General features: G+C 32.0%; 7 protein-coding genes, 1 long non-coding RNA gene and 1 pseudogene across 15 annotated transcripts; 2 read left to right on the top strand and 7 right to left on the bottom strand.

Annotated features, from left to right (window-relative positions):
* The first annotated feature begins 2,473 nt into the window (after positions 1-2,473).
* LOC114738504 (co-chaperone protein p23-1-like) lies at positions 2,474-13,996 on the top strand. 5 transcript variants are annotated; one of them, XR_003739533.1, is made up of 7 exons: positions 2,474-2,581; positions 12,254-12,434; positions 12,515-12,668; positions 12,755-12,792; positions 13,285-13,339; positions 13,524-13,662; positions 13,750-13,996. XR_003739533.1 is itself a non-coding variant. In XM_028926583.1 (6 exons), the coding sequence occupies exons 1-6, from the start codon at positions 2,556-2,558 to the stop codon at positions 13,604-13,606; spliced, it is 537 nt and encodes a 178-aa protein (XP_028782416.1). In that variant the 5' UTR covers positions 2,474-2,555; the 3' UTR covers positions 13,607-13,996. The 5 variants fall into 5 exon arrangements, 4 of the variants coding, with proteins under 4 accessions (XP_028782416.1, XP_028782430.1, XP_028782410.1 ...); XM_028926583.1 differs by having other exon boundaries at positions 13,524-13,996; XM_028926591.1 differs by lacking the exon at positions 2,474-2,581 and adding an exon at positions 11,326-11,450 and having other exon boundaries at positions 13,524-13,996.
* A 1,406-nt stretch (positions 13,997-15,402) lies between these two features.
* Positions 15,403-16,907, bottom strand: LOC114738533 (protein ZINC INDUCED FACILITATOR-LIKE 1-like). 2 transcript variants are annotated; one of them, XM_028926606.1, is made up of 5 exons: positions 16,819-16,907; positions 16,366-16,410; positions 16,161-16,249; positions 15,635-15,678; positions 15,403-15,527 (listed from the first exon to the last, which is right to left on the bottom strand). In XM_028926606.1, the coding sequence occupies exons 1-5, from the start codon at positions 16,882-16,884 to the stop codon at positions 15,421-15,423; spliced, it is 351 nt and encodes a 116-aa protein (XP_028782439.1). In that variant the 5' UTR covers positions 16,885-16,907; the 3' UTR covers positions 15,403-15,420. The 2 variants fall into 2 exon arrangements, with proteins under 2 accessions (XP_028782439.1, XP_028782442.1); XM_028926609.1 differs by having other exon boundaries at positions 16,366-16,414; positions 16,823-16,907.
* Positions 16,908-31,208: 14,301 nt separating this feature from the next.
* LOC114738892 (protein ZINC INDUCED FACILITATOR 1-like) lies at positions 31,209-42,368 on the bottom strand. The gene is made up of 15 exons (XM_028926955.1): positions 42,094-42,368; positions 39,449-39,489; positions 37,073-37,133; positions 36,858-36,960; positions 36,085-36,187; positions 35,404-35,457; positions 35,257-35,319; positions 34,285-34,397; positions 34,080-34,155; positions 33,229-33,405; positions 32,622-32,709; positions 32,124-32,209; positions 31,922-32,029; positions 31,419-31,463; positions 31,209-31,301 (listed from the first exon to the last, which is right to left on the bottom strand). Exons 1-15 carry the CDS (start codon positions 42,254-42,256, stop codon positions 31,209-31,211), a joined length of 1,374 nt encoding a protein of 457 aa, XP_028782788.1. The 5' UTR covers positions 42,257-42,368.
* An 8,698-nt stretch (positions 42,369-51,066) lies between these two features.
* On the bottom strand, positions 51,067-53,911 carry LOC114738430 (putative protein FAR1-RELATED SEQUENCE 10). The gene is made up of 3 exons (XM_028926485.1): positions 52,487-53,911; positions 51,964-52,407; positions 51,067-51,885 (listed from the first exon to the last, which is right to left on the bottom strand). Exons 1-3 carry the CDS (start codon positions 53,507-53,509, stop codon positions 51,265-51,267), a joined length of 2,088 nt encoding a protein of 695 aa, XP_028782318.1. The 5' UTR covers positions 53,510-53,911; the 3' UTR covers positions 51,067-51,264.
* A 2,414-nt stretch (positions 53,912-56,325) lies between these two features.
* LOC114738454 (protein ZINC INDUCED FACILITATOR 1) lies at positions 56,326-63,846 on the bottom strand. 2 transcript variants are annotated; one of them, XM_028926517.1, is made up of 17 exons: positions 63,594-63,846; positions 62,915-62,955; positions 62,597-62,657; positions 62,408-62,510; positions 61,852-61,954; positions 61,368-61,421; positions 61,221-61,283; positions 60,854-60,903; positions 60,673-60,748; positions 59,812-59,988; positions 59,602-59,689; positions 58,809-58,894; positions 58,603-58,710; positions 57,780-57,824; positions 57,583-57,671; positions 57,246-57,289; positions 56,326-56,730 (listed from the first exon to the last, which is right to left on the bottom strand). In XM_028926517.1, exons 1-17 carry the CDS (start codon positions 63,763-63,765, stop codon positions 56,618-56,620), a joined length of 1,473 nt encoding a protein of 490 aa, XP_028782350.1. In that variant the 5' UTR covers positions 63,766-63,846; the 3' UTR covers positions 56,326-56,617. The 2 variants fall into 2 exon arrangements, with proteins under 2 accessions (XP_028782350.1, XP_028782356.1); XM_028926523.1 differs by lacking the exon at positions 62,915-62,955 and having other exon boundaries at positions 63,594-63,619.
* A 10,245-nt stretch (positions 63,847-74,091) lies between these two features.
* Positions 74,092-76,932, bottom strand: LOC114738550 (protein ZINC INDUCED FACILITATOR 1-like; the record flags this gene model as incomplete). The annotated part of the gene is made up of 6 exons (XM_028926618.1): positions 74,092-74,661; positions 75,185-75,228; positions 75,561-75,649; positions 75,768-75,812; positions 76,626-76,733; positions 76,837-76,932. Coding segments are annotated over 6 exons (495 nt in total), but the record flags the coding sequence as incomplete, so codon positions are not given.
* A 1,384-nt stretch (positions 76,933-78,316) lies between these two features.
* Positions 78,317-90,325, bottom strand: LOC114738471 (protein ZINC INDUCED FACILITATOR-LIKE 1-like). Its single transcript, XM_028926533.1, has 17 exons — positions 89,767-90,325; positions 89,154-89,194; positions 85,438-85,498; positions 85,249-85,351; positions 84,630-84,732; positions 83,932-83,985; positions 83,785-83,847; positions 83,648-83,697; positions 83,464-83,539; positions 81,768-81,944; positions 81,286-81,373; positions 80,800-80,885; positions 80,588-80,695; positions 79,739-79,783; positions 79,520-79,608; positions 79,145-79,188; positions 78,317-78,556 (listed from the first exon to the last, which is right to left on the bottom strand). Exons 1-17 carry the CDS (start codon positions 89,927-89,929, stop codon positions 78,444-78,446), a joined length of 1,464 nt encoding a protein of 487 aa, XP_028782366.1. The 5' UTR covers positions 89,930-90,325; the 3' UTR covers positions 78,317-78,443.
* A 4,471-nt stretch (positions 90,326-94,796) lies between these two features.
* On the bottom strand, positions 94,797-112,181 carry LOC114738881 (protein ZINC INDUCED FACILITATOR 1-like; annotated as a pseudogene).
* On the top strand, positions 95,273-98,770 carry LOC114738556 (uncharacterized). 2 transcript variants are annotated; one of them, XR_003739538.1, is made up of 5 exons: positions 95,273-95,710; positions 96,765-97,193; positions 97,373-97,454; positions 97,602-97,669; positions 98,419-98,770. It is a non-coding gene; the product is annotated as an uncharacterized LOC114738556 (long non-coding RNA). The 2 variants fall into 2 exon arrangements; XR_003739540.1 differs by lacking the exon at positions 97,602-97,669.
* Positions 112,182-118,946: the final 6,765 nt, after the last annotated feature.

Below are 118,946 nucleotides of genomic sequence, written 5' to 3'. Positions count from 1 at the left end.
CATGATTATATTCCTTCCCTTTGATGATCTTTCAATTTTGTAAAAGTGTATTCTAGAGTTTTGTAATAATATATAGCGTGTTGATTTCATGAAAAAAAGGAACAACATCAAAGAGGAGCAGCAAATGGTACTGCTATACTGCTATGTCAATATGCACAGCAGTTGGCCCTGCTGGGGGTGGTGCAGTGTAAGTATACCTATGTTTTTTTTCCAAAGAAAAATAATTATTGTTTTTGGCATAACTCATCATTTTTAGTGAAAAGCATTGCCAGACAAAGTTGAGCTCAAATGGTTGCATTGAACTCCGATGACCGAATGGTCTTTAACTCCATTGCTGCCTATGATCTGTGATTTTTGATCCTTTGTGCATATCAGTTTACCTAGCTTGAAGCCAGAATAACTTATCTAACTCATAATTTTTTTTTATTTTTAAAGAAAAATTTTACATTGAAAATCATAAGTCTGGATTGGTTAGAGGATTCCATTTATGAATTGAGATTTTCCCGAGTATTTTGGCTCCATAAGCCTCTGCATATTAGCTTTCCTGTTCTCTGTATCATCCATTTGTGTGTCCCCAAGGTCATCCTTTTGTTGTAACAACGCCTCAGTTTAACATGCTTATCCATGTGTAATGTAAAATTTCAAAACCTGTCTGCAATTTGCTGATTATAATCTTGATCCTTGCGGATTAACTTGGTCCCAGGAAGGTGAGGGAAGCTGTCCTTATCTCAACAATAATGCCACTGCCCAAGGATCGCTTTTGAAATCTCTGTGAAGCACATCTCTCTCTACCAAAATGCAGCTGTTTGCTCCATAAAGCCCCTCTGCCACTCGATCTTCTCTCATCATCATCCTCCTCCTCTTCATTCTTATCATCCAAGCATCTCAGAAACTTGTTCCGTTGGCTGTGACTGTGCAGAAATCCCGCACCATCTGTTTGTTGAATGTCCTTATACTTGTGCATTTAGTTTGGGTGTCTATCATTACGTCTCAATCACACAAATTTCAATGAACATAAAGTTTGGTTCATGACCATATTGCAACAACTGCATAAGGACAGATATTCTCACCAAATACGTGGTATTATTATTATTATTATTATTATTATATTATTAATTATCCTCTGGATGAGAAGAAACCATTCTATGCATGAAGGACAGGTTAAGAAGCCTCAACAGGCCATGGAAGAATTCTTTTGCGCATCTTCCTCATCAAATCTAGCCTTCCAATCCCTTCCCCTCCCCACAAGGCAGACGCAACACTAATGAAGCAGAGTGGCTACTAATTTTGCAAAGGATCAAGCAACATAACGGTACTTTTGTCATGCTTGGATTGTTTGTCTCAGGCAATGCCTTGTGCTCTTCAGTTGGGGGAAATATGCTAAGGGTAGTGGAAACTTCGTCCTTAAATGCATCAGATTGTGAAGTCTGAATCATTTTCTGTGCAAGGTGGAGCAGAGCTATGTTTGGCATGTATGTGTAAACGGTTCCTAAGGCTCTCCAGCTCTGGAACTAATAGTCTCGACACAGTGGTAGCTGATATCCATAATTTGTTATCTTTGTATCCTATTTACTACTTACCTCTGTAATCTTGTTCTTTTTACTGAATTTAAGTTGATTATCTTACCAAAAAAAAAAAGAATAAAATAAATGAAATCACACAATCTAGAATGAAATCACATACATACATGTTATCAATGGGGAGATATATATATATATATTTTACTGCTCATGGAGCATGAATGCGTATATTTGTTTGTTTTATGTTGGCGAAAATATGTTTGTTTCATAGAAAAAACAAAAACCCACATCAAACTAACCAAAAAAAAAACCTCTAGTTAAAATAATCAAAACCAAAATCATAAGTTTGCGCAGCTTTAATTTTTCCTCTTAACTATGAAGGGGACATTTTAGTCATTGAAAAATTGTTTCATAAAAAAAAAACAAAAACAGACATCAAACTAACCAAAAAAAAAAAATCTCTAGTTAAAATAATCAAAACCAAAAGCAGAAGTATACGTAGCTTTAATTCTCTTCTTAACTATAAAAAGGACATTTTAGTCATTGACAAATCTCTAATTAGGTTTTTTGCCTAACTACGGGTTTGTTGAAAGTGTAGGCCTGAATTTAGATTTTAGTATTTTGACAAGATCTAATTAATATTTTTCTTTATGAACAATCTTGATCTTTTATAGTCCTTTTTCCTTAAAAATTCAAGTCTAAAAATTACTTACGTCAAAAAATTAAACAAACAAAAAAGCAGTTGCCTAAATAAAAAATAAACAAGTTCTCCGGAAAATGAACACTTCGTTTATATCAATGCCCGGCTCTGCTTGCCTCTTTTAAAATCGAAACATTCTTTTTGGGTCGGGAAAAACTATTTACCCCTAAAATGTGATAATTAAAAGAAATTAATAATAAAAAAGTGGTCAGGATTCTGAATTTTCGTACGGTAGAACCAATCTGAAGAAAATTTTCGTCCTCCTATCACGACGAACGCCAAGTTCTCAATTGAAGTCTTGGTTGAAGGATCTGAACTTCTGAATCCAACTGAAGATGCCATTTTGCAGAGCTCCTTCGAGGTATGTCTTCTCCCAGTTTCCTTTGTTTTCTACCGCGTCTACGTCTCCCTTCCTTCTTTCTCTCCACTTCTGTTCCCATTCCAATCCCAGAAATCCTCAGAATATTGAAGAGGCTCTTTCTTCTTTTAATCGCTTGCTTCATTTACGCCCTCCACCCTCTATAATCCAAATTAATAAGATATTAGGATCCGTGGCAAAGTTGAAACATCATCGAACTGTTATCTCCCTTTTCGCACAAGCGGAGTCTAAGGGATTCACGCCTGATTGCGTTACGCTGAGCATCTTGATTAATTGTTACTGCCATTTGGGTCAAATGACTTTTGCTTTCTCTGCCTTAGGCAAGATTCTTAAGATGGGCTATCAGCCAAGTACGATTACTTTGAACACACTAATGAACGGCCTTTGCATCAATAATGACGTTGGAAAAGCCTTGGATTTTCATGATGATGTGATAGCAAAGGGTTTTCAGTTAAATGCAGTTAGCTACGGAACACTGATCAATGGACTATGCAAGATTGGGAAAACTAGAGCTGCGGTTAAGTTGCTCCAGAAAATGGCGAGAGGGCTGATTAAGCCTGATTTAGTCATGTATAATGCAATTGTTGATGGCTATTGCAGAGTGGGTCTCATATCTAAAGCCTGTGATTTATTTCATGAGATGATTAATCATGGAATATCTCCTGATGTTGTGACCTATAACTCTTTGATATATGGTCTTTGTGTCATGGATAAAGGGCCAGAAGCTGCAAGATTGTTTAATCAAATGAGACTCGAAGGCATCAACGCTGATGTTTGTACTTTTAATATATTGGTTGATGCATTTTGTAATGATGGAAGTGTCACCAAAGCTGAAGCCGTAGTTGCCATGATGTTGAAGAGCCGCAAAAGTGCTAATGTTGTAACTTATAACACTTTAATGAAAGGGTACTGTTTGATTAATAATGTTAGAGAGTCACGAACACTATTCAACAAGATGGTTAAGAGTGGTTTGACTCCTAGTATTATTAGTTATAACATTTTGATTAATGGACTTTGTAAAATCAAGATGGTGGATGAGGCCATGAATCTCTTTAAAGAAATGCGTTGCAAATGCTTTATTCCTGACATTTTCACTTACAATTCCCTTGTAGACGGTTTGTTCAAGTCAGGTAGAATCTCTGATGTGCAAGATATTATCTATGAGATGCATGATAGAGGTTGTGCCCCAAATATAGTATTTTATAGTACCTTGTTAGATGGATTGTGCAAAAGTCACCATCTTGACCAGGCAATTTCATTATTCAGGCAAATTGTTAACCAAGGAATTCAGCCTGATACTTACACATATACCATACTTATTGATGGTTTGTGCCAGGGTAACAAATTAAATGATGCACGACAGATTTTCCAACATCTTTTGGTTAGTGGTCATCCTTTGAATGTCCAAGCATATACTGCTATGATCAAAGGACTTTGTAAAGAGTGTTTGTATGACGAAGCGAAGGCTTTGCTTTATAAAATGCAAGAGAATGGATGCTCGCCTAATTTTGTAACTTTTGAAACACTCATTATACCTCTTTTGGAAAAAAGTGACAATGACGAGGCCAAGAATCTTGTTGGCGAAATTATTCACTGGAGGTCTAATGAAATGATAAAAGAAGGTTAGTCACTCTGCTCCAAATTTTATGTGATACTTGTGTTGATGGAAAAAGGTGACAAATGCACTGACTATATTTATTTTTTACTTCTGTTGTTTTGTTTTGTATTTTTGCTTGATATGAGTTTGATACAAAACACAGACTTGTTCCTATGGAGATAGAGAAGATTTAGGTGAGAATTGAACGTTGGAGAGGAGGGCATATGAAGAGTAAATCCTTCAGGTCTCATTAGATGGGCATAGTAAGGTTCCTAAAATGATGCCTATTTATTGTGGAGCATGAGTATATTACTTCCCTTGTTGCAGTGTTTGATATTGTAAAAGCATATTCTAGAGTTTATGTTTCTTAAGTAAATGATTTATCTTCCACTGTTTTTTTTTTTTTTTTGTTTCTAAGGCTCCCATGAAGATTGTTTCTGTGACTGTACCTGATGAAATTTATGAGCAAAGAAGCTATTATATTGGACGTGGGTTTTGTTATTGAGTCACGCATAACAATTGGCTGTAGAATTTTGTAAGTGGTTATTTGTAGTGGTGTCTATTCATTGATCACTTGATGAAGCACTGGCTGCTTTTGTTTTTGGCTTTGCTTGTTGGGATGAGAAAAAAGATCGATAATGGAATAATTAGAGATGAGGACATATTAAGAGAAATCCTATCATGTAAGGAAAATTATAAATAAAAAAAATATTGAATTTGATATAAATGAAATTTAATTATAAGTTATATAGTAGGATGTGAATATATTAGGATGTTTAGAGGATATTTAGATAAGCTCATGGTATTAAGATTTATTTTCATTAAGATTTTTACTTATAAGTAAAGTTTCTATGCTCCTTTGTAACTCACTTTTGTGATTTGATTAGAAGTTATTTATTTTTTCTCAGCTTCGCTATAATTGAACCTTTGAAAACTTAACTTGCAGAGTTTTTCATTTATTTAGTTCTTTACTTCCAAATATTCATATGTCATGTTTTTATTGGAGAACTTGACAACAAACAAAAATGCTGCAACTCAAATGAGGCTTTCTTCCTATCCTTCTTAGACTCCCGTCCCACAAGTCACACACTCATGTTGTGAAAATAGCAACAAAAAAAAAATCCATAATCAAACTAAACTATCAAACAGAAATAGAATGGGCTAAAAATCTAAGACCCAAATGTTTCATTTTGTGTTGAAAAACTAGTTAGTCGGTTTTTGTGAATCCAATTCATAGAAATTCCGTTTAGTAAAATGGAAGAATTATAAATTTTTAGAATAATAGATAGAAATATTACAAATAGAGCAATTGCAAAACCTATCAAAGGAATAGTTTCCCAATCAAGAACTATTTTACCATATTCCGAACTCAAAGATTTTAATAAATTCCCTGGTATTATTATTCTTCTTCTTCTCAATATCATCTGGATGAGAAGAAACCACTCTGCATGAAGGACAGGTTAAGAAGCCTCAACAGGCCATAGAAGAATTCTTTTGCACATCTTCCTCATCAAATCTAGCCTTCCAATCCCTTCCCCTCCCCACAAGGCAGACGCAACACACTAATGAAGCAGAATGGCTACTAATTTTGCACAGAATCAAGCAACATAGAGGCATTTCCTGTCATGCTTGGATTATTTGTCTAAACTTTGTCCTTAAATGCATCAGATTGTGGAATCTGAATCATTTTCTGTGCAAGGTAGAGCAGAGCTATGGTTGGCATGTATGTGGAAACGGTTTCTAAGGCTCTCCAGCTCTGGAACTAACAGTCTTGACAGTGGTAGCTGATATCCAAAATTTGTTATCTTTGTATCCTATTTACTACTTAACTCTGTAATCTTGTTCTTTTAACTTAATTTAAGTTGATTATCTTACCCCAAAAAAAAACAGTATAAAATAAGTGAAATTGCACAATCTAGAATGAAATTACATGCATACAAGTTATAAATGGGGAGGATACATATATATATATATATATATATATTACATTTATATATATTTTACTGCTCATGGAGAATGACTGCGTATATTTGTTTGTTTTATGTTGGCGAAAATATGTTTGTTTCATAAAACAAAAACAAAAACCTACACCAAACTGACAAAAAAAAAATCTCTAGTTAAAATAATCAAAACCAAAATCAGCAGTATACGTAGCTTTAATTTTTCCTCTTGACTATAATAAGAATATTTTAGTCATTGATAAATCTCTAATTATGATTTTTGCCTAACTATAGGTTTGTTGAAAGTGTAGGTTTGAATTTGAATTTTAGTATTTTGACAAGATTTAATTGATATTTTTCTTTATAAATAATCTTGATCTTTTATAGTCCTTTTTTCTTAAAAATTCAAGTTTAAAAATTACTTACCTAAAAAAAATAAACAAATAAAAAGGCAGTTGCCTAAATAAAAAATAAACAAGTTCTCCGGAAAATAAACACTTCGTTCATATCAATACCCGGCTCTGCTTGCCTCTTTTAAAATCGAAACAAAATAAGAATATTATTCAGAAATTAGTAATAAAAAAGTGATCAGGATTCTGAATTTTCGTCCAGCAGAACCAATCTGAAGAAAATTGTCGTCTTCCTAACGGGACGAACGCCAGGTTCTCAATTGAAGTCTTGGTTGAAGGATCTGAACTTCTGAATCCAACTGAAGATGTCATTTTGCAGAGCTCCTTCGCGGTATGTCTTCTCCCAGTTTCCTTTGTTCCCTAGGGCATCTACGTCTCCCTTCCTTCTTTCTCTCCACTTCTGTTCCCATTCCAATCCCGCAAATCCTCAGAATATCGAAGAGGCTCTCTCTTCTTTTAATCGCTTGCTTTATTTACGCCCTCCACCCTCTATAATACAAATTAATAAGATATTAGGATCTGTGGCAAAGTTGAAACATCATCGAACTGTTATCTCCCTTTTCGCACAAGCGGAGTCTCAGGGATTCACGCCGTCTGTGGTAACACTCAGCATTTTGATTAATTGTTACTGCCATTTGGGTCAAATGACTTTTGCTTTCTCTGCCTTAGGCAAGATTCTTAAGATGGGCTATCAGCCAAGTACGATTACTTTGACCACACTAATGAAGGGCTTTTGCATCAATAATGACGTTGGAAAAGCCTTGGATTTTCATGATGATGTGATAGCAAAGGGTTTTCAGTTAAATGCAGTTAGCTACGGAACACTGATCAATGGACTATGCAAGATTGGGAAAACTAGAGCTGCGGTTAAGTTGCTCCAGAAAATGGCGAGAGGGCTGATTAAGCCTGATTTAGTCATGTATAATGCAATTGTTGATGGCTTTTGCAGAGAAGGTCTCATATCTAAAGCCTGTGATTTATTTCATGAGATGATTAATCATGGAATATCTCCTGATGTTGTGACCTATAACTCTTTGATATATGGTTTTTGTGTCATGGATAAAGGGCCAGAAGCTGCAAGATTGTTTAATCAAATGAGACTTGAAGGCATCAACGCTGATGTTCGTACTTTTAATATATTGGTTGATGCATTTTGTAATGATGGAAGTGTCACCAAAGCTGAAGCCGTAGTTGCCATGATGTTGAAGAGCCGCAAAAGTGCTGATGTTGTAACTTATAACACTTTAATGAAAGGGTACTCTTTGATTAATAATGTTAGAGAGTCACAAACACTATTCAACAAGATGGTCAAGAGTGGTTTGACTCCTAGTATTTTTAGTTATAACATTTTGATTAATGGACTTTGTAAAATCAAGATGGTGGATGAGGCCATGAATCTCTTTAAAGAAATGCGCTGTAAATGCTTTATTCCTGACATTTTCACTTACAATTCCCTTGTAGACGGTTTGTTCAAGTCAGGTAGAATCTCTGATGTGCAAGATATTATCTATGAGATGCATGATAGAGGTTGTGCCCCAAATATAGTATTTTATAGTACCTTGTTAGATGGATTGTGCAAAAGTCACCATCTTGACCAGGCAATTTCATTATTCAGGCAAATTGTTAACCAAGGAATTCAGCCTGATATTTACACATATACCATACTTATTGATGGTTTGTGCCAGGGTAACAAATTAAATGATGCACGACAGATTTTCCAACATCTTTTGGTTAGTGGTCATCCTTTGAATGTCCAAGCATATACTGCTATGATCAAAGGACTTTGTAAAGAGTGTTTGTATGACGAAGCGAAGGCTTTGCTTTATAAAATGCAAGAGAATGGATGCTCGCCTGATTTTGTAACTTTTGAAACACTCATTATACCTCTTTTGGAAAAAAGTGACAATGACGAGGCCAAGAATCTTGTTGGCGAAATTATTCACTGGAGGTCTAATGAAATGATAAAAGAAGGTTAGTCACTCTGCTCCAAATTTTATGTGATACTTGTGTTGATGGAAAAAGGTGACAAATGCACTGACTATATTTATTTTTTACTTCTGTTGTTTTGTTTTGTATTTTTGGCTTGATATGAGTTTGATACAAAACACAGACTTGTTCCTATGGAGATAGAGAAGATTTAGGTGAGAATTGAACGTTGGAGAGGAGGGCATAGGAAGAGTAAATCCTTCAGGTTTCATTAGATGGGCATAGTAAGGTTCCTAAAATGATGCCTATTTATTGTGGAGCATGAGTATATTACTTCCCCTGTTGCAGTGTTTGATATTGTAAAAGCATATTCTAGAGTTTATGTTTCTTGAGTAAAATGGAGATTGTTTCTGTGCCTGTACCTGATGAAATTTATGAGCAAAGACGCTATTATATTGGACGTGGGTTTTGTTATTGAGTCACGCATAACAATTGGCTGTAGAATTTTGTAAGTGGTTATTTGTAGTGGTGTCTATTCATTGATCACTTGATGAAGCACTGGCTGCTTTTGTTTTTGGCTTTGCTTGTTGGGATGAGAAAAAAGATCGATAATGGAATAATTAGAGATGAGGACATATTAAGAGAAATCCTATCATGTAAGGAAAATTATAAATAAAAAAAAATATTGAATTTGATATAAATGAAATTTAATTATAAGTTATATAGTAGGATGTGAATATATTAGGATGTTTAGAGGATATTTAGATAAGCTCATGGTATTAAGATTTATTTTCATTAAGATTTTTACTTATAAGTAAAGTTTCTATGCTCCTTTGTAACTCACTTTTGTGATTTGATTAGAAGTTATTTAGTTTCTCTCAGCTTCACTATAATTGAACCTTTGAAAACTTAACTTGCAGAGTTTTTCATTTATTTAGTTCTTTACTTCCAAATATTCATATGTCATGTTTTTATTGGAGAACTTGACAACAAACAAAAATGCTGCAACTCAAATGAGGCTTTCTTCCTATCCTTCTTAGAATCCCGTCCCACAAGTCACACTCATGTTGTGAAAATAGCAACAACAAAAAAAATCCATAATCAAACTAAACTATCAAACAGAAATAGAATGGGCTAAAAATCTAAGACCCAAATGTTTCATTTTGTATTGAAAAACTAGTTAGTCGGTTTTTGTGAATCCAATTCATAGAAATTCCGTCTAGTAAAATGGAAGAATTATAAATTTTTAGAATAATAGATAGAAATATTACAAATAGAGCAATTGCAAAACCTATCAAAGGAATAGTTTCCCAATCAATAACTATTTTACCATATTCCGAATTCAAAGATTTTAATAAATTCCCTGTAATAATTCGTTTCGGATCAGATCTAAATTGGTTCTAGTGGAGAAGAAAAAAAGGGGTTAAATTAAAAATCTTTTCTGGAGCAAGAAAATTATATTCTTTGGTTTGATTCTTGCGCTAGAGTAGAATCATGGTGACTTAGAGAAATGTTTTTGTGATCAGTTTATTATAAAATTGACATCTTATCTTACATTAATATTATGTGTTGAATGAAATTTGGGTCTCAGGTTGGCAATCTCCTTCTTAAAGACCAAATTATCTGAGTAGATTTAGTGTCATTGATTTTATATATTACTGGATTTTGTATAGTTAGTTATTTGAAGATTCATACAATGTCGGATATTGAAAATACATATATCAAATATGTGAATTTATATAGAAAAATAGAATAAAAAATAAAATTGCCCCATTTGAAATGAAATTAGACTATACGTGTTATAAATAGTCATGACATTTTTCATAATCCCTTTTTCATGATCAAGATTCAATTTCAAACATTGCTGAAGTGAAATAGAGAAATGGAAGAAGGCATTTGCCCCAGTTAAAGAAAGTGAGAGAATGTGGTGCGTTAGTAGATATGAGAGAGAGAGACTAAATATAATGAGCTAGATGAATTTTATAAAATGTTATGAATTACTCATTCGGTCCTAAATATAAGACTCTTATATTAATATAAGACCCTTATACATACTAGTATAAGAGTCTTATATTTAGAATCGGAGGAGTATTATTATATTTTCCTTGAAACCTAAAAAATGGACTTTCCTTTAGCTCAAAAGAACAATGGACTTGCTAATTTATTCATTTAGACGCAAGAATTGAAATAGGTTGCGAAAACAAATGGTTTTTTGGGCAACTAAAACGAAACTTTTGGATCATGGACAAAAACTAATTAATCTTGATCAATACATCAATCAATGTCAATGTACATAATAAAATTTATAACAAAGTATATTATTTTTTGGCCATGAAAATATTATCAATAAATCATACTATTTTATAATTTCATACAATACGTTTTAAAAAACATCATCCATCGATAACATCCCACATCCCGGTACGTTATAATAATGTACCCATCCTTTTTATGATATAAATAACTGAATTATATCCTTGAAAATTCATAAAATCATAACTTTTCTTTTAAACACAACAATGAAGGGAAAGTGAGTCAGTTGATAACTAATATAATGAGACTAACCGATACTTAATGAGGATAAGAATAAAAAATATAATAAAAATTTTAAATAGATTATTAACATTTCTTCAACTTGTAACTTTTTTGGGAGAAATTTATATATAAGACCTGAAGAATTAATTAATTACAGGCGTAGAACAAGAACAATAGTCGGGACAATTCTAGTAGGGGTAGTAACGACAATTGACCACCTGCGTTTATTATGGCAATAGGAGTGGCCTTTTCCCTCTCGGAAAGAAAATAAACGCTTCTTGCATTTTCTGGAACACTCGAGGACCTTCATTGGCTGATCCCCACTTCGTAATTTATCCTTCGACACATTATTTCTTGTTGTCTTGTGATAAAAGCTTTGGTCTTTCTTCTTCTTGCTCATCTTCGCTGCTTTCACGCCCACATTTACATCCTCAAAAGATGAGGTTAGCATGCAAATCCCAGTACCAGCATTGCTTGCTTGCTTGCTTCCATATCTTCCTTTACTTTTTCCATTTTGTCTTTGACATGAGTGATGGTAATTCTGCTAATGCCAAGAACAAAACGGCATTTTTATTCATTTGTTTATTTGCATATTTATATATGAATGCTCGTGGTCAATCTGATTCATAGGTATGGGAGTCTGATTCTTATTCCCTAGTTTCCAGTATTTGCTTGTTCACATGCACTATAGTGGGTACATTTTTTTTGGGAAGCAAAAGGAAAAAGATGTCTGTTACTGGCATCCTTTTCATTTCGCTGCGTTAGAAATTCATTTGAGACTTTTGTTTTCCGGTTCCTTTCATATCAAGTTTGGCATTGGGGCCTATTCCATGCAGTCTAGTGGCTAATAACTCTCAGTTATTGGGTTCCCTCTGATTGTAGGCAATGATATTATAAATACATTGTTTCCGTAGGAAGATTTAGATCAGAAGCATAATAGGCACACTTTTTGACTTGGTCCTTGAGATATTACACGTTTATTTCCATTTATGATCTATGATTATTGTGATCTATCTAGCTTTGATGCAGTTGGTCTTTTTGTCTTTGTTTTATTGTATCAACAATTGAATGCTGAGGAACTAAACTATAATCATGGGTGTTGGTGGGAGCTTGAAACTTGTTTGAAATCTAGAGAATGAGGGCCTTGTCAGTGTTTCTAATTAATTTTTGTGGTCGAACCTCCATTAATCCAGAGTTAAATTTTAACCTACATCCTGCTAATTGATGAATATTCTTTCTTTTATAGCCGACACCCGATTGTGAAGTGGGCTCAGAGATCAGACAAGGTGTATGTGACTGTTGATTTGCCTGATGCTAAAGACGTAAAGCTCAAGCTGGAACCAGATGGAAGATTTAATTTCTCTGCACACAAAGACGAAATTCCCTATGAAGTTGACCTGGATCTATTTGATAAGGTCAATGTTGAGGTACAAATGATCAATTCTCCAGAGTACTTCAGAATTTGACCCCTTTTAGCTACAAATTGATGGTTGATGGCATTTTGCAGGAGAGCAAATACAATATTGGTGTAAGAAACATAGTTTATGTTATAAAGAAAGCAGAGAAGGAATGGTGGGATAGGTTGATCAAGCAGGAAGGAAAGCCTCCTGTGTTCGTCAAAGTTGATTGGGATAAATGGGTTGATGAAGAAGAAGAAAACGGTAGGCATTGTAATTATGACTTTGTGTTAATTTATTGTTGTGTTACATGTGGTTCAGTATAGTGATATAGTTCCTTGAATTTACAGAGAGAGCAGGAATGGACTTTGATGACATGGATTTCTCGGTAAGTTCAAAGTTTTCTAACACAGGGAACAAGTTGTAAATAATTTCATTAACTTAAGCTATGAACAAGTCCAGTGATTTTGGGGACAATGTGCAATAAGACTACTGCCAAATGGAAGGTTGACTTTTAGGTGGTTATACTGTTCTATTGAATGTATGTTTTCTTGTGGAGGGTCATTTTGCTGTAACCCCAAATGTTATTAGCCCTGTAAGAGTACAATGGAGGATCAGTTATGTACTTTAAAGTAGCTTTATGTGGGACAAGGACCTTTGCGAAGGCTAGTTAGTGTTCTCAGGATATGTTAACCGGGAATCCAAACAAGAGCTTGGTTTAAATTTTAGAATATAAGTCAAGAGGCCTCTTAACTTTGCTTGATAATGGCTACATCATCTGAGTTTTATGTGGGATGTTAATAGCTTTGGAAAGTTGTGTGTTTTTAGTCTTTCCAAAACTCCTTTTGAATTTGTTGCTAACTGAAAGCATATTGTGCAGAAATTAGACATGGGTGGGGATGATTTTGATATGGATGATTCCAAGGAAGAGGAAGGTTAGAGCTTTTGTGAACTTTCTACATAACTTGTGAAGGAAATTTTCTGCCAAAACTTTTTAAATTTCCATGGGGGGCTGAGTTACCTAGTGACTTACCATGCCTGCTTGTTGTAGAAGAACTTGTTAAGATATGGTTTTTGTAATTCTTAACATTGGAGTACTTTCTGATTCACACTGTACAGAAGAAATCGAAACGAAAGAAGAGGACAGGCAGAAAGAGGCAGGAGAAACGGCTGCACCGGTGGCTGAGGAAGCTAAGGCTTGACTGCCTTGGAAAGACAGAAAGTTGAGACTCTTATCGTTGACAAGAGCTGTGTGAAAGTGAGGTTTTCTAAACTCAAAATTGCTGAAATTGTGTGCCGTTTTCTTAGGTCTGGGCATTCTCAAATTGTGTCTTGTCTTAGTTAGGTACAGGCATTTTCGCATCAGCTTGTATGCTATGCCTTCCGAAGCAGGTCCTAACATTAAGGACCCGTTCTGTTTAAAAAAACACTTTCTAGGGTCATGATATTATGATATATCTTGTTTAGCCTGTAAACTCTTCTCTCTGTTTTTTTTTTTAAACTGGGAAATTTGTATTAAGTTTGCAGCCTTTTGGAAACAAACATCATGTTGTGGTGAATGGACTCAACGAATTCCCCATCTATGAAAAATGAAAAGGCAAAAAAAAAAAAAAAAAAAGGTTGATTCAAACTGAGCTTATTATAAAGTTGAAGATGAAGAATTGAAAAATGGAAAAGAAGCTTTATTGCCCGAAATATTTGAGTTTTTCAGGTGTTCAGTAATTTATGTATGAGCTTGCCTATGACAAATATGAAAATACTTGATGCTGTACCTAAAAAAATTTAGATTGTTGCTCGATCTGCAAATCTCTATCTTTTGGAGTATTATTTTGGGAGGAGTTTTTCTTTTTCTTGCTTGGGAGCATGACAAAAAGCCCCTAGAAATTAATAAATTTCAAATTTGGCTTATTTTTTTTATACTTCGACAGATTTTGATTGAAAAGGCGAATTTATTTATTATGATATCAAAAAAGAGAAATATAACAAAATGTCCGTATAAAATGATGCGAAAATAATCATACTCTTAGTAACTTCAATGTTGACTGTTTCAATAAAAAATTTGATGAAAAAATGCTGATATAGCTTCCCATGTGGAATAATACCCTAACTGAAAATAGCAACAACAAAAAAAATATTTGCCTTTGCACCATTATCCAACCAAGCTGCCTTGTTTGTTCAAGTCCCGATCATTTTGGGACGGGATGGGAGGGGAAAAAAAAAATTTGTGAAACAGGACAAGAAAAACAGAAACCCCAAAATCTTGTCCACTAAATTTTCAAAAGCCCAAACTTATCGATATTTATTTTTTTATTGCAAAGCCTGCCCAGCATTAATGTTAGCCCCCAAAAAAAGAAGAATAAATGTTAAGCACTTTTCAATATAGGCCCAATCCAAAAACTAAATTTTTTTCTCAAAAAAAAGACAGGACATCCCGAGATATGAGACAAAATTCCCCTCCTGTTATTGTTCATCAGGATAGGACAGGGATGTGGTCACATGAACATCCTGAATTATTGATCTCATCTAAATCAAACTCAAGTAATCATTCATAGTCTATATCACAAAGTACAAGCCTTTGAAAATGATGAGAAAGTGTCTATTTAATAAAAAAAAAATCTAGATGTTTCGAATCACAAATCGAATCAATCAGAAGAACATGGATGACTTCAAAAATTTGATTCAATATAATGAGTTTCATTAATGCAATGACCAAGTCGGTTCAATCATAAACATCCATCAGCTAGCGCCAAAATACATACATAGACGATACATTGGATTCATCACAAATGTTACCGACTCACCACGATTTCACTGCTACACAGGAAAGCATATGGCTCTTGCTCTTTCCATTCCCCTCTGGCTAGGTTTCTTTCTCCATTCCTCTGAGAGGGGCCTCAGAAGGCACGAGAGCAGAGAGACAATATATTGAATCATGTTAATTAGCCAGCAACATCACCTTCAGAAAAATCATCTCAAGGCTGATGGCTGCTTTATCACTACATGCTTAAGCAACATGTTATTGATGTGATGGGGTTTTCTTCTTCTCAGCCAGGAATGGTTTGAACATCATGAGCAGTCCCAGTGCTTCTACTAGGTTCAGCACAAAAAACACTAAATGTGTACTTGCAGTTCAATGCCCATCACTTAGTGAGCTTCTAGAATTGCAACTGCTGAGCTACTGAGATGCAACAGTACATGAAGCAGAATGCATAACAAAAAGATTAGCTGACCTGGAAGGAAGGAAGCATTTAATCGCTTCTGCGACCAGGATAATCTGCGTCGACCAACATCATAATTAGTAAACCGCAGATAGGTTTCAAAGTATTACATGTTATAGAAAATGCATGCTAAGCAGTGCGCTCATGTTAGGAAGCATATTATATAGACTAGAACATAAACTTGCATGGATAGCCTTTACAGGTGGGATGTGTATTAGTTCTTTAGACTAAGGCCCACAACACAAGTACATCAGTTTTGGAGAACACATGACAACCTCAAATTAAACGAGACTTTGTTCTACGTTTCCTTCAAAGAACAGAAGGGTAGTTTGTTATACTTTAGATGTTTGTGCGCTAAAGTCATCGTTAGGCCCTTGATGGAAGATTTGAAATGCACTTTCTCCTTTTCATTAGAGCACTTAAAAGTCTCCAAGGAATTGCTCCTTTTATATCTCTAAGCAATTTTTGGTTTTTTTTTTGGGTTAAAAAATGATATTCCAAAATGGAAACATGAAAAAAGAATCAAATGTGCACTTACATTGCACCACCTCCAGCAGGGCCAACTGCTTTGAAAAGTGACATAGCAATCATGACAATACCATTAGCTGCTCCCCTTTGGTGTTGTTCTTGTTTGTCCCAATCAACATGCCATGTTAACCCAACCCAATCATGATAACCTCAAACTACTGTAAGGAAAGAGAAAAGTAAAATGAAACAATGAACTGAACTTAAAAAGAATTTACCACTGCTCTGTTTTCCAAAAGGAATAAACCCGCATCAATTATTGTCAGGCAAAGAAAGATTCACAAACAGGAAGATCATTATGTAGATATACACTTCGTGAAGGAAATAATTAATTGTCTTATGAAGGGTGAGCACTTGAAAAAGGGAGTTGTGTCCTGGTCAGACTGTTAGACACTTGTATTAGACACTGTATGATATTATATAGTACTTTAAATTATATATGAGCAACTAGAATTTACTATGTCTCCATATTTGTGTTAATGTTCATGCAACCTACATTTCAACAAGGAAATTCAGCAAATTGCGTTTACTTTTGTTAGAAAAGCATTACCATCCATATATAATAGATTGAATGATCCCTAAAAAAAAATGTTATACCAGTCATTTTACTTCAACTTAATCCCTCAATGTTACCATTGTGGTTGGTAAAATCAAGAAACAAATGCACTTACTGGAAAACATAACATAAAGACAGAAGCAATAGTTATCAGCAGGTGCAGTGCGAAGCCAGACAACATCGCTATGAAAGGGTAACTTTACAAGAGAGGTATGGATAAACCCTGCACACGGTATCCAAATAATGGTACAGATTTAAAAACAACTGATCGTGAAAATACTGAATCATAATAATTATAGCATGAAAGTGAAAGCTAACCGCTGCAATGCGAGCAAGATTAATAGGTCCAAATGCTTTCTCCAAAGGTGGATAAAGGAAGATTTGGCTGAGTAAAAGAGCAAATCCTAACCAGAGCGAAGTTCAGAGCTAATCAGCATAATCTCCTTTCACTGTTGTGGTTGATCATTTTTTAAGTAATGTGCTGAAACTATTATTGGTTTGATAATAAAAAGCAATATGAAACCTAATAAAATCACGCACAACGTTTTGATGAATTATTAGTATTTGATTAATGATGTTGATGAGGACGCTAAATTAAAAAAACTGAAAGTAAGTTCAACAATTCTAGAATTAATTGGCCTAAAGCTAATTAAAGTAAAGTGAAAAAATTATAGAATATTATTTTCAGGGCTTTGAAATTCTATGGTATTAGAATGTTATTTCAATCTAGAACATTCTCTCTGATAGCATAAAGGTAACACCTAACTTTTTAAGAATATTATAGAATATTCTGTAAGAGAATAAAACTTAAAGGCATCGACCCTAACGTCCACACATACACCGTTGTGGTTGATGCCTTTTATAAGGAATGTGCTGAAACTGTTATTGGTTTAATAATAAAAAGCAATATGAAGCCTAATAAAATTACGCACAGTGTTTTGATGAATTATTAATATTTGATCGATGATGTTGATGATGACGCTAAATTAAAAAAACTGAAAGTAAGTTCGACAATTCTAGAATTAATTGGCCTAAAGCTAATCAAAGTAAAGTGAAAAAATTATAGAATATTATTTTCAGGGCTTTGAAATTCTATGGTATTAGAATGTTATTTCAATCTAGAACATTCTCTCTGATAGCATAAAGGTAACACCTAATTTTTTAAGAATATTATAGAATATTCTGTAAGAGAATAAAACTTAAAGGCATCGACCCTAACGTCCACACATACACCGTTGTGGTTGATGCCTTTTATAAGGAATGTGCTAAAACTGTTATTGGTTTAATAATAAAAAGCAATATGAAGCCTAATAAAATTACGCACAGTGTTTTGATGAATTATTAGTATTTGATCGATGATGTTGATGATGACGCTAAATTAAAAAAACTGAAAGTAAGTTCGACAATTCTAGAATTAATTGGCCTAAAGATAATTAAAGTAAAATGAAAAAAATTATAGAATATTATTTTCAGGGCTTTGAAATTCTATGGTATCAGAGTATTAGTTCAATCTAGAACATTCCCTCTGATAGCATAATGGTAACACCTAATTTTTTTAGAATATTATAAAATATTCTGTAAGAGAATAAAACTTAAAGGCATCGACCCTAACGTCCACACATACACCGTTGTGGTTGATGCCTTTTATAAGGAATGTGCTGAAATTATTATTGGTTTGATAATAAAAAGCAATATGAAGTCTAATAAAATTACGCACAACGTTTTGATAAATTATTAGTATTTGATCGATGATGTTGATGATGACGCTAAATTAAAAAAACTGAAAGTAAGTTCAACAATTCTAGAATTAATTGGCCTAAAGCTAATTAAATTAAAGTGAAAAAAATTATAGAATATTATTTTCAGGGCTTTGAAATTTATGGTATCAGAATATTATTTCAATCTAGAACATTCTCTCTGATAGCATAAAGGTAACACCTAATTTTTTAAGAATATTATAGAATATTCTGTAAGAGAATAAAACTTAAAGGCATCGACCCTAACGTCCACACATACACCGTTGTGGTTGATGCCTTTTATAAGGAATGTGCTAAAACTGTTATTGGTTTAATAATAAAAAGCAATATGAAACCTAATAAAATCACGCACAATGTTTTGATGAATTATTAGTATTTGATTAATGATGTTGATGAGGACGCTAAATTAAAAAAACTGAAAGTAAGTTCCACAATTCTAGAATTAATTGGCCTAAAGCTAATTAAAGTAAAGTGAAAAAATTATAGAATATTATTTTCAGGGCTTTGAAATTCTATGGTATTAGAATGTTATTTCAATCTAGAACATTCTCTCTGATAGCATAAAGGTAACACCTAACTTTTTAAGAATATTATAGAATATTCTGTAAGAGAATAAAACTTAAAGGCATCGACCCTAACGACCACACATACACCGTTGTGGTTGATGCCTTTTATAAGGAATGTGCTGAAACTGTTATTGGTTTAATAATAAAAAGCAATATGAAGCCTAATAAAATTACGCACAGTGTTTTGATGAATTATTAATATTTGATCGATGATGTTGATGATGACGCTAAATTAAAAAAACTGAAAGTAAGTTCGACAATTCTAGAATTAATTGGCCTAAAGCTAATCAAAGTAAAATGAAAAAAATTATAGAATATTATTTTCAAGGCTTTGAAATTCTATTGTATCAGAGTCTTAGTTCAATCTAGAACATTCCCTCTGATAGCATAATGATAACACCTAATTTTTTTAGAATATTATAGAATATTCTGTAAGAGAATAAAACTTAAAGGCATCGACCCTAACGTCCACACATACACCGTTGTGGTTGATGCCCTTTATAAGGAATGTGCTGAAATTATTATTGGTTTGATAATAAAAAGCAATATGAAGCCTAATAAAATTACGCACAACGTTTTGATGAATTATTAGTATTTGATTAATGATGTTGATGAGGACGCTAAATTAAAAAAACTGAGAGTAAGTTCAATAATTCTAGAATTAATTGGCTTAAAGCTAATTAAAGTAAAGTGAAAAAATTATAGAATATTATTTTCAGGGCTTTGAAATTCTATGGTATGAGAATGTTATTTCAATCTAGAACATTCTCTCTGATAGTATAAAGGTAACACCTAATTTTTTTTAGAATATTATAGAATATTCTGTAAGAGAATAAAACTTAAAGGCATCGACCCTAACGTCCACACATACACCGTTGTGGTTGATGCCTTTTATAAGGAATGTGCTAAAATTATTATTGGTTTGATAATAAAAAGCAATATGAAGCCTAATAAAATTACGCACAACGTTTTGATGAATTATTAGTATTTGATTAATGATGTTGATGAGGACGCTAAATTAAAAAAACTGAGAGTAAGTTCAACAATTCTAGAATTAATTGGCCTAAAGCTAATTAAAGTAAAGTGAAAAAATTATAGAATATTATTTTCAGGGCTTTGAAATTCTATGGTATGAGAATGTTATTTCAATCTAGAACATTCTCTCTGATAGCATAAAGGTAACACCTAATTTTTTAGAATATTATAGAATATTCTGTAAGAGAATAAAACTTAAAGGCATCGACCCTAACGTCCACACATACACCGTTGTGGTTGATGCCTTTTATAAGGAATGTGCTGAAATTATTATTGGTTTGATAATAAAAAGCAATATGAAGCCTAATAAAATTACGCACAGTGTTTTGATGAATTATTAGTATTTGATCGATAATGTTGATAATGACGCTAAATTAAAAAAACTGAAAGTAAGTTCGACAATTCTAGAATTAATTTGCCTAAAGCTAATCAAAGTAAACTGAAAAAAATTATAGAATATTATTTTCAGGGCTTTGAAATTCTATGGTATTAGAATGTTATTTCAATCTAGAACATTCTCTCTGATAGCATAAAGGTAACACCTAATTTTTTAAGAATATTATAGAATATTCTGTAAGAGAATAAAACTTAAAGGCATCGACCCTAACGTCCACACATACACCGTTGTGGTTGATGCCTTTTATAAGGAATGTGCTCAAATTATTATTGGTTTGATAATAAAAAGCAATATGAAGCCTAATAAAATTACGCACAGTGTTTTGATGAATTATTAGTATTTGATCGATAATGTTGATAATGACGCTAAATTAAAAAAACTGAAAGTAAGTTCGACAATTCTAGAATTAATTTGCCTAAAGCTAATCAAAGTAAAATGAAAAAAATTATAGAATATTATTTTCAGGGCTTTGAAATTCTATGGTATTAGAATGTTATTTCAATCTAGAACATTCTCTCTGATAGCATAAAGGTAACACCTAATTTTTTAAGAATATTATAGAATATTCTGTAAGAGAATAAAATTTAAAGGCATCGACCCTAACGTCCACACATACACCGTTGTGGTTGATGCCGTTTATAAGGAATGTGCTGAAATTATTATTGGTTTGATAATAAAAAGCAATATGAAGCCTAATAAAATTACGCACAGTGTTTTGATGAATTATTAGTATTTGATCGATAATGTTGATGATGACGCTAAATTAAAAAAACTGAAAGTAAGTTCGACAATTCTAGAATTAATTGGCCTAAAGCTAATCAAAGTAAAATGAAAAAAATTATAGAATATTATTTTCAGGGCTTTGAAATTCTATGATATTAGAATGTTATTTCAATCTAGAACATTCCCTCTGATACCATAAACGTAACACCTAATTTTTTTAATTAAAGTAAAATAGAAAAAAATTATAAAATATTATTTTGAGGGTTTTAAAATTTTATTGTATCAGAGTATTAGTTCAATCTAGAACATTCTCTCTGATAGCATAAAAGTAACACCTAATTTTTTTAGAATATTATAGAATATTCTGTAAGAGAATAAAACTTAAAGGCATCGACCCTAACGTCCACACATACACCGTTGTGGTTGATGCCCTTTATAAGGAATGTGCTGAAATTATTATTGGTTTGATAATAAAAAGCAATATGAAGCCTAATAAAATTACGCACAACATTTTGATAAATTATTAGTATTTGATCGATGATGTTGATGATGACGCTAAATTAAAAAAACTGAAAGTAAGTTCGACAATTCTAGAATTAATTGGCCTAAAGCTAATCAAAGTAAAATGAAAAAAATTATAGAATATTATTTTCAGGGCTTTGAAATTCTATGGTATTAGAATGTTATTTCAATCTAGAACATTCTCTCTGATAGCATAAAGGTAACACCTAATTTTTTTAGAATATTATAGAATATTCTGTAAGAGAATAAAACTTAAAGGCATCGACCCTAACTTCCACATACACCGTTGTGGTTGATGCCTTTTATAAGGAATGTGCTAAAATTATTATTGGTTTAATAATAAAAAGCAATATGAAGCTTAATAAAATTACGCACAGTGTTTTGATGAATTATTAGTATTTGATCGATGATGTTGATGATGACGCTAAATTAAAAAAACTGAAAGTAAGTTCGACAATTCTAGAATTAATTGACCTAAAGCTAATTAAATTAAAGTGAGAAAAATTATAGAATATTATTTTCAGGGCTTTGAAATTCTATGATATTAGAATGTTATTTCAATCTAGAACATTCTCTCTGATACCATAAACGTAACACCTAATTTTTTTAATTAAAGTAAAATAGAAAAAAATTATAAAATATTATTTTGAGGGTTTTAAAATTTTATTGAATTAGAGTATTAGTTCAATCTAGAACATTCTCTCTGATAGCATAAAAGTAACACCTAATTTTTTTAGAATATTATATAATATTCTGTAAGAGAATAAAACTTAAAGGTATCGACCCTAACGTCGACACATACACCGTTGTGGTTGATGTCTTTTATAAGGAATGTGCTGAAACTATTATTGGTTTGATAATAAAAAGCAATATGAAGCCTAATAAAATTACGCACATTGTTTTGATGAATTGTTAGTATTTGATCGATGATGTTGATGATGACGCTAAATTAAAAAAACTGAAAGTAAGTTCGACAATTCTAGAATTAATTGGCCTAAAGCTAATCAAAGTAAAATGAAAAAAATTATAGAATATTATTTTCAAGGCTTTGAATTCTATTGTATCAGAGTGTTAGTTCAATCTAGAACATTCCCTCTGATAGCATAATGGTAACACCTAATTTTTTTAGAATATTATAGAATATTCTGTAAGAGAATAAAACTTAAAGGCATCGACCCTAACGTCCACTCATACACCGTTGTGGTTGATGCCCTTTATAAGGAATGTGCTGAAATTATTATTGGTTTGATAATAAAAAGCAATATGAAGCCTAATAAAATTACGCACAACGTTTTGATGAATTATTAGTATTTGATTAATGATGTTGATGAGGACGCTAAATTAAAAAAACTGAGAGTAAGTTCAATAATTCTAGAATTAATTGGCTTAAAGCTAATTAAAATAAAGTGAAAAAATTATAGAATATTATTTTCAGGGCTTTGAAATTCTATGGTATGAGAATGTTATTTCAATCTAGAACATTCTCTCTGATAGTATAAAGGTAACACCTAATTTTTTTTAGAATATTATAGAATATTCTGTATGAGAATAAAACTTAAAGGCATCGACCCTAACGTCCACACATACACCGTTGTGGTTGATGCCTTTTATAAGGAATGTGCTCAAATTATTATTGGTTTGATAATAAAAAGCAATATGAAGCCTAATAAAATTACGCACAACGTTTTGATGAATTATTAGTATTTGATTAATGATGTTGATGAGGACGCTAAATTAAAAAAACTGAGAGTAAGTTCAACAATTCTAGAATTAATTGGCCTAAAGCTAATTAAAGTAAAGTGAAAAAATTATAGAATATTATTTTCAGGGCTTTGAAATTCTATGGTATGAGAATGTTATTTCAATCTAGAACATTCTCTCTGATAGCATAAAGGTAACACCTAATTTTTTTAGAATATTATAGAATATTCTGTAAGAGAATAAAACTTAAAGGCATCGACCCTAACGTCCACACATACACCGTTGTGGTTGATGCCTTTTATAAGGAATGTGCTGAAATTATTATTGGTTTGATAATAAAAAGCAATATGAAGCCTAATAAAATTACGCACAGTGTTTTGATGAATTATTAGTATTTGATCGATAATGTTGATAATGACGCTAAATTAAAAAAACTGAAAGTAAGTTCGACAATTCTAGAATTAATTTGCCTAAAGCTAATCAAAGTAAAATGAAAAAAATTATAGAATATTATTTTCAGGGCTTTGAAATTCTATGGTATTAGAATGTTATTTCAATCTAGAACATTCTCTCTGATAGCATAAAGGTAACACCTAATTTTTTAAGAATATTATAGAATATTCTGTAAGAGAATAAAACTTAAAGGCATCGACCCTAACGTCCACACATACACCGTTGTGGTTGATGCCTTTTATAAGGAATGTGCTGAAATTATTATTGGTTTGATAATAAAAAGCAATATGAACCCTAATAAAATTACGCACAGTGTTTTGTTGAATTATTAGTATTTGATCGATAATGTTGATGATGACGCTAAATTAAAAAAACTGAAAGTAAGTTCGACAATTCTAGAATTAATTGACCTAAAGCTAATTAAATTAAAATGAGAAAAATTATAGAATATTATTTTCAGGGCTTTGAAATTCTATGATATTAGAATGTTATTTCAATCTAGAACATTCCCTTTGATACCATAAACGTAACACTTAATTTTTTTAATTAAAGTAAAATAGAAAAAAATTATAAAATATTATTTTGAGGGTTTTAAAATTTTATTGTATCAGAGTATTAGTTCAATCTAGAACATTCTCTCTGATAGCATAAAAGTAACACCTAATTTTTTTAGAATATTATAGAATATTCTGTAAGAGAATAAAACTTAAAGGCATCGACCCTAACGTCCACACATACACCGTTGTGGTTGATGCCCTTTATAAGGAATGTGCTGAAATTATTATTGGTTTGATAATAAAAAGCAATATGAAGCCTAATAAAATTACGCACAACATTTTGATAAATTATTAGTATTTGATCGATGATGTTGATGATGACGCTAAATTAAAAAAACTGAAAGTAAGTTCGACAATTCTAGAATTAATTGGCCTAAAGCTAATCAAAGTAAAATGAAAAAAATTATAAAATATTATTTTGAGGGTTTTAAAATTTTATTGTATCAGAGTATTAGTTCAATCTAGAACATTCTCTCTGATAGCATAAAAGTAACACCTAATTTTTTTAGAATATTATATAATATTCTGTAAGAGAATAAAACTTAAAGGTATCGACCCTAACGTCGACACATACACCGTTGTGGTTGATGTCTTTTATAAGGAATGTGCTGAAACTATTATTGGTTTGATAATAAAAAGCAATATGAAGCCTAATAAAATTACGCACAGTGTTTTGATGAATTGTTAGTATTTGATTGATGATGTTGATGATGACGCTAAATTAAAAAAACTGAAAGTAAGTTCAACAATTTTAAAATTAATTGGCCTAAAGCTAATTAAAGTAAAATGAAAAAAATTATAGAATATTATTTTCAGGGCTTTGAAATTCTATGGTATTAGAATGTTATTTGAATCTAGAACATTCCCTCTGATACCATAAACGTAACACCTAATTTTTTTTAATTAAAGTAAAATAGAAAAAAATTATAAAATATTATTTTAAGGGTTTTAAAATTTTATTGTATTAGAGTGTTAGTTCAATATAGAATATTCCCTCTAATACCATAAACATAACACTTAATTTTTTTTTTACTAATCTCCCAATCATGCTAAACTACCTATAATTATTCCTTCATATATATAGTCATATCAATAATCACATTTGCCTTACTCAAATGATATTTTAACTCAAAATTGTCTTTTAACAACTTCATCTATCTTATTTGTCTCATATTTAGCTTTTTTTTAAAGATATTTGAGACTTTTATGATCACACTATAATTTACTAAATTTCAAATAGTTATCTGGTACATCTATAAATGATACTTTGATAATTCCAAGTGAATCATTTAAGCTCCAAAAAGAAATCTTGTGATAACAGCTATCCAAAACTTGTGCCTAGGACAAATAGTGTGTTAAACACAATACTAGAGTCAAATTATAATCAACATCAATATGGATAATGACGTAGTACTGTAGAGAAGAAGAAAAAGGTCGGAGATAAAGAAAGAAAAAAAGTATAAGGAAGGAAATAAATAAACCAGATAACTAGTCTCAAAAAACTAACATATAATTAGTGAAAGCACTATTTATGAGGAGCATATTATGAAAAAGTAAAATAAACAAATAAACAGATAAACAAATATAGCCAGAAGCTATATATGTGCATATATATATATATATGTATGTGTGTATGAAACAAAGTTCCAACATACACTAAATAATCACTAATTTCTAAAATATTTAATTCTCTTTAATCACAGCAAGTCCTCCAAAATTTGATTTCTCCATATATTATTATCTTATTCTCTATTATAATTTAGAGCTTAAAAGAAATCATCAACTGTCAGATACTGCTCCCATGTTGAAGCAAGTGGCAGATGCTTTCAAAATTTAATTTTCACTTTAAAAATAAAATATTTGCCAAAAAAAGAAAATAAAACATGGAAAGTTTGAAGTTGAAATTGTAAATCTAGAATATGCAAAAGTGGGAAAGTCTCGTCTACGTATCAAACAATGGATCAAGAAGCAGTCGCTTTTTAAATTTAATAAAGTGACTTATGAATAGGGTCAAGAAAAATTCTCTCTGCCTTATAAATAGTACTAAGGAGTAAGTATTTATATATATGGTTTTTTTAAACTATTTTGCATTACTTATAAATTGAAATATAATCTAATGATATATTACTTCCAATCTTTAATATAAGAATTTGTTTGACTTTTATATTGATCCTAAATATAAGACTCTAATTCATTTTGTCTCTTATATCTATCTAGTTTCTTCAAGTAGTCCTTATAATAATGGTAGCTTAACCAATATATTTGATTAGTAAGGATATTTTAAAAAAAATAACACATTTATTAGAAATAACTAACTTAACTAATTTTCTTAATCTACTCAAATTAGTCAACTAACTCTTATATTATGGACCAGAGGTAGTATATAAATACTTTAAAAAGATCATGTAACGCATGTTATAATTAAATAATTCAGTAACTTTTTTTAATTTTTTTCAAATTAGTTAATTAAATTTTATATTAAAAACTGAAAGTAATATTATTTTCTTAAAATAAATATATATTAAGTAGAGATAAAATTTTAAAAACTTATCAAATTTTAAAATAAAATTAATGAAATTAAGGTGTTTTTTTTTTTTGAAATATGGTGAAGGTATCTTACAAGTATGAATAGATGAGCATTAAGATTTGTTTAGTATGACCAAAAGGGAAGGGGTGGGAGGGGAGGAAAAATTTTAACAATAAATTTGATTAAAACAATTTAAAATTTTTTTGAGAGCCTTTAATAATTTTTTTCACTCTTTCATCTGACTTCTCTGATTTTATAAATCCAACTCATCAAAAAATTTTGAAAGATCTATTTCTTTTGTACCAAAGATAAAGTTAAGGGTAGGACAAACTCAATGTTCAAGAGCATTGTTAAAGATACTTACAAATTATTTATTAAAAAAGTTGGTTTAAAATATAAAAATTTAAAGATAAAGAAATAATTTTAAATGTCTGAAATTTTATTTATAATTAGAAACATATTTTGGTCAAGTTACTTATATTCATTGTGCAAGTTTTCTAATCACACATAATTATGTATTTTTTTCATGTGGGTTTATAAATAGATGCTAATATTTAAAAAATGAAACACATGACTATGTGTGATTAGAGAACTTAATATAATAGATATATGAAACTTGACCTAAGTATAATCCTTAAAAGTAAAATTTGTATTATGCTGGCAGAGACTCAACGTTCAAAAATAAATAAGAAGGTAGCATTATTTATCAACTTTAATTTTTTTAAAAAAAAGTTAATTAAGCAAGACCATCATTTGAAATTTGAAGTGCTAAAGGGGATTTGAGGGGGGAAGCTGAAAAGTAAACGGACAGAGTATACTTTGCTGCTTTAATAGTGAGATTAATTAATTAAAACAGAGCGGTAGTTAAATTTGAACATTAATGAAATAGTATAAATTTGACATTGAGGGGGGGGGGGAAACAGTGAGTAGAGCTTTACAGCATTATCAATGAAAATTATTGAAAAAATATTATTTTAAGTTTTTAATATAAGATTTAAATGATTAATTTAGAAAAAGTTAAAAAATTTTAAATTATTTTAAAATATTTATATTTATCATCTTTTCAAACTAATTTAATTTACTTATAAATTAATATATATAATTTAATAATTTATATATATTTTTAAAAATTATGTAATATATACAATAATTAAATAATTAAATAATTTAATACTTTTTTAAATTAATTAATTAAATTTTAGATTAAAAAATGGAGAACAGAGTTAGTAATTAAATTTGAACATTAATAGATTTGGTCAGAGGAAAAAAATGATAAAGTAGATTTGGTCAAGGGAAAAAGAAAAAAACAAAAGAGTGATAAAGTAGATATTGATCTTTTACTTGAAAATGGATATGCGTCGATTTGAAGCGAGAAATAAAGTCGCAATCATCGACAAACAAACAGATTGATTAAGTACTTAAAAGATTGATTAAAAAAAAGTAGGAAAGATTGATTAAAAAAAATTAGGACATCTTTATTGCATTATTAAGAGACCAAACCTTGCTTCTCTCCATTTTTTTTTCTTTTTTTGATTTAATACAATTTAATTGTAGGGATACAAATATGTTAATATTGAACTCGAATTCAAAACCTTATTAAAGTGGAGGTATATTTGTCATTATGACAACCAGCTGTTGACCTTCTTCATCTTTTTTCTCCCTTTTCTCTTTTTACTTCCCATTTTAACTTTTGCATCAGATTTTAAATAGTTAGAATTTAATTTTTAAGCTCATCCAAATAAAGCAAGAGCCATTTTGGTAATTTGAATAAATTAAAAAAATTAAAAAAATTATTTAGTTTTAATAAATATGACATGATCTTTCTAAAACATTACTATACAAAATTAGATTATATTTCAGTTTATAAGATAGACATATTAATTTAAAGAAAAATGATAAAAAAAAATTTTAACAGCCCAGTGTACAAAACGTCCAGCATAAATTGACTTTTAATTTACGTTGGGTCTGGAGAAGGGCCGGGTCCCATAAGACTCATTATAGATAGCTTTGCTTTGAAAATTAATTTCAGAGGCTGATTCCACGACTTCAACCATTTAGAAAAAAAAAAAATCAAGTCTCTCAAGTCTCAATGACTTTCAAATTTGGAATTAGAAAAGAACAGTGAATGGCTAATTGCCCCAACGGCTCGGTGACCCTTGACTGAGGTTCCGAATTTGAGCACGGTGAGAGAAGAGGCAGAAAGCAAAAGAAAAGGATGGAGAGAAGGCAAGCGGGCGTAGGGAGAAAGAATATTATATTTCGATACTCAAGAAAAACTATCAAGGGGGCATTTGGGTAGGGGAAAAAAATCATGTTTTTAAAAATATTTTTATAGTATACGAAGTAAATATATAAAAAAATTTATTTTGATTTACAAAAAATACTTTTTAAAAATACTTTTTAGATTATCCAACCCCCCTACATCATGAAAGGCAAGTGTAAGAGAATAAAAATAATTTGTTCTTAGAACTTTGTATATTTGTGCGACATGTGCTGTGATTTGTGAATGTGTGCGGATGCTCAGGTTTAAATGTGACTCACGTGGTTTTCCCCCCCTTTAATATAGTTATACAAGATACAAGCTAAAATCAATTGACAAATGGCTCCCGATGTAAAATAGAATATGCTATTTTTGGTTTTTAATATAAAATTTTTTAAATTTTATTTTCATTCTAAATATAAGATTTTAATCTACTTTGTCTTTCAAATTTATCTATTTTTTTTCAAAAAATAGTCCTTATAATAATAGTAGTTTTAGTCAACTGACTTGATTAGCAAGAATATTTTAAGAAAGATAACACTTATCTATTACAAATAACTAACTTAAGTAATTTTCTTAATCTATTCAAATTAATTAACTAAATTTTGTATTAAAAATAAAAATAATATATTATAAAATAGACTTTACGACGAGGAGCAATTTAATGTCATTAGCCCGTAGGAAATGAATCTTGATCTCTACGCGCGCGCGCGCGCACAAAAATAGCCCCTTAATATGCAACAACAGATGGGACTCATGACAAAAATTACTGTAGTTGGTTTCACTGCAACACATGAAAGCATATGGGTCTTGTTCTTTCCACTTTCTTCCCCTCTTTCCCCCTTCACTTTTCTTTCTCCTTTTCAGCTTGGTTTCTTTCTCTGTTCTAGGAGAGGGTATCAAAAAGGCAGGACAGTAGAGAGAGAGAGAGAGAGAGTCAATATATATATATATATTATATTGCTCATATCAATCAGCCAATAGCGTCCCCTCACAAAAATATCTCATAACTGATGATTGCTTCATCACTTCACGTTTAAACATTTATTGACATCATTGTAACTGTTCTTTTCTCTCAGCCAGGAATGGTTTGAACATCATCAGAACTCCAAGTGCTTCTACTAGGTTCAGCATAAAAAACACCAAATTTGTGCCTGTAGTTAAGTGTCCCAAAGTTAGTGAGCTTGCCTAATTGCAGCTACTGATGTACTGATGTGAAGCATTAAGGGACGGATATTCTAATACATGCAGTCATGACAGAGCATTGAGCTGTAGAAAGTATGTTTTCTATTTTTATTCAATAACTTTGTCACAAACATCAAAAGCAATAGCAACAACAACAACAAGCCTGATCCCATCAGATGGGGCCAGTTACATGGATTGCACAATGCTATTATGCTCTATCAACAACCAAGTCTTTAAACAGAATATGAGAAATAGAATACAGCTCAAACATATTAGCTGAGCATTATACCTGGGAGGAAAGAAGCATTTAACCGCTTTTGTGACCAACTTAATCTGCAGGGACCAAGAGCATAATTAGTGAACAGCTGATAAGTTTGAAAATGTCGCACATTGTGAAAGAAGCACGTTAATCAATGTGTTCATTTGAGGAAGCATGCTAGAGATTACAGCAAAAATTTGCATAGATAGTTTCTATATGGAAAATTCATGTTACTTCTTCAAACTAAGGCTGGCTTACAACACAAGAACATCAACTGTGGAGAATACAAAACACCCACCAGTAACAGATGATAGAGAGAACATAAAAACTAAAATGTAGAGACTGATGGAGTTACAAACATCCTGACAGCCTCAGTGAATAAATGAAAACATCCTGCCAATTCAAACTTACATTTCTTTTTAATGTAACACAAACCACTGACCATTTGGCCATGTAGCTTGATCCAACCAATTAACCTAACTCTTGCAATCAAATTTTTGCTAAAATGATCATTTATGCAAAAACCAAAACAGGGAAAAAGGGAAAAAAATTGAAAGGTGCACTTACACCACACCACCTAAAGCAGGGCCACCTGCTTTGAAGAGTGACATAGCTGTCATAGCAATACCATTAGCTGCTCCCCTTTGGTGTTGTTCCTGTTTTTCCCAATCAACATGCCATATTAGCCCAATTCAATCACGACAATCTCACAACTACTTTAAGGAAAAAGTAAAAATAACTAACAAACTGAAATTAAAGAATTCGTAACTTACCACTGCTCTATTTTGCAAAAGGAATAAACAGGTATCAATTATTGCCTGACACAAGAAAAATTTATAATCAGGAAGCTCATCATGTAGATATACGTTTTGTGAAGGAGAGTTATTTTTCGCATTCTAACATGTAAGACAACAATAGCCTCTTTTCTCTTCTATGTTTTCCTTTTGTAAAGGACAGCTTATGAAGCATGAACACAGCAAAAAAGGAGCTGCATCCTTGTCACACAGTTATACACTTCTATTAGATATGACAAGACATTACATGATACTTTAAATTATCTATGAGCCCCTACAATTTATTGTGTCACCATATTTGTGTTGAAGTTTATGCCACCTAAATTTCATCGAGGAAATTCTGCAAATTGCATTTACTTTTGTCCGTATCTAAGAGATTACAAATATCTATAAAAATTACTAGATTCCAGCCATTTTCCTTCACCTTTAACCCCTCAATGCTACTATTTCAGTCAGTAAAATAAAAAAAACAATGCACTTACAGGGATACATAACATAAGGACTGAAGCAATAGTTATCACTAGGTGCAGTGGAAAGCCAGATAGCATCGCTATGAAAGGGTAACTTTGCAAGAGAGGTATGGTTAAAGCCTGCATGTGATACCAAACTAATGGTACAGATTAGAAGCAACTGACAATGGAAATCCTGAATCATAGTAATTACTGTATGAAAGTGAAAGCTAACCGCTGTTATGCGAGCAAGATTAATGGTTCCACATACTTTCTCCATAGTTGGATAAAGGAAGATTTGGTAAAGCAAAAGAGCAAATCCTATCCAGATGAGCAAAGGTCAGTGCTAATCAGCATAATATCTAAGTGATACATGCATGAAGACAATGTAAACAAGAAAACACATCTTTGTAATGCATCTCAATCTTACCAATGCTTGGAACTTAAAATTAACTGAAATTTACCCAACAAGATTTGGTTACATAATATGCCCAGGAGCAGGTTAGCATAAATGACCTCATAAATGCAGTTACATTTATGCATAATACCGGGGGATAAAAGGTTAGGAAGAAAGTCCAATTTGATAAATGCATCAAATCTCACCAATGTTTGGAAATTAAATTAACTGAAATTTACTCAACAAGATTTAATTACATAACACGCCTAGGGATAGAAGGTTAGGAAGAAAGTCCAATTTCATACATCCAGAAACTCATAGCCATCAATGTTATACCTGATATTGAAAGAACATTGCCGACATCATCCGTTGTAAAATTTAAACCCCCCAGCTCTAAAGGACTGACAGCCCATAATGAGAAAACCTGCAGAAAGTAAAGCATTGCCGACATATAGCCTCGAAGAAGAAAGGCAAGAACCTATTCTGCTCCAAACATGATGGGATAGTTAACAGTTCAATGCTACATGAATTTTTCAAAAATGATGTCAAGCAGTATCAATTTAATAATTATCCACAGCATTTTCCAAGGATCAAAATACGATTCTTTTTTTCCTTTATAAATTTATGTTTTTACATTTTACCACCAACTAGAGAGGGTCCAATGCATTTGCCTGGAACCAAGATGAAATGGATTATTCATAACTTGCGAACAATGCAGCTCTTTACACTTCTTATATTTTATATTGATAGATGATAGACTAACTTAAGAAACGACACTTCCGTTCCAGAGAGCTAATTTAGATTATGCTGGGATAGTTTACAACAGAGGCTATTTATCTTCAACAAGGGTTGAAAGAAGATAACAGAGCAAAGAGAGACTCTTACATATGGTTTTCATTGACCTAGGAAAAGCTTATGATTGATTGTTAAGTAAGAAGCATACCTCTGCATAAGTTATATCATGCAGTGAGAAAACACAATAAACAATGATTGATGACATGAGGGGCCAATTCAGAAAGAGGTTTTCATCTTTCTGAACTGTTTTCTCCGTGATTTCATTTTCAAAAGCCTCCGTATCCTTATTGGACTCATTGCTAACATTGTGTTTGTGCAATGTTTCCTGCATATTTTATAGAGAACAAGTCTGATATCAGAAGGCTGCCTTTCATCAAAGAGAAACAGCCCAAAATACAACACACACACAAATGCAATATGTGTATGACACACACAGCTCTAGGGCTCTACTTTCAGTATTTATATATATCTAAGTCATGTAGAGAACTATCAAACAAGTAGAGAATGAAAAAGCAAAAAAACTATCAATAAATTTTCAGGCTTCACCAAGTACGAGACTCTAAACTCAAGAACAGAACTCATCAGTTTCACTAATTAGGAGAACCATAATAGAACTGTGCCTTTATCGTAACCCAGAGAGGGATATATTAGGAAAATCAACAGATATGTTGTTGGAGCTTAAAATATGTTACAAGAGTGAGTGGTTAAGGATTAAGTTTCCAAAAATATGTCGAGGATTTATGGACTTAGGATTGAACTTTGGCATACACTGTTTATACTACCCTTTATATTTAATACTCTTCCGGTTCTAAATATAATACCCAAATTATATTGCAAATTATACTACAAAATGAGTCTTATATTTAGGATTGGAGGAATATAATTCACAATAATGATTATTAACTAAATCATAGGCCTTGTGCATTGCATGTAACCCAAAGAGAAAGGTGCGTTGTTAATGGCTTGTGAACAGCAAGTTTTGCAAGAGCCATTAATTACCGGGAGCCAGATGCAGGCAACTAATACAGCAAGTGCAAAGGCTGATATTACAAAGCAGGGCAGGAAGTATGGAAACCTGAGGACCATTTGAATGGGACAGACAAATATCAGCATACTGAAATAGAAAATGAATATGAACAATGAAAGCAAAGCTTTAGAAAGGGCAGCCAAAGCTACTGTTATTTAAAATTTCAGGTATACTCACTTATCAAATAAGGATCCTTTTGGAAATATATGTGGATATTTCTCTACTGGCTGCAATACCAAAATTCCCAAATTATTAGAAGGAGAATTGATCCACGTTTGATAAGTGTGCTCCTGGGCATGTTTCCACACGCATGCAACGGAAAATAGAGGTAGGATATTTATTCAATTTTTCTAAAAATTATTATGGTACGGTGATGTTTAAAATTCTTGACATGGAATTCTCATTTTTCCAAAAATATATTTAATCTTATATTTTATATTTGTACACACACATATTAATTATTAATTAATTATTATTTTTCATATACCATTTATTACATTAGTAAAACAAAAAATATATTATTTACTGATTTATTAGTTTGAAAAAAATATAAATTAAAATCTGTTGTGATTATCATATTAGCTTATATCCTTAATTTGCATATAAAAAAAGTGATTCTAATAACAATTATTAAAACATTCTCATTTTATCAAAATCACTTTTTTCACAAAATCTATTCTTAAGATAACTTTTTTCTCTAAAAGCTATTCTCCAAAACATGGTTTAGTTCCCACCCAAAAATCCCAAAAATAAACACCTACTCCATGGAAATTCGCTTAGTTGGGTTTCTCAGCACAAAATAATTATTCCTCCAGTTTTTAATATATGACCCAATTGTTAAGTTAATTTTAATCCAAATGTAAGACATATTTTTCATATTTATCAATTTTTTCTAAATTACTCATATGGATACTCCCTCAATCATAATTAAGTAAGTGAAGAAGGGAGGATATTAAGAAAGATGATTATGGTATTTAAAAAAAAAATGTTATATTTCTTATAATTAACTAACTTACCTAACTTTCTTAATCTAATTAAATTTATTAAATAGTTCTTATATTAAGGATGAGACGAGCTCCTTATGTCCCCATGAGAAAGTCAGCCCACTGTCGAGATCTAGTTTGATGGACAAAGAAAGGAATAAAGTACCTGAGTCAAATAGCCTCCTAATGCTGGACCAATGACTAAGGCTATGCCCCAAGCTGAGCTGTACTGAAACCAGATCACGCAATCACAATATCACAAAGAGCAAGTAATTCTAAGAAATAATAGCATATCAAAGTAAATTAGGCATACAGTTGCGAGTCCTGTAGCTTGGTATTCTTCTGGAAGAATTTCAGTGCAATAAGCCTAGTGACAGAGAAGAGAATGCTGTTATGCAAGAGAGCCATGTAAAGAACAATCAAACAGATGGATTAACCAAAAGCATCTTAATTCAAACTTTTGATTTAATCCAGGTATTTCTGTTAAACGAAAATTCAGTGAACTGATATTTTAGATCTCAAAGGTTACACTTCATCTCGATTTGGTCTCCCAAATTTTGAACGCCCCATTAAAGTCTTACAAAGGGCCCTTCATCTTCAATACCATCCTTGCGTTAAAGCCTTTAAAAAAAGTAACAAAGTAGGTGATATGTGTAAATAGTACTCCCTCCGTTCCTTATTATAAGAGACAAATAACCGAAGTACGTTAATCAAAAAAACAGTTAAAATTAGTTAAGAACAATTAATGTGTAAAAAATATAATTTTTTTTTCAAAAATGCCCTCATTAATAAGGAGAGAGAACATGAGAGAGAACAATTAAATTATTAAAAGAAAGAGAAGTGGGAGGGAAAGAGAGTGTGAGTTGGAAATAATAAATATGGGTAAAATAGTAAATCAACACAAAAAAGTAGAGACAACTTGTAAGTATCTCTTATATATAGGAACATGCCATAAGCATCAAATGTCTCTTATAATAAGGAACGGAGGGAGTACCATGATTGTTCCAAGTGAACCATTCAAGCCTCCAAGAAGGAATCTTGTAATAACAGCCATCCAAAAACTCGTGCATAAGCCAAATAGCGTGTTAAAGACAATGCTGAAATCAAATCATAATCAATATCAATATGGATAACCTTATTCACGTAGCACTGAAGAAAGGAAGAAAGAGGAAGGCGATAACAAGAGAAAGAGAGGGATGAACTTAGAAACTAACAAGATAAACTTAATTCAATTAGCGTCAGAAAACTGACGTACAGCTAGTGAGAGGACTATTGATAGAGGTCCCATTACAAGAAATAAAATAAAATAGAGAATATAAAATGAAAAAAAATAAATAGCACGAAGTTCCAATAGCTACTAAATAATCATCAATTTCTTAGGCACTCTTCTTGTTCTTAATATATGGCTTAATTATTAAATTGATATTGGTTATAAATATAAAACATATTTATCATATTTATTAATTTTTTCTAAACTATCCCTATGAACACTCCTTAACTATAATCAAGTAGGAGAGGAAGGGAGGATATTAAGAAAGACTATTATGGTATTTTAAGAAAAATATATCATATTTCTTATAATTAACTAACTTACCTAACTTTTTTAATGTAATCAAATTAGTTAAATAAATTTTATATTAAGAACCAAAGGAGTAGTTAATTTTCCTTGATTACGCCAAGAATTAGTTTTCCACAATTTCATTTCTCCAAATATTCTCTTCTTTTGCTCTACTATTTGTCATCCAGATCATGGGTAGGGCTACTTACACTGCAACAGTTCCTATGAGTATAGTATACTTTCGACCATATCGATCAGCCACTATTCCCCAAGCTACAGATGTCAATCCTCTGCCAAGCATAAATGAAGAACCTACAAATTTCATATGGAGACCAGCATGTTCCATATGTAGATCAATATTTGAAGGGCTTGAAAATCTGTCTAATAGACATCAGCGGAATGGAAGGACTAAAAGGAACCTTACCCACATAACCAGCATAGGAACCAATGTCTGCCTCCGTTTCTGCAATACCAAAATCTCTTACCTGTGAATAAATTTTTATGAATAATTCCTCTTATATGTTGCAGTATTGAAGATGCTCTTACATGCTCAAAAGTAAGAAGCAACATAGGGTCCGTTTGGATTAGCATTAGTAGTAAAAAAAAATTTTATTTTTAATATGACTTTTAGAAAAGTGAGATTGTGTAAAAGTTAAATTGAAAAATATGATTTGTATTTAGATTGACTTTTATAAAAGTTAGTTTGTAAAGTAAAAAAAATTGTTAAGTGAGTTTAGTTTGTAGAATGACTAAAATGGGTATAACTTTTATTAAATAATGAGCAATGATTAAAAATATGAATTTACAATATATAATAATTTTAAATTATTATAATAGGAAAAAGTTATATTTAATAAATAAAATATATTTAGATTAGAAACCATAGTAATGTGAAAATTTTTGAACCAAATAATAGCACATAATTAATTAGATGGTATACTCTATATAATTTATGTAAATATAAAATGAAAAATAATACTAAAAATAAAAATATTATAAAAAATGTTAAAAGTTATTTTTACTTAACAGAATATTAAAAATAAATAACTAAAGACTGATTGAGAAGTATAAAAAATATATAGAGAGAAGCATAATAATAATATAAATATAAGGGTAAAAATGTTTTTTAATTCTAAAAAAAACTACTTTTATATAAGTCATAAATAAGCTTTAAGTGCTTTTTAATTGTACTTAAAAATGTAATTTTTGACCCATAAATCAGATTGGTCAAAAATCATAACAAACAGTTTCTAAATTTACAAACTGACTTATCATACTCACAAGTTACTTTCTAACCCCCGAAACACCTCAACAAACAGGCTTATAGTTGAAGACTAAAATTTTTTATTTCTGAGTTATTTCATAACAAATGAGAAAGCAGATGGTAAAGCAATACTTTAAAGCGATCAGTTGGAGCATTTGTGAGCTCGAATAGAGGCTTGTCGAATCAGTCTCTTTGGAGGAGAAATGTTCGATCTCCAACATTTACCAAGGTACTACCAAGCTGCATTTCAACTTATACCATATTTATCTCTTAAGTTGAATGATGGCATTTATGATTATTCAAATACATCCCAGATCCATCCCCACAGTAAGCCTTTCAAGGAAATTTCCAAAAAAAAAAATTCTAGTTTTAGTTAACAATAATAAATATTCCCCGGTCCTTAATATAAAACAATAATTCAAGGAAATTTCCAACTATATAAGATATATTTCTCATATTTATCAATTTTTTCTTAATTATCTCTATAGATACTCCCTCAACCATAATCAAATAGAAGAGATGGGTAAGATATTAAAAAAAAATGATTATGGTGTTTTAGGAAAAACGTGTCATATTTCTTTTAATTAACTAACTTACCTGACTTCCTTATTCTAATCAAATTAATTAAGTATGTCTTATATTAAAAACCAGAGAAGAAATAGACAAGTAGACATCTGCAAGAAAATGACTTCCTGCTTGCGCAAAAACCATTTTCCCCGTGTTAAAGAGGAAATGAAGGAGAGAAGAAAAAGTATGAATGTAACTTGTGGACATCAAGCTACTAAAAGTAAACTCTAACAATGGTATAATGTGTGCTTTATTCAAAAAGGTAATATGGAACAAGGAAAAAGAATGCATAAGTTTTTCCAACTATATACCAACAAAATGGAACTGATTTAAAAGAATATATATTTGAAGAAAAAAGAGATTTATCTTTAAACCAGATATATTTTCCAATACATTTGCGTAAAATTTAAAGAATGAGTTGCGCTGTTCGTGTTTTGTGAAAAGTGTGACTTGCAAGAAATTATATATATAGACTGATAGTATTTAAATGCCAAATTAATTAGGAAAATTAAAAAAAAAATGCTAACCTGACGAAAATTAATCAAATGAACTTTTATCTGGATTGTGTTCCCTATCATGAAGCAAGTGGCGGCCACTTTAAAATTGAATATGCGCATTAAAATAGACTGGGCAATAGGCAATTCTTATTTTCACTTTTGGTTGGACAAAAAGGGGGGGGGGACATGAAAAAATCAAAATTGAAATTATGAATCTAAAAAATCCAAAAGGGAAAAAAAAATCCCATCTATTGTATTGAACAATGGATTAAGAGCCAGTAGTCGCTTTCAAGAACTAATGTGCATATGAGGAGAAAATAGAACATTAAAAAATCAATGCTGAACTTTTTTTTTTTTTAACCGAAGATACTGAAGCTGAGCTTAATAAGTACAATATCCCAAAAAAACCCCGCCGTCCGTACGTATAAAGAAAATGCAGCAAGAACGTAGACGCATGAAAAAACAAACTCACCATGAAATAAATGAATGGAAAGATACATGATATAGGCAGCGCTGTACAGAGGACAAGAAAAAAAAAATCAGATGCTTAGAAACACAAGTGTTAAAAATAAAAGCAACATCAAATGAGTGAAGATTGATGAATCCATAAATACGAAATAAAATTGAAGCCACAACAAATTAAGCTTATGTTTGTTTTGAAACTAATTCATGAACTAAATGATTCACCAAGAATTTATCTTCTCACCAAAAAAGAGAGGAAGAAAAAATAAGAACGATAATTTAGATTAATTTTTGACCTTCAAAGTAGAAAAATTAGAAAACATTATAATATTTTGAGTCTTTAGATCCAATCCAAAAGCTAGCTTGTGAATAAGAGGTACCCAAAAGATATTTAAACCCTGTGAATGTTAGGACTTCAAATAATATGGGACTTATCATCCCACTACTCTTCACCCTTCCTCGTAACCAAGGCTCTGATACCACATTGGGTCTTTTAAGTCTAACTTAAAAGCTAGCTCGTGAGTAGGAGTGGATAACTCCTACTCACGAGCTAGCTTTTAGATTAGATCCAAGAGCCTCCCACATAGCCTGAAGTCATAACGCTCACAGAGTTTAAATATTCTTTAAATACCTCCTACTTACGAACTAGCTTTCGGGTCCTAATGTGGTATCAGAGTCTTGGTTGTAGAGGAGGGTGAAGAGCAGTGCCTGAAGTCTTGATGCCCACAGAGTTTAAATATCCTTTAAGTATATCAAAATTGTTCTTTTTTTTTTTTTTTTCCTTTTCTGAAATCAATGAACCAACTTTTTATTTCCTTGAGATACTCAAAGGATATTTAAACTCTGTGAGGGACATAACATCAGTTAAGGAGCTTGAATCTGAATAATATTAACTATGGTCAATCACCTTTTTTTTTTAATACCAGAAAAGTTTAGGTTGAGTTGGATTTAGGATTAGGGTATGCCTCATCTTAGTTAATAAGACATAATAATATGCGTCAACATGCTCTTAGAAAGATACTCTTTTGGTCTTATTTAAAAAGGAGAGAAAATATTTTTCTTAGTCCTATTTATAAATTATTTTATTAAATTTTTATCATGAATGTATTATATTGTCTTTTATTTATTATAACGTAGATGTTTTTTAAAAGGTGTATATATTAAATAGAGATGAAGTTAAAAATTTGTTATATTTAACCGAGAATTAATGCAATTTAAAATTTTCTTTGATCTGCATGAAATATATTAAAACTACCTTATAAATAGGACCAGAGAAGTATTAATTTTTGAAAACCAAAAGCTCAATTAGTAAAAGTGTATTTTACTATTTTTCCTCCCAAGATAATTTTTTTTAACATTTTAAAGAAAATTGTAAAGCAATACTACCTCCTGTCTTAATTATAAAATCTCGTTTGTAGTATATAAACAAGATCTTATAAGTAGAATCAGAGGTAGTATACTCTTTTTGTAAGGGCAAATGTTTGAGTAATTGGGTTATAAAAAAAAAACAGTTTTTTCAATCTATACTTTGGCCGATAGCTTACTTAATTTGATTCATTGCATGTTGGAAAATTTATGTAAGTCATATAATTGTATTTTTACGGTGCCCATAATTTTTTCAAGAATATTTCTCCAAGTAACATGCATGAAACGGAGTTTTAGAGTAACTTATCTGAAAGTCTGAAACTCCATTTTCAGATTCATGTGTTAAAATTTACTTTAGTCCTCATATGAACAATTTCACCAAAATCAAAATAAAATTCTCTCTATATGCATACCTCATATTTTACAAATGATAATTAAACACGTTCCAAACAAATCACCTTGAAAAGTCACGTTCAGATCGCGCAGAGGCTTTGATTTTAAAAACACCAGCAAATAACCTTATTCCTTACCTGTCATTTTCTCAAATTGGACGCGTGGATGGTCGATCTAATAGACGACAAAATACTTACGTGTGTAATAGTTCTTCTAATGTGCCTCTTTTTCATGCTTTTTAATATTCTTCATAACACTCTAGCCTTCTAAATAATTTTTTAACTAATAAGTTCCACATAAAATGAGTAACGTTAATATCTTAAAGCGATGAGATAGTGCAGTTTTAATTTTTTTTGCAATTTTTTTAAAATCATAAAAAAATGAAAACTGTATCATTTCATATCAAAATACTCGTATTATTTATTTTATATAGAATCTAATAATTAAAACACAATGGAAAAAATATTTGAAAATCGGGCATTCCAAAAAATATACAGAGAAGGCACACTAAAGAACCAAACCATTGGGTAATCGTTGTTCCTTTGATCCAATTCCGCATTTTATTAGGAGGTGGATTAGGATAATGATCAAAGGTAATTGTTTCTTCTCCTTGTATATTTTGTTATTTTTGTTGAAATCAGTTACGATCATTCATTCAAAAGGAAAAAAAAGGTTAGAATGCAAATTTTGTCCCGAAAATTTTAACTAATATCCAAAAATTTAAAATCATAATAATTTGTCTCTTGATCGTTAGTATTTTTAACGATAAGAAATAATATTATTATAATTTTAAATTTTTAAGATAAATTTATTCTCGAAAGAACTTTGTGGGTAAAAATTTCAGGCACAAATTTATACCTTACAGGCGGGAAAAGGAAAAAAAAAAAAAAAACTTACTAGTGCACATAGTAAGCATCCATATGTTGAGAAGATGCTTTACCGGTGATCCTTGGTTCAGTTCTTTGGCTCGGTCCACCTCACAGCCCGGGCAGTTCTTATAGTATCGATTCTTCAGCAGCGGCTCTCCGTTACCGCGATCTTTGTTATCATCGCCCGCCATTTTTTGTTCTCCGCAAGATCCTCCTTCTTCCTCCTGAATACTATTTTGAGAGTATTTCCGATTCAGGACACGCCCAGACCCCAGAAATCAAAATTAGAAGACGACATCTGACAAATAATTAATAAATGAGGGCTTTTTGCTTCTTTCATCAGTAGAAACCACAGAAGAGAAGAATCAAGCAATCAATCAATCAGAACGTGAGACGAAAACTGAAGAGAAGAAGAAGAAACTTACACACAGACAGAGAGAGAGAGAGTGGCGGAAGAGGAGGATTCAGGGGAAACGGAAAATGTGAAGGCAGTGAAGTTTGTGGTGTGCGAATGTGGATTAGAATACTAATCCACGTTGACCATTAAATACTATTTAAATATTAAGATTGACCATAAAATAATGATACTAATTATTGACATTTTAATGGTAAGGGATAAAATTATTATGATTTTAAACTTCTAAATCAAATTTGTAACGAAAAGAATGAGTAAAAATTTTAAGAACAAATTTACACCTTAACCCTTTTATCTATTTAGTATACTCTCTTTGGACCTTATTATAAAACTACTTAGCTAATTTAGACATATTAAAAAACTCAGATAATTAGTTAATTATAAAAAAATATGATTTAATCTCTCTTAAAATATACCTATGAAATGTTAGATTATATCTTAGTTGATAAATTAGATAAATTAGTTTAAGAAAAATGATAATATGAGAGATAAAGTATATTGAAATTTTATATTTAAAATTAAATATAACATCTCAATGAAAAAAATAGCAGCCAGCAAACAAAAATTTAAAGTCATAATTGATTATTAATATTCCTCAATTGAGAGAGTTCAAATGATCAGACCCAAATCCTGATAATATTATATTAATGAATTACAAAGTTTTTTTTTTTTTACCAACGAATTACAAAGTTACTATCCACGCAATGGTCAGCTTTTGATATGATTTCCTTAGAAAATTAATGTCTCATTGATTAACTGCTGAAAGTGAAACATGATTATTCATGAGTTGTTAAAGTTTACCCCTTTGATCGTTTTTATGAGGCATATATTAGAAGATAATTTGTCCCCTTTTTTTAAATAAGCCGGAAAAGTTTTGTCTGTTTTTTTTTTTTTAATGATAAGTCACTTAACACCCTAGTCAACAAGAATAATGAATTACAAAGTTAGTCTTCATGTAATGGGAAGCTTTTGAGTATACTATTTTATTCTTTATTTATTATAGTGAGAATAATTACTTTTTTGAAATGTGTATATATTAAATAAGAATAAAATTAAAAAGTTATTATATTTTAATAGAGAGTTAATATAGTTTAACGTCTTTCTTAGTTTGTATGAAACATATTAAAAGTGTTTTATAAATAAGAGCAGAAGATTAGTACAATAAAAAATGGAACGAGAAGTTATTATATTATAAACAAATCACTACTATACATATAGAAAATAAAACTAGTTGTCATCATCTGTTGATTTTTTCACTTGTACATGCCGGCCCTGCTAAACACCATGCTCAAAATACAAGTATGACGAGTCATGCTACACTGCTGCTGGCAGGATAACTTGCTGTTGACATTTATTAATTTGATATAAATATAAAATTCTTTATTGGTTGAATTAATAGTAGAGTATTTTTTTAAAATCAAGTGGGCACTATTTATAAAGTTTGAAATTGTTCTTCTCACTGTCGCGGAGTCATTATACACACAATTAAGAATTTGGCATCGCCAGAACAAATTGACTATTGATTTAAAAAAATAAAATAAAATAAAATAAAATAGCTTGATGCTTCATTAATGAGGCTAATTAATAGATACTATGTTCAGATAACAATAAAAACCTGTCATATTCATTCATTTTCAGCAGAAACAGAGTATCATTTTATAACGCTAACAACACATAACAAAACCACATCTAAGATGATTAAAAGATTAAAATAAGCCTCCATTGATAGTTTAAGTGAGTTGAATCATATTTTTAATACCCACACATCCATCGCCAATCAACTTTCGAGACCAACATTAAACTTTCAATAGTTGTGAAAGAAAGAAGACAAATATTGTTAATGATGAGACCTATAAAGAGAATAAAAAGAAAACATAACTTGCCCGAAATAATGGAGACGAAGGAAATGGTTGGAGACTTCTGTTCATTCTTTGTGAAGCTTCTCTTCCTCATATATGTAGCACCCAATGTGCCAACTAAAAGCATCTCCCTTTTTTTTTTCTTTTTCAATTAATGAGGGCAAAATAAACACAATTGCAATGTTTTGCTCTATGGTCCTCCAGGACTTAGGAAGAATTTTAGGATTTTATGAGACTTTGGATGAATAAATTCTGATCCTTGAGACCTCTGAGTAATTTTTTCAAAAAAAAAAAGGTCACATGTTTTTAACATATTAATTACAAATAACATACTTATATACGTATTTACGATTTTATTATTTAAATTAAAAATATTTTATACATTTTGAATTAGAAAGAGTAATCATAACGTAAAGTACTACTCCTCTGATCCTAAATATAAGACCCTTATACTAGTATGTATAAGGGTCTTATATTTATGACTGGAGGAGTAGTTATGTTACAATTTTCAAGATCACTTATTCTTAATATAAGAATTAATTAACTAAATTGAATAAATTAAGAATGTTAGTTAAATTAGTTAATATAATATTATTTTGCTAAAATATTTTAAGCATTTTTCTTAATTCCCTCATTTCCTCTTTTATTTAATTATCGTTATCAACAATGTTAATTTTAAAAAAAAAATTAACAAATATGTCAAATATGTCTTATACATAGAATTAATAGTAAGTCAGATCCAAACTTCAGCTTGCATTGAGCTAAATTCCTCCGGGTCGACTCTCGTAGAGCTTCTTGTGGAGAGATTCCAAGAAGTGACAAGGAAGAGTGGATTTGGGGTGCAGTTTCTCTCCACTAAGGTTCCCATCCACTACGCCTCCGCTTCGGCTCTGCGACAATCATTTGGAACAGATGATAAAACGTAATTGAAATGCATTGTCATGGGTGGCTATAAAATTAAATTCCAAAATTAAAGAGAAGCAGAAGGCTCTTGCGGGATAATACGGATACATATGTGGGGCTCACAAAATATCACCAGTACAAACATATTTTTATTCCAAAACAGAATTTATTTATATTACATAATAAAATTATCCTTTTTTCTGGCAATAAAATCATCCTTTTTAAAATACCATATAAACTACTTCTCTAGTTTTATTTATAAGTAAAGCAAGAAAGTTTTTTTAATCCCATTTATATATCACAAGTGATATCATTAATTCTTAACATGATATATTATTTTGGATGAAATACACTTTTACTGGTAAATATTTTGTGGGCCCTATATATGTATCCCCATCACCCCATGAGAGCATTTGCTCCGTCTCTTGATTCTCTTTAATTTTGGAATTCAATTTATAGTTGCCTACAACAATCCATTTCAATTGTGTTTTAGCATCTGTCCCAAACAATTGTTGTAGAGCCAAAGTGGAGGCGCAGTAGATGGGAACCTCAGTGGAGAGAAACCGCGCTCGTGGATCTGTGGCTTCACTGAAAGTCTGGGACTTTTACGGAGTGTTGGAGGCGGAATGTTAGGGAATGGCGACTGGGTTGGAAATTGCTTAGCAGCATGGTTTCAGGAGAGTGGTAATTAAAACAGACAATGAAATTTTGGTGAGGTTTTTAAAAGGGAAAGATGCTGCTCATGATTTTTCTCCCCATTTCCAGCCACATCTTCTGCAATTAATGGAGTATTCGTGGAGTGTGAAAATTTGTAAGATTAGAAGGGATTTTTTTTTCTACAAAAAATTTTAGGTGAGTTGGATCCTAAAGGCTTATTAGGATAGGACATGACTCCAGGCTCAGAGAGTACTTACAAATCGTCCACCAACAAAGTCCTCATATCGGTAGTGGGATTCGAACTCACGATCTTACAGGTTATGAGCCGACTCATTACTAATTAGATTAACTCATGTTGGTAGGATTAAATGGGAGTTGAATATGTGTGCAGATACCCCTGCAAAAACAAGGGATGTATCAATTCTGGAGGAAGTGCCGCCGAAGTTGCAGAGCCTTGTGGAAAGAAAAAAAAGGAAAGGAACGTGCTGAAAGGAGTTTTTTTTTTTTAAACTAAAGCATAAGTATCCTCTTATTAAAGGTAATTCTATTTGAGACACTGTTGGGTACTAAATGTGAATACTTTTTTCAGTAGAAATTTGAATATTGATTCACTACGTTGTATGAAACTAGTCCCTTCTATTAAAGCCAACTCCCGTTGGTTGTTGAAAGGAGTTTGAAGAGACAGATTTTGAACTCTTTTGAAGTCGTCTTCTTTTGAGTGTACTTTTGGGCCTTATGCCTCTTTTATTACCAAAATATATATCAACTCTACTGAATGAGTATAAAAAACACCAGGGTTTTTAAAGTTTTGTTCATACAATATCGGTACTTTAATTCAGATATTTCTCATCATAGAATTCTTGAATGGGAATTTTCTTTTTTTCTACTGCTTGGATTGAGTGAAAATGGGAGAGGAAGAAAAAGTGGAGTGGAAAATGGGAGAGAAATTAACTTTTCCCCTGCTTGGATGGAAAAGAAAATAGGAGAGGAAAGAAAAATGAGAAGAAAAATGTGGTGGGCCCCATGTCCTATTTTCCTCTCAAAATTTCTCTTCACAAGTGGAGAGATTTTCACCATTTCGGATCATTCCCTCACTACCGTCTCCCGCCAAACGTTATCACTTGAGGGAATAATGAGATGGGCATTATGCTAATGAGTTCGTTATCATTTTATTAAAATATTACATAATATATAAGTTATTTATTTCCTTTTATTTTAATTAAGTTCAAAAATTATTTCCTTTTTATTTTTACATAAAAATAAATTTTTTACTAAATTATTTGGTTTCCTTGCCAATTAATTATAATAAGGACATTTTAGTCATTCTGATATTTTTACATTTTCTTTCCTCTCTGTTTTCTCTCACTCATCCAAGCAGGAAGAGTGATAATATTTTCCTTTCAGTTTTCTGCTCTTCATTTTCTTTCCTCTCATTTTCTTTCCTCCCAACTTTTCTTCTCATCGAAGCGGGGGGTAATTTTCACCGCTGAGAGTTATTTAGAGAAGGAACCAAAGTGGAAACTTGTGCAAACATATATATATATATAGAGAGAGAGGGGGGGGAGAGAGAGAGAGAAGGAGAGTATCGATTTCAATTTACAAGAAAACTACAGAATGGGGACTGGGGCAGTGCATGGGACATGAGCTTCACATAAAGTAGCGGGTAATATCTTCCCCACTTCTGTTTACGAGATTCTCCTAACCCACACGGATTAAAAAAATAAAATCAATTACTCCTCCTTTTTTTTCCCCAAAAGAAACAATTACTATCTAGAATTTATTTTAAATTCTTTTGCCAACAAAATATATTTATATTTATTGTTTCTCATTTTACTCTATTTAATTATTCATTTTAATATTAATATATTAATTATCACATGGCGCACATTTTCTCTGCCGTCTATTCTTTCTCTTCTACCATTTTTTTTATTTTAATAACTTTCTTTAATAGTTCAGTCCTATCCAGTCCAGTCTAAATAAACTATATAATGAAATCAGACTAGACTACATCAGACTGGTTGGTTGGGTTAGACTGGGTTTCAGACCAAGTGATCAGACCATCTGGACTAGTCTAGTCTAGTTTGGGTAAATTTTTTATTTTTCAATAATTTGTAATTTAGATATTACCTTTAATCTTTTTTAAATGTTTTTAGAGATTTTTATGGATTTATGATGAAGTTTTAAGATTTTAGGATGAGTTTTATATGATTATAGGTATTTTTTATTGTCTTAAATTGTATTTATCATGTTAAAATTTTACTTTTCAAAAAGAAAAAAATTAAAAAAAATGGAAACCTAGACTGCCTGGACCAGTCCACCAATCTAGAAGACCAAGTCCAGTCCAACCCCACTTTGAGTCACCACTGAATTAGACCAAATCACAGATTGCCAAACACAGTTCAACCAAAAATCAGACCAGACATTGGGTTGGGCTCTAATTTGGTCTAGTCTATCTGTTGTGTAGCCCTAGTTTTTGGTAAAAGGAAATGGACGGAGTATTAGTTAAAAGTCTTAATGTTTTCTTACAAAATTATTTATAACATGCATAAATGATCATTAATCAATTAGATTTATGAATATGTTTCGAAATAATTCATGAATACTTTACTAAATTTTAAAAACTGTTATATGATCAAATAAAATTTTCAAAAGATATGCCAGTATTATACCATATCCGGTCCTTAATAGAAGAGCTAGTTTGATTTTTAATTTGGTTCTAAATATAATACCTAAATCCACTTTGCCTCTCCTATTTATTTATTTTTTTTAAGGTGGTTCTTGTAGCAGTTGCATCTGTTAAATATTTTATCAAATAATAATTCTAGCTAACACACATAATTAACAATGATAGTTTAGAGAAGATAATACATATTTATTATAAATAACTAACTTAACTAATTTTTTTAATTCACTCAAATTAATCAACTAATTATTATATTAAAAATCAGAAATAGTGTTAAGTACAGAACTGAGGAATTAGGGATAAAAAGAGAATCTTCTCATATCACTCGATGTCCTTATACTTTAATCCCTTTCTGATTTCAATTTTTCTACTTTGTTTTCCTGCTTTTCATTCTTTTTTATATATTCCATCCAAAAATATTGGTGTGTGTTCAAAACGACCATGAATTAAGATTAAGAGTTAACAAAAGAATATGACCTAGAATTGTAAATAATATGAGGACTAAAAGCAAAACACGATTTAAGTATACGGACATGAAGTGATATTTTTCCTTTTCTCGTTTTCTGGTGGAAAAAAAAATCCATCTTCCAAGAGGTCGCTCCACCAATTCATGCATAGGATAAGCAAATGATGCTCTTGGTTACAATTTTACAAAGGCATTTTGCCACTTTTAACTGGCTTCCTCTAGCCAAAGGCCCTTTATTGAAGGGGTAAAAAAGAGGATAAGTATCTGGGAAATTAAAAAACGTATATAATACTATCTCTATTTCTTAATATAAGACTAATTATGACATATATTACATGTTCTTTCTAAAATACTTATATATATTATTAGATTATATATTAGTTTATAAGCTGAGCAAATTAATTTATAGAAAAAAGACAAATATAATATTTTAAAGTAATTTATTCAATTTTTTTAATCTCTTTAAATTTATCAACTAAATTTTATATTAAAAATAGAAGGTAGTATATATGTATAGGGAACAAAGTAGGCTCATGCTCAAAGGGTGTCTACCTAACCAATTATTCATAAAACATACAAATATCTTATTGTTATGTAGGGGGTGAATAATGGGTGGTGGTTAGATTGGATTTCACTGAAGCCCAATGTTTGAGTTCTACTTCTGAATTTGCAGACTGGCCCATCTTGAAATGATTCGTTCTCATTATGGGCGCATTGGCATGATTTTAATGTGTTTTGTTACTATGAAATATAAAATGTTTATCAAAATCTTGATAGGTCCTACTTGGGCTGAATTAATCGTATGGGCTTAAAATCTTTGCCCATTTTCTACTAAAGATTTTCCTTCATCTTTATTATTTTATCAGGTTAGATTCTCATTTCATATTTTAATGGACTATCCCCCCCCCCTCTTTCTTTGAGATCAAGCCAGGAAAAATAACAAAAATTATCTGTCATGTGGAATAATAATAATAATAAAACTAAAGAACTCAAATGAAAAACACTTAAAAGCCTGGACCTGTGTTAACAAAGGGCCTACCACAGCTATAACAATCTTCACTTTTGTAGCATACACGATTTACCACCACTAAGACTGTTAAACTTGTTTCAAAACCCTTCCAGGGTACACAATGGCTAAAGTGGAGCCTGCAGAAGGAGGTTGGAAAGGACTTTACTCGGAAAATCCAATGGAACAACCTTTTTGGGCATCTTTGTTGGGATATCTGGTCTTCGAGGTGCCAGATTAGGGAAGATGACAATTTTCAGTGCATTTCTGCTCAAATAAGCTTCTTTAGAGCTTGCTTGGACTTTGACCTTCGCAAGAGTTGTGAGAGAGTAAACAACAGATATCTGAGTGGTCTGGCCTACTAGGATACAGCTGAAGATTTTATCACTCTAGAGGTTGACGTCTCGGTCTTGGAAAATGATAATAGTGGATGTGAAGGGGTAATCAGAAGCAAAGGCGGGGATTAGATTATGGGATTTAACTGTAAACTCTCTAGAGTTCCCTCAGTCATTGCAGAGCTCGTTATTACTCAAGGGTTATATCTCAGCTGGGCTAGGAGACTTAGGAAGGTCCACCTCATTTTTGATTGCATGGAGGCCCTTAATTTGGCTACTAAGGGTTGTGATCGAAGTCACCCTTATTATGATATGGTAGAGGAGACTACAACACTGTTATGCATGAATTGGCAAGTCTTAGTTAACCATTGCAAACGAGAAGAGCTGCCATTGCAGATCAATTAGCTAAACTGGCCCGTGGGATGTCAGGAAACTATGAATTGTTTGATCAACCTCCATCTCTGAATCTGCAGGGAGATAGGGGATGGTGAAAGTGCCTTGTTTTAGTTTGAAGCTTTTAGCCTTCGTTTTGGTTTCTATTTCTGTTTGTAATTGATAACTTGTATTCACTTTCTTTCAAAAAAAAAATGTAAAAGCAACAACATAAGCAGTAGCTTCAATATAATAGCAGAAGAGGGATATGTAAAATTTGCATTCTTGACATATAATACAGAGGATGCCGCCACCAACAAATTTTTTTCATCATTATCAGCTTTTTTTACAGCCTGATTACAAGTCCAGCAGAAAATGAATCTGCAGGCCCTTTTGCATCAAATCAGATGTGAATGACAATGTAAATAGAACCTTATCCCTGCTCTAAGTACCTTCTCTTACCATAACAGACATAAGTACAACCCAACGGCCACCACTTGAGACTAGATGTTTGGTGAAATAGTCAAGTCCATTGGGACTCCATCATTTTCAGGCAGATTTCTAACCTCGCTAAGAATCCTAGTGATTTCTTTTGTCAGTTCTCTACGAACAAAGTCAGATCGTTCCTTTGTGATCGAAGATTCTGCAAACAAAGTTTCGGCAAGGGACTGATATTCTTGAAACCATTCATCCTCAATACTTTGATTATTATTACTATGATCATTATCAAGAAGTAAAGAGGACTCGTGTTGTCGCCATCTACTTAGATAATACTTATCAGGGAGCTGAAAGTAACTCTTTATTATGAATACACGAAGAGCATGTCTGCACAATATCCCTGAGGATTCAAATTCCTTGCAAGAACAATGGATTTGCTCATCTTCAGCTAGCCATATCACGAGACGCTCGCCATCCATCCTTTTGAAGTGGCGTACAATATATGATCCATTGGGCATTTCAGATGCGGCATATTGCATTGTTAGCAATAATTCTTGTTGCAACGCATTAAAGGCAAAAGGTGTGTATATACTCCGGGCATGCTCTTCAATAGGTATGCAACTTTTGAGATGCACATATGGAGTTTCTTGACGAGAATGATGAAGAACATTTGCAGAAATGCCAACCTGCAATAAGGAGGAAAGTCATTACAAGAACAGCAAGTTAGCACAAGTATACAAGACAAAGTTCTAACAGATAAATACCTGCTCGAAAAAGCTCCGCAAACATGTTTGTGCACTAAAGATGCCTTTCAAAAAACTGTCTAATGACTTTAAGTAAGCTGTTGTTGCCATCTGAGCCAGAAAGAAACCTCTAACATAAGACAATGCCCAAGATGCTCTCAAAGTGTAGAGTAGATCAATATGCTTATCTGATCCAAGATCAAAGGCAGATGTCATTTGGTTCCATCGAAGTTCAAATTCCTCTGAATTCTCAATGTGATATAATGCATCAAACTCAGATTTAAATTCTTCATAGCGAGACCCAACAGGAAGAGAAAACCAGCAAGGTACCTTGGGCATTATACACCACATAGAGATTACGTGTTTAGTGCCTGGCAGTTCACTTCTTATGGCGTCTCTAAGGCTAGGGTCAATATTGGTTAAAATTGTTTGCGGACATCTTCCTCTCATGAGTCGTACGAAACTCTGTATTGGGGGACAATCATCATAAGAGGATATATAAGAAGGAAAAATTAATATCTTAAAGAGGATGCAAGTAGTCAACCTGGAGCGCCCAAGAGAAGGACCGATGTGTTTCATCCTGCAATAGAACACAACCAAAGAAAATGGTTCTGCCATAGTTGTCAATACCAAACCATGCTCCAAAGACCAATCCATATGTGATTGATCGGTATGTAGTGTCAAAATAAACCACGTCACCAAACATAGAATATGCATGAACAGAGTCACTATAAGACCAGGCTATATTCTCAACCATTTCATTCCCATCCACTGTAAAATCATAAACAAAGTTATCATCTGTCTCTTTCATGGTTTTGCATGACTCAAGAAGTTCCAATACGTCACTTTCTCTTTTCTCACTCAGCAATGCTTCATTTTCCTGAATAACCTTCTTCCGGTTTTGAACAAAATTCCTCACATCCCTTTCCAAGAATGGCAGTTGCCCACCTTGAATCCCCTTTTCCAGCTCAAGCATCTTCACTATTCGATGAATTGGGAACCCGGCTTTAGAAAGTAAGAGTATACGCTCTTGATCAGCCTCTTGTATTTTGCGATATGCTGGAAGAAGCCGTACTTGGTCATCTTCCAAGAGTTCATGATTGTGTACATTACTAAACTGCACAACAAACCAGTGAGAAACTCCATCTACAATCTCCTTTGACAGATACATTTTTGCATCACATCCACAGCGTACGGATTTCCTATCTCTATGGTGTTCTCCATTAGACTTTTTCTTCACTGGGGCAAACCCTGAACGGTAACAAACAAAGTCACGTTTATAAACACCTAATTGCGGGCTAAGTCTGGATCTTTCTTTTCTAATTGAGAACCCATTTTTCCGGGCAAAATTCCCATAATATTCAAATGCATCATCATCACTCTTAAACACCATTCCTACATAGGGTGAAATCATAGCTTCTGATGATGCATTCTCTGTCTTCACTGACTCCGGTCCAGCTGAAATATCTTCGCCATCGCCCTCATAAGTCACAAAACATTTCCAATCTCCGCATGGGCATTGTTGCCGTTGAATCCATAGGTTTTTGGACGGAAACGACGTCATCATTCAACTCGATTTTTGGGTATTTATATTGCAATTGAAAGTTATGAACAATACTATCTGCTATACGCCTACACCATAAATCTTAAACAAGAACGAAACACAAATTTTGAATAGATGGCAGGAAATGCTCGAACTTCTACGCACATTTGCTTGAAATTGATACAAGAGAAATGCGCAAAGGCTTGAAAAGTTTGGTCTAAGACGATCAAACCGTTTTAAAACAAGAAAATCCACAGGTTTCTGTGACAATTAATAAAAACAAAGTTTAAGAAATCAGTCGCCGAGCCGAAGAATCGTACCGGAGTGGACAGAGAAGGAAGAGGGAAGAGGGAAACTTAAAGCCTAAAACCTCTGTTCGTTGATTCCTGCTCTTCACACACTCCAGTTTCTTTTGCGTCTTCCGCTTATTCCGCGTTTCCAGCATACGAAGGACTGAACGAGTGTCGAAGATGAATGGGCTGGGCTCAAATTATTGTTAGACAAAATCGCAATTTTTTGGAATTTTTTTTCACAGAAAAATAAATTTTCCATAACTTAAACTGACAACCCCACACCATATTTAAAAAGAGGTGCTCAGCTGATCAAGTTAGATCTAGCAGAAGAGGTTAATTTTTCAAAACAAACTAAATTTAAATTCTGGCTATCTATATTAAGTGTCTGATAATACTTTGAACAGAATTACTCCCAATAAGATGATATTTGTACCTATAAAAAAAAAGAGATAATTATCTCTAATAGAAAAATACCTATACTTAGAAAAAAAGAAGAAGTATTTGATATCATTGGAGAAGTTAGTAATAAAGTTCAGAAAATAAGAAAGTAATAAAACATGAGTTTTATGTAGGGAATAACTAGAAAAAGATTAGGGAAAATCTTTAAAAAGTGACTGTTGAATTTCAAAATGACAAATCAGTATTGGTTATTACACTTATAAAGAAAATGACTACACTTACAAAGCAAATAACAACATATTTTTGTAGTAATTCCTGATTTGTCATTTTGAAATTCAACAGTCACTTTTTTGGGATTTTCCCAAAAGATTAAAACAAGGTGCTAGTGTGTTGCTGACATTTGGAAGAACACAAATATCAAACGGATTCTTTAAAGCGAAACGCAAAAAAATCATGGAATTTGAAAAATTACAAATAAGGACACGTTACAATATTATAATGGGTTTTAACAATAATAGTATACATTTTGACAACAATTTTGGTGAATGAGTCCTTGTCTACAATTTTTCAAATTCTATAGTCTTTTTTTGTGGTTTTTCCTTCTTTAAGCGATATATTTGATTTCATATTAATAAACCGCATTTTAATAATTTTTAACTAAGGTGTAAGAAGGTATTTCAGGTATATTTCGTTTATAGGTACACACACACATGTTACCTTCAATCCTAAATATAAGATCTAATTTGCTACTATAAATTAGATCTTACTCTTTTAGTTCTTAATGTAAGACTTATTTAACTAATTTAGTTAGATTAAAGAAGTTAACTAAGTTAGTTAATTATGAAAAATATGACATTTTTTCTGAAACACCATAATCATCTTCTTTAATGTCCTCCCTCCTTTTCCTACTTGATTGTGTTTGAGAGAGTATCAATAAGAATAATTTAGAAAAAATTGATAAATATGAGAATTAGGTTTTATATTTAGGATCTAGATCAACTCAACAATTAAGTCCTATATTAAAGAACGGAGGAATATATTTAGATCACGAGGTAGTATATAGTTTGTAATCATTATATCAACTTGGTCTTCTAGGTAGAATCAGGCTTATAGCCTTCAAGTAGTTCAACACTCCTAATTCATATACCTAAGATTTTTCCTATCATAAATTTGATACATTAGAAGATAAATTAAGGGGAAAGAGTATGGAAGTATATTCACAAGATATGAACATCTTTTTTGTTGTTTCCAGCGCAAGATATGAACATCATGCTTAGCTTTAACTTCTAATGTCACTATTGGCCCCCTTTATATGCATGAAAGATAGGAATCTATTTTCGTTTAAAAATAAATGGGATATAATAAAAAGAAAAGAAAAATGAATTTTTTGACCTATAGTTTTAAATCAGTTACAACTCTATACCAAAACTTTACCTTGATATAATTTGGTCTTTACAGTTTTGTATGATATTATTTTTGTTCTTTAATATAAGAGCTAGTTGACTAATTTGAGTAGACTAAGAAAAATTGTCATATTAATTATTTGTAACAAATATGTATTGTCTTTCTTAGAATATTCTGTCAATTATATATATTAGTTAGAACTACTGTTTAATAACACATTTAACATATGCAACGACTGTAAGGACTACCATGAGAAAAAAATTTGATAAATATGATAGATAAAGTGAATTGAACTCTTATATTTATAAACAAATTGAAAGTGAAATTAACTTTTATATTAATAACCAAAAGTAGTAAATTAAGTTTCATGTTTCTAAATAAGGCATTACATTTTGTAGTTAAACTTTGACAATCCAACTTTAACCATTCTTGGTTATTGTTGAGTCAATATTCAAAACATATTAAATTAAATATACAATAAGTAGGACTAAGGATCATTGGCATGATTTTTTTTTATTGTGTATTAGCTTCAAATTTAAGATCCTTTAAATACTAATTCATTTTCATATCAGTGTTTTCCATCATTACTTTAATTTGTTAATCTAGAAATTAATTTTCCAAGGTAACCTGTCGTTCCAATTAAATGAATTTGAATTTAGAATCATCATACAAAGACCATTTCAACCCTTCCTCTAGGTGTATTTTCAAATTCTAGTAAAACACTTAAAAGGGGATAATACATTATTATTGTTAAGAAGCACATTACCAACTTGAGATTCAAAATTTCATTCAAAACAGGATATGCCAATTAGTACGATGACCAAGTTGTTTCATAGATTAACCAAAACATATGATAAACCGCCATTATAGAGACAAAAGAAGGTTGCTTTCAACAAAAGAAAGAACAAGGATCTTGCTCTTTACGTTTCTCTCTCTCTTTTTCTGCTCTGTTTCCTTCCCTCTTCTGGTTTTCCTAGCCTTATTAGCTTCATTCATCACTTCAGTCTTCTGCAGCAACAAGTAACCCTTGGATATATCAGTGTAACTGTTCTGATGGGGTTTTCTTTTTCTCAGCCATGAATGGTTTGAACATCATCAACATTCCAAGTGCTGCTACTAGATTCAGCACAAAAAATACCATATGAGGGCCTGCAGTTAAACGTCCCAGAGTTAGCTGAAGTCTATACTTAAAAAAGTGAACTTATTACCTCCAGTCCTTAACATAAGAGCTAGTTGACTAATTTGAGTTGATTAAAGTAATTTCTTATTTGTAATAAATAGGTGTTGTCTTTTCCGCCCTCGCTAATTATGTGTATTAGCTAGAATTACAATTTGATGAAACCTTTAATACGTGTAACTACTACAAAGACTAACTTGAAAAAAATAAATAAATATGAGAGATAAAATAGATTGGGGTCTTATATTAAGGATGAAAATTAAAAGTCAAACTAGTTATTATATTAAGAACTGGAGGTAGTATTATAGTATTACAGTCAATGATATGAAACAGGAGGGAAGGATAGTCTAAATTTTGGAGGATATAGTGTTGAATTTGGAGTCAGTTCATTTTTTATATGAACAGGCACCATCCTTGCCTGTTTGACACCCTTCCCAACAGCACAAGAAATAAAGTTCAGCACAAACAGATTAGCTGACTTTCATACCTGGGAGGAAAGAAGCATCTAATCTCTTCTGCGACCAACTTAATCTGCATTGACGAAGATCATAATTAGTGAACAAAGATAATTTTCAAAATATTATACCTTCAAATAATTTAAAAAGGTTAATCAATGTATTCGTGTGAGGTAGTGTGTTTAAGATTACTGATAGGGCTTCTGAATTTATTAAGACCCAGAGTAGAAAATCAAGGAAGTAAAAGGGGATAAAAGGATCACAAATCAGAGATTGAAATCAATCCAAAGCGAACCTTTATGTACAATCATTCACCAAATTGGATGTGTCATATAAGAAGCAAAACAAATAAATGAAAAGTAAGCTTACATTGCACCGCCTCCAGCTGGGCCAAATGCTTTGAACAGTGACATACCAGTCGTAGCAATACCATTAGCTGCTCCTCTTTGGTGTTGTTCCTGTGTTTACAAGTGGAGCAAACCATATTAGCCCAACTCAATCATGATAATCTCAAAAACTTTAAAAAAATAATAATAATAAACAATGCGCTGAACAAAATTTTTTACCACTGCTCTGTTTTGCAGAAGGAATAAACCAGTAATAATGGTTGCCTGGCAAAGAAAAATTTACAATCAGGCAAGTCCAAAATGTATGTAGGTTTTTGTCAAGGAGATAGCGTTTTGTTTCTGGCATTCTAATATTTTATGGTCTTAATTGCACTCTTAGCCCCCCTATTTTTCCTCTATTTTTTCAATTTAGTCCTCAATTTCACTAAGATCAATCTTGCACCTTTAATTTTTTCTGTGGAATATAAATATTGACCTGCCGCCGTTTAAATATCACCAATGGCTTTAATCAAATTTTTGCTGATACTGCTATAATTAATAAAAGAATGACTGAGTGGCGCGAGTGAATGAATTAGAGGGACAACAATAGAACATTTATTTTATTGCACCTAAAGGGCTAATTGCACTATTGATTAGCTTAAATGGTCTCAAAAGAACAATAGGATCCAAGTCACGTGTATCCATCATTTGATGTATTTGCAAGCTGATAATGATCTCCTTGTCTCTCTTTTGCCCAGTTGTGTGCAGAAAAAATACAACCTATGAAACATGGACCCTTCAAAAAACTTATGTCCTTGACCAATGGACACTTGATCAGACACAATGTGACACTAAATACTCACAATTTTACTTTGTCACCCTGTATCAATGCAAATGTTCTTCAACAAGGACATTCGACATATTTCCTTTACTTTTGCGGAGATCAGTAATTTTACAGACTGAAAATACCTATAAAAATTATTCTATGCCAGCTATTTCACTTCAACTTAACCCCATAGCAATACCATTGTGGTTGATAAAATCAAGGAACATATGTACTTACAGAGAGACAAAACATAAGGACAGAAGCAATAGTTATCAATAGGTCCTGTGTGAATCCAGATAACAATGCTATGAAAGGGTGACTTTGCAAGATAGGTATGGATATAGCCTGCATACGGTACCCAAAAAACAACAGTACAGTTTAAAAAGCAACAGACGATGAAAATACTGAATCATAGAAACTGTTGCATGAAAGAGAAAGCTAACCCCTGAAATGCGGGAAAGTCTCACAGGTCCACAAACTTTCTCCAAAAGTGGATAAATGAAGATTTGGTAGAGCAACAGACTAAAACCTAATCAGTTGAGGAAAGGTCAGTACTACCTAGCATGATATTGAATTGATAGATATATCAATACAATGGAAGAAAGCAAACATTATATCTTTGTAATGCGTATCTGTTCTGTCTTAAACTAAATGCATTGTTCCAATATGCAGTGCTTGTGTTGTATGAATATCAAGAAATCTGAATATATTTTCATGTACATTCATTGAAGAAGTTCAGTACCAAAACAAAATAAAAACTACTACCAACTTGATCTCAGAAGCTTGTAGGGATTAATTAACTGCTTTGAAACTAAAAACAACTCACAACATAAAACAAGTTACTCAATTCATATCTATTAAAAAAAAATTAAATATCATACTTAGAACTAGGTATTTCAATATACATATAAGCAGTTAATAAACGTTAGCCCACAAGTTACGCACTACAAGAATTCAAAAACAAACACCAAAGAAGCTTTATCCAAAATTTTCTCAGCCAAAAGAACTTAGTCTTCTGCATGTCTCTTAAGAACCCTTCCTAAGTTTGGCAGTTATAATAACTGAAAATTACTCAGCAAGGTTGGTTTACAGAATATGCCTAAGCGGAAGATTGCGTATATATGATTTCATGTAAATGAAGCTAACTTATGCGGAGTATTTGAGGAAGGGAGGTTAGGACGGAAGCACATTTAACAATATTTATTATCTAAAAAGTCATAGCCATAGAGGATGTACCTGATATTGAAAGAACATTACCAACATTATCTGTTGTATAGTTCAAACCCCCCAGCTTTCGCGGACTGACAGCCCATAATGAGAAAACCTGCAGAAAGGACCATAGTGCCACCTTTGTATAAGCAAGAGAGAAAGCAAGAAAGTACTACGACAAACATAACATATTAAATGCATAAAATTATTTATACTATCATTATGTAAGAAACAGACCTCTGAATAAGCGATATCATGCAGTGAGAAAACGCAATAAATAATAATGATTGACATCAAGGGCCAATTCAGGAGGAGGTTTTCAACTTTCTGAACTGTCTTTCCTGTGATTCCATTTTCTAAAGCTTCTGCATCTTCATTGGACTCATCATTAACGTTGTGTTTGTGCAATGTTTCCTGCAGATTTTGAAGGGGGGAAAAATGAAAATCAAGAGGCAGCCTTATTGTCAAAAGCAAACAGTTTAAAGTACAGGTATATACAATTATAGGCCAAACATGGTATATGTTTAAAATATTTGGAGACCCATTAAAAAATAAAGAATGGGAAAGCAAAAAAACTACTAATAGATTTCAAGGCTATAACAAATATGGGGCTCTATATAAAAAAACATAACCCAATAGTTTCACTAATTCCCTTAACAAGAAACATTAATAGAACCCTTGTCTTCATCCCAACCTAGAAAGGGTTTCCCCCCAATAGTAGTAGTCTCGAAACGTCACGAGGACAGAGCTATATATAGGAGTTTAACATATGTTAGAATAGTGGGTTTGTGATGATTAAGTTTAAAGTATTATAAGGATTAGCAGGCTTGGGCCAGAGATTTGCGTTTGATAAAATTTACAATTACCGTTGTCAGTCATCAAGGTGATTAGGTCGAATGGAAGGAACTTGATACCCTTTAAGCAAGGCGGTGTGTTCGAACCGTATGGATAGAAAAGGTCACACTGGTAAAGTTACTCTTAATTTTCACCCAATGCTCAAATCCGACCCGTTCATATCAGATGTTAGATAATTAAACAACAAAAAAAAACAATTATTATTGATATCAATAGAGAAACAGAATTCATGGCTATACGTACCGGGAGCCACAGACAGGCAACTAATATAGCAAGTGCAAAGGCTGATATTATCAAGCAGGGCAAGAAGTATGGAAACCTGCAGGTCATTTATGTCAGGACAAATGAAAGAATATGAACTAAGAAATGAAATTAGAAAACAAAATCCAAAACTATTGTTATGATTTGAAGTAGGCCTGCTTACCTATCAAATAAGGAACCTTTTGGAAATATATGTGGATATTTCTCTGCTGGCTGCAAAACCAAAATTCCCAAACAATGAGAGGAACCAGAGATAAACCTGCCTGGCAACATGTTCCCACACACATGCAATGTGAAATTTAAGATATGACAAATTATGGTGACCCAGAAGGCATGCACCCGCACACACCATGGTAGTCCCCCTCTTTAAGTTTTAATAACAAGACAGAGACCAAAATAGTAATAAGGATAATGACAAATTTCAGTCCAGATAAAGAGAAACACGAATCCAGTAGAAATTATGTCCATGTGAAAAAAGCCGAGCTCATTCTCAAGGACTACTATACTGAACAAGGCAACAAATAAATTACCTGAGCCAAATAACCTCCTAGTGCTGGGCCAATGACCAAACCTATGCCCCACGATGCACTGACCTGAAAGAAGATCATACCATCAAATTATCATAAAGTACGTATAGTCCCAAGAATCAATAGCAGACCAAAGTAAACTAGACTTACCGTTGAGAGTCCTAAAGCCTGGTGTTCTTCTCGAAAAATTTCGGTAGCATAAGCCTAGTGACAAAGGATGTTGATATGCAGGTGGAAGTTAGAATCAAATAGAACAAGTAAGTCTTGTAAAGGAAAACAAATAATTAGAATGACTGGCTTTCATGTAGAACAATTCTATATGACCTTTACATAACCAGTAGTCATTAACCATGCATCAAAGTGATATGGTGCTCTAATTGAATGCCCACTTTCGATGACAACTATGCATTTAACAATCACATCAGGTTTACATTAAGCCATGTCAGCCCTTTCTGTTAATCATCTATTAACAGTCTCAATGTGAAAATGATATAGAAGAAAGAATACCCTTTGAAGGACTAAAATGAGACATTAAAACTTTGGCGAACCAAACAGAGACGAAGTATATCTTTTAGAGATCAAATATCAGTTCATTCATTTTTAAATTGTTGTCCGGTACATATATAAATGGTACCTTTATCGGCCCAAGTGAACCATTTAAGCTTCCAAGAAGAAATCTCGTGCTAACAGCCATCCAAAAACTTGTGCTAAGACCAAATAGTGTGTTAAACACGACACTGAAATCGAACAAGAGTTGGTATTTATATGAATAAGCTTATTGATGTAGAACAGTAGAGAGGAGGATGAGGGAGATAATGAAAGAAAGAGAGTGAGGATGAATTTAGAAAAGGAACTAACAAGCTATATTGCTTTCTGCTAGTCCAAAAAAAGTAACATACAATTAGTGGAGGGCTATCTTTAGGGAGTCAATGATAAGAAATAAAAGCAAATGAATAAAACAGATAACAGAATCATAAAATAAATGAAACAAGTTCCAAGATTCACTTAATAATCTACAAATTACTAGGTGTCTATTCTTCCTTCATTATGAAAGTAAGTTTTCCACAATTTCGTTTCTTTTTTTCTAATGCATTCCAGAATTCCTCTCCTCCTAGTATTCTCTTTCTATTCGCAGTTATTTATAGCAGATATAAAAGCAAGTCATCCAAAGTAGCAGCAGGGGTGCTTACACTGCAAAAATGCCTATAACTATAGCATATTTTCGACCATATCGATCAGCAAATATTCCCCATAGAACTGATGTCAAACCTCTGCCGAGCATGTATGAAGATCCTACACCATATTTCATATGGAGATCAGTATTTTAAGAGCTCATAAATCCATCTAATTATAGAATGAAAGGACTAAAAGAAACTTACCCAGATAACCAGCATAGGAACTGATATCTGCCTCCGTTTTTGCTACACCAAAATCTCTTACCTGCAACCAAATTTGCATCAATAGTTCATCTTCTATTCTGCATTAGTTGTGTGCTGCTAAGCAATAAAAACTAACATTAAACAGAGGTGGTTATTTCTTGAGTTATCTCATAACTAATGAGAAAGCAGAAGTGAAGCAATTTTCTTTCATTGTTAAAGTGTTCATCAAAGAGGCATGTAGAACTAAAGGCCACCGTGGCCATCAAAGAATGCATCAAGTGAAGGCAGCGTTAAAGGCCAGTGTAAAACTAAGCTCACCATGAAATAAAGAAATGGGAAGAGGCATGCTATAGGCAGCGCTGTACAAAGCCAAGAAAGAACGAATCAGATAAAGTTTGAGATAAAAATGAAGAAAGCAGGAATAAGTAACTGAAGAATCTGGAGGAGTGGAATTTGATTATAAACACTCAATGAAACAGATTGATTTTATAAAAAAAAAAAAAAAAAACCCTTCACCTTTACCGCATCATTCACCAAAGACCACCTCTCCACGAAAGAAAGAAAAAGAGAAAGAATTAGAAATATAATTTAATTATGGGCTTTTCAACTGGGAGAAGAAATAGAAATTGGACCAAGGATATCTTGAACTTTTAAAAAATGCAAGAAGCTGATATCCCATTACAGAAAGATAATGATTAAGGATTAATCGAATAGGAAAAAACTTTTTCTTCATGAACCGATTTCTTGCTTCTGCTTAACTGAGCTGAGGAGTGGAGGCAAGTCCGGTATGCAATATTGCAATGCAAACTAATCGTTCGAAAAAGGTCGATCTAACTTCAATTCACAAAAGACAAAATCACACACTGAAGAAAAAACAAGGTCATTTCAAAAGTTGATGCGCTTGATTTTACAAAAATAAGTAAACCAGATTTTCACGAACTACGAAAAACCAAAGCATTCATGTACGCGAGGAAAACAAAAATAAATAGATACTCACCGGTGCAGAGAGTTATTATCCATATGCTAGTCACATACTTCAGAGGAACGCCTTCGTAAATTTCCTTGGCTTGATCCACCTTACAGCCAGGGCAGTTCTCATAGTACCGTTTCTTCAACAATGGCTGTCTAGTGCTATTATCTTTCTCATTGTTCTTACTATCGTCCGCCATGATTCTCCTTCCTAATGAACCGCTCTCTGTTTTTGGCTCAGACAAGCAGAGACAGAAGAAAGTGAAATTAGCGAAAGTTATAAAGGACGAATGCGATTTGTTTACTTCTTGTGAAATGTGAAGTGCGGGAAGGAAGGGAGGGAGGGAGGGAGGAAAATGACAAAATCTTGAGCCGAGTTACTGAAAACACAAACTTACAGATTTCTGGAGGGCGCGATGTATAGCATGGGAAGAACAGTGATCGAAGAGCTCGCAGCTGGACGGCGGGAGCCGAAGCAACGTTATGATTGGGGAGGTGGGGCCTACTTTTTTGAAGAAAATAATATATATGAGCTTTTTTTAACTTTATACAAAGTCTAGTTTGGCCTTTTAATTTAAAAAATATATTTTTTATTTTTTTTATTTTTATAATTATTAATCTTAAATGATAATTTTTTATAATAATCACTGTTGTTTTAAAAATTAAATTTAACATGTTAGTATCTAAAAATACTTTATCAATATTTCAGAATCATTGTTTAAATATTCGAAGACTAAGTGACTAAAAATACATTTTTTAACATTGAGGAACTAAAAAAGGTTTAAAACTAAAAGTATATTTTAGTCTATGAGAAAAAATTAATAAAATAATTAAATAAATTATCTTTAAGGATAAAATATATTTAGTATCATAAAATATTTTTTTATATGTATCTAGTATTTTAAATTATATTTTGGTATATCTAACATCTAAAATATTTTTTTTGGGGGTTTGTTTAACATCCTAAATTCCTGAATATAAAATTGATTTAAAAAATTTTCACCCATCACTTTTAGTTCAAATCGATATCCTCCTCTCAACAGAAAACGTTTATTTGTCATTTTCACGGGCAATTTAATTCTATTTTTTATACTTAATATAAAAGTTAGTTTAAATTTTAATTTGATCTTAAATATAAGACTCTGATTTATTCTATCTCTCATATTTATCTATTTTTTTTAAAGTGATCTCTATAGTAGTTGAACATGTTAAAACTTTCATCAAATAATAGTTATAGCTAATACTCATTATTAATAAAGATATTTTAAGAAAAATAATACCCTTTAATTATAAGTAATTAACTTAATAAATTTTTTTAATATATTTAAATTAATTAATTAACTCTTATAATAAGAATTTAAGATAAAGGTATGAATTTTAAGAAGTTTAACTTTCTTCTAATTTTCGAAAGAGGGCCCGAATCTTTTGGAAATTTTGGGGAGATGACTCATGCGGTCATGCTCATGCATCAGAGAGGAAACGTAATTAAACGTGTGTGTGAGAGAGAGATAGAGTGATGAGCTGGCACACCATCCATGGAGCCCACCGTACCAACCTCATTTTTATCGCTGATTTCTCTGACTCTTGACCGATCTTGTATTGGCAACTGGCGTTATCTTATGGGACAATTGCAATGGGTTTTAGAAATAATTATTAAAAAAATCTTAATTTTTTTATTATAAACTTTGTTTTTATGACCTTAGAGATTTTATTACAATTTTTCCTTATCTTATATATTTGTTAGTATCCTAATATTTTTTTTGTCTCAACAGACTCTATTTTTTTTAATTTTAAAAAACAAGACAATATGAATCTCCACGAATTCAAAAATAGTTTAGATCATTTTTAGTTATGAAGTGTAACTTCATTTTGGTTTTTAATTTTAGTCTTTAAAATTTGAAACTAATAGTTTTGATTTTTAAAATTTGACTTTATTTTAGTTTTGGTCCATAAAATTTTTAAACTAATAATTTTGATCTCTTAAATTTAACTTCATGTTATTCAGGCTTAAGATTTTTGGTCTTTAAAATAAGAACCAAAGTCAAAATAAAGTTGAATTTTAGAGCTAAAACCGTTTGTTTTAATCAATCCTAAAATAAAACAAAAACAGAGTCACCATCCATTTATGCATTATTTACTCATGAGCCATAAATATCTCAGCCATAAAAGGTTAAAAATGAGAGATGACTTATTTATACGAAGTACGTGTAGCGATGACAAAGTAGGACAACGGAAATAGTACTTAATCATTTTTTGACATAAAGTACTTAATAATTATCAAATATAACATACATGCCACGTAGAAGTTTAAATATTAAATTGGGGATTTGTATTAAAAAAATTCAATTTATGAATATTAGGCCTGAAAAACTTATTTTGATATGCTATTCAGAGTAACTTATATAGAAAAAAAATAAAAGTAAATTTTGCAAACAAAACCTTTATGAATTAAGATTAACTTAACCTCCCCCAATAGCTCCAGAATTAAGTTTAAAAAATTAAACTGAAAATTGATGTAAATTAAAAAGATCAAGTATACGGGGCTCAAGGGGCCAATTCTATCAAACCTCCACTAATCCTGAGATAGCAACTCCTACCCAGTCAGAATGTAACAACCTTCTTACAACTTGAGGAAGACTTTCAAAAATTATCTCCCCCCACATCTATCTCGGAACTATAATTTGCAAGGCAATTTGTAGAAGCATTGTTTTCCCTATATGCATGGTGTATCCTAACATTTGCAAATCTATCTAGTTTAGCCTTTACAATTTTCAATAAACTGGAATTACAATCAAAATTATCGACTATACTAAGTAGAATATTAACAACAGCTAAGGAATCACATTCAACAATGAAATGCTTGACCTTAGCCATGTAAGCCGTCTACAACCCAAAAATCACAGCCCAGATTTTAGCCTTTATAGCCAAGCAAGATCTCAATTTTCTTGAGAATCTCCTAATCCATATCCCATCACACCCCTTTAACAATCCACCACATGTAGCTAAGCCATTCCCACTTTTAAAAGCCTCATCCGTATCTAATTTCATTCAATCATTCTCTGAAGCTTCCCATCTAACAAGCCTCTCATATCTCTTGCCAACAAGCCCATCAGCACCACACAAAAGTATTTCTAATTTCAGCCACATATCTTTGGCAGTAGCACTCCTACACCTGGCAAGACAAAACCATTCTCAAATAAACCTCTATTTCTCCAATTCCATAATAACCAACAAGTAATTCCAAATTCAACAACCTTCCCCTTATCTCTATTACACAAACACTACACAAACACCATCTAAACCATTCATTGTCATTCAGCAAGTAAAAATTTGAGTTGTGATCACTCTCCCCCAGTTGTTCCCTTGGCTCTGTAGCACAAACACAATCTCGCAAAACATGCATGTTAGCTTTAGATTCAACTTTACATTTGTAACATAAAGGATTACATTTGTTACCTCCCATTAGCCTACTTCTCTTTTCTGCAGTAAATAAACTTCCTCTACAACTCACCCACCTCGCCCTCTTCCTTTTTTAATAAATTGTACATATCAGCCATGCAATATTTGCTCTTCCTTTTTTCTGGATATATGTGTTTCAAAAAAAAACTTGAATTTATTATAATGTTATACATTTTTTTTTAATTTTAAGTAGAAATAATATAATAGGACCTTTAATTCTTAATATGAGATTTAGATAACTAATTTATGAGTATTGAATAAATTAATTAAGTTAGCTATTTATAATAAACAGGTAGTATCTTCTATAAAATATTCTTATTAATTATGTATATTATGATAAATATTCTTTAATATATATAATTATTATGGAGACTGTTTTTAAAAATAAATAATATAAAAAAACATATTAATATCTTATATTTAAAATTAAAATTAAAATTTAGTTAGTTTTTATATTTAAGCAAGGAGGTAGTTAACAATTTTTATTGTGTAGGGTGTCTTTTCGATGTCTTCTTTTTGCTCTCCTTGAAACGGAAAAAGTACCATTTGTTTTTCCTAAAGCGTGACAGTGCGGGGGAAAAGCGAGAAAAGACAGCGCAGCCGAAGGCGGGCTATGGACATTTGTAAAGTTTGTATGATTGGAGGGACAACAACAACGACAACGACAACGACAGGGACAGGAATCAAATCTCCATTATCATACATTCAGGGAGATTCAGGAATACCCTTTGTTTAGAGAATTGTCAAATTATCCCAAATATTTTTTTGTTAAGTTATATAAATTTAAATTAAAGAATTAGTAATTCAATAGTCATAATTATTATTTAACATAAAGAGGGGCTGTTCTCCAATAATTAAAAAAAAAATCATACCTGACATAAGTTGACCTGGAGTTGACCTGTTATTGAATCCGAATACAAAATTAAATCAAAAATTTGAATGCTTTTTAGAAACATGATTTTTAATTTTAATCCCTGAAATTTGAAATGATAGTTTTATTTATTAGAAGTTTGTCTCTAGGACTAAGCCACCGGTTCTAAATTTTAGGAATCAAAATCAAGATATGAGATTAAATTTCAAATACTAGAATTGAGCATCTCAAAAAGCTTAATATAATATTCTGACTATTTGCTGGCATATGGGGTTATTTATTTGACAACTTTATATGTTGTGGTGTTATTATATTTACAATTAAACTTATTATAAATTTATTCCTTATAGTTATTATTAAATATGCATATAATTATTTTCTATTAAAATTTTATTTAATTATTATATCATTTGTGCGATCGCCTGAAATTGTTACTCTCCACTTTATTACAGTCACGACTCATGAGACATAAGTCATCGACAAAGACATTGTTGCACGACAAATTTCCAAGTGGCCAGAAAAAAATTCGTGTATTTTAGATTTTTAGTAATTCTTTGTCTTTTTGTCCCCAACAAAAATCGTTGTTTGGTTGTTTTTTTCCCTTCTCGTTTTGTTTTTGCCTAGAGCACGGCGAAGGACTTCTTAGTAATTTTATGGCTTTTTGTCCCCAACAATATCACTAATTTGGAAGCCAAACAGCTGGATGCTATTTTAAGTATAAGAATTAGTTAAGTTATTCAGTTCTAAATATAAAATTTTATTCAGCTTTATATATTAAAGTTATAATTTTTTCTCAAACTATTTGTTAAATATTTTTTCAACTTAAATTTCAATTAAATAAGTTATGTTAGTAAAATCAACGTATAAATTTTAAATAACTAATTTAATTAATTTATTTAATATTTATAAATTAATCATTTAGTTTTTATATGCAGGATTAGAAGAAGCCTAGTAGTACCATACACAAATACACAGGGAGTACCGTACACATATGTATACATAAAATGACAGTTATAAGGTACTAATTAATGTTGTTAAACGGCAATAAAATTGATGACTAGATCAGGTGATGACCAGGGTATGATTGAATAATATGAGGATCGATTGAAAAATAATGATCTACAGTAAATAATAATTAATGAAAAAACAACAAATTAATGAATGGTTGTTGCGATCATAATAAAATTTTTATAATAATTAAATATTAAATTGTTATTACAGTCAAATATAAACGTACTATTACTATTACTATTTATATTTTATTTATTATTGTATAAATTGTTATTGTTTTTAAAAATGCATATATTTTAATATAATAAAATTAAAAAATTGTTAAATTTGAAGATAGAATTAATAAAGTTTAAGATTTTTTTTTAATTTGTGTTAAACATATTGAGATAAATTATACGTGGTATAACAAGAGTGCGCATTTATTTACAAGGGGATAGATGGGACATAGCTAGCGGAAAAAGACATGCAAGCGAGACATAGAATTGGTAAGAAAAAAGATTAAAAAATAATATATAAAAATATGATAATACAATTAATGAGGAGTAAAATTTTAAAAAAATAAATGACAACCATAATGAAAAAGAGACTCTCAAATTCAAGATAACTAAACAGATTATTACAATAATATACTACCTCCTGTCCTTAAGATAAGATTTCGTTTGACTTTTATTTTGATCCTAATTATAAGACCTAATCCACTTTGTCTCTCATATTTATATATTTTTTCAAAATAACCCTTTTAATAATGTAGTTCTAACTAATAAATTTGATTAGTAAGGATATTTTAGAAAAATAACACCTATTTATTATAAATAACTAACTTAAATTATTTTTTAATCTCTTCAAATTAGTCAACTAATTCTTATAATTAGGACCAGAGGTAGTATTACCCAAACAAACTATTTTCCCTTAAATTTTCCATATTCTTTACTTTGAATTCTATTTACACAACACATAGAATTTATATTATTTTCCAGAATCAAATATGCTTCCCAACGTAGTACTATAAATAATTGTCATACATGATAACACGGATGGTTAAATTTAATTGACTAATAGCATAATGTAGTAATCTCCTAATATAATAAAAAAGAATAAAATACGTTAAAAAAATCACGTTATATGCATAATATATATATATATATATTATCATTGCATAAATATGCATTCTACTAATGGAGAAAACAATACTCTTTCACGCACCACTACAGCAGGAGAGTCAATTAATATTGGTTAGAGAACATTTTTGACGTCAATTTTAAGATGGATGTGTATGCTGGTAAGCCTGGTAATGTAGTTTTGTGACTTTTTACCGTTGATCAAAAGCCGATGCCAAAAAAAAAAAAACAGAGAGAATCTATAAAAAAAAAAACTTTGAATTTCAAAATTTTATATCAATTTTTAATAACAATTAACAATATATGAAAACAAATAATAGTGTACTTTATAGTCATTCCTTATTTGAGATTTTGAAATTTTAGAAGTATTTTTTTGAGATTTTTTTTCTAAAAAATAACCTTCTATATTGTTCATAAAAGAAAATTTGCATACACACGTTAAAAAAGGAAAAAAAGCTTAAATTAAGATTGACATGGATGTACATACTTAAATTTGATAAACCTGTTTGATGTAAAATGATGCTGAACCAGAAGGCTCCAAAGGAGAATGTAGTGGAGGAATGGACCGGAGCAAAGTGATTAGAGAGATTTCCAAAAGCGGAATGGGAAGAAATATGATGAACAATGAAGCAAGTAGAAAGTTAATCATATACTGTACGCGGTTCTTAATATAAGATATTATTTAACTTTTATTTTAGTTTTAAATATAAGACCTCAATCCACTTTATCTCCTATATCTATATATTTTTTTCAAGATAGTCCTTCTAATAATGGTAATTCTAACAAATACACTTGATTAATAAAGATTTTTTGAGAAAGATAAAACCTATTTATTGCAAATAACTAATTTAAATTTTTTTGAATCTCCTTAAATTAGTTAACTAGCTCTTATAAATAGGACCGAAGGTTGTGTGTATATGTGTATATTTATACAGGACATGCAGCCAAAGGTAATGGCTGCTTTTGTTCATTTTTAATTAACTATTTATATTATTTATCTAGGCCAAATCATATGATTTATTATATGTGGACAAAATGACATAAAAGAAACAATAATTTTCTATTAATTTTTCGAATTCTTATAATTTATTTCAATTTTAAGTTATTTTATTTAAATTAGGTCCTTCTAGTTTGATTTGTTATAAGCACAGTAAAAAAAGTTAATTTTAATTTTAAAAAATTTCAACAGTTTTATGAAATTTTCTTCATTTTATTTCACACCATTTTAACACTCTTAGATTTTCATAACTAAAAATTTCCTAAATTTCTAATTCAAATAAAATAAATTAGATTAATTCATGAATTGATTATATATACATATATTAAATTGTATACAATTTGATATTTACAATTTTGTACATATGCGTTCAGATTTGAGAGGATGCCTACTTGCGACAAACAGGTGGGGAGGGGTTAGACAAGGCATGGGCCATGGGGTGGCTTTTAAATTTTAAAGAAAAGGCAGAAAAAAAAACACACACACACACACACACACACACTCTTCACACATCTCAATATAAAAAAACAATAAAATTAATTAAATCAATGGATGAAAATTCGAATATAATTTTTATATAGTCTGTAGGAAATTAATTACCGAAAGTTTGCCATTTATTTTCAATAACCATGTGAGAGATTAGCATTTATTGTTGGTGAAATATATTTTCTATGTTTTTTTAAAAATAAAGACCAATTAGATTCTCTGATTTGTACTTTTGTCTAAATAAATAAATAAAAAAACTGAGCATCTTATCTTGTCGAAATCCTGAAACTTAAAAATTGTATATAGTGGGTCATTTACAAAAATTATTGTCACTTTATCAATACTAATATTGTAATGTGTTTTTATTATAATCTTTTTATTTTTAAGGTTTTTTTTCCGGTGAAAAGTATAAAAGAAAAAACTGCGTGACAAAATAATGTCACCTAATCTAAATTTAAATAATAATAAAAAGATATTACTCTCATGATCCTATTTATAAGTTACTTTCAATATATTTTATACAGACAAGAAAAAAACTTTAAATTTTATTAATTCTCATTTAAAATTCAATATCTTTCTAACTTTATCCCTATTTAATATATATTATTTCTCATGTAAACAAAACCAACACAATAATAATAAATGAAAGATAAAATTATGTATGCATACAAATAATTTCCCTCAATATTCTGTAAATAGAACAAAAAAATATTTTTTCTCTTTATCTTACAAATATGATCAAAGGAGTATTGTCCAACACCCACAATGAAACGGCACGATGAGGGGGTAAAACACACAAAAACCGTGAACTAAGAGAAATTAAAATTGGACTTTGTTTCCTTCTAAAAATCTATTGGGAAGGCCCGCAGCTGGGACCTTATCATTGGCGAAAGTTCAAGCCTCCCCCTTTTTCGTCCTTAGCCGCCACAAAAATCAAAGATGATTTTTTTTTTAGGGAAAGAAAAAGGTAAATTTGCAATGTCACCTCTGACAATTTAATCATTTTAGCAGTGTAATTTTACTCATAATTTTTTTGGGTGAAATTTTACTCGTATGTTTTTTTTAATAACTTGACCCCTAATTTTTGGGTGTAAAAAAAATGAATAAAATTGTACTATTAAAAATACCAAAATATTGAGTGTACTTAAAAATTAATCAGAAGTAAATTTATACTTTTAACCAAATCCACAATAAATAAACAAAAGCATGAAAATGAACACGACGCATTATTTATAGTTTGATTATTGAATGGACAATGACAATGACATGAAATGATGAATCAAACATCAATCAATTATCAAATAAAAATTATAAACAATAAAAAGAAGACTCATGAATGATCTTGGCATTGTCTAGGCCAAATGTCATGAGATCCATTCATGACTTCTACCGACTGATTTGGATAAGGAAGTGTTTAGATAAAAACTAAATAATAATTTTAAAACTATTTTTACGGGTTACAAAGTAAATATGTGGAGGAATTTGTCTTATTTAATTAAAAAAGTATTTCTTAAAAATATTTTTAAGAGTTACCAAACATTCTCTTAGTATTAGTGTACGACTGAATTATAATCATAATAATCTTGGTTTGATTATATAATTAATCATCACAAGTTACAACTCAGCGTTTCATGAGTCATCATCGACAATGACTTTTTATTTGCCTTTGTCTTCCAGCATATAAATATAGGACGGGTGACGCGAATCTTTGAGGGGCCTAATTTCTCTGTCTATCCCGCACCCCCGCCTAATTTTTGTACGGACAATCCAACGGTACATTTTCAGCCGGGTGGACGTGTAAATATATCTATAGATTTTTATCAAATATGTCTCTGACACCCTATGCAAATGTGGGGTACAAAATTATACATGAAAATATAAAAAGTTGCAGAACTACGACGACCGTTAATTATTATAAGGTTAATTGTTTGTTTGACCGAAAACGATGATTTGGATGTTGAGGGCTGATGTGGTTTAGCGAGTTTGATAAAAAAGAATAAAAATAGAAATATATCTATAAACTTTTTCTGAATATGTATCTGACATCATAAATAAACCTTGAGTGATAAAGTACTTATGATTATTCTAAAAGACTTCAAATGCTATAACTATTTAATTCATTAAAGATGATTTTCTAAAAGAATGACATGAATGTGAGTTTTAATAATGCCAGTAAGTTCCTAACACCCAACTCACTTAAACTTTTCTGATTCAAAAAAAAAATGGTGTTATTTTTTTTAAACATTTCTTGTTATTTTTAATTCTAACAAATAAAAGAAGACCGCAAAAGATGTTCATTAAAACATTAAATTTTTAAAGGTTAATACATCATTTGTTCAATTCATCCTCATTTAAGGTTTTCAAATTTTTGGAATTCAAATAACAAATAAAAAATTGTTTTGTCTTCAAAATACTGTTCAGATCAGCTCTCAATAAAATAAAGAAAGAATTCAAGTAGCAATAAATTTTTCCTTTTGGTTAAACAATACTGCCACGGCACCCATAGCCTATGACAAGCACATGTCCTACTAGAGAAACAAAATTATAAGAAATTATAATTTAAATTAAAAAAACACTTGTTCAAGCTGTGACCTAGCATATTGAGTTACACTCATACAATAACTGTAGTCTATGACAAAGCACATATCCAACTTGAGCTGCAAAATTTCACTCAAAATAGATGTCAATAGTACAATGACCAGGTTATTTCAACATAAACAACAATTATCCAAAACATTACACATAGAATAAGCAACCATTAAATATACAACAATAGATTTTATTCATGACTCAACATAACTAGAGAGTCACCATGACTCTGCTCTTAACCAAAGAAATCACATGGATCTTTCTCTCTTTCTCTTTTTCCTGCTTGCTTTCTTTCTCCGTTCTTGCCTCACTGATCTTATTGCTCGCATTTCATCCCCTCAGACTTCATTAACAGCATGTTATTATCTGCTGATACCCCTTCAGACTTGGAAAAAAAGTCTGATGATGATTGCTTTAATCAATCTACGAGCTTAAACTGCATGTTATTGAAATCATTCTAACTGCTCTGATGCTGTTTCCTCCTTCTCAGCCAGGAAGGGTTTGAACATCATAGCCGCTCCAAGTGCTTCTACTAGGTTCAGCACAAAAAATGCCATATGAGAACCTGTAGTTAAATGTCCCACAGTTAGTGACCAGTGAGTATACAGTAATAAAGCTCATGGTATGAAACAAAAGGGATGGATATTCTATTTCTTGCAGGCATCATGACTTATTGTTGAATTAGAAGTCAATCCGCTTTTCATATTAGTTCTAATGACCCAACAAAGTACTATCTTTAGTCTTTAATATAAAAGTTAGATAATTAATTTAAAGATATTAAGAAAATTAGTTAAATTGGTTATTTGTAATAAATATGTGTTCGTTTCCTTAACCTGCCCTCTTTAATCACATACATTAGAACTATCTCCTGATGAGAACCCCTTACAATCAATAGAGATATTTAAGGAAAAAATTATAAATTTGGGAGTCAGAGTGGATTGAAGTCTAATTTTTAGGACTAAATTCAACCCTCAATTAACTCTTATATTAAGAACCGGAGGTGTTGTGTGTGTGTGTGTGTTTTTGCTACCCTTCCTAATGGTATAAGAATCAGAATTCAGCAGAAACAAATTAGCTGAGTTTCATACCTGGGAGGAAAGAAGCATTTACCCGCTTTTGGGACCAAGTTAATCTGGATTTGAACAAGATTATAATTAATAATCAGTGTTCATATGAAATGAGTTACAGATTTTTTTTTTCTAGGGAAAACAACCAGTTAATGGAATTTCAATTGACAAAATAAGTACATCAGTTTCAGGAATATATGAAAACCAAATGTGAAGACTTTTGGAGTTAAACTCATCCTTACAGTCTCGTAATAAAATGGGTAGATGCTACTGACAAAGGATCACAGATAACAGAGTGATATCGATCCAATGCAAATCTTTGTTGACAACTTTTAACCAAATTTGACAATTTGAAAAGTCATAGTAAACTAAACAGGTGAATGAAAAGTAATCTTACACTGCACCACCTCCAGCAGGGCCAACAGCTTTCGAAATTGACATGCCAGTCATTGCAATACCATTAGCAGCTCCTCTTTGCTGTTGTTCCTGTTTTTTGGTTTTTCCAAATGGAGCAATACCATTTTAGTCCAACTCAGTCATGAAAATCCCACAACTGGGAAAGAAAAATATTAAGAAATAATGAACTGAACAAAGAAAATTTTACCACTGCTCTGTTTTGAAGGATAAAGAAACCAGTAATAATGGTTGCCTGAAAAGGAAAAATTTACAATCAGGCAAGCTCATAATGTGTGTCGGTTTTGTGAAGGAGATAGTGTTCTGTTTTTGGTATTTACATCTATGGGCTTAACTGCATCCTAAGCCCCTCTAGTTTCCTTATTCTCACAATTTAGTCCTCAATTTCAGTTGGGTCAGTCTTCCATCTTTAAACAATACAAGCGATTAAAGACTCGTTCTTGTGACATTGGAATTTAAATATCGACCAGACTGGTTAGTATTGTCAATCGATTTAATTGAATTTTTAAAGAAAAATACTGCTTTAATTAACATTGGAAGGAATAAATCGCTACAATGAATGAACTAGAGGGACAACAATGCAAACATTATAAGGTCTTAAAAGGGCAATAAGATCCAAGTCATAAGTTTCCATTATAATATGTTTGTAAGGCAATAATAGGAAGCATGGACGACTTGTGTCCTTGTCCAACAAACACCACGTATACACAATGTGCACTGCAATATATTTGCAATTACATATGAACACTTCAAATTTTTATCATGTCACTCTCTCTGTATCAATTTTTGTGCCACTTGACAAAGACATTCAGCATATTGCAAGGAAAAGTTCTTTCTTTCTTTTTTTTTTTTTTTGGGTAATTAGAAGGAATGTACTAAGCCTGAGGTTACAAGCAAGATTGAACCCACGACCTTCCACTTATAGGGGAGCTTTCATGCCACGAGTCTACGACGCCATTTGCTAAGGAGAAATAATTTTAAAGACTGAAAATACCCATAAAATTTATTCTATGCCAGCCAATAGTTATCAACGAATAAATGCACTTACAGAGAGACAAAACTTAAGGACAGAGGCAATAGTTATCAATAGGTTCATTGCAAAGCCAGGTAACAATGCTATGAAAGGATACATTTGTAGGAGAGGTATGGATATAGCCTGCATATGGTATCCAAAAAAACAACAATACGGCTTAAAGCACAAAAGAACAATGAAAATGCCCAAAAAGCCGCTGAAATGTTGCATGAAAGGGAGCGCTAACCGCTGAAATGTGAGTGAGTCTCACAGGTCCACAAACTTTCTGCACAGCTGGGTAAAGGAAGATTTGGTAGAGCAACAGACTAAAACCTAACCAGTTAAGTAAAGGTCAGTACTAACCAACATAATCTTGGTTTGATTATATAATTAATCATCACAAGTTATAACTCAGCGTTTCATGAGTCATCATCGACAATGACTTTTTATTTGCCTTTGTCTTCCAGCATATAAATATACGACGGTTGACGCGAATCTTTGGGGGGCCTAATTTCTCTGTCTCCCCCGCACCCCCGCCTAATTTTTGTACGGACAATCCAACGGCACATTTTCAGCCGGGTGGACCTGTAAATATATCTATAGATTTTTATCAAATATGTCTCTGACACGCTATGCAAATGTGGGGTACAAAATTATACATGAAAATATAAAACGGTGCAGAACTACGACAACCGTTAATTATTATAAGGTTGATTGTTTGTTTGACCGAAAATGATGATTTGGATGTTGAGGGCTGATGGAGTTTAGAGAGTTTGATAAAAAAGAGTGAAAATAGAAATATATCTGTCAACTTTTTCCGAATATGCATCTGACATCAGAAATAAACCTTGTGTGATAAAGTACTTATGATTATTCTGAAAGAACCTTCAAATGCTATAACTATTTAATTCATTAAAGATGACCTTCTAAAAGAATGACACGAATGTGAGTTCTAATAATGCCAGTAAGTTCCTAAAACCCAACTTACTTAAACTTCTCTGATTTAAAAAAAAATGGTTTTTTTTTTTTAACTTTTCCTGTTATTTTTAATTCTAACAAATAAAAGAAGACCGCAAAAGATGTTCATTAAAACATTAAATTTTTAAAGGTTAATACATCATTTATTCAATTCATCCTCATTTAAGGTTTTCAAATTTTCGGATTTCAAATAACAAATAAAAAACTGTTTTTGTATTCAAAATACTGTTCAAATCAGCTCTCAATAAAATAAAGAAAGAATTCAAATAGCAATAAAATTTTCCTTTTGGTTAAACAATGCTGCCACAGCAACCATAGCCTATGACAAGCACATGTCCTACTAGAGATACAAAATTATAAGAAATTATAATTTAAATTAATTTTTAAATAAATTATAATTTAAATTAAAAAACCACCTGTTCAAGCTGTGACCTAGCATATTAAGTTACACTCATACAATAACTGTAGTCTACGACAAAGCACATATCCAACTTGAGCTGCAAAATTTCATTAAAAATAGATGTCAATAGTACAATGACCAGGTTATTTCAACATAAACACCAATTATCCAAAACATTACACATAGAATAAGCAACCATTAAATATGCAACAATAGACTTTATTCATGACTAAACATAACTAGAGAGTCACCATTACTCTGCTCTTAACCAAAGAAATCACATGGATCTTTCTCTTTTTCCTGCTTGCTTTCTTTCTCCGTTCTTTGCCTCACTGATCTTGTTGCTTGCTTTTCATCCCCTCAGACTTCATTAACAGCGTGTTATTATCTGCTGATACCCCTTCAGACTTGGAAAAAAAAAGTCTGATGATGATTGCTTTAATCAATCTACGAGCTTAAAATGCATGTTATTGAAATCATTCTAACTGCTCTGATGCTGTTTCCTCCTTCTCAGCCAGGAAGGGTTTGAACATCATAGCCGCTCCAAGTGCTTCTACTAGGTTCAGCACAAAAAATGCCATATGAGAACCTGTAGTTAAATGTCCCACAGTTAGTGACCAGTGAGTATACAGTAATAAAGCTCATGGTATGAAACAAAAGGGATGGATATTCTATTTCTTGCAGGCATCATGACTTAGTGTTGAATTAGAAGTCAATCCATTTTTGATGTACAAGCAAAGTAATCACGCAAAACTGCAGCCTAGTCAAAGCCTTACCAGCATGTGGTAATATTTGATAGTATTAGTTCTAATGACCCAACAAAATACCATCTTCGGTCTTTAATATTGAAGCTAGATAACTAATTTATAGATATTAAGAAAATTAATTAAATTGGTTATTTGTAACAAATATGTTTTGGCTTTTCTAAATTGGTTTTTTTAATCGTGCATGACAAAACTATTCTTTGATGAGAATCCCTTACATTTAATAGAGCTATTTTGGGAAAAAATTATAAATTTGGAAGATAGAGTAGATTGAGATCTCATATTTAGGATCAAATTCAACCCCAATTTAGTTCTTATATTAAGAACTGGAGGTTGTGCATGCGCACGCGCTTTTGCTACCCTTCCTAATGGTACATGAAACAGAATTCAGCAGAAATAGCTGAGTTTCATACCTGGGAGGAAAGAAGCATTTACCCGCTTTTGGGACCAAGTTAATCTGCATTTGAACAGGATTATAATTAATAATCAGTGTTCATATGAAATGCGTTACAGATTTTTTTCTAGGGAAAACAACCAGTTAATGGAATTTCAATTGACAAAAAAATACACCAGTTTCAGGAATATATGAAAACCAAATGTTAAGACTTTTGTGGAGTTAAACTCATCCTTACAGTCTCATAATAAAATTGGTAGATGCCTACTGACAAAGGATCATTGATAACAGATTGATATCGATCCAATGCAAATCTTTGTTGACAACTTTTAACCAAATTTGGCAATTTGAAAAGTCATAGTAAACTAAACAGGTGAATGAAAAGTAATCTTACACTGCACCACCTCCAGCAGGGCCAACAGCTTTCGAAATTGACATGCCAGTCATAGCAATACCATTAGCAGCTCCTCTTTGGTGTTGTTCCTGTCCCCCCCCCCCCCCCCAAAAAAAAGAAAATGGAGCAATACCATTTTAATCCAACTCAGTCATGAAAATCCCACAACTGGGAAAGACAAATATTAAGAAATAATGAACTGAACAAAGAAAATTTTACCACTGCTCTGTTTTGCAGGATAAAGAAACCAGTAATAATGGTTGCCTGAAAAAGGAAAATTTACAATCAGGTAAGCTCATAATGTATGTCGGTTTTGTGAAGGAGATAGTGTTCTGCTTTTGGTATTTACATCTATGGGCTTAACTGCATCCTAAGCCCTCTAGTTTCCTTATTCTCACAATTTAGGCCTCAATTTCAGTTGGGTCAGTCTTCCATCTTTAAACAATACAAGCGATTAAAGACTCGTTCTTGTGACATTGGAATTTAAATATTGACCCGCCTGGTTATATTATCAATCGATTTAATTGAATTTTTAAAGAAAAATACTGCTTTAATTAACATTGGAAGGAATAAATCGCTACAATGAATGAACTAGAGGGACAACAATGCAAACATTATAAGGTCTTAAAAGGGCAATAAGATCCAAGTCATAAGTTTCCATTATAATATGTTTGTAAGACAATAATATGAAGCATGGACGACTTGTGTCCTTGTCCAACAAACACCAAGTATACACAATGTGCACTGCAATATATTTGCAATTACATATGAACACTTCAAATTTTTATGATGTCACTCTCTCTGTATCAATGTTTGTGCCACTTAACGAAGACATTCAGCATATTGCAAGGAAAAGTTCTTTCTTTCTTTTTTTTTTTTTTTGAGATAATTGGAAGGGATGTACTGGTTACAAGTAAGATTGAACTCACGACCTTCCACTTACAGGGGAGCTTTCATGCCACTAGGCTACGAGGCCATTCTCCTAAGAGAAATACTTTTAAAGACTGAAAATACCCATAAAAATTATTCTATGCCAGTCAATAGTCATCAAGGAATAGATGGACTTACAGAGAGACAAAACTTAAGGACAGAGGCAATAGTTATCAATAGGTTCATTGCAAAGCCAGGCAACAATGCTATGAAAGGATACATTTGTAGGAGAGGTATGGATATAGCCTGCATATGGTATCCAAAAAAACAACAATACGGCTTAAAGCACAAAAAGAACAATGAAAATGCCCAAAAAGCCGCTGAAATGTTGCATGAAAGGGAGCGCTAACCGCTGAAATGTGAGTGAGTCTCACAGGTCCACAAACTTTCTGCACAGCTGGGTAAAGGAAGATTTGGTAGAGCAACAGACTAAAACCTAACCAGTTAAGTAAAGGTCAGTACTAACCAACATGATCTCGAAGCGATAAATATATCAATACATCGGAAACAAGTAAACACTATAACTTTGTAATGCATATCTTCCTCTGCAAGTTATGTTTATGTTCTTTCTTTTTTTGGTTGAAATTAATGTTTATGTTCGAGAATAAAAGAAGCCTAACGGAAGTTTCATCAACAGAGAAAAGAATAAAATTAAATGCTTCTTCAGAATCCTTCCTGTGTTTGGAAATTAAATCAAAGTAACTGAAACTTACAAGGTTAAACCTTATACGAATGCAATTAAGTTATGCATTTAGTATTTGGGGAAGAACAGTTGGGAAGGAACCGTTATTTACACGGTTAATATTGTCTAAAATTCATAGCCATCAAGTACGTACCTGATATTGAAAGAACATTACCAACATCATCGGTTGAATAGTTCAAACCCCCTAGCTTTAGAGGACTGACGGCCCATAAAGAGAAAACCTGCAAGAGTGAAATAGTGACAACTTATAGGCCCCATAAGATGAAAGACGGTATCACTACTGGTTTTATACTCCATGAACTTTTTTCATATCACTTTAGTACTTGAGAAGATTTCTTTGATTCTATAGAATATCATGTATAATATTAAGAATTAAAGAGATGGAAAACATCATTTAGAGTATTAACTTGATAATTATTTCACTTCATTTTTAAAGGATCAAACTTGGGAAATTGTTCTCTCTGATGAATGTCAGTTTTTACTGCCGATTTAGCTACATGTCAGATCAAAATCAATAAATATGGGTGGGGATAACAAGATGGAAAGCAATAAAGTCTAAACAACACAATATCATATGAAACGCATAAAACATCTATACTTCAGTAAGAAGTATACCTCTGTATAAGCCATATCATGCAGTGAGAAAATGCAATAAACAATAATGGATGACATCAAAGGCCAATTCAGAAGGAGGTTTTCAGTTTTCTGAACTGTCTTTCCTGTGATTCCTTTTTCCAAGGCTTCTGCATCGTCAGTGAACTCATTACCAACATTGTGGTTATGCAACGTTTCCTGCAGATTTTGAAAACAAAAATTTTAATATCTGAAGGGAGCCTTTTTTTTTTTTTTTTCCAAAAAAAGACAAAGGTAAATCCATTGATCCTGAAGGTATTCCACTACTGAAATGTGAAGGTGTCTGAGAGGAGGGTACTCTTCGCTTGACTAAGTTATCTAACAAGATTGTGAGGTTTAAGAAAATGCCAAAAGAATGGAGAAAAAACAATTTAGTACTGTATAAGGGGGATATTTAGAACAGTGCGACCTTCCAAGGAATAAAGCTTATGAACCATGCTATGACATTATGGGAAAGAATGATTCAGCACAAATTAGGAAATGAGACTTGTATTTTTGATAATTAATTTGGATTTATGCTCGGATGGTTTGCAACAGAAGCTATTTATCTCCTATAGGAGGGTTAATGGAAAAGTAACGAAATAAAGAAAGAGACCTACCTATGGTTTTCAAGGAGCTAAAAAAAGCCTATGGAAAGCCCTCAAAAAGAAAAGTTTTTATGTTGCATATATTGAGGCTTTACATGATATGTATGAGAGGGCAGCATATAGCATTAGACCACGGGGTGGTGAGACAAAAGACTTCTTTATAAGGATTGGTCCACATCAAGAATCATTTTGAAGTGCTTGTTTGACCTAGTTTTAGACATTCTAATAGAGCAAATTCAAGAGGAAATCCCCAAGTACATGCTCTTTGCAGCTGATATATTCCTATTGCACCGTCAAAGGAAGAGGTTAACAATATAGTTAAGTTATGGAGAAAGGCTTTAGAGTTGAAGGGTTTCATTCAAGCACGAGTATGAGGGAATATATAGATACTGCAATTTTAACAAGGGGTAAGTCAGAAATGATTTAGAGGTTAATGCTAGAGATTAGACCATACCACGATTGTTAAAGTTCAGGTTTGTAGGGTTGATAAAACAAAATGATAGTGAAATTGATCAAGGCATTACGCGAATACAAGTTGTGTGGTTAAGATGGAGAAAGATAGGTGTTATTTATTATTGCAATGCACCTACTAGGCTTAAAGAGAAGTTTGTTATAGGATCAGGAATGTTGCATGATAGTGAAAGTTAGGCATTGAACACACAAGAACAATAAAATGCAGTAGCAAAGATGAGAATGTTCAAATGATTATGCGGTCATATAAGAAAATATAAGATCCATAATGAATGTATACAATGAAAAGTTGGCGGGGCACCTGTCGAGAAGAAAAGTGGTGGAGCCAATACCCCATAGATGATAAAAGTTACACACATACATAATACAATAAATTATATGCCTTACAATTCATAGTTTTAATAGTGAAGTTTAAAACATTATATCCCAAATACGGTATATATTTTCAAGAAAATAAATAGAAAATCAAAACACAATCGATGCATTTCTAAATTGCAACAAATATGAGGCTTTATACCAAAAAAAAAAACACATAACTCAATAGTTTCATTAATTCCCTTAAAAAGAAATTACAGTCATAATAACACTAATGGATAAACACAATTTTTGGCTATACATACCGGAAGCCAGATACATGCAACCAGTACAGCAAGTGCAAAGACTGATATTATAAAGCAGGGCAAGAAGTATGGAAACCTGTAGGCCATTTGTATTTGGACAAATGAATATCAGCATATCAACAAGGAAATAAGTTAAAAGTTCAAAATTACTGTTAATATTTAAAACTAGGATAAATATACTTACTTATCAAATAAGGAACCTTTTGGAAATACATGTGGATATTTCTCTACTGGCTGAAATACCAAAATTCTTCAATTTTTAGATGAACAAGTGATAAGTGTGCTGAAGGGCATGTTCCCACACACATGCAACAGAATTACCTCAGCCAAATAGCCTCCCAGTGCTGGGCCAATGACTAAAGCTATGCCCCAAGCTGAACTAAACTGAAACCAGATGACACTATCAAATTATCATAAAGAACATGTACTTTCAAGAATCAATAGTAAACTAAACTAGACTAGACTCACAGTTGAGAGTCCTAAAGCTTGGTGTTCTTCTCTAAAAAGCTCAGTAGCATAAGCCTAGTGACAGAGTTGATATGTAAGTGGAAGTTAGAATCAAATAGAACAAGTCTTCTAAAGAAAAAGAAATAAAAATAAACAGAATGACTAGCTTTCAAGAACACAAATCCAAACTTCTGATTGAGCACTGGTTCAGTTCAATGAAAAGTTAAAGACTGAATCCGAAAATTTAGACATTGAATAATACACTTCATCTCAAGGTAATCTCTCAAAGCCAGTGTATCTCATTTAAGTCCACCAAAATATGTTTTATCTTTAACATCATCATCGCATTAAGACTGTTACAAATAACTAACAGAAAGGGGTCATATGGCCAAATATGAAGTTAATATAACCTTTACATGCGCAGTTTCCATTAACCATGCATCAAAATGGTACGGTGCTCTGTCATATGCCTACTTTCAGATACCATTACTCATTTAACAATCACATCAGGTTTTGCGTTATACCATGTTGCCCCTCTCCATAAGTCATCTATTAACAGGCTTAGTGTGAAAATTACATAGAAGATAGAATATTGCTTGAAGAATAACACAAGACATTGTAAATTTGGAGGACCAAACACAGACAAAGGGGATCTTTGAAAGGCCAAATATCAGTTCATTCAATTTTAAATTGTTACCTAATACATCAAAAAAAGGTACCTTTATTGGTCCAAGCGAACCATTTAAGATTCCAAGAAGAAATCTTGTGCTAACAGCCATCCAATAACTTGTGCTAAGGCCAAATAGTGTGTTAAACACAATACTGAAATTGAATAAGAATCAAAATCATATGCATAACCTTATTGATGTAGAACAGTAGAGGATGAAGAGGGAGATCATGGAAGAAAAAGAGGGATAATAAATTATATTATATATAATATATTATATATTTATCTATCTATATAATAATAATATAATAAATAATAAATTCTATTTAATTATTATTAATTATTAGAATATAAGAATATAAGAATATATTTTAATTGGATGAAGTTAGGAGACTAGACAAACAGGCAAGGGGGGAAAAAAAAAGAAAGACCTAACATGCTATTAGTGGACGGCTATTTGTATGGAGTCCATGATAAGTAAAAAAAAAAGATAAAACAGAAAATAAATGAAACAAACTTTTAAGATGCACTAAATAATCTTCAATTTTCGAGGTGTTTAATTTTTCTTCATCATGCCCAGAACAAGTTTTCCACAACTTTATTTCTCTTTCTATTCACCATTGTTAATAATAGAGCTAGAAAGAAATCCAAAACAATGTAGGGGTGCTTACACTGCCACAAGACCTATAACAATAGCATTTTTTCGACCATACCGATCAGCAAACATTCCCCATGGAATTGATGTTAAAGCTCTGCCAAACATGAATGAAGATCCTATAATATATTTCAGATGAAGATCAGTATTTTAAGAGCTCATAAATCCCTCTAATAATAGAATGAAAGGTCTAAAAGAACCTTACCCACATAACCAGCATAGGAACTGACATCTGCCTCCGTTTTTGCAACACCAAAATCTCTTACCTGCAAGCAGATTACTATCAATAACGCATCTTCTATTCATCATTAGTTGTATGCTCTTACAAGCTAAGCAATAGAAACGGACATTAAACAAAGATTTTATTTCTTGAGGAACAAAAGAGAAAACTGAAGGTATAATAATACTGTGTCATAGTTAGAGTGGTAAGTTAGATTATTGCAAGCCTGAAAAGAGATTGGCTCTCACATGAGGATAAAAGTTTTTCCATACTCGTATATATTCGTCATTTAAGTCAAAAGCTACCACTTTGTTATTTATGTCAAAATATGCCATTTGACATGATTCAAATGTATCTCTGCGAGCCATCCATGGCAATTTCAAGAAATAAACCCGAAAATTAAGTTGACATTAAAAGAATGCGACAAAAAAACTGCAAGAAAAGGACTGCCTGCTAGCACACAAACCTTTTCTTGTAGGTTTTCAAGTAGGGGTGGAAACAGGCCAGGCGGCCTGTCAGGGGCCTACAGCCTGGCCTGTATTTGGCCTGGCCTGGCCTGGCCTGTTTTCCAAAAGAGACAGGCTTAGGCTCTCTAAAAGGCCTGTTAAGCCTGTTAGGCCGGCCTGAGCCTGTTAGAAACTTATAAATGTAATATATAAAAAAATTAGTTAATGGTATTGTTAATGTGTACTTTTAATTTATTTTTTAATTTTAATATATAGTTAATAGCTTAGTTCTTGCTTAGATTTTGAAGTTTAGTTGACAAGTAAAAATAAAAATATAATTTAAAATAAAAATATCAATAAATAATATGATCTTTAAATCTTAAAAATATAAATAAAATAGGAAAGAAAATTTTTGTTCCAAGAATGATAGATTAATTAACTTATGTATTATATTAATTAAATTATGATACTCTCTTTATTCATTGTAAAATTAATAGTTTTTTTATTTATTTGTCTTAATTTTTTTGGTACTTAAACATAGTTTTGTCCCAAATTTTAACATATAATTTGAATTAGTTTTCAATAATATCCTTATAAATTGTAATTAAGATTTAAAACAGTACCTATGATACTAAAATTTAAATAAAAGACAAAACTAAAAAAATTAATTATTATATATACTTTTTTTATTTTAGCTTTTTTCTAAAAAAAATTGTAATTTGAATTTTTTTAACAAACAGGCTTTTAGCAGGCTTCAGGCCAGGCCAGGCCTTTATACAGGTCAGGCTCAGGCTGAAAAATAAGCCTTTAACAGGCCACAGGCCAGGCTCAGGCCTATAGGCTACAAAACAGGCCTGGCCTGTTAAGAGTAAAGCCTGGCCTGGCCTGGCCTGTTTCCACCCTTATTTCTAAGGAAATGGAAAAAAAATCAGGAAAAAGGTAACACAGTTCGTCATTTTTTGCCTCAAAAGAAAAAAACTCCGTTGACATTGTAGCAAGCATTAAATACGAACCATGCAACAGAACAAGGTAAAATAAATTTCTTAGTTTAAGAAATAAAGGGGCAAAAAGTTAGGATAAAAAGGATAATTTATAGGGAAAACTAATTTAGAGGTCCTTATAGTTATACTCACTTTTGAATCAAGTCCTTGAGTTTTTTTTCTTTTTTATTAGATCCTTTAGATTTCCACCATTATATGCGTTACTCCCTAAACCTAAAATTGTTAAGTTAAAATTAACATCGTTGAAAGTTCCGTCTGAATCACCATCTTCTTTGACTTCCTCCCACCAAAACCCCCAAGCTTTCTCTCCTTCCCTGCCATTATACACCTCATCGTTCCATTCCCACCATGTATGCCATTAGAGCTAGACATTTTTGACTGCATAGCTGCTACTGCATAGCTGCTATTATTACTTGAACCATTGTACCCATCGTCAACCAGGATGCCTTCACCTGTGGGCCTAGCCATGTCGGATTCCATGACTGGTGCAGCAACTCTGCTTCTACGACGGAGGTATCCGTGACGAAAAAGAAGAGATATAATAATGCAAGCTCGACAATCCGATGAGACATTTTGGGGAAGGAGAAATGGATGAGTTATATGTATTTCTTTCTCATTTGTTGAGGATGATGTCAATAACTGACCAAAATTTGACTTGGGGGCTATAGTGATTAAAAGTTCTCATATGGATATGATCGCAAAATAGCACTCTGCGCTGAAACATAGGAATAATATGGTTCATGCACTGGTTTCTCAAGATATCTTATTAATTTAATTAATGTCATCAAAAATGACTTGGGCGTGAGTTAGGTATATTTTCTGAGATATTTGATTAAAAGGCCTTGTGGATGATTTCTAAATAGCATGCACCAGTAAACAAGAAGTCATTTGTTGGTGAGTGCCATTTAGATCGGACATGGATGAGTCTTATGTTGTGAGAAACGAATGAGACAAGGATGAGTCATATGTTATGAGAAATGAATGAGTTATATGTATTTTTTATGATGGATATTCAGTTGGCCGACTAGCTAGGTAAGGCGTTTAATAGTGGGGGAAGGAGATGATATTGAGGAATAAGAAAAGGAGAGAGAAAGCTTGGGGTTCATAGACTTACAGTGAAAGGAGGTCGAAAAAGAAGATGATTTAGACTTTTAACGGCATTTTTTACAGCGTTAGTTTTAATTAACAGTTTTAAGTTTTAGGGAGTAATGTATCTCACAATGAAAACTTAAAGGATCCAATAAAAAGGAAAAAAAATTCAAGGACTCGATTCAAAATTAAGTATAATTATAAGGACCTCCAAATTACTTTTCCCTAATTTATACTCAAATTCATTTATTCAAATGCCCAAATAATTATAAAAATTAAATAGGGTTAAGGTGCATCTAGTATCCCGAAATATTTTTTTAGGTACATTCAGTACCGTGAAGTATTTTGTGGCATATCCAGTACCCAAAATATTTTTTGGGTGCATCTGACACCCTAAAGTATTTTTTTTTTACTTGGTGCTGGATGCATCAAAAAATATTTTTGGGTGTTAGACGCACTTAAAAAAAATACTTCAAAGTGTTAAATGCACTAAAAAATACTTCACTAGAAGCACCTAAAAAAAAATTTTAGGATGCTGAATACATTAAAAAATACTTTAAGGTGTTGGATGCACCTGAAAAAATATTTCGAAGTGCTGGATGCAACTTAACCCAATTGAATATATTAACCTGAAAATAGTTAATTTAGTTAATTAATCAAACCAATTGTATATTAGTTTCTGTTCCCATCCTGAAGCAAGCAGCCTCTTTCAAAACTTTCTAATAGCATGTTAGGTCTTTCTTTTTTAAAAAAAGAGTGAGCACTTCCAGTAGCACTATCGGTTAGATCATAAAAAATTAGAATTGAAATTATTATTATTATTATTAATTTAGAATATAAAAAAGGAAAACAATTAATGTCATGTGTATCAAACAGTGGATCAAGTGGCAGTCACTTTCAAGAATTGACGTCCACTTAAAAAGAAGACGTGAAAAAATTGACATTAAAATTAATAATCTAGATCTTCCACATACCAAAATCTCCAACCATATCCGCGGCTATCAAAGAATGCACCAAGTTGAAAGAGACAAGATACATTCACCATGAAATAAAGAAATAACTGAAGAATCGTAATGGGAAAAAATTACTGAAGAATCTGCAGGTATGAGACTTTTAATATAAATGGGGAAGAGACCAGAATCAGGTGGGAAGAAAATATACTCACCATGAAATAAAGAAATGGGAAGAGACATGACACAGGCAGTGCTGTACCGAGCCAAAGCCAAGAAACAAAACAATAAAGTTAAATACTCAGCTAGATAGATTACATTTTTGTTTGTTTTGAAACCTGTTGATGAACTAAATCATTCGCCACAAAAAAAAAAGGAAAAGAAAGAGGACAAAAAAAAAAAACAATTACATCATATGACTAAGGGCTTTTCAAGTGAGAGAAGAATTAGAAAAGCACTGAAATTGCAAGCAAATAGCTTGGAAGGATATATCGAACGTAAAGAAACAAAACAATAATACGTTGCTATCCCATAATATAAAAAGAACAATTAATGATTCATCATAGGGAAAGCTTTTTCTTTGTCCCTTTCTAAAGTAAATGAACCGATCACAGTGAGGCAAGTTGGCTCATTACTCAAGAGTAAAGGTTGGATATGCTAGCATTAGCAAACGAACCGATCAAAATAGGTCGATTTTGCTTTAGTTTTCAGAAACTATTGACCCGAGTACTTCAAAACAAGACGATTGGTAAAAGTTTGTTCTTTTGACTTGACAAAAAAAACTGACTTTCTGAAATAACATCAAGAAAACCAAATTGTTATACTTACCGGTGCATAGAGTCACCATCCATACGTTGAGAAGCTGCTTTACCGGTAAGCCTCGATGCATTTCCTTGTCTTGATCCACTTTACATCCTGGGCAGTTCTCATGGTAGCGATTCTTCAACAACGGCTGTCTTGAACCGTTCTTATCATTGTTGTCGGCCGCCATGTTTGTTTGTCCTCGAGATTCTCAGAAAGCACAGAACCAATAAAGTAGAACCCGAGAAATCTATCGAAGGTGAGAGCTTTTTGCTTCGTTTCAAACCTCGGAGGAGAACAACTTACAAATTTCCCTTCTTCTTTTCTTTTTCGCAATACAAAAGGCAAGCTAGTACTAAGCTTCAGGGTGCAGGCTGGAGTAAAAAATTAAACAGGCTGCGTAGCAAACCACGTGATGAGGTCAGACATGTAACTTCGCTCAAAATCACAGATTTGTGGAGGGCATGGGAAGATAAAGATAACAAGATGAGAACAAGAAGAAGAAGATGATGAAGAGTGAGACGAGCTTGTATTTTAGCCTGAGAGGTTTCAGAAACATTTATAGAAGAAGGCAAGAAGCACCAGCCAACCAGTAGTGCTCACGGTGCCGTCTCGACGTCGCTGGCGATCATGACACTGCGCCCCAACAATCTAATGCACATGCATCTGAAAAAATAATCACGAAAATAAAAGAAAAATACGGATTAAATTTTAAAATGATAAATGGATGGTTTGAATAAATTTTGACCTCCTAAACCATTACAAGACAAGAGTAGTTGAAATCATTACCAGCATAATCAACATGATCTACTTTTTTTTAATTTAGTATTTTTCTATTATTTTATCAAGTAATATAACTTCTTTTTTTAAAAAAAAAAAAGAGAAAGGGAAAATCTAAAAAAAAAATGATTGTTAAATTTCAAAATTTCAAATCAGGAATTATTACAAAAATATGTTGTTATTTACTTTTCAAATGTAGTCATTTTCTTTATGAGTTTAGTAACTAGTACTGATGATTTGGAACTTCAACAATTACTTTTTTGGGATTTCTCCAAAGAAAAAATTGGTACAAATTAATTGAGGAATGAGACCTGCAACAAATGTAAAAATATAGGCCTTTCAAATGCTAGTAAATATGGTAAGAAAGAGACCATATTATCCTGATTGATGCTAATTGCATATCACAAATTCCTACTTACATATCATGAATTCTAATTGCATATCGTGTAGATTCTAATTTCATGTTGTTGAATGTTGATATCTTATTGCATATCATGGATTCTAATTGCATATAATTGATCCAAAGTTGCGCATTAGTGATTCTAATTGTATATGTAGATGTCTAGTTACATATGAGACCTTATTGCATATCATGAATCTTAATTACATATTTCTTCTTGATTTGCGAAAAAACATTTTTAAAAAACACTTTTTATTGAACCCAAATACCCCATAAGATGAGAGGGAAGGAGAGATGCAAGATGGTGGCGTGAAGATGAGTGACGATAACACGACGTTAGGGTGAAAGGCAACTTAAAAAATGTTTAAATGGAATCAAAATCATAATTTTAAAAATGTTTTTACAGTGAAAAAATTTATCCTAATTTATAAAAAAATGTTTTTCACTAAACTTAACATCCCCTGAAGATAAGATGAGAGAAAGGAGGAGATGCGAGACGGTGGGATGAAGATGAGTGGCGATGGCGTGACGGTGGGGTAGAGGGCAACTTGATCGGGAAAAAAAAAAAAAAAACTTCCTACCAAACACAACGAGATGGCAATCCCAGTGCCGACACCAGTTCCGATCTCTTTAATGCCACGTATCAAATAGGGCCCGGCTCTGAGTCCAAAAAAAAAAAAGCAGGGCCCGGCTCTTGGTCATGCTCCTTTTAAACCATGTAAAAGAAAAAGTATTATTGGTCTCCTGGGGCCAAAAAAAAAAAGCGGGGGTTTAAAAATGATATCCAATACTTTATGTTTCTTATCAATTCATGTAGCTATCCTTTGCTGTCTTTGTTTCTGAGTCACTTTCAAAATATTTTACTAAAAAAATTTTAAGTTTTACTAACTCTAATTTAAAATTTAATAATTTCTTAATTTTATTCTTATTTAATATATATTATATTTATATAAACAAAGTTAATATAATACTAAATTAAAGATAAAATTATATATTTATATAGAAAATTTTTCTCACTGTCTTATAAATAGAATCAAAAAATATCTTTTCTCCTTACCTTATAAATAGGAGTATATTCAACTATTTTACACATCCTAATAAAAATTAATTATTTATTTAAAATGATATAAAATCATGCCATATATTTCATTTCTGACCTTATTTATTAAAAGTATATATTATTTTAAGATTTTCTAAAACCATAATTGTTCTTTTTGCAATTTTCAAGAGGTTTAGAGGGAAAATGGCCCAACTGTCGGGATTGTGATAAAATATGTTACATCATGGACAAAGAAAGAGTTCTAAAATTAAAAATATGCAAAATATATTATATTCTTTCTTATTCATAATATAAGATGTTAGTTAAGTTTTCTTACAAACATAGTTAAGTCATTAAATATATTTTAAATTGATAAGAATTATTTATTTTACTATTATTAAAGGATGTGATTGAAAAATTTTCTCATTTCTCTCCCTTGTAACAAGGAGTAAAAGTAAAAAATTATTGTAAATTAACTCTTCAATTCAACCTCTTATAATCTGAACCAAAATTTTCTTCTATAAAACTTCTTATATTTTAGACTAGAAGGAGTCTCATGGGGAAAAAATTATTTTAGTCATATCTCTTAAGACCTCCCTAGGTCTATATTTAGTGATCATCATGATGATAAACATATGAGAGTGATAAACATGTGCCAATGTAAAATTTGAATCATACGAAATTTGATTCAAACTTTTCAAATTCAAAATTTTAATCTACAATTTTTAATGATCAATTTATTTTCTTTTAAAAAAGGGTTAGTTATAGGATTAATTTTATTTTAAATTTTATGTCTATTAAATAAAAAAATTATTTAAGACCTGAAAATTTTAACTTGAATATGAAGCATTCAAAATCTATTTAAATATCAAGATTATGATAAGCATTCTTTTTCATAAGCATGAGTGTTTGGTCTACCTTATATTAAGTAATTTTGTGCTGTGCAAGAAAAATATAAAGATCATATATTATTTTTTCCCTATAATTTATAAAAATTCTGTAATATACTTCATCTGGTTCAAAATATAAGATAAATTTTATCCATTTATATTTATCAAGAAATTTGTTAAAATTAGTTTAAAACAATAAATATGTAAGGCATGTATTTTTTTTCCCAAATATGCCTTTATCAATAAAGAGAATAAGTAAAAAATGTAATAGATGAATCAAAGAGGAAAGAAAATATATGGGAATGAAATAAAAAAACTCATTAAATATTCAGATAAAAGTAAATTTTATCTTATAAAAAAATCAAACTCTTCCAATAAAATTTATCTTATATTTTGAATAAGAGGGATATGTTTTTAGCGTTCATCCCTCATAATTAAATTCTGCCTTTGCCCCAAGCAAAGAGCCTGAGGCCTATAATTAGGACAGTGATGTACGTTTGTTCATTTTCTAATGGAGCTCGGTAGCTTTGAAATCTCAAACCAATTTTTTCTTTAAAAAAATTAATACTAAAATAATTTTAATAAGAGAGAATTACAATGATAAGGGAGAAAAATAATTACAAAACAAATATCAAAAGTTGTCACTTTTTATTCTGAAACTTGTTATTACAAGATGTTTAGGTTGTTAAGAGGATTTTTTAGTAATTATTTTTTAGAACCTCACTATAATTCTCTCTTTTAATAAATTATTTAAGGCATAAGAAATTCAATTACAAGTTCTTATTAAAAGAAACTGAGGAAGCACAAAAGGGAAAAATATAAAATTAAGAGGTGAAAAAATAAAGGTTGAATTTTGAGATGAAGGATCATAGATATCCATGTGATATGCACAAGTCATAATAATTAATTTTCCTTTTTGAATCTCTTTCAAGGACAAGGTACTCTCTGTCTTTATGTCCTCGATGCCCTTACTTTAGCAATTGGCCAGATCATATTAACTTATCGATGTAGCCAAATCAAAGACAAGGGCATGTGAAAAGTGAAAATACTCAAAATAGATCTGGTCCATTCCTTTTTTCTAAAAAAAAGTATACATCTTATTTTATTATTTATCCATATAACACATGGTACTCATTTTTTTCTTAGCATCTTTTTCCTTTTGTTTTGCCATAGAAATGAAAGTTTGGAGGACCAAAATCATTTTTTCCCTAATGAGTGGTGGTTAGAAGTTTTGATTAAAGAATCCGAGCGAAGTAGGCATGACTGTGATCTAGACTTGCTAATAACTTTGTTTGAATTAGAAAATCATTTTTATGACTTAATTTGGTTGGATTAAAGTGAAACTAATATTAAGTTAGAACGCAAAATTAAACCGCGATGTGAAATGACCTTTAGAAAACCAATTAGGTTTTGGTTTCAATAGAATAAGGCTGAAAAAATAGTAAAAGTTGGGTCTAAAAAAAAGAACAGTATCTCATAATATGAGAAATCAAGATTTGAATCATTGTTAAAAGATGTGTTCATGTTTAGTATTCAACGGCACCTCGAATAAGATTATCTCCAATAGAAGAATATGTTTTACCAAAAAAAAAAAAAGAATAAAGGCTGAAAAATTTTAAAAAATTAAAGAAAAATTGACTCTCTCAGAAGGCTCAATATATTTTCTATTGAAAATTTTGTATATTATAGTGTTGTTATGGTAATACACAGAGGTTTAATTCCCAAATTGGTTGAATACAACATTACCAAAAAAAAAAGAGAGAAATTTTTAATAGAAATATGTGAAGAACATAGTTATAATAATAACAACGCATACAATGACTAGGTCGTTTCAACATAACGGCAATTAACCGAACCATACTTCCAATAATAAGCCATTCCATAGAGAACAATAGATTGGTTTTCTTCATCCCCTCAGACTTCAGCACCAACATGTTAGATATGACTGTTATTGTTCTGACGAAGTTCTCTCTTTTTCAACAAGGAATGGTTTGAACATCATCAGAACTCCAAGCGCTGCTATTAGTTTCAGCACAAAAAATGCCATATGAGGACCTGCACTTAAATGCCCCACAGTAAGTGAAGTGAGCTTACAATAACGCAGTTAATTATATGAAATAAAAGAAAGAGATGGATGGTCTAAATTAGTTAATTTTTAGGAGAAGAGGAAATATTTTAATGGGGGCGCACTGTTCACAGGCCTTTGTATTCAATAAATAGGTAGGGTCATAAACCCTAGAATGTACAAGTGAATGCCACGTATGTACTGTATAATAGCTACAGAAGACTCTAGAATATTAAATCACATATTGCTATTTACAATTGGGCCTATTGCTAATGGGCTTGGACTGAGGACAATATACTACTTTAACATTCCCCCTCAAACTGGGCCTAGGGGAGATTATTAGGCCCAGTTTGTCTCTGAACATGAGGAACTTCGACGGAGAGAGTGCCTTGGTAAATAGATCGGCCAACTGATCAGAGGAAGGAATATACTGAACACGCAATTTTCGATCAAGTACTCGATCTCTCAGATAGTGTATATCAAGCTCGATGTGCTTTGTGCGAGCGTGATAGACAGGATTTGAAGCAAGAGCTAAGGCACTTAAATTATCACACCAGGCGATCGGAGGATTCTTCAATCGAACGCCGAACTCACCTACGAGAGATTGAATCCATGCCAGTTCAGTTGCAAGATTTGCAAGGGCTCTGTACTCAGATTCAGCGCTTGACCGAGCTACGACTTGCTGCTTCTTAGCTGACCAAGAGATGAGAGAGTCACCGAGGAATACACAGTACCCGCTTATTGATCTACGATCATCCGGGCATACAGCCCAATCAGCGTCGGTGAAACCTTGCAAGGTAAGATGATTACTGGGTTTTACATGCAAAGCCAGATTGGTAGTTCCCTTGAGGTATCGCAGTATTCTCTTGAGCGCCTGCCAATGTATATCAGTGGGTTGAGATAAAAATTGACTCAATTTGTTTACTGCAAAAGTAATATCCGGCCGAGTATTGATCAAATACTGTAGTGCTCCAATAGCTTGTCTATATAGTGTAGGATTCTTCAATGGAGTCCCATCTGATTTTGAGTAATGCTTATTTACCACCATAGGAGTCGGAACAGGGGAGCAATTTGCCATACCGAATTTCTCTAGGATATTCATGATATATTTTTCTTGTTTTAAGTATAGCCCAGTAGCATCTCTGTAAGTCTCTACTCCAAGAAAATGATGTAGTTGTCCCAAATCCTTTAAGGCAAAGCGTGAGTTGAGCTGCTTGATGAATAATTCCAGGATTTGATTTGAATTTCCAGTCACAACAATGTCATCAACGTATATCAGTACAAAAATGACAAACCTTTTCTCTTTGATAAAGAATAAAGAGGTATCACTCTTTGAATGATTAAAACCCCAGGAGAGCAGAGTAGATTTTAGCTTATCAAACCAGGCTCTAGGTGCTTGCTTCAGTCCGTACAGAGCTTTGTTTAGAAGGCACACATGATTAGGAAATTTTACTGACACAAACCCCTCAGGTTGCTTCATGAGAACTTTTTCTTGCAAGTCTCCATTTAAAAAAGCATTATTGATGTCTAGCTGCCTTATTTGCCAACCGAAAGTCACAGCCAGAGTAAGGACAAACCGTAGTGTTGCTGTCTTTAGAACAGGACTGAAAGTTTCATCAAAGTCTATGCCTGGACATTGTTGAAATCCCTTTGCTACGAGTCTGGCCTTAGGTTTGAAAACTGAGCCATCTGTATTTGTTTTCAGTCTAAACACCCATTTGCAATCCACTAGCTTTCTGTGTCCTTGATAAGGCACCAATTTCCATGTGTTATTTCTGATTAAGGCATTGTACTCATCTAGCATTGCTTTTCTCCAATCTTCTGATTTTAGTGCTTTTGCAACACATGTAGGTTCTTTGAGAATAATTGGATCTGTACTGACAACACCAACATAGGGCTCCTTGGGTTTGTAAATACCCATTCTGCTTCTGGTTACCATCGGATGTCGCACTGGAACTAGAGCTGTATCATTTGAAGAAGGAGAGGTGGATGGTGAGGAGAAGTCGGATGATGAACTTCCTTCTACTGCTGTATGTCTGATTGGTGATGGTTGATGATTGTTTGAGTCTGACATGGATGGGTTTGAAGACTGAGTTGGAAGCTGGCTCTGGCGTCTTGAATCCTCAGCAACAAATTGTGGTTGAGTAGAAGTTGATAGTGATGGCAGTGTTGAATTCTGAGGATCACTATGTTGATTTCCTGAATCTGAAATTTGACATTCAACTGGATAGGAGGAGACAATTGATTTGAAGAATTCCCTCGGATGCACCATCTCTTCAGGTAACCTTCTTTTATTTGTAAATCCTGCAGAGAAAGGAAATTCATTTTCATTAAAAACAACATCTCTAGAGATATACACTCTTCCATTTGAATCCAGACATTTGTAACCCTTATGAGAGTTACTGTAACCAATGAAAACACATCTAGTGGTTCTGAATTGCAGTTTGTGGTTGTTGTAGGGTCTAAGACATGGATAACAAGCAGACCCAAATATCTTCAGAGATTCATAATCAGGAAGTTTGCAGAATAATCTCAGATAAGGTGAGCCTCCTCCTAAAACAGGTGTTGGTAGCCTGTTTATTAATTCTGCTGCTGTATGGAATGCCTCCCACCAGTAGAATAGAGGCATTTTTGCCTGTGCCAGTAAGGTTAATCCTGTCTCAACTATATGCCTGTGCTTCCTTTCAGCTCTACCATTTTGTGGTGAAGTGTGAGGACATGAGTGCCTAAAGTGAATTCCAGATTCTTGCAACAATGTAGTGAAACTTCTATATTCACCACCCCAATCACTTTGCACTATTTTTATTTTGCTGTCAACTGTTTTTCTGCATAATTTTTGAACTGAGTAAATGCATTTAGAGCTTCATCTTTAGATTTCAAGGGAAAAATCCAGGTATATCTGCTGTAATCATCTAGGAAGAGTATGTAGTATCTAAAACCATTCATAGAAACTAGTGGGGCTGGTCCCCAAAGATCTGTATGTATAAGCTCTAGTAGTTTGGATGCACGGGAGGTTGAAACCTTAAATGGTAGAGAATGCATTTTTCCATATTTGCAAGATTCACAAAAAAAGGAGTCATCTTCATTTCCAGAAGTAACTTTTAGATTACATTCACTAATAAGCTTGTTCAGAATTCTATTGCTAGGATGACCAAGTCTAAAATGCCAAGAACTTTTACTAAAATTTTTAATCCTAGATGCTGAATCTTCAGCTTCTTTTTCTGCTACGTAGACTAGAGCTGCTGTCCCATCTTTCTTCTTGTCACAGATTCTGAACATACCACCATCAATCTGTTTTCCCTGAAGCATAATTTCCCCTGTTTCCTGGTCCTTCACACAAACACCACGTTTGTTAAATATCACATCAGCATCATTGTCACAAGCAACTTTGTAGACACTTAGAAGATTCTTTTTGATTTTAGGAGTGTAAAGAACATTATTCAGTTTAAGCTTCCTTTGACCAATATTCTGGACACTGGCCGAACCTATTTTTTTCAACTTTCAGCTTAAAGCCATCACCAACAGTAATATTCATCTTACCAGAGGGAGTAGCAGAATCATCAAGTTTGGCTAGATCCTTAGTGACATGACTTGTTGCTCCACTATCCATGTACCAGGAATCATCATTAATAGTCTCTGGAGTTGCCCAATAAGCATTTTCGAAATCAGAATAGGAACTGGCACCTTTGTTGACTTCAGTTTTCTTGGTTCTAGGTTTGACAAAACTTCTATCATAGCGATGAAAGCAAGTCTCCACTGTGTGACCCACTTTATCACATAGCTGGCATCTGGGAGGAACATCATCATTGTTGTAGTTGAAGCGTCCACGGCCTCTGTTGCTTCTGCCTCTGCTTCTTCTGTTACGGTTTCCTCTGCCTCCACGCCAAGAGTATCGTGGAGCAAAGTTGTCTTCAGCTCTAGCAATGTTCACCACGGTTGAGTTTAAAGATAGCTGGGACAGTTGATTGAGTTGATCCATTCTGCTCTCATAAGTATACAGCGAGGTCTGCATATCAAGCCAGCTCAGATCATCAGCTTGGTGAGAAAGCTGAACCACAATGGGATTGTATTCAGCGTCAAGACCGGCAAGGGCTTGAATGATGAGATCTGGAAGTTGCATAGGACTTCCAGCAACAGCAAGTTGATCTGCCAGGGCTTTCATTTTGGACAAATATTCACTCATTCTCATGTTTCCTTTCCTGATGCGTTGCAGCTCAGATCTAAGCATGAGAAGGGTTGATTTAGTACACGCACCAGCCATTTGCTTTGCAGCAGCCCAAAGTCCTGCTGAGCTTGAAACATTTGTCATCTCGGATGATACTTCCAAGGTCATTGTGTTGAGTAGCCATCCAAATAGTAGCTGATCTGCTGACACCCATTCTTCAAACTCTGGATTCAGCTTTGATTCATTTCCTTCAGTGAGAAACTGAGGAGGGCATTTCTTAGTGCCATTGATAAAACCCTCCAGCTTGTACCCCTTGATTATAGGCAGAACGTGAATCACCCAGACTGGATAATTTGTCCTATCCAGCTTGACCGAACAGCTTTGGGTCAGGGTGTTATTTTTCTCAGTCAGCTTTGCAATCAATGACGCGGACACCGAGGAGCTTCCTGCAGTCTGTGAGCTGGAGTCTGTCATGGCTATTTGCCTTTGCAGCTCTGATACCAAGTTAATTTTTAGGAGAAGAGGAAATATTTTAATGGGGGCGCACTGTTCACAGGCCTTTGTATTCAATAAATAGGTAGGGTCATAAACCCTAGAATGTACAAGTGAATGCCACGTATGTACTGTATAATAGCTACAGAAGACTCTAGAATATTAAATCACATATTGCTATTTACAATTGGGCCTATTGCTAATGGGCTTGGACTGAGGACAATATACTACTTTAACAAAATTTTGGAGGACTTGGTGTAGAATTTGGAATCAGTCTATTTACAAGAAGTTTCCTTTAGATCTACGTGTTACTCGACTGGAAGGAGAATAATTTTATATATCGATAATCACCTAATATTAGATAATATTAATTCTAATGTTCCTGTAAAATAAATGCATGCATCTGTTAACCCTACGTCTCAAAATTTCTGGGCCTGTCATTGTCAAACAACCATGAAAAGATTCAGCACAGACGGTGCTAAGCTTCATACCTGGGAGGAAAGAAGCATCTAACCGCTTTTCTGACCAGCTTAGTCTGCATTGACCGAGATAATAATTAGTGAACAACAGGTAAGTTTTAAAATAGGATTAAAAAAGTACCTAGCACCTCAATTTTTTTTTAGAAACATCTACCACCCCAATCTTTTTTTCATACAATTTTACTCACCATCTATTTTTTTAGTGCAATTTAACCCAATTCTAACAGATCTCCTAACGTCTGTTAAGAAATTTTTTTTTATAAGTCCACATTAGCACGACTAAGAGGATAAAAATTGACAGATAATACAAAGAAGGGAAAAAATAAACTGAGCCCGTGCACCTGCTTTGCAAGCACCAGAAGCCCACCTGTTTGTGCAATTGGGAACACTAGCATCTGGTGAAGGAGAAGGCAACAAATCAGTGCGAGGAAAGTTGTCTTCATTTTGAAAGGTAACAACCTTACTTTTGTTTTCCTTGTATGGTCCCATGTTTGAAATCGGGTTTGCTAAAAGGGTTTTATAATCAGAAAATGACAGGAGATGCGAACCTAGGAGATGATGTGGAGCTGGATGAAGATGATATGGCGTGGGATGAAGATGATGTGGCGTTCGATGTGTCAGCTGCCAAAGATGATATGGCGGTCCATTTGTCAGTGACTGAAGATGATCTGGAGACTGTCGATTGCCCTGACGTCAATGTAGGGACAAGGAAGCTTCGTCGAGGAACAAGATATGAAGTTCAACACATTGGTAAGGCTCATATAGTTGAAAGAATTTCTAAAGTAGTTTGATAAGGATGATCAACTACATTAATATTATGATGAATTCGAATGATAAGAGTTTATTCAATGAAAGGTTGCTTCTTCTTTTCTTTTTCTTTTTTTTTTCCATCTTTACACTTGCATAAATTTCAGAAATATATTGAAGAGTAAGGCAGACAAGTGAGACCGAGGAACCACATTTGAGTTGCTGTTATATACAAGGAAGAGCTACCTTCCACAAGGCCAAGAGAGGAGAATTGCACTTACTAGTGATGGTGCCATGGTCTCACAATCAAGTCAGCTTCCATTCAATCCACCGGGTCTAAAATGGATGGGACAACCATGCTTGACTGCCTCACAATTACAAGCCCAAAGACAAAAGAAGATTAGTTTGCAGACATCTAACTCAAAAAGTGCTGGCATATAGAATTTGGTCTCAAAAGATGTAAATTTTACGCTGTTATATTTTGGTATCATGGGACCATTTGTCATTTTTTGATATACAAAGGCTGTTGCCTTTTTGGTCCATGAATTATGTCATTTTTTTTTTGAAAATGACCTTATATGTGTTTAATATACAGGTGTATGGTTAATCTGAAATTTTAAATGTTCACGGCATCGGTTTTGTGTATGAAAATGGAATCAAGTTTCCCAATATTCTTTTAGGCTTCTGTAATTTGATAATTAAGTTCCTCCATTACATCATTAAATAGAAGAAACTCTTGTCCATTGGTTGCGACTAACTTGTTTTGCTGATCAAATATCTGGCTGTGCTCTTTTAGTCCGTGATTACCATGATAAATCAAGCTATTGGAGCTGATGGAGTTGTTAGTCAAGAATGCAAGGCCTTCTCACTTTTTGCTGTGATGCCAAATCTGGTCACATTGGATGATGAATTTTCTTGCGGCCTTCTCACTTCTTTAGGAAGAACCAAAGAAGATTTGCTCCCAAATTGGATGTGTGCTTTTGACAATGCTCACGGGGATTTTCAATTATGGTCTCTATCTAAGATCAAATGTCATTCTCAAATATGTACTCGAGAAGACTAGTCTAATATGTATTCAAGAAGATCAGTTCTCAAATATGTATTCAAGAAGACCAATTCTCTAATTTATATTCAAGAATTGGAGCACATTCTCGATGTTTGACTAACCGGCTCCAATGCTTGCTAAGATCGATTTTACCTTAGTAATGGAGATTTTTTATTCACTGTCTTCCTCACGACCTTTGTTGCTGGAATTTGCAATTCATTTAGGGATCCAATGCTTGCAAAGTCAAATTGCTCTCTAAAACAAAAGAGACGGAGTATGAAGGAAAACAAAAGTAAAATTTCAAAGTAAGGTTGTTACCTTTCCAAATCAAGACAACTTTCCTTGCACGAATTTGTTGCCTTCTCCTTCACCAAATGCTAGTGTTCCCAATCGCACAAACAGGTGGGGTTTCGGTGCCTGTAGAGTGGGTGCACGAGCTCGGTTTGTTTTTTCCCTTCTTTGTATTACCTATTAATTTTAATCCTCTTAGCTGTGCTGATGTAGACTTATAAAAAAAAATTTCTTAACAGATGTTAAGGGATCCATTGGACTTGGTTAAATTGCACTAAAAAAAATAGATTGTGGGTAAAATTATACTGAAAAAAAAAAAAATTGGGGTGGTGGGTGCTCTTGGAAAAAAAAAAAAAGATTGGGGTGCTGGATGTCTTTTCACCCTTTAAAATATTATACATTGCAAAAACAAAACAAAAAACAAAAAAAATTAATCCACGTGTTCATGTGAGGAAGCGTAGCCCACTAATGGAATTTCATTTGAATAGTTTTCACCGGAAAAACTACATATTCCTCTGATCTTATCATAAAGACATTTTTAACATGTTTTATACATACTAAAAAAAATTTTAACTGTATTAACTCTTTATTGAAATATAACAACTTTTCAACTTTACTCTTATTTAATATATACACTTTTAAAAAAAATAGCTATCTACACCATAATAAATAAAAAACAAAGTAGTACATTTATACTAAAAATTTAACGAGATGACTTAGAAATATCACTAAGAAAAACTTTCTCTCTCTACTTTATGATAAATAATGAAAATTAAATGCACAAACTCATAACATTAAAATTATCTTTAAAGTCTCATTAACCTCTAACCAATCTACACTTACAATTTTTTTCCTTTTTGCACCAATTGTTTTTCTTTGATACTCCTCTGATCTTATTTATAGGACACTTTTAACATGTTTCACACAACAACAAAAAAACCTTAAATTGTATTAATTCTTCTTTAAAATATAACAACTTTTCAAATTTTCTTTTATTTAATATATATACCTTTGAAAAAAATAACTATCTATATTATAATAAATAAAGAACAAAATAATACATTCACACTAAAAATTTAATGAGATGACTTATGAATATGACCAAAACAAGCCTTCTCTCTTTGCCTTATAAATAGGATTAAAGAAGCATATAAAATAGATACAAGTTAGATAAGTTGTTTTAGACCCAAGGCAACACACAGAAATTGGTAGATGCTTAATAACAAAGGACTACATATCACATATCAGAATCGATCCAAAGCGAACTTTTGCTAACAAATTCCCACTAAATTTGATATGTCATATGACAAGTTCAAAAAATAAATGAAAAGTAAACTTACACTGCACCCCCTCCAGCAGGGCCAACTGCGTTGAAAACTGACACGCCAGTCATAGCAATGCCATTAGCTATTCCCCTTTGGTGTTGTTCCTGTTTTTACAAATAAAACATGACAAATTAGTCCAACTCAGTCATGAAAATCCCCCAATTTTTTTTAAAAAAATAATGAATTGAACTAGGAAAATTTTACCACTGCTTTGTTTTGCAGAATGAATAAACCAGTAGTAATGGTTGCCTGGCAAAATGGCAAAATTTACAGTCAGGCAAGTTCATAATGTGCATGGGACTTTGTGAAGGAGACAGTGTTCTGTTTTTAGCATTTTCATACTTTATGGGCTTGATTGCCCCTTTAGCCTCTCTAGTTTCTTTATTGTTACAATTTAGTCCTCCATTTTAGTTATCTATCAGTCATTTACCATCAAAATGCATTCTGAAAAACAAGCCATGCACTTACACAGAGACAAACTGCATATACTTTTATATGTAGGACATTCCACAGATTGCGTTTACTTTTGCTAAGTAATTTTACAGACTGAAAATTCAAATAATAACGATTCAATGGCCACCATTTTACTCCATCAATATTATCACTGTGGTTGGTAAAATCAAAGAGCAGGTGTACTTACACAGAGAAAAAATATAAGGACAGAAGCAATAGTTATCAATAGGTCCTGTGTGAAGCCAGATAGCAATGCTATGAAAGGGTGACTTTGCAAGATAGGTATGGATAAAGCCTGCATATGGTACCCAAAAAACAACAGTACAGTTTAAAAAACACGAGACAACAAAAATGCTGAATCATAGTAATTTTTCCATGAAAGAGAAAGCTAACTGCTGAAATGTGACCTAGTCTCACGGTTCCACAAGCTTCCTCCAAAAATGGATAAAGGAAGACTTGGTAGACCAACAGACTGAAGCCCAACCAGTTGAGCAAAGGTCAGACTATTCAGCATAATTGTTGCATGTCTCTAAAGAATCTTCCTTAATTTTGGCAATTATGATAACAGAAAAATTGCTCAACAAGATTGGTTCACATAATATATTAATATTTGGGGAAGGAAGGTTAGGATGGAAGCACATTTTACAACATCTATTATCCAAAAATTCATAGCCATCAAGGATGTACCTGATATTGAAAGAACATTACCAACATTATCTGTTGTATAGCCTAAATCCCCCAGCTTTAGAGGACTGACAGCCCCTAAGGAGAAAACCTGCAGAAGTAAATAAGTGCTAACTGATAGTCTACAAGATGAAAGATTAAGTCTTCATTTTGCTCCGCAAAAGATGGTGTCACTATCAACTTGATACACCATGAAGTTTTTGATTCACTTAAGTGCTTGAGAAAATTTCTTTCAACTCTATAGAATATCTCTTGAAGAATTAAAGATGTGGAAAGCATCATTTAAAGTGTCACTTGATAATTAATCACATAATTTTTCAAGAATCAAACTTGGAAATTGTTTTATCTCTGATGAATCTCTTTTTTTTTTTTTTACCACCAATCAGCTAGATTTCAGATTAAAATCAATAAATACAGGTAAGGATAAAAAGATAGAAAGCAAGAAACTCCAAACAACACCCATATTACATGAAATGCAAAACGCTATTTATACTTGAGAAGCACACCTCTGAATAAGCAGTATTATGCAGTGAGAAAACACAATAAACAAGGTTGCTAGACATCAATGGCCAATTCAGGAGGAGGTTTTCATTCCTCTGAACTGTCTTTTCTGTGATTTCATTTTCTGCGGCTTCTGCATCCTCATTGAACTTGTCACTGACATTGTGGTTGTGCAATGTTTCCTGCAGATCAGAAGGTAGCCTTTCAATGAACAATGGTGAGGCCGTTTTACTTGACGGTACCCCTATTGAAGTATGAAAATATTTAAGAGGAGGAAATTCTTTCGCTGACTATGCTTTTTAACAGGGTTTTAAAATCTAAGAAAATGCCGAAAGAATGGGGAGGAAACACTTTAGTACTATATACAAAAATAAGAGGGACATTTAGAATTGCATCAACTACTATGGAATAAAACATATGAGCGGTACCATGAAATCATGGACAAGAATGACTGAGCATAAATTAAGAAATAAGACTTGCATTTCTGATAACCAGTTTGGACTTATGCTAGGATGTTATGCAATAAAAGCTATTTATATCCTGAGGAGGTCAATGGAAAAGCACCAGAGCGGGAGGGAAAAAAAGGAATTTTGGCAATAATAATACAAGCGAATCAGGTTGAGTAGGTTGGCTTTAGCACCAGGAAGAGATAAAAAGGAAGCCCAAGAGGGACATTCAAAGAAGTCATCAATAGCGAGTTTGTGATGACTAAGTTTAATATACTTACGTTGAGGATTTAAGGATTTACAGGTTTGGGCTTGGGCTTGTTCTATTTGTGCTAACCCTTCATACTTATAATTTACAATTACAATTATTCTCAATATTGATGAAAACAGAATTTATGGCTATACATACCTGGAGCCAGATACAGGAAATTAATGCACCAAGCGCCATGGCTGATAATAGAAAGCAGGGCAAGAAGTATGGGAACCTGTAGGTCACTTGTTTTTGGATAAATGAATATCATCATAAATTAGGAATTCAGATTAAATGGCATTCTCAGTACAAAAAGAATAATCTTTTTGTTGTGGATAAGGAGGGGGTCTTCTTTGAGAACTCTGTATATAGATTGAGATTCCCAGGCAAACAAAGAAGAATGACTACATGCCCGTCGCTTGTTTGATTCACTCCAGAACTAAAGAAAGAGGCTCTTTTCTATGCTTTTCTTATGTTTGCTGCACAAGGCAAGGAATAAAGTACCTGAGACAAATAACCTCCCAATGCTGGACCAATGACTAAAGCTGTGCCCAAGCTGAATTAACCTGAAACCAGATCACACTATCCAATTATCATAAAGAAAACGTGCATCCAAGAATCAATAGTAGACCAAAGTAAACTAGGACTCAGTTGAGAGTCCTATAGCATGGTGTTCTTCTGGCAAAGCTTCAGTAGCATAAGCCTAGTGACAGAGTTGATAAGTAGGTGGGAGTTAGAATAAAATGAAACAAGTCTTCTAAAGCAAAAAAATAAAAATCAACAGAATGACTAGTTTTCAAGTACACAAATTGAAACTTCCGATTGAAGGCTGGTTCAGTTCGATGAAAACCAGGAAATTGAATTGGGAATTTTAGGCATTGAATGATACACTTCAGCTCAATTACTGTAGACTCTCAAAGCCAGTGTATCTCGTTTAAGTCCCCCAAGAAGTGTTTCATCTTCAAGATCATCATTGCATTAAGCTCATTAACAAGAAACTAACAGATATGGCCAAATATGAAGTTACTATGACCTTTGTATGTCCAGTTGCCATTAACTATGCACCAAAATGGTACGGTGCTCTGTCATATGTCTGCTTTCAGAGACAACTACTCATTTAACAATCACATAAGAGCTTTGGAGGAGAAAATATAGACAAATTGTACCTTTCATAGCCCAAATATCAACTCATTCAATTTTTAATGGTTGTAGTCTCATACATCTAAAAATGGTACCTTTATTGGTCCAAGCGAACCGTTTAAGCTTCCAAGAATAAATCTTGCGTCAATAGCCATCCACAAAGTTGTGCTAAGGCCAAATAGTGTGTTAAACACAACACTGAAATCATATAGGAATCAATGCCAAATGAACCTTATTGACATAGAACAATAGAGAGGATGGGGTGGGAGATTATGCAAGGGTGGGAGGGATGAAGTTTGGAGAGAAACTAACAAGATAAACTGATATCAACAAGTCTTTCATGCGCAAAAAAAAAAAAGTAACATACAATTAGTGGACGGATATTTGGAGGGAGTACACGTTAAAGGGCGAGAAAAAGATAAAACACAAAATAAATGTAACAAAGTTCCAAGATGCATAAAATAATCTTCCATTTCCTAGGTGTTCAAATCTGCTGCTTCATCATGATTCATGCCCAGAGTAAGCTTTCCACAATTTCATTCCTCCTAGTATTCTTTGTCTTCACCATTATTTGCAGTAGAGCTACAAATAATTCCAAATTAATGGAGGTGTGCTTACACGGCAACAAGGGTTATAACTATAGCATATTTTCGACCATATCGATCAGCAAATATTCCCCATAGAATTGATGTTAAACCTCTGCCAAACATGTATGAAGATCCTACAATATGTTTAAGATGATGCTAAGTGTTTTAAGAACTTCTAAATCCCTCTAATAGACTTCAACAGAATGAATGGACTAAAAGAACCTTACCGACATAACCAGCATAGGAACTGATATCTGCCTCCGTTTTTGCAATGCCAAAATCTCTTACATGCAAGCAAATTTTGTATCAATATTCCATCTGCTATTCTGCATTAGATGCTTGCTCTTACAAGTTATGCAATATAAATGATCATTAAACAATAATAAAAAAAGATTTTATTTCTTGAGTTGTCTCATAACAGATGAGAAAGCGGAAGGCAAACAATACTCTTTCATGATTAAGAATGAAACGTGATCCCAAACTGACTTCTCACCAGTAAAATTAGTTTCTAACCACAATTTTTTGTTTGGAATCGTAATGGAAAAGAAATGAGCTTTATGAAAATAAGTAGTTTTTTGTAGAAGTCGGTTGTGTTTGGATTAGCGGTAAAAAAGAGTCAGATAGTGTAATATGATTTATGTTTGGATTGGGTTTTGCAAAAAAGTCAGTTTGAAAAGCTGAAACTTATTTAGATGATTAATAAAAAAATAAATTTGGATGTAAAATGACTGAAAAGAATATAAATTTTATTATATACAACAAATAAATGTAGATAGCATGGTTATTTTCTATGCAAATGGCGCTTTTTTTGAGGCAAGAGAGAGAGTATCCCATTTTCATAAAACTCATTTTTTTCTCACCCCACCGCGATGCATCCCACAAGCAACAAAAGATGACTTCTACGAAAAGCTACTTATTTTCATAAAGCTCATTTTTTTCCATTGTGATTCCAAACAAAAAAATTGTGGCCAGAAACTAGTTTTGCTGGTGAGAAAAACGTGATTCCAAACACACTCTAAAGTGGTATGCTAAACTATTGCAAGCCTAAATAGAGTTTGTCTCTCATTTGAGGAGGAAAGGTTTTCTGTATCTACCAAGGTACTAACTACCAAATCTTTTAACTTGTACTTTTTCGGTCCTTAATATACAACCTAATTAGAAAGTTAATGTTGATCCTATATGTAAGACCTATTTCACATATTTATTAATTTTTTCTCAAATTAACCCAATTGATATTCCTTTAACAATAATTAATAATCAAGTAGGAGAAGGAATTAAGGAAGATACTTGGAATATTTTAGGAAAAAAACACATATCATATGAGCTCATTTAACTAACATAATTTACTGAAATCAGTAAGACCGGAGGAGTATATATTTGTTATTACAGTCAAAAGCTCCCATTTGGCGCGATTCAAGTGTATCCTTCATAGGCCATTCATGGAAATTTCAAGAAGCAAAGAGCAAATTTGAGCGGACGTTAGAAGAATAGGAGAGCAAACTGCAATAAAAGGACTGTTTGCTGGCACACAAACGATTTATTATAGGTTCTGTAGGAAGCACTGTAGAAAGCAAGAAAGAGCAGATTAGATATTTTGTTGGGTTAAAAAAGCAGGGAAAAAATGACCGAAGAATCTGTGGGCATGAGAGTTGATAGTAGTAAAAAAAAAAAAAAGAGAGAGAGAATTACAATCAGACTTAAGAAAAGAAAATAATTACAAAACAAGTTTTAGAAATTGTTATTTTCCATTCTAAAGCTTGTTATTATATATTGTTTAAATTGTTATTGGAATTTTTTAATCCTTCTTTGAAATCTTATTGTAATGTTTTTTTAAAAAAATTGGGCTGCCAAAAACGGGGCTTTACCCAACTGGTCTGGCATTGGACCATGCGCCCCATCACCAACAACTCCGAAACTTAATTAACATAAGTATTCCCAAAGTGATATCTATTCAAAAACTAATAAATCATTCACCGAGGACTTCTCCATAGAAAAGAAAAGGGAAAATCGAAAAAAAAAAACTGCCAAAATTGAAAAATTACACACAGAAACTTATTCACAAAAATTATTATCATAATCCATACTATTGTTATCAAAACCTATATTAATATTGTAATGGGTCCCTATTCATAATTTTTTTGGGGCTTTTGGCGGTTTTTTTTTGTGATTTTCCCAAAAGAAAAAAGAAGAGCAATAATTATGTATATACACTACTTGGTCCTATTTATAAAGCAGCAAAAGAAGGTTTTTTTTGTCTTATTTATAAGTTATTTCATTAAATTTTTAACATGAATGTATTATTGTATACTTCATTGATTATAGTGTAGATAATTATTTTTTAAAGATATGTATATTAAATAGGAGTAAAGTTAAAAAGATGTTAACAAAAAGTTAATGCAATTTAAAGTTTTTCGTAATATATGTAAAACATACTAGAAATGCCTCATAAATAGAACCAGAGGGTACTCCATCCGATCCTATATATAAACTTCACTTTTGAAGAGGCATTTGGTCCAAAATATAAGTTTCATTTTTTAATTTATCTAAACATTTATTACTTTTTTTTCTATTTTACTTTTAGTTAACTGTATTTAGTGCTCCCTCTTTTTTATTAATATTATCCTCATATATTCTCTTTCATCACTTTTTCATTGATTGCCTCTCTTATTTACTATTTTAATAAATAAGGGCAAATTTTAAAAAAATTATATTTCTGACCTATTTATTATTTTTAACTAATTTTAACTGCTAATTCATTAAAATGGTTCGGTTATTTGAAACTTTTATATAAAACCAGAGTGAGTACTAATTATGGGCTTTTCAACTTAAAGAAGAATTAAAAAAGCACTAAAATTTCAAGCAAATAGTTTGGAAGGATATCTTGAACATAAGGAAATAAAACAATACATTGCAATGCGAAACAAGAGCTAATTCAGTTGGTACGGAGTCAACTCATAAATTACAAGATTGTGAGTTTGAATCCAATTACCGATATGAGAACCTTGTTGGAGGCGTACTCTAGCTTTGGACTCTCCTAAACTTTTTATTATCAGGCAAAAAAATAATATTCCCTCTCTCTTTTTTGGTAAACTACAACTACTATTTCTCTCTTGTTTCTAAATATGATTAATATTTGTAAAATTGTCTTACTGGACTCATGTAAACATTTTATTATCAGGCAAAAAAAGAAAATTCCCTCTGTCCTTTTTTATAAACTACAACTACAATCTCCTTCTTGTTTCTAAATATAGGCAACATTTGTAAGTTGTCTTATTGGACTCACCTAAACTTTTTATTATTAGGCAAAAGAAATAATATTCCCTCTATCTTTTTTTTATAAACTACAACTACCATCTCCTTTTTATTTCTAAATATAGGCGACATTTGCAAGTTATTTGAAATTTTTGTAGAAAATTTTCTGTTTTGTTTCTATTAATTATTTATTTTAATACCCAATATATTTATTGTCTCATTTTTTAAACTATCATCTCTCTCCATTCACATTCTCTCTCTTTCATAATTTTCTTTATTATAATAATTTTTTTATTTTCTTTCTTATATTCTCTTTTTCCCATAAATAAGAATATTTTGAAAAAAGAACTTTTAATTTCTACATATTTATTATCTTTAACTAACCAACTTTTTTATCAATGTGATGGAGTCCAAGGTTATCTATGAAAAGGGAGATCAGAGTACGTTGCTTCGTTCTCCTTTGAAGTGAATGAACGAATCAAACGGAGGCAACTTAGGGGTGTGTTTGGGTGAAACCCCAAACCATGGTTTGGAGAATAAATCACCCAAACACTCCTCCAAAAACCAAAACCATGGTTTTGGGTCAAAACCATGGTTTTGACTCCAAAACCATGGTTTTGGAAAAAGCAAAATTTTTTTGCTTTTGGAGGAAAAAGGGAGAGTGTAAGAGCCTATATAATATGTATCTTGTTATTTTTTTTATAAACATATTTTTTGATAAACATATTTAATCTTATATTTTATAAATATATATACACATTAATTATTTATTAATTATATTATCTTATGTATTATTAATTATGTTGGTAAAAAATATATTATTAACAATTTTATTCCTTCAAATTAAAATATATCATAAAATCTATTTTTTCTGTAATTATCATGTTAACTTATGTCTTTTTTTTAGTAATTTGTATATATAAAAAGTGCTTCTGATAATAACTATCCAAACACTCTCACTTCTCAGAATCACTTTTTTACAAAATCTATTCTTCACAGAATCTATTCTCCCCAAAATCTATTTTCCAGAATCACTTTTCCAAACTACGGTTTGGTTTCATCCAAACACACCCTAGCTCATTAATCTACAGTAATGGTTTAATATGGTAGCTTCAGCAAATTCATCAATCAAAATAGGTCGAAATGAGGGAAGAACTCCAAAACAAGAAGCTCGTCAAAAGTTGATTCTTTAAACTTGACAAAAAATACTTGACTTCCAGAAATAACATATATAAGAAAACCAAATTTGATAATACTTGCCAGTGCACAGAGTCACCATCCATACATTCAGAAGCTACTTTACTGGTAAGCCTCGTTGCATTTCCTTGTGTTGATCCACCTTAAATCCTGGGCAATTCTCATGGTACCGATTCTTCAACAATGGCTGCCTTTTATTGTTATCGCCCGCCATGTTCGTTTCTCTGGACATTCTCCTTTGTGAACCCTTCTGCTATGTTTCTGCTTCAGAAAGCACAATACCAAGAAAATAGAACCAGAGACACTGATCAAAAGTGAGAGCTTTCTGCTGCTTTTCAAGTAAAAACCCAACTTTGCATATTTTTTCCCCTTTTGTTTCTTTTGGCCCCAGCACAAATGGAAAGGCTAGTGCAGCCGAGGAGCAGACCACGTAGGCAACCAAATGAAGGCGCGGCTCTTCGTCCCCATTCATACGTTTGTCATTTGCAAATGAGAAACAATAGCACAATGTACTCTTCCTAGTATAAAAACTTACTGTGGAGTTATTCTAGTCTTAAATATAAAATATATTTTTTTTATATTTATTAATTTTTTTAAAATCATTTTTATTGATATTTCGTTAGTTATAATCAAGCATGAGAGAGATAGGAGATTTAAGAAAGATGACTGAGGTGTTTTAAGAAAAACATATTATATATATTATAATTAACTAACTTAATTTTTTTAATCTAATCAAATTAGTTAAATAAGTTTTATCTTAAAGACATGAGGAGTAACAAGTAACAACGACAACAGTAGTCATGCTGCTGCTATTAATATATTCCCACCCTCACTTTTTATAAACAATTTTAAACTAAATTACGTAAATTAATAGGTTAGTTAAAATTAGTTAAAGATAATAAATATGTAAAAGTTAAAAGTGTTTTTGTCACAATACGCTTATTTATGGGAGAAGCATAAGAAAGGAAATAAAAATTACTACCTCCGGTTCTTAATATAAGATCTTATTTGATTTTTATTTTGATCTTAAATATAAGACCCTAATCCACTTTTTCTCTCATATTTATGTATTTTTTTTCTAAGGTAATTCTTCTAATAATAGTAGTCCTAGCCAATCCATTTGATTAGCAAGGTATTTTAAGAAAGACAACACCTATTTATTACAAATAACTAATTTAACTTCTTTTCTTAACCTTCTCAAATTAGTCAACTAGTTCTTATAATTAGGACTAAAGGTAGTATTATAATAAAAAGAATTATGAAAGAAAGAGAATGTGTGACGGAGAGATATTATATTAAAATATAACCCCTAGAACATTTAAGAACAAAGATGATAATAGTTGTGCATATAAAAATGAGGTAGGAAGTAGTAGTAGTAGTAGTAGTAATAAAAGAAATACTTTTTTGACTGAAATTAAAATAAACATTTAGTTATTTACGTTTGCATAAGTTTTATTTTAGTTTTTTAATTTATAGAGTGAATTTTGTCCTTCAATATTAATAAAGTTAGTTTCATCAGGACATCTCTTGAAAAATGCTAAATATCAAAATATTATATTAAGAAGATTATCACTTAAATCTGATGAGTCAGCATTTTTTATTACATAAAACTATCAATGTTAACATTGAATGCACTTTATTCAAATTTAAAAGACTAAAATAAAATTTGATACAAATATTTAAAAAAATGTACCTTAGGTTAACATATATTCTTATGATATTTAATATAAGACCTATTTAACTAATTTGATTATATTAACAAAGTTAGGTAAGTTAATTAATTATTAAAAATATAACATGTTTTTCTTAAAACACTATAATTATCTTTCTTAATATCTTTTTTTTAATTTGATTATAATTGATGGAGTATTCATAGAGATAATTTAAAAAATTGATAAATATAAAAAATAAATTTTTTATTTAAAACTAAAATCAATTCAATAATTAAGTCTTGTATTAAAAATAAAAAGAGTAATTTGAAAAGTTAAAGAGACCCGGTGCTTGCGGCCAAACGGCAACAGTCACATCAACTAGTCCCTCGTGTCTCACGTATAAGAAATTTTCCCTCACTATTAGCTAGCTCCATTTTTAATAAATAAAAATATTTTTTAAAAATAATTTTATTTTTTACATATTTTATGATGTTTAAATTTTTAATTTATATATATAGTTTATACTATTTATAAGTAATTCCTAACAAGTTTCATCTAAACTAAGAAAACTTTAAATCTTATTAATTGTAGTTTAAAATTTTTAAATTTATTCTTATTTAATATGTATTATATTCATGGGATTGAAATTTACAGAATAATAAATGAAAGATTATATCATATATTTATATGAAACAAAATTAATAATGTAACTTGTAAATAATTTTTTTATATTTTATAAATAAAATTAGAGAAATAAATTTAATTATTTTATTTTTATGCAAATAGGTGGAGGGGAGGGAGATATTAGAAGAAGAATCGTGTAGGGTCTCTGACCTATGGGCCATGCAGCCATCCTGTCCATACCCTGAGCGTTCAATGCAGGTTGATCTCAACAGATATAATAAATTAAATTAGACAATACTACTTCCGAATCCTAATTATAATAGTCAGTGACTAATTTAAGGAGATTAAAAAAGTAAATTGAATTAGTTGTTGTCTTTTCTAAAATATCTTTACTAATCAAGTGTATTAACTAGAACTATCATTATTAGAAGGACTACTTTAAAAAAAAAAGTATAAATATGATAGACAAAATAGATTGAGGTCTTATATTAAGAACCAAAATAAAAGTCAAACAAGATTTTATATTAAGGACCGGAGGTAGTAATATTTTTTTTTAAAAAAAAATACTATCCAACCATGAAGGAAAATAATACCCCTCCAATTCTAAATATAAGTCTCATTTTATAATGTAAATTATATAATAAAATAAATCTTATATTTAAAATTGGAAGAATATAAGATATTAGTATTACCAAGAAAAGCCAAAAGTATGCATTTAGCCTTTTGATTTTATTGAAAATTTTAATTTAATCTTTTAAATTTGAAAAATATGTTTAACTCTAAAATTATTAATCTTAAATGATACTCCCATCATATTTGATTATAATTGATAGAGTATCAATAGAAATAATTTAAAAATAATAATAAATATAAATAATAAGTTTTATATTTAGGAGTAAGATGAACTCAATAAGTAGGTCTATGCCAAGGACCGAAGGAATAATTTTTTTGACAATTATAGTTATTTCGTTGATTAAACTTAATATATTAAGAATGTTTATCATCATGTAATGATGAAAGAAAAAATAGCAAGAGCGCAGCATAACTTGGGGGGAGTATTTTATTTTTGACAGATTTTCTAGCAAAGAGACGAAAAACCAGCAAAATACTAACAGTTTAAATTGTTGAGTACACTAAAAATTATTTTAATATAATAAGTATTACTGAAAAAATATTTGAGCATACTAGATTTTTTTTTAAAGATTTATTCAGCCTCAATATTTGCATCCAAGAACAGTATAGTTTTGGGCGAACAGTATAGTTTTGGACGAAAAAGCCAAAGGACTATAAAGATAGAAGGGAGCAAGGGCATTTATACGCCCGTTTTCCTGCATGTTTTTTACTCCCACTACTAAATGGGAAGTGGCCAGGTGGTGATGTGGACTACGAGGGCTGTGGCCCACAAGTTTTGATTTTTTATTTTTTAAATTATGTATGCGTCGTACATATTTTGTCCCTTTGTAACTTCAGCGAATTTTGATAAAATGATCTTCAGAATTATTGACATAAAAAAACGAAAGCTTGTGTGTTCGATATTATTTGTAATATCGGTATCACATCGTTAGTACATACTCCTCTTATCCTTAATATAAAACCTATTTAACTAATTTGATTAGATTAAAAAAATTAGGTAAGTTAATTAATTATAAGGGTGTTCATGGGACGGGACGGGACGGGACCGAGACAGGCCCGTCCCGGTCCCGTCCCAGTGAACAGGAACAGGACAGGGATTTTGTCCCGTGTCCCGTCCCGTCCTGGTTCCATCGGTACCGGGACATCCCGCTTCCCCCTTTTTTTTAAAAAAAAAGATACCATAATTTTTTATATGAATTTTTTTATGTTATAATACTTATTTTTTATTGTGCTTTTAAAGATAAAAACATTATAAAAAAATATTATGTAGAAAGCTTAATTATATAGCATAAAAGGTGTAAAAATAATAGTGTAAAAAAAATACCGTAAAAAAAAAACACTATATAATAACTTTATGAATTATTTTATTGAGGAAGGAGATTTTGTTGAGATAATATTACAACTTAAGAGCTATAAATCACCATAAAAATAAGAGTTATTATTAATAAGTAAATTGAATAATCTAATAATAATTATTAATAAATAATTTTTAAAAGAAAAAAATTCCGGGACGGGACGGGACGTCCCGCGTCCCGTCCCGATTACTGTCCCATCCCATCCCGTTTTTGTCTCGTCCCGAAATTTTTTTTGTCCCGTCCCGTCCCGTCCCGAACTCACCGGGACCGGGACGGGACAAATTGAATACCCCTAGTTAATTATAAGAAAAGTAACACATTTTTTCTAAAACACTATAATCATTTTTCTTAATACCCCTCTCCCCCCTTTTACTTGATTATGGTTGAAGGAGTATCTATAGAGGTAATTTAGAGAAAATAGATAAATATGAGAAATGAGTCTCATATTTAGGATCAAAACCAACTCAAAAATTAGGTCCTATATTAAGGATCGGAGGAGTATCTCTTTAAATAAAATAATTACGTGTATCTATATTAAATATATATTTTTTGAAATTTTGTCTTCACTTATTCTTATATCTTAGGCTTCTTAGCTTTGAAGCACTTGAAGATGAAAATAGGATTGGTCAATAATACTACTTTATTTTTATTTATAAGTTACTTGTTGAGAAAAAAATTGTTCCTAAATATGAGTAACTTGTAGGACAATTAATGAGTTTTTTTTTTAATTTTAATCCTATTAATTTAATAAATACAAAGGAGAATAAAATATATAGGTGAAGAAAATATAATACATATTTTTAATACTATCTCCTTAATAAGAATAAATATAAAAAAGTTATCTGTTTAATATATTTTTTAATGTTCAGGTTTTGATTACGAATAACTTATAAATAAGGTTAAGAAAAATCATAAAAAAAGACTACCAAAATTAAAAAATTTACATACAATGACTCTTTATAAAAATTATTGTCAAAACTTATATTAATATTGTAAGAGTTTCTATTTATAATTTTTTTATTGTAATGGTCTTTTTTATGATTTTTTCTAACATTAAACTAAGAAATGGCAACTCAAAAGCTCAATGATTCTTGGCTTTTTTTTTTTCTCATACAAAAAAGGACAGCGCCCAATCTACAAAAGAACTAAGGTCCCGTTTGGTATGAGTTACTGAATTTTGGAGCACTGGGCATGGGATTGGAAATGGCACTGGGCATGAGTTTGGGAATGGGATTTATTTTTAAAATCGTGTTTGGTGTGACGTGGGATTAAAAAAAACCCAACAAGACCAATATCTAACAAAAATTAGCTAAAAGACAAAATTGCCCACATATTCCATTGTTGCTGCGACTGCGGCCTTGATCGAACATGAAGATGGAAAATCGAATACCAAGAATCAAACACATATTAAATATCACATTGAAATCCATCTTTAATCCAAAGAAGCAATCAAGATTAAGAAGAAATATCCAGATTCGAGCACAAAGGAAATAAGGAAACCAAATTGAAATTGAATTCATGCTTTTTCGAATAGATCAACAATCCTGCAGGAGGAGAGTGTCGCTTGCAGATTTGGACATCTTCATGCTCGCCAAATCTAGTTTTAACATCGGGAATAGAGATGACAGAATCGCAAGGAAGGGAGGGAGATGACGGAGAGACGACTTGCCGAGGAAGAAGGTTGCTGACAAAATGCAGCAGAGGACGGAGTTAATGGACTCACGATGAAGGATGGTGATGACAGGGGAGGATATTCTGGAGAAGAAGGTTGCTGACGGAATCTCATAGGAGGATGAAGATGATAAGGGGAGGACGTCACCGAACTTTAATGGTTGTCAAGGGAGAAGAAGGGTGTCGGGACTGAGTAGTTGATGGGGTGTAATTAAGCAAATTTTAAGAGGCTATTTTAGTCAGTAAACTTTCAATCCCAGGATTAAAATTGCAATACCAGGGGGGAAGGTGGTACTGGTTAATCCCATGAGCGTGGCATTGTGCAATCCCAAGTATTGACAAATACTTCGTATCAAACATATCAAATTGAGTCATTCCTTGTACCAATCCCAATCCCAACCTCTCATTCCCACGTACCAAACAGGGCCTAAATAAAAGGGAAAACAAATCCCAAAGACTCTTTCTCTACTAAAGTCTGCAAATGAACCAGACAAGAGTCCATAATAAAAGATCTTGATAGGCCCCTCTCTTGCCAAAGCATCAGCGACTTGATTTGCGGGCCCATTAGTTGAGATTCCAGATTTGGTGAGTGTACGGCCTACTAATGAGATCTGGCCCAAAAGAGTAACCTCCTTTTTCCGCCAGGTTGAAAAAGGCGACTAATATCTCCAGATTCAGAGATTAATCGAATATTCATGATGAAAATACATGCCATTTCAAGAGAACAAAACTAACTTGCTGATGCTTTAGCCAAAGAGAAATTGTCTGGAACTTTTTTATTGGATGCTTGTCTGTCACATTTGAGGACGCTGGTTTGTAAAGAGTCTTTGGAATATGATTCTTCATGATTTAGTCTTGTCTTATTTGGACAGTATCCCTCTTTTGTAGCCAAAAAAAAAAAAAACAGTAACTAATGAATAAATGGGTGGTAGATATAATAATGCAACAATGAAACCAGAACTTACGATCCAATCAAGTTCGTTGAAACTTTTTTTTTTTTTTAATTCGGGGACAATGAATTTCCATGTGTTTATAAAAATTTTA

Source organism: Neltuma alba, unplaced genomic scaffold, assembly GCF_004799145.2.
Source record: "Neltuma alba isolate B1F8T4 unplaced genomic scaffold, ASM479914v2 tig00002811_pilon, whole genome shotgun sequence".
Lineage (NCBI taxonomy): Eukaryota > Viridiplantae > Streptophyta > Magnoliopsida > Fabales > Fabaceae > Neltuma > Neltuma alba.
The sequence above is the reverse complement of the archived record's forward strand: the minus strand, read 5'-3'. Positions and strand labels throughout refer to the sequence as shown.

Coding starts and splice junctions, on each gene's coding strand:
- LOC114738504 (XM_028926577.1), top strand. CDS start 7,851: ATGGTCAAGAGTGGTTTGACTCCTAGTATTTTTAGTTATAACATTTTG.
- LOC114738533 (XM_028926606.1), bottom strand. CDS start 16,884: ATGTTGTCTGGCTTCGCACTGCACCTGCTGATAACTATTGCTTCTGTC. Junction 16,411..16,818: donor TCTTTATGTTATGTTTTCCA/GTAAGTGCATTT, acceptor TTTCTTTGCCTG/ACAATAATTGATGCGGGTTT. Junction 15,679..16,160: donor CCTGCTGGAGGTGGTGCAAT/GTAAGTGCACAT, acceptor TGGTCGACGCAG/ATTATCCTGGTCGCAGAAGC.
- LOC114738892 (XM_028926955.1), bottom strand. CDS start 42,256: ATGGCGGGCGATGATAACAAAGATCGCGGTAACGGAGAGCCGCTGCTG. Junction 36,961..37,072: donor TTCCTATGCTGGTTATGTGG/GTAAGGTTCCTT, acceptor TGAAATTTGTAG/GTTCTTCATTTATGCTTGGC. Junction 35,458..36,084: donor GTTCACTTGGAACAATCATG/GTACTCCCTCCG, acceptor CTCTGTCACTAG/GCTTATTGCACTGAAATTCT.
- LOC114738430 (XM_028926485.1), bottom strand. CDS start 53,509: ATGATGACGTCGTTTCCGTCCAAAAACCTATGGATTCAACGGCAACAA. Junction 52,408..52,486: donor CCTTCTCTTGGGCGCTCCAG/GTTGACTACTTG, acceptor CCCCCAATACAG/AGTTTCGTACGACTCATGAG. Junction 51,886..51,963: donor TGCGGAGCTTTTTCGAGCAG/GTATTTATCTGT, acceptor TCCTTATTGCAG/GTTGGCATTTCTGCAAATGT.
- LOC114738454 (XM_028926517.1), bottom strand. CDS start 63,765: ATGGCGGACGATAGTAAGAACAATGAGAAAGATAATAGCACTAGACAG. Junction 62,956..63,593: donor GATAATAACTCTCTGCACCG/GTGAGTATCTAT, acceptor GGCTTTGTACAG/CGCTGCCTATAGCATGCCTC. Junction 60,904..61,220: donor TAGGAGGTTATTTGGCTCAG/GTAATTTATTTG, acceptor TTGGTTTTGCAG/CCAGCAGAGAAATATCCACA.
- LOC114738471 (XM_028926533.1), bottom strand. CDS start 89,929: ATGGCGGCCGACAACAATGATAAGAACGGTTCAAGACAGCCGTTGTTG. Junction 84,733..85,248: donor GTTATAGGTCTTGTGGCAGT/GTAAGCACCCCT, acceptor ATTCAATTTCAG/TATTGTGTTTAACACACTAT. Junction 83,986..84,629: donor GTTCGCTTGGACCAATAAAG/GTACCTTTTTTT, acceptor CTCTGTCACTAG/GCTTATGCTACTGAGCTTTT.